We start from the raw sequence: 144,179 nt of genomic DNA, 5'->3' as shown, positions 1-144,179 counted from the left end.
GTGTTCACCTACGAACTTCCCGATAATAATACTTTGCGTTTTTTAGACCTTAAGCTGATGTTCTGCGATGACCACCTTTGCTGGATGTACTCCCCCCGATCCAGGAAAGATTTATTAAGTTATGATTCGGCGCATTCTAAAGTGGTTAAAAGAGCCATAGCCTCACTTTGCCTGGAGTCGGCGCTTCAAAAGTCTTGTCCTCACAAAATGCAAGCTAGCCTTAATGATCAGGTTTTGAGGCTAGTAACAGCAGGTTACCCAAAACCGGTCATATCAGCTGTAGCTGAGGCCATCCTGCAAAAAGAGAAGGGCACCCGAAGAAGAGCTGAACCCCTTCCTTCCAAGCCGGTTGCGGTGCCCTATGTACACCGTTTGTCACACAACCTTAGAAAAGTTGCGGGCAGGCACAACGTGCCCCTGGTGTTTACAGCACCCAACAAGCTTTCTAAGCTTTGCCCACGCATCACTGGGTGTGCCGGCGGGGGTTGCAGCAAAAAACACGTGTCACCCTATGTGAACTGTGCAGTGGGAGTGGTTTACCGAATCCCCCTCTCTTGTGGTGCCTCATATGTTGGACAAACTGGCCGCTGTCTCAATGACCGGTTGAGGGAACATGCTCGAAACGTTGAAGTTAAAGATGAAAACGCCAACCTTGTGCGGCACATTGCTTCCTGTAAGTGTAGGGCAGGATTTGGGAAGACGACGATTCTGGGCAGAAGTGGGAATTATAAGGCTAGACTTCTATTAGAGGCATATCATATCGATAAGCTATCCGATCGTTGTGTTAGCGATACGTCTGTACACATGTACTCGGCGGAATGTGCCTTTCTAGACATGTTTTTGTGTTGACTGCTACTGTTTTATCTGCCCCCTTCTGCGCATGCTCGATTTTTTCATATATAAGCTGTGTCTTTGGCTTGAATAAAGAGTTGGTAGTTAGCGCTTGTCAAACGTCTTATGTGTTCTTCTTTGTCCTTTGTGTTTTTTGCGCAAATTTTTTACCCAATGGATCACCAACTAGCCCGGCAACATGCTCTTCTAAAGGAACTAGCTAGCGCCTCAGTCGGGGAATACACGGTAACCGAAGGGGAGGAGCTGGCCGTCGCTCTTGCGGTGGTAGCCGGGTATCGAAGCAACACGTCCCTTACCATTCTTACAGATTCGAGAGAAGCGTGCCGTAACTACATGAACGGCCGCATAGGTCGCGCCGCGCTCAGGCTCCTCCAGAGCGCGACCCCATCAAAAGTCAAACACAACATCTACTGGGTGCCAGGACACACCGTCATAGCGGGGAACGAACGCGCCGATGAGGTAGCTCGAGGGTACACGAGCCGAGCTTCCTCCCAATCGGACGATCTACCCGAACGAGTCGGCCCTACGTACTCAGACATTCTGAACTACTATAAGGGGGTACGGATCCGCTATCCACCGCCTCATCGGGATCTAAAACAACAAGAGGCAGTGTACTGGCGAACACTGCAGACAGGAACATTCCCTAACCTGCATATCCTAAGCAAAATTTACCCGTCACAATATCGGGACATCTGCCCATGGTGTGGTAGCAAACCTTCGTTATACCACATCACGTGGCAATGTAGAAATAACGATAGCTTTCGTAAAGACCCGAGTGCGGAACAGTGGGAGAGCCGGCTCTCCAGCGGCGATTTGGATTGCCAACTAGGTCTAATCCAGCACGCCCAACGAGCAGCGAAGCTCAGCGGAGCCCTGGAATAGGGGCACCGACCCTGTGAGAAGACGGAAGATGGACCTCTCCTGCTACTAGCACAAGACCTTCCTAGAGAAACTAACGTATTTCTTATCCTATCCTATCCTATCCTATCCGCTCACAGCTATTAGCTGATGCTTACTGCCAGCCCATCATCGACCGTCTTATCGGTGCTTCAAGCCCACCCAACGCTAGGCTTCGCCGACAGCTTCGCAATTTCAAGCTTGAAGATGGCATACTACGCCGCTACGTGTATTATCCTGATGGAACTCGCTGGCTCCAAATCGTACCGCGTGTGCTTCGCCCACGTATATTAGCGGCTTTCCATGATGACGCTACTGTAGGTCACCTTGGTTTTGACAAAACATACGACAGCGTGAAAAGACGATTCTTTTGGCCTGGCCTGTCTACCACCGTAGCTAAATACGTTGCTTCCTGCCACCTGTGCCAACGTCGCAAGCGGCCGACCTATTCCCCCGCTGGCCTCCTACAGCCCCTTCCCTGTCCCGCCACACCATTCGAGGTAGTCGGCATCGACTTATATGGTCCCCTACCTCTCTACCTCTCTCCAATGGAGGTAACCATTGGATTATAACAGCTGTCGACCACCTTACACGCTATGCTGAGACGGCCCTTGTACCGACTGATTCCGCTGAAGAGGTAGCTAATTTCTATTTACGGTCCATTGTATTACGTAACGGCGCTCCTCGGGTGCTCCTAAGTGACCGCGGGACGGCCTTCTTATCGACAGTCATATCGAAGTTCTTCGTGGGTCATCCACCCTCCATAAGACAACCTCCAGCAACCATCCCCAGACTGACGGTCTGACTGAGCGATTTCATCGCACCTTATCGGATATGATATCCATGTACATCAGACCGGATCATCGAAATTGGGATACTGTTCTACCATTCGTCACATTCGCCTATAATACTGCAGTACAGCGGATTACCGGTTACTCTCCATTTTTCCTCGTTTTCGGCCGTCCTCCCACTACAATCCTCGATACTTCCTTCTTCTCTACCCCGACTACTCCTCATCATTACCAGCCCAGTTCTTATCCCGTGTGGCAGATGCCGTCATCTTGCCCGCCTCAACACAGAAGCGAGCCAGCAAGACCGCAAGAGTCGCTACGATTCGACGCATCGTCTGATCTCTTTTCGTCCTGGTGACGAAGTACTGCTCTATACACCACTGCGCACCCCTGGCCTTCAGACCCTTATGATACGGATCTCGAACCTAATCCGGCTCTCACTTTTCGAGAAATTATTGAATTATTTCAATTCGGCCATGCAATTTATCCTAAGCCTTGTAAGGGTCTTACAAAGGTGGAGGAACGCACACTCCTCCGCCTTTACACCAAAACGCTGCTGTGCCCGGCAGTTTTAAAACACTTTGATCCTGCCTGTACAGGAAAGTGCCCGCACAGTGCGGAGAAGTCTTCGGACATCTTCCATATGGTGTGGGCATGTCAGTCAACCCCGAACCTCACCCCCAAACCCAACCCCACCCGGGAGGACTGGGAGGCAGCCCTGCTCGGCTGCTCTGATCTGGCAAGCCAGAAGGCCCTGGTTCACCGAGCCCGAGCCGCGGCGGTCGCCAATGGGCTCCTGTAATGAGGAGCCCACCTAGTGTTTGCGTGAGGTTGCTCCGGCTACCTCAAGCTTCCTCCCAATAAAGGTTTTACACACACACACTTAGTGATAAATTTCAGCGCCGCTATCTCGGTCCCTACAAGGTCATCAACCAAAATTCCCCAGTAAACTACCAAGTCACACCTGTTGATCCCCCAGCCGACCGACGCCACCATGGAACTGAAATTGTTCATGTATCTCGCTTGAAGCCGTTTGTGCGCCGCGGTACATCGGTTGGTTAGGAGCGGCCAGGCTGGCCGCTTCCGACCCCCCCCGGGCAGATTGTGTGAGCCCTCCACGGATCTTCTTTCATTTGTACATACCATGATCTTCTTCTTCCTTTTATACATACCAGCATCATCGTCCCGCGGCGCCGGCTCCGGCACGCGCTTGGGTTTTTCTCCATCAGATTAAACGCTGACACGGCATACCTTGCCTTCACGACCTTGCCGTCTGGACCTGGCCTTCTTTCACAATATTCGGCTTCTATGCGAGCACTCGCACTAAGCGTTGTTGCATCATCCATGGCATGCACTATACAGACGAGCCGCAATTCGGCTGCACCACGGCTTATATCCTTGACTGCGGTGCAACAGCTGAAGAGCATCGCGAATGCGCAGTGAGGCGCATAGGTGTAGGCTCTGCTCCATGCACGCGAGAAGCTGAAACTGTTTTCAATTGCGCAAAACTCACTGGTTGGAAATATGTGGATTTTTGCAATCACGTGTGTCAATTTATTTTTTTATTATTCCACTCCATAAGAAAAACCGAAGTCGCTTGTTAAAATCGCGCCATGGTCACGCCCTCGTCTCTGCCGAGAGTGGCAGGGGCAGGACGCCGAAACTGGGGAACAGGCGTATGTGACGTAAATCTATCCGGCGCTTTAGTGATCGATGGACCAGCGCAATCTGCTGCTAGTGTGGTTTATTTTCTTCAGTTCTGTCGTTCTGGGCTGAAGCCCCACGTGTTCAAAGATTCCACGAGGTCAACCAGCAGATACGCAGCTGTTGCGGAGTGGCTCGCAGCGCGCTTCGACGTCCTCCGACAAGTGACCCTCTTTTGCTCAGTCGTAAAATAAACGTCGTTCGATGTTCGAAAGTTATTTTCCTCGTGTCATTAGAAAACAAACATTCTTGTGAGTGGACTAGTCAGCACGGCTTTCCGGACATCCAGGCGACACGGGGCTTTCCCAGACGACAAGAAACACAGCGCAGTGGGTCACGAAAAGGAAATATTTCTTGTCTTTGGAATGAGCTGTGTTCTGCACTGAGGATTTTCGTGCCCATGCTCTCAGTTCTTATATGATTCTGATTGTAAACGCGTCGGCGGCTTTGCGCGTCCGTTGATAACCGCGGCAACCGTATAAACCAGCCATCGGTGTTCGTCGCTTCTGTGTGAAAGCCTGAGTCTCGAACGAGCACGGAAAAGCGCAAAGATCTTTCGGAACACAAAGATACCAAGCTCCGAATTATGTTCCGAATTTACGCCAGGAAATATAGCACACATCTACGAAAAAAAAAAAAAGATTTTCGTACAAAGCGCGCAGCGCAAGCGGCGAGATGACAACTATGACGCCATGATATCTTTGACCAATCCCTGCGGTAACTGTGCTCGCTAGACAGCCTAAGGCCGCTGGCGTTATTTTTTTTTTTTTTTCAAAACGAGAATACAAATTGTTGTTTTCGGGTTATCAGAACGTGATAGCCGAGTTAGCAAGGTATACTTTTATAATATGGCTCTCAAAACTCATTTTAATTGAAAACTAGTTCATCAACATCATCATCGTTATCAGCCGGACTACACCGACTGCAGGCTGAAGGCCTCTCCCATACTCCTTCACTTAGCCAGGGCCTCTCCTAGCTGCATCCACTTGGCCCCTGCTGAGTTAACATCATCCGCCCACCTAACTTTCTGCCGCCTCCTGCTACGCTTTCCTTCCCTTGGAATCCACTTTGTTACCCTAAGCGACCATCAGTTGTCCTCTCTACGCACTATATGACCTACCCATGCACATTTCTTCTTCTCGATTTCCGCTAGAATGTCATTAACTCGAGTTATTTCTCTGACCCACTCTGCGCGCTTCCTATCTCTTAACTTTGCCCCTACCATTTTTCGTTCCATAGCCATCTGCGTTGGCCTCAACTCAAGTTCAGCCTGGCCTTAAGGAGCTCTGTTATAAGCATTGATACAGGAGTGTATAATATATTTAACCAACTACAGAGGCAGTAAAAAAGCATCACGAAAAGACTGCGAAAACGTATTTCGCAATATAAATTTCATTTCTCCCAGGCCGTCGCATCTTCCTTGCATGCAGAGCAGAAGACAGAAAAAGATGGTGACGAACAAAATCGAACCCATTTATCATCCGTTATTATTATTATTATTATTATTATTATTATTATTATTATTATTATTATTATTATTATTATTATTATTATTATTATTATTATTATTATTATTATTATTATTATTATTATTATTATTATTATTATTATTATTGTTTGATGCATAGAGCGATTCTTCCATTACGAGAGCAACGAGAGCACTTTTTGAATGGTAATTTTGGAGAGATCTCTATTTGGTCGTTATTTATTGCTGTTCGTATCGGACCTTGCGGGCTCTGTACAGGCAGCTTCTTGCAGCTACAAGTACCAGGTGGCAGAAATAAACTAGTTTTGTTTTATATGTTTGTGTCTGTATACGCGGCGTCACTTCACTGCAATAAATTCGCCGCGGCTTGCCGTTTAATTTTTTTGGTTCCATTCTAACAGCAAGGCTTGCGTTTTCAAAATTGAGCATTCTTATCAAACAGGGGAACCAGTAGTTACAAACATTACCTTCAGCATTATGACCCAACGCTACAGGACGAAGACGAGAACAAGAAGGGACATACAGACGGCGCTGAGCTTAAAACTGTCTCTTATTGGAAAACGCACATCATTTTATACACTGATATAACCTGCGCACACGCGCATCATCAGAGACATGCGTCGAACCCAGATGTGCTTATCACGGCTAAAATAATTTTAAAAGCGCGTTTGAGTACACTGATCCATTATCAAAGTAAGCTCATTTTCCTGGCTGATAATGTAACTGAAGGTACGCTAACGGCCCATTTGACTTCCTGGCGATGTGAAATGCCTCAAAAAGCTCCCTTGTGTGCCTGTCATTATTCTTTATTTCTTTATTCGAAGCTTACCCCGCATTGTCCGAAGGCGTTATAGCAGGCGGGTTACAGATTGGCAAAGAACACATCTTAATTTACAGAGAGCATACTTGCACTTCATAAAGGCGATTCCACCACAAACAAGTTTATCCTGGCACAGTACTCTCGCATTTTACAAGAATGAGCATGCCGTTTTAAAATATAAAAGGGCTGTTTATTATAATTTTTCTTATTTATGCTGGTTCTCTTGTGAAATATTGAGTATAGCAATTCCTGGCTTCCTTCTACGATAAGCAAAGGGTTCCCAATGCAAATAATTTTTCTAAGCGTACAATTATCTTTTCGCCCGTACCTTCCTAAGAGAAATTTTGCTGCCCTGTTTTGGCTTCCTTCCAGCTTGTCAATCAACGATTGCTGTGCAGGATCTTATACAATACAGGCGTATTCCATGAAAGGCCGCACATAGTACATGAAAGTAGTTTTCTTAAGGTTTGGCTTCGAACACTTATTTCGCTGAAGAAATTCAGCGTCCTGCCAGCTTTGGTAACCACATGATCCACATGTGCACTCCATTGAATGCCATTTGGCATTATAACCCCTAAATATTTGTGTGTGTATCTCTCTCTAACTGCTGCATTATTTATTTGATACTGAGGTAGAATTTTATTCCTTTTTCGTGAAAAACAAAGATGCGCACAATTTTCCGTATTCAAATACATTTTCCATTTCAAACACCAACATGGATTCGCGTTAAGACAGTTTAAAGTTTAACAGTTTTAATTTTTCTATACAAACCGCAGTCATCTCCAAACAGACGTATACTTGAAGAAATATTAAGTGAGATGTCATTTATGTATATCAAGAACAGGAGTAGTCCCAAGACTGATCCTGTGGGCACCTGATGTCACTTCAACATGATCTGAACACTTGCCTTTCAGGACTACACATTGGCAGCGCTCAAGCAAATAATTTTGAATCCACATTATTACGGCTGTGTTTAGGTTTAACATTGTTAGTTTATAGAGAAGTAGTAGTTGTGACACAGTGTCAAATGCTTTCCGAAAATTCAAAATTATACAGTCTGTCTGCCCCCCGTCATCAGCTTTAGACGCAAGTTCATGATAAAATTCTACAAGTTGTGTAGTACAAGATAGATCTTTGCGGAACCTACGTTGTTCTTTTATTAATAAGTCCTTTTTACTAAATGATTCAATATAGCTGTTTACTATATATCTTCGAGGATTGTGCATGATATTGATGTTAAAGAAATAGGTCTGTAAATCAAGACATCCTTTCTTGATCCGCCTTTATGTATTAGGACAACATGAGCTCTACCTTCCAGTTGTATGGTAAGAAACCTGCATCTAAAGGTTTTGTATAAATAAAGTATAGATATTGTGAAATATGATGAGCACAGCGCTTCTGCAAACGGGGCCATCCGGACTGCATGCCTTTATTTCCTGTGTATTCTGTAGGAGCGCCACAATCCCTCTTACACTTATTTCAACTGGTTGCATTAACGGTGCAGAACTTGTGTGCTGTCGCTGACTGCTCACATCCTTAGGGGAAAAAGCAGATTGGAAGTAGTTATTAAAACAAGTAGCTCTTTTTGTGTCATCAGATATGATCTGATTATTACTAGTGACTTCGCCTACTCCAGCTGAATCTCACCCGCACTCCCTTATGTAGTGCCAAAAAAGTTTAGGATTTTTTTTTTTTCATTTTAATGTCGAGTGTTTGAAAATACTGTTCTTTAGATCCTTTTAGTTTTAACTTTTGCTCACGCGTTAGTTCAAGTAATCTTAGGAGATGATAGTCGCTCTTTGTTCTCCTAAATCTGAGATATACGCATGCCTTTTTTTTTTCTTATCATTCTGAGAATACCCGACATCATCCATGGCTTCTTCAGCCTAGATGAGTCTATACTTGGCACGTGTTTCTTCCTTAGTTCGAAGAAATAAACGCCATATTTCGTGAACATCACACGCATCAGAAAAGCACTCAAAAAATGGCAAGTGATCTAGTAGTTTTTCGGAAATTTGAGTGTGGTCGTAAACAAAGGCGCGCCTCGATTTACATTTCGTTTTTTTTTATTATACTCACTTTTTATATATGTAATGACCGCACAGTGATGCCCGGAACAACATGCACAGCTATAACACGATCCGGAGAGTTGGAAAAAAGAAAAAAAGATCTAGAACATTTTTGTCTCTAGTTGGTTCCTGAGCATACCGTAAAAGCCAAACGTAGCCATGATGCTCTTCATTTTTGTATTGATGGCAGTACCTGCTGTGCTTACACAAGTGCTATCTCACCAATGCAAATCCGACAAATTGAAATCACTCGCTAGCAATACAGATTCCTTAGAAACCTCGGAAACGTAAAGTGATTGCAACGTGCTCAGATCAGAATTGTGAAAATGATCCAACAGCACATGATGAGCTGTCGTGAGTGCACACCATATTGATTCAGTATTGTTGGAAACGAGGTCTAGTATAACGATGACCTTAAAGAGGAATGCAGAAAGACACCCCCACCAGAGCGGGACCTGTCTTTTTGATAGGCAGTGAATTCTTTGGGGAACGAATTTATGCATCTAGCCATGATTCCGTACCAAAAACTCTGTCTGCATTTACTGACTCAACTATACATAAAAAGACCAGCGCGAAAAATCAGAGAAAAAGGAACACAAATCGAAGGATGGTGTTTCTTTGTCCACATTTTTCTTTCTTTTTTTTGCGCTGGTCTTTTTATGGGCTTGTGTGAACCAGCTGGGCCAACGATTTATTTTGACTCAAGTAGACTGGCAAACTTTATTTACTATGCTTCTGTGTCAATCACTACGGCAACAAAGCCCCGTCTCTGGGGCGTCAACGTCCCACGGCAGGAAGAACCGCCTGTTTCTTTGTCCCACTTGAAAGCTTCTCTGTAAATAATAAGTTTATCATAGTTTAATGTAATCTTACTTTTGTCTACCGCTTCAATTTTTGCCCATTCTTATGATCGCTTCCGTACATTTCGTGTCTCTGGTGAGTAATCATAATCCACGCTATAGGACGAACCTTAAACTTTTTCGCAGTACCCAAGACTTCCTGTGTTTCCTTAAAGGAAGCGAAATTTATAATTATAGGTAGCCCAGTTTCATTTTTGTAACGACCGACACGTTGCGCTCTTTGCACAGTTTTCAGTTCAATTTCTAGCTCTGGCTGAGAGATGCTTTTGACTAGGTTCTCAGATTCTTCCCATGTTTCTAATTGATTATTGTCTTCAACGCCATAGTACACAAGATTTTGCCGGTGACTTCGATTTCCAAGATCCGTATTCTTGTTCTGCAAATACTTAACCTGTTGTGTTAGGCGTTCAGTTTCATTCCCCTGTTCTATGACCAATTTATCGAGCGCTTCAATCTGTCCACTAGTTTTATCGAGTTTACTGCTTATATTCCCTATGATGGCGTCATGCGTCGCGATCCTTGTGTCAATGGTATCTAACTTAGCCACGATAGCTGCCTGACCGCTTTGTATACTCTTGAGCAGTTCCATCTCACTTTCGCTGAGAGGATTAAACTCAATATCTCCGGAAAGTAGTAGTAGCTCAAATAACACTTTTGTATCAACCAAGATTGGAACGCATGCACAAGTAAAGCAATATGCTTGGAAAGATTTGTGCCTTTCTCTTCTAATAACTTAAAAGGCTTTCCAATAAGTTAAAATGCTCCATAAGACGAACGTTGATACATCGGCCGGTTTGACCTATGTGCGTGAGGCCACATGAAGGAGGAATTTGGTATACTAAACCCTTTGAACCTGAAACGTAGCCATTTACATGACTAATATTACAACTATTCATCTTAGTTTTTGCTTCCGAAGAAAAGCTGGGGCGGGGGAAAGTGGATGGTCAGAGAGAAGGATGAGGAGGTCAAGAGAAAGGTCAAGGAATGTGGAGAAGGAGGTTGGGTGAGAAGAAAGTAGGTCCATGGTGTGAAAAAAAAAGTTTCTTCAGTATGTATTTCTCATTCTAGAACCAGGGATCCAGTGGCCTGCAAAAGAAATAAGAGCGGCAGTACCAGGAAACACTACCATGCCAGGTAGTGATTAGTCACCACTTAAGCAGGTTTGGTGCACCCTGATAAGAAATATATTGTCGCGTAGTGGTGACGAGGTCGACGACACAAATGAAGGGTCGAAGATAGCACTAAGTCCAGTTCAGTTCAGGCGTTCAGTCGTGTCCGACTCTTCGTGACCCTATGGACCATGTCACGCCACGCTTTCCGGTCTCTCACTATCTTCTTAACATCACATAGCTTCATCTGCAATGCCTCGAGAATGCCATCTAACCATCGCGTTCGCTGCCTACCCCTTCTCCGGCGACCCTCAACCTTTCCCAACATCAAATCTTTCTCCAGCGACTCCTCTCTTCTCATCAGATGACCAAAGTAGCTGAGCTTTAACTTTAGAATTTGACCCTCCAATGAGCAGTCAGGGTTTATGGTCGACAATATCGACTGATTTGATCTTCTGGCAGTCCAAGGAACTCTTAAGAGTCTTCGCCAGCACCACAATTCAAACGCGTCAATTCTTCGGCGGTCAGCCTTTTTCACAGTCCAACTCTCGCATCCATACATCACAACTGGAAAGACCATAGCACGGGTTATACGGATCTTGGTTGGCAGACTAATGTCTCTGCTCTTTACTAGGCGGTCAAGGCTAACCATTGCTCTCTTTCCCAGAAGCAGGCGTCTCCTAATTTCATGGCTGCAGTCTCCTTCCGAGGTAATCTTGGCGCCCAAGAACAGAAAATCTGTCACAGCTTCCACTTCTTGTCCATTGATGCTCCAGGACTTGATAGGGCAAGACGCCATGATCTTCGTCTTTTTAATGTTCAGTTTAAGCCCAAACTTCTCACTCTCTTCTTGTACGCGCATCAGAAGTCTCTTGAGTTCCACTTCACTTTCTGCCATTAAAGTGGTATCATCCGCATATCTAAGGTTGTTGATACGTTTTCCAGCAATCTTCACTCCAGCTGAAGACTCGTCCAGACCGGCCTTCCTCATGATGCACTCTGCATATAGGTTAAATAGGCAGGGCGACAGTATGCAGCCTTGCCTCACCCCTTTCTCAATCGGAAACCATCAGTAAGACCATGCCCAGTTCTGACTGTGGCCTCTTGCCCTTCATACAGGTTCCTGAGGAGACAGATGAGGTGAATTGGAACTCCCATCTCTCGGAGAGCTTGCCACAATCTGCTGTGATCTACGCAGTCAAACGCTTTCGCATAATCAATAAAGCAGAAGTAAATGGGTTTCTGGAACTCTCTTGCTTTTTCCATGATCCAGCGAAGGTTGGCAATTTGGTCTCTAGTTCCTCTGCCCTTGCGAAACCCAGCTTGCACGTCCGGAAGCTCCCGATCCACATACTGCTGCAGCCTACCTTGCAGGATTTTTAACATCACCTTGCTAGCATGCGAAATAAGCGCGATCGTGCGGTAGTTGGAACAATCTTTGGCACTGCCTTTCTTTGGAATGGGGATGTAAACTGACCTCCTCCAATCCTGTGGCCACTGCAGGGTTGTCCAAATCTTTTGACATAATGTATGCAGTGTGTTAACAGCGTCGTGGTTGAGGTTTTGAAGCAACTCAGCTGGAATACCATCAATTCCGCTTGCTTTGTTCTTAGCAAGGCTGGCTAAGGCCCATTCAACTTCACTCTTCAGGATGCCCGGCTCGAGATCAGTAATCACAACCGTCCTATGTTGGGATTGCACATCCGGGTCCTTCTTGTACAGTTCTTCTGTGTATTCCTGCCACCTCTTCTTTATCTCTGAGGCTTCAGTGAGGTCCTTGCCTCGTTTGTCCTTTATCACGCCCAGCTTAGCACAGAAGCTTCCTTTGATATCTTTGATTGTCTTATACAGAGCTCTTGTGTTTCTTAATTGGCTGTTGTCCTCAACTGCTTGACACTGTATGTTCAGGAAGGCATTCTTATCTCTTCTTGCTATTTTCTGAAAATCCGCATTGAGAACCTTGTATCTTTCTCTTTCCCCCATACCTTTTGCCATCCTCCTTTCCTCAGCTATTTGCAAAGCCTCTTCAGATAACCAGTTTGCTTTTTTGCATTTCTTTTGCTTTGGAACTACCTTAGTAGCAACTTCTTGTATTATATCACGAACATCAGTCCACATCTCTTCGGGCTCTTTGTCTTCTAGATCTAATTCTTGAAATCGATTCCTCACTTCCACAGCATATTCTAATGGAATCTGATCCAGATCATACCTGAAAGGCCTTCTAGTTTTCTGCGTTTTCCTCAATCGAAGCTTAATTTTGGCAACAAGAAGCTGATGATCGGTGCCACAATCGGCCCCAGGCCTTGTTTTTACTGCTTGTATAGCGCTTCTCCATCTCTGCCGGCAAATAATATAATCGATCTGATTCCTGTACAGACCGTCCGGTGAAATCCATGTGTACAGGCGCCTCTTGTGCTGTTGAAAATAGATAGCACTAAAGAAACTCTTTATTTGGGCTGACTTGCGCCCGCAAAAGAACTAAGCAACTCGGCGGCGGCGATAGAAACAAACGTGCTCGTCGATCGTCGAACAAAGAATGCCCGTCACACTCGGCAACGCTCAATTTAAAGGCTTCACAGAACAATCTAGATAACGTCGCAAACAGCTACCAGCACGGGCTGGAACATTGTGGAAAGACACCCAAGTGGCCGGAACCTTCGAGACAGATCTCGGTGCATCTTGCGCTACAACAAAACTGATAAAGGTGTGACTCGCGACATCGAGCATTAACAAACAAAGATTACGGAACTGATACACGGTCCAGAATCAGAGTGATAAGCCTGTATGCCGGCGGCTGTTAAAAAACAACAAATACTGTTTTGAAGGTTTCGCGGCAACATCTAAGGGGGACAATTTAACCCCCCCCCCCCCTCCCCTTTGCAGAAAGTTTTAAGAATTGTCCCCCTTAGATATATTCCTTATCAGGGCCCTTTGCAAAGCCTGTCCCTTTTAAGGCGTATCTACCAAACCTGCCTAAGTGGTGACTAAGTGGTGACTATCTCGTATTGTAGTTTTTCCTGGTACTGCCGCTTTTATTTCTTTTGCAGGCCACAGGATCCCTGGTTCCAGAATAAGAAATACATACTGAAGAAACATTTTTTTTTTCACACCATTACCTACTTTCTCCTCACCCATACTCCCCTTCCACACTTGACATACTTTCTTCTCACCCACTTTCCCCACCCCAGCTTTTCTTCTTCGGAAGCAAAAGCGTATTTAAACCCCTGCCAGTGATGATCGCTTTGCGCAGACGAAGACAAGTCCACTTGTCGAAACGTTGGCTCGACCTGCGAACTGAGGTGCCCTTTTTCAGTGCTCCTTCATACCGTGTAAACCATCTTCTTCCTCTCGTTCAACCTGGAACTATTCATCTTGCGTCCCTCACGCTTCCTTCGAACGGTCGGCTTCAACTTGTCTAGTTTATTATCAACGTTCGATGTATACAGCATCTTAACTCATTAGAAAAGAAAGCCAAACATCTTGTCAATTTTATGTTGAAACAGAAGTATTATTTGCGCATGATGACCGGCACACGAAGCATTCACATAACCAGGAACTCGAATGAGTGTGTCAGCACACCTTCAGTTACACTACCCGCCAGGGAAATGAGCTCGCTAAGCAATGCATAATGGCTTATCGTACACACGTGTGGTTTTCAAGTGGTTTTATTCGTGATAAGTACGTCTGAGTTTGACGCGTGTCTGGGATGATGCGCGTGTGCGCAGGTTATATCAGCGTATAAATTGAGGTGTATTTTATTCCAATAAAAGACATTTGTAAGTTCAGCGCCGTCCCTTTTCCTTCTCGCAGTTTCATAATGCCGAAGGAACACCAACTGGCCCAAGCCGCCATCCTTCTTCAAACGTTACCTGCTCCACATATTTCGTGTTTGGCAAAACACCAGCTTCCAGAAGTATTCGTCTACGCTCGCAGTCAAAGCGCCAATGCAATATGTAGCAGCTGGAACTAATTGAAACTGCAAGCAGTAAGCGACCACGGGCGACGCAATGCTAATCGTATAGCCTTTCATGTAACATTCAAGGAAACGTAAACTCACGCCAAGAGCGCGTCACTGAGTGAGTTAAAATGAAAGAGGGACAGTGTATATGAGCCGGGAAAGCTCGTAGCAGTGTATGTAAAATACACAACACGAAAGGCGCCTCATCTGACTCACTCTTTCCTTTATTTGCAGCACGACCATAGTAATCTGTACAAAATATACAACTCTGTAGACAGCAGCAAGGGACTCGCAGCAGGGCATGAAGCGGGGACATCGCAATGACGTGGAATGACGTGCAGGCATGTTTTACCACTCTTGCCTCCTGGACGGGCTCACTTGCATACATCCTCCACCTTGATGCACGTTCTCAACTGCTCAGTTGCGGATGTTCTTCGTGAACCTTGTCGATCGAATCCTTTCGCTTTCTCGCATTCCGGAGAGATGTCGCGCGCTGCATAACCCCGAAGCTGCCCTCTTCTATTTTTACCGCGACTGTACAGGAAGAGAGGGAAAGGGGATGATGATCTCGGGGGGATTGCTCACACTCGGCTGCGCATGATGTCTGGATGTATGCTGTTTTGCGCGCTCACTCCTCTAGCCCTTGTGTCCAAATCCTCCTCCGTAGCCGCCGAATCCGTAGCCGCCGCCATAGCCTCCTCCGTAACCGCCGCCGTAGGCAACACCCAGGTCGTAGTTGGCGAGAATGGGTCCTCCGTGGCTGACCTTGCTCACGTGGTGAAGGCTCTTGATGAGGAAGGAGGGGCCTGGGAGAGATTTAGCGTATCCGTGACCGTAGCCACCGCCGTAGCCGCCGTAGGAGACGACTCCAGCGAAGCAGACGCCGACAAGGGCAGCAAGAGCAACGGTAACCAGCTGCGGGGAGAAAGTAGGCGCCATGTCAATTTACTTGATCGGCAACAGTCGCACATTCGTTTTGATAGCATGATTTTCTTAGTTGTTGAATCTCCCACAGAAAAAGAAGAGCGAGTGTTGAACTTTACTGGTGAAAGCTGCTCAGAGAATAGCGTCGGAAGTGTCGGCAAGTATTATTAAGCATTAAGAAAGAAACTAATCCATAGTGGCCAACAGTCGCTCATATTTGCTTTCTTCCGTCCCGATGCGCTCCTCTCAATGCCTCATTTAATTTGCTTTGGTGCATGGTTACAATATACGTGGGATCCCAGCTTTGCCGATGTGAGGTTTAATTTTCTGTATAATTTACGAGCTAACTGATCCTGCGGCTAGTCTGGGGTGCAGATATAAGGTTATCAACTTTCCTCGAGGCAATTACAATTGCGCTCACTAAGCAGCCGACAAACCTCTGGCAAAGTCCTTCGTATCCAGAACTAGCGTGCGTTGAATTTCAAATTTGGGCGCGTAATCTCCGGAAGGCGGCGGTGTTGGTTTTCGCTTACCATGGTCCTCATGGTGTCGGCGTTGGGTGTCGGGGGCTTCAGCTGAAGACGATTGAGCTACTCGAGAGGAGTGCAGCTGGTGTGTGGTTGAGCGTTCTCTCGACTCGCTTTATATACTCGTTCGGCATACCGGAAGGTTGGATGCACTTAATAATGAGGCGTACGGCAAGCAGCACACCCTCACTCTCTAGTGCCCAAGTGTGGGCTGAATTCTGCTCTAATTCCTGTCACTTCCTCTCGGATATTCTTTCGTTCTTTCTTTTTTCGCTCTTTCTTCCTCGAGATATGAGCACAAGGTGGTGGGTACACGCGGGGCCAGTGGTGGAAAGAGGGAGCTAGATGATTGCTGAGGAAATGCAGTAATCAGACGGGCCGACAGCGGCCGCTTGACTTTCTTGCCGAAATAACGCGATAAAGCGACTGGCCCACCCGGACCTCCCCCATCCGCTCTGCAAAACTACACTACGACTCGCTCCTCCTCACGTTATGTGCTCGCACCGTAGAGATCTCGGCGACGAAGACGCAACGCCGCGCCGACAAGCCAGCGTCGGCGGAAAGCGGCCACTCGCACTCGGTCACAATGGGAGATCTCGTCCGTTCGCCGGGCGCGAAAAAAAGTAAAAGATGGGTAGATAGAAAGAAATAAGCAAACTAGCAGGAAAGAAAATTCGCCTCTTTATCTACCAGCGGTCAGAAAAAAGACCGCCTTGGCCGTCGTCTCGGGCCTAAAGGCGCCTGCGCCGCACTTTGACAAACTAGTTTACAAAGGAAGAGAGAGAACGACGGACACGAGAGGAGAGAGCAGCTCATGTATGCAAGTGGAAGAGCACACTGGGCGCTTCGTTCAGACTTCTTTCCTTGTGCTGGTTTCTTTTTTTTTTTTGTTACTAATTATTTCTCCTTCGCGATGTCCGAGTGGAAAACGGGAGCCGCGCCCATTACCTTCTATTCCAGCCTCGCTTCACCGCCGCGGTCGCCGAATGTCCGTCGGCGATCGAGATTACGGACGCCGGTTGGCCCATTTGTTTCGAGATACGAATGGCGTTTTTCGGAACCGCGCCTTTGCCGGCTATAAGTACGCCTTACGCTTTCTCCGGTGCTTATTTCCCGGGCTTCGTTTCTATGCTCGAGTCCTGCACACCTTCGGTGACTGTCGAGGCGCCTCTTTCAGGCTTCTCTTTATGGCCCGAAATCTCGCCTTTTAAGCTCGGCGTGCTGCGCATGTGGAATGTGCGTGTCTGCTCTGTCAATGAATGTGGGATCAAAGTAAGTGGATAACAACCAAGATCCGGCCGGGGTGCTAAAAGAAACATCCATCCTCATGTATGGTGTGATGGACCGGTTACTTAAAGTGGTCCTGGGTCCACACTGGGCTTGAGCAGATGGAGGCGCAATATATGGATGTGAATTTTTAACTTATTTAATTAGGACAAGTGGCGCGAGGTCGCTTACGGCTCGCCGTCCCTGGATTGCTTCGGCGTGCTGCTGCACGGGCTCCAAGGAAGTGCTGGACGTCCGTCACGGCCAGGTTGATGGATTGCCAATAGCTGCCCTCGTTCCCGGCTGGCCGTTGGAGGACCTGCATAGAGGCGGGTTGACGGAGGTCGAGTGTGAGCGAAGGCTATACCCCGGGCTCTCAGGTCGTGGCGCAGCCCCAGTCTTCTTCATATCGTCTCGTCTGCTCCGATTGCTCCCGTTCGATTCCTTCTATAAGACCTCCGCTCCCTTCCTCGCCGCAGAGATTGGCCACCGCTTTCGTCTCCGCCGTGGCCCCCTTGCACGACCCGTCACAACGGTGACTACAGCTCTCATGGGCCTCGATGCGGGCACGGAGTGCTAAAGACTCTCTTCGGAAGCCTCCGATTTCGAGCCTGGTTTCAGAAGGCGGAGAATTCGCAAGCTCACCGAAATTTCTACCACTGAAGCGAGGCAAGTTCGTAACGAAGGTTCACGTAAGTATGAGGACTAACCAACTCAGACCAACCTTAGCGTGTTCCGTTCATGCATGCGGGGCTCTTCTGAAGATACTCAGTCCAACACTGCGCAGGTTACGCACTATTATACGCTACAATAAAGCGCTTTCGTATGCAGAGACTGACTCCATCCTGGTTCATTTATCATTTCCCGGACATCACCAAAACTTATTCAATTTTGTTAGCTTTTAGAGGCATGCGATCCAGCCCGGCAAGTGCAGGGCGATGGAATTAAGGTATTCAATTTTCACAAAGCACATCTTTATTCAGGCAATGAATTTTTTCTTTCGGGCAATGACAACATGATATTTGTTTGCTTTAATAGGACACACTAAAAAAAATGCACTACGACGTCTTTACTTCGTCTCACAAGATATTTCCAGGGCTGCGAAAAGAAGGGATGCCGTGGACCATCCGAGATCATGCGCACTGTCATGGGTATACGTGTTCCTCTCCTCCCGAATTCGCGGAGGCGACAGTTGGAAAACTGCCTATCATATAGTGTGCATGCCACTGCATGATTGGCACAGGGCTTCCCTGCCCTTCCTAGGGCTGCAAACATCTTGTGAGACGAGGTATAATTAATCTAATTCTGTACAAACACCCCAAACTGCTTGGTACTCCACATGCATAGAAAAAGCCAGACAGAAGAAAACGCAGCTATAGGTGCCATGAAATGGCGGCGAACGCTTCACTTATATGTACAGTCAGGGACAAGAGTCGCAGGACGCGGAATGGTGGAAAAACATTTATTTCTTTGTTGCTTCGCTAGTTTGTCGTCTTATACTTTTCTCTCAGAAAGAGGCGTGAATGTCCTCTCTTGATTCCGTCCATTTCATTCTACATATTTGCCCGACCGCACAGAAATAAATATTTTTGCACGAACTCGCGTCCCGCAAACGTTTTTCCCTGGCTTTGCATTTCTTTCAAATTTCTGATGCGTTGGATAAAAAACAACACACAGGACGAAGACTGTTTCTGTCTCGTTGTTTTTTATTCTGCTGCATTAAAGAACTAGAAATTATGTACCAACTAGCTCAGTCATCCACCCTTTTAATGTGCATTTCTTGTAGTCAGAAAGGATTAGGTTAGGGTAATTTCATCGAAAGCCAGCAATCAAATGAGCGCTAAACTTTAAAAGGGGCACTGCTTTGACCCGGACGTCCTGCGTTTACAGCCAAGCACCTGAAATGTGCTGTATTAAAACGCTTAGAAAAGCCTGGACAAAACATGGTAGACACATTGTCGAATTTATGGGAAATTCATGCCATACAATATGCAGACGTGAGCCTATCTGCGCACAGCGGAGCTAATGAAAATACCTTGAAAGAGCAGGTTAATGAATAATGAAGCACCGTGATACGCATTTTGGGCCAACAAGTTGTAAATGTTCGCAGAAACCACCGAAGCTCTATGTTTAACGGAGCTATATAAGAAGACGCTCAAAACAAACTGCGGTCTCATTATTAGAGACCAAAAGCGGTGTCCGCGACAGGGTATACATACGGCATGCAGGATGCATCAATCACAGGAGAGCTCAGGTAGACCAGGTATACAGCTTGGGCTAAGCGATGAATGAAACAGAAGGCGTGCATGAAAAGATGGTACGAGTCAATAATATTATTGCACTTTATAATCTCAAAAGCCTCGCCGGGAGGGCTCACAAGAGACGAGATGCAACTTGAGTGTTTATTTCACAAAGTGTCGTTAAAGGTCTGCGAGCGAACCTACACTCTTTGCCCGATCTGCTCGCGAATAGCTAACGTGTTTTATTGCGAAAGCAATACTACGACACCCAAAACGAGACCTCGGGTGGCCGCAGCTACGCGGTGAAGAAGCGCCATGAAGAGGCGTAGCTACGCCATGAACTAGAGTAGCTACGGTCTCCTCATAAAAAAATCAGCCTGCCATGACATTTGAATTCACGTTACTCCTATGCCACCGGCAGGAGCTGCCTTTCATGTGGAAGGGTGATGTCGGAATCAGCCTGCCATGCAGAACCGTTTGCATTCTTGCTACCCTTACAATATGCAGGCATGTCCATACGGCTTGGTCGAAGCGTGACTTTATATGTGGGCTGGTATCGTAAGCTCTCGCGTCATACCCTTAAAGGTTTAGCTTAAGTGTCCCCAATAATGTAGCACCGGGGAACAATGTAGCAGGCGAAAGAAGCTTCCCCCGTTGCTTTTGCAATTCAACCAGGAGCAGGTAAAGATTGCCTTCTGAATAGGCTGGGCACGCGTAGGCGGAGTTGAGCACAGAGGTTTAATACGGTGCCGCTACTTTAAGTGTTTGATTGATTGATTGATTGATTGATTGATTGATTGATTGATTGATTGATTGATTGATTGATTGATTGATTGATTGATTGATTGATTGATTGATTGATTGATTGATTGATTGATTGATTGATTGATTGATTGAATTACGAGAATTTGACGGCGATGCACATAAACCAGAGGAGGAAGGAAATGTGATCAGGCTGGCCTAAAAGAAGTCGCGACGGCTTCATTGGAAAAGAGAGCGAACAGCCTGCTAATGTCAAAGCGTTAAGAAGGGACACGACAACGTGAAAAAGCTTTCTTACTACGAACAACATCAAATACAATTTATTGCTCGCTTCCGTGAGCAAACGCTTCAGATACGCAGCCGTATAGGGTGTGAAGTTAATCTGGGGAGGCCGCGTTTCGTTTGGAGCCAAACGAAAAATGTGCTGTGCAGTATCAGTAAAATATTCCCGAGCCTCCACTACCGTCCACCTCTTTCGTCTTTTATTTCCACCTGCGTCCCTTGTCCAAGGGCACGCGGTTCAAGTTATCTACTGAGTAGTGAGACTACTGCGGCCTTCGTATGCTCAAGACCAATTTTCAAATTTCTTTGTAAACTAAGAGTACGACCGCCGCAGAAACCAAATGAAAACCATTTAGGCACGTCCTCCATAATGAATGCTCAGACAAAACCTAACTTGTTAACTATCTCCCTGGAGCCCACTTTTAAATTTGAAAAGCCCAATACAATGGCGCCGCAGACACTCCCACTCTCGCTGCGTTGTGGGCCAACTCTGCGCCCTCGCTGGCGTGCAAGGACGCGAGGAAAGAAGGCGGTCGACACGTGCTAACTAGTCCGTATCGAAGGGCGCACACTCGCCGCGGAACCGAATTAGCTTGCGCTGAATGGCCCCGCGCGAGAGACGAACGCTGCGTTGTTTTGTTTCTGCGCACGAAATTCGGGGGCCTATTTCGCTCCGTTCCTTAGCACGAGCACCGCGGGCTGCTTCCGGCCCCGCGAAATAAGCGGTGTGTACTCGCGCGAGAACTGGTGACAAAGAGTTCTTTATATTCCTGTGAGCACATTATGTTCGACATTCGAAGCAGTCCTTCCCAGGTGAATAGAGCGCAATATATCAAAGAGGCGAATTGTCCATCAGTATAAGAATAGAAACAAAATAGGTTGTAAAGCAGCCATTCCTCGTTCAATCCATATATATATATATATATAGTTATTTTAGTTCCTGTTTTTTTAGACTTTGTTATGCGTGTTCTCAACGAAGCTCGTTGTATGGAAACATCCGTTCGCCCCTTCCTTATGTAATGCCTTCAGAGAACCTTCGCAATTGAAGAAAAAATCGCCCTGTTCCGGACCTATTGAGCAACCTAATGGCGGATTTCATGGCAGTGGTTAACTGCGCCCTTGTAGAAAGTCTACTCCGCGATGAAGAAAGTGGGACTGGGCAAACTCCTACATCTTGTTACCGGGGAACGTGTGGACGACGAAGTGGTGTGATCGCAGACGACGACGACCACCACCGAGGATCTCGTGAAGGATGAAAGGCTGTTACAGAAGACGACGACGCAGACAGTGCGTGCGTGACGAGAAGAAGAAAGAAGCTCGTGTCCCCACTTCGAGGTGCCGTTCCGTATCTCATGGCGGACTAGCTGAAGGTGAAGGTTGAAGGATCGACGTGGCCTGCTCACACGTCGATCGGCTAAGTATTGGGTTGCTGGTGCTGGTTTTGTCTTTCCCCCTTGCGTCTTTTGTTTTCTGTTGACTAACGCACGTGGTGACGTTGGCAATTTAAGGTAATGTCGACGCAGTCCCCCGGCCAAGGGCGCTCCCCTTGGTCGGCTTCCCTTATGACCGATGATCTGCCCTTGGAAGCTTTTCAGAGCTCCGGTGTCCGCAACATCCCTGGGGCACTCGTTCCTAAGGATGGTGGCACCATTAAAATGAACAACCCAGGGGCTGTTCGAGCTGCCCTTCAGGAAACCACTTCCTTCTACGAAGGAATAGCCGAAGTACGCGAATTTGGTCGCGGCGGGATTCTTTGCCGCTCACCAGACCTGTCATATATAAAGGATCTTCTAAACTGCTCTACTTTTGCATCTCATCAGGTAAGCAGTTTTATTCCTTCGCACCTGGCCTGCACGAAAGGTCTAGTGCGAGGTGTGGATTCCTTATTAAGTCCAGAAGAAACCCTTGACCTTCTCTCCGCGTATCTGTCGCTGTAACCGGGAGGTCAATAATGATCGTGTGCCGACAGAATCGGTAATTGCTACTTTTGCAGGTACAGTCTGTCCATCAGAGATTAAAGCGTGGCCTTTAATATTCCGTGTAGATCCCCTACCATCAAAGCCCCTGCAGTGCAACTATACTGCTGGCGGTTGCAAGTCCACTTTGCGATGTTGCAAATGCGGCGATGCCCATAAATCTCATTTATGCTCAGATCAAAATGTCAAATGTTGTCTTTGCGGTGGACTTCACTCAGTAAATTCTTTCGAATGTCCTTCTAGAGCTCATGAAATGCAAAAATCTGGAGATTATTGACTGAGAACGTTGCTCGAGGCGTGAGGCAATTCAGGAAATTAAAGAGAGAGCTCATGGGTATGCAGGTGTGTCAGCCCGTTCTGGAGCATCATTAGATTCCTCGCTGTCTAAAGCCATAGTAACTGCTGTGGAAGCAACCATGGTCAAAATGGTGGATAGGATTGTGACAACAGTCAGAGGGCATATCCAACGTTCTGGCAGCTCAGATTTCTCAGGCTGTGCAAACTGCAACGATTTCTCCTTCGACACCTGGGCATTCATTAACAGTGGAGCATTCCTTACCTAGAATGTCTTGCTCGCAAAATGAATCTCTCGCATTACCTATGCAAAATTCCGACAAGTCAGACGAGGCTCATGATGCAGATATGGTGGAGACAGATACGCGAATCCTAAAACGCAGTGGATCCCCGATGTCTAACCCGTCATCACCTCGTCCACAGGCAAAATCAAAAAAGCAACAGCTAGGCTCTAAACCAAAGGAAACCATATTGAGGCCCGGATTACATAATCATATGAACGCTAAAAGTTCTTCAGTGGAGATCTCTTCTTTCATCTACTACATATTTCGTTTATCTTTCTTTAAAACAGAATCCAGTCATAATTGTTTTGCAAGAAACTTTGCTGACAACTGAAAAACATTTTCATTTACAAAATAATCGATCATTCTGACAAGATCGGCAGGCAAGAGGTGGTGGGTTACTAATTCTAGTTTATTCAAAATTTTGACATAGGGCTAAGATTTCTTTTCAATATTCTACTTTAGATTCTGAAATATTGGCTTTAGATTTTGAAATTCCAGGATTCAGTACGTTTACATTAGCGAATGTTTATTTCCCTCATGGCGTTCAGAACACCAGATCGCTAGACCACTTACTAGTTAATTGTCAAAATTCGGTTATTTTGGCTGGAGATTTTAATTCGCACCATGTTTCATAGGGTTACAAGACGGATCCCTGCGGCAAGCGTCTGTGGGATTGGCTTTCAAATGATAACCTTAATTCCATGAATTCTGGTTTACCTACTTTCGTACGTGCTCGCAGTCAATCTGTGATAGATTTAACTTTGTCCAGCACTAGTGTTTCTATACTCAATTGGTCGACAGTTGATGGTGGCACCTCTAGCGAACATATACCTATTGTTTTTGAGGTTAACTGCCGCTTAACTCCGCCGACCTCTCAGTTGAAATCATACGTTAATTATAACCAGTTTCGGTCATTTCTGAGTTCGTCTCTTGAGTCAGTGGTTGACGGAAGAGTTAAAATCGCAAATATTATGCCAGGTTATTGCATCCTATCGTAAGAAGTGTGAATTCTTAGTGCGTGCATCAAAAGGCAATACATCAACAAGATGGTGGAATGTAGATTGTTCGCGTGATTATAGAAGAAAGACTTCTTCACAACAAGTGCCCCAATAATTGGCATGATTATAAATTTTTTGCCGCTACATTTAAACGCACAGTCGCACAAGCGAAATATAATTATGATACTGAGCATTTCAATTACCTTTAACAATCTAATAACCGACGTGCACTTTTCGTGTGTTTAAAATCACGGAAAAAGAACCCTGTCTTAGAAAATTTACCTCATGTGTTTCGACTCCTAAAGAAGCTCTCAAAACAGTAGAAAACATTGCTAAAGGTTTAGAAAAGCGTTTTTTATCAACACTTCCCAAATCCCCTATGTTTGTAGGCCCAGTAGATACGGTTAAGGATGATCCTAAAATTACATTTTCTGAGCTTTCTTCGATTGTAATGACATTGCCAGCTACTGCTCCTGGCCCTGATGGAGTAACGTCAAAAATGTTAAAGATCCTCATTGAGGTGTCTCCAAATTCCTTGCTAGAGTTGTAAATTACTCAAATATTCATTCTTGGATACCTGGTGACTGGACACTAGCCAAAGTGATTCCTTTACTGAAACATAATGGTGGTGGCTATACCTTGGACAATATCAGACCAATATCATTAACATCAAACTTGGTAAAATTAATTGAAAGGGTCGTACTCCAACGGGTTGCCGAGTTTGTGGAACAAGAATATATTCCTAGTCCCTGTCAAATCGGATTTCGCGCAAAATGTTCAATATGGAATGCGCATACTGACCTCGAGAGTCGAATTCTTCTTGCGCGGCGCAAGAAAATGCATGCTGCATTGGTGACACTCGATATAGAGAAGGCTTATGATAGTGTAGAGCCCCGAATTTTATTGCAAAGATTAGAAACTACGTTTTCCACTATATTTATTTGAGTGGATATCTACATTCCTACAAAAAAGACAATTTTACTGTTCATTTAATGGTGTGAATTCTGTCAGGTATCAACAAACAAGAGGTGTTCCTCAAGGGGCAGTTCTCTCGCCCGTGCTATTTAACTTTTTAATGAGCTCTATTCCCACACATCAAGACATTCGCACGTATGTCTATGCGGATGACATCGCGTTCTTTATGGCTGTACCTGACATTCAATCCCTCAACAGACGCCTGCAATCGTACCTAAGCTCCCTTCAGAAGTGGTTAGGTGACTTAAGATTTACATTAAACGTAAAAAGTGCGCTTTCCTTGTTATCCAAATTAAGAATCCGGTAACTCTTGCTCTAACATTTAAGCAGGAAATGATTCCTCAAGTTAAGTCTTTGAAATATCTAGGGGTGATTTACGATGACCATCTGGCATGGAGGGATCACATTGAACATGTTGCAGCGAAAGGGGCTCGTGCTGTGGGTATGTTGCGCAGGTTAAGGAATCCAAGGTCTGGGATACGGCGAGACGCTATTTTAATGATTTTTGTTATGTATGTCCGACCAATTATAGAATTTGGATCTGTGTTGTTTTCTGGTTCACCTGCTTACAAAATTCTTCCGCTTGTTCTCTTAGAGCAGGAAGCGCTTAGATTATTCCTTGGGCTCCCCAAATTTGTGGCTAACAATGGTCAGTGTAGACGAGACGCTCTACACTAATCTATCAGTAGCGAATGTAATTAGGACGGCAGTGAAAGTGGCGGATGAATGGAATATCCTACCAGAAACAAAGAGTGATATAAGGAAAGCCTTAGAAGCTATAAAAATGGGAAAAGCATCTGTAGAGGACAAGGTATATTATACCTTGAAGCCAGAACACCACCGTTGGTAGCTAGATTACAATTCTTGACTGTCCAGACGTACCTAAAAATATATGAATCACAATTCCATCGCCCCCTATCAATTGCGAGCCAGCCTCCTTTTTTGGAGTCAGATGGCCTCGGTTTCATACCCTGCACGTAATACTAGTGCAAAATCTGTTACGTTTGCACGTAGTCCTTTCTAACATCCTTCCAACTAAAGTAAGTGGATCTTCGGTTCAAATTGTCTATGATGACATTTTCCCAAATAATGCAAAACACTTATCACCTCGAATGTCAAATGGATTATTAGAAGATCATTTACAAAGTCGTCCCGTTAGCATAATGATAGCAACTGATGCTTCTCAGTTTCATGAAAAGGCCGGCGTTGTAATATACTGTCGGCTTTTAGACTGGACTTTTTCAGTCCGTCTTCCGGATTTTACCCAAATTCCAGGCGGAGTTGCTGGCGGTGGTGCTTGCTTTGCGCAAACTAGATCCACCATACTCAACAGTGGCTGTAATTACAGACTCTTATTCCTTGTGCTTGTCGCTTGGTTTCGATTATGGATTCGCCAATATTAAACATCTTTCTTTCATTGCTCCCCTCACATTTGAGCCTCATACATATAGTGTGGGTACCAGGACACAGTAATGTGACAGCCAATGAGGTTGCTGATAGACTAGCTTAAGAATCTCTGAATGGCCCTGTGTTGCCTATCCTTCGGGCAACAGCGTACATAACAGCAGCACGATTTCGTAGGCTTTCCTTATTAAACACGCAGTCTGGATCTATTTTATCAACGGACGACTACCTGCATCTCAAGTATTCCTGCAATAGGAAGTCATGTCAATCAAGGCAGACTGAGGTCTCTCTAACCAGGCTGCGCTGTCGCATTCCGCCCCTAAATTTCTATATGCACAGGTCTGATTTGGCGCTTTCTCCCGTCTGCGCATTCTGTGGGGAACCGGAAACAATAGATCATTTCCTGCTATTTTGCCGCCGTTTTACTATGATGAGAAAACGGTATTTGGAGAAGCCGTTACAACAGCTGGGTCTTAATCTGAGCAACCAGATTTTATTATCGTTCGGTGCCACCATGCTTGGGTACAGCCACAGGTCTGTTTTTAACGCCATTCAAAACTTCTCAATAGAAACAAAACGTCTGCTTTGCTAATATGCTTTGAATTTTTAATCTGTACATATAAATCTCAGTACTCTCCTACTGCGTGCGTTAGTAATTACCCTTTTTTATTTTGGTTTTTCATATTTAAATTTCCTTCTCTTATTCCTAGCTTTCATTTCTTTTTTTTTTTGCGATGTAATTATACATCTCCAAATCTAATATCTCTGCACCACAGTTCTTGGCCGATCCCCGTGTGTGGGTATGTGCCATCAAATTAGAGGAGAACAACAACAACAACTATGCGCCGAGTTCTGCCCCTCGCAGCGCAAGTCCTACCTAATACATCCCCGTAACCATACATGGCAAAATTACTTTTGAAAAGGAATTAAATTACATTACTAACTACTTTGCTGAAAATCGCAGAAAAGTAATTAAATTACATTACTCATTACTGGTCCTAAAAGTAATGAAATTACATTGCAATTACTTCGACTAAGCAATTCAATTACTTTTATATTACTTTCTATTTTTCATCCATGCAAAAACTAAGTAAAGCTAGTAAACAAAACAGCAACTTGTACTCCAGACGCGAAGTACGCACATTCTTTAGTCTTCCCGCCAAATTCCGTCCCAAACTATTCCTTTCCTCTTTCCTACAGCACTTGACGTTGAAAAAATAAGACAACCGCAAAAAAATAACGACAAATGCAGAAGCATAGTTGAACGGTCGTGAAATGAGCGGCGAACCCATCGTCTAGCTGGCCCGGAGCTGTCTCCGCCATTTGAAGGTCCCGAAGAAGCTAGGCTATTTATTGCTTCCGTAGTCCCAAGAATAGTCCTCGGCACCTTGCGCTCAGTAATGCTCACGCCATGGCGGCTCACGACATGCACCCTCCTGCCTGTCTATCCCTCCCCAACCGATCGTCCCGTGGTGACGAGTGTAACCATGCAGACACCACTGTGCGCTAGCCGACGCAACACGCCGCGCTTCCAACTAGTTTTCAACTCCGGTCTTCTTACACCATCTGTTCGTTCGGCATTCCCTTGCCGCCTTGTTTTCTGCTGCTTGGAGAAAGGTTGCCATGGGATAGCCGCACTGTGAGCTGCTACACAGGAGTTCTCAGGCGGACTGTTTTGCTCCATTTTGTCTCGTTTTGCCGATCCGTTGCGCTGGCTTCGGCTTGTGGCACGTCTTTCCTGCTTTCGCAGCACTCTACTTTATTGTCTATTGAAGGAGTGGTGGTGCATTTAAGTAGAAGTAATTTCGAAAGGAATTAATTACTTTTGCTCGAAATTACTGCCAAAAAGTAATTCATTACATTACTAAATTAACAAACCGCAAAAGTAATTCGTTACATTACAAATTACCTAAAAAGTAACTAAATTACACTAATTTTATTACTGTAATTCAATTACTGCCATGTATGCCCGTAACATCTTTGTTGGAGGTCGCGGGTTTGAGACGACTCCAGGCTGGATCTCCGCAGCGGTCGTCACCTCGGAATTGTCACAATGACTACTGACGCAGCTCCAGCTATCTCTGCAACTCCCACTGTCGTCTTGGCCTACCCCCGTGACCCTGGCCCATTCTGCGGCACAGATGAGGTGGATGCCGAGGACTGGCTTTCGCTTTATGAGCGTGTTAGCCAGCACAACAGGTGGGACGCCACGCTGATGCTGGCCAACGTCATCTCTACCTCATTGGCACGGCACGCGTGTGGTTCGAAACGCACGAAGCAGATATTCCCTCCTGAGATGTTTGCAAACAAAAACTCCGTGACCTGTTCGGAAAGCCTGTTGGCCGTCAACTTGCCGCCAAAAGGGACCTCGCCACTCAGGCCCAGACATCTACCGAGCCCTATATCACATATACCCAAGAAGTTTTAGCCCTGTGCCGAAAGGTTGCTAAAGACATGACAGAACCTGATAGGGTGGGGCACATCCTCAAAGGCATCGCCGACGATGCCTTTAATCTTCTACTCTGTCGGGACTTTTCTACGGTTTACTCCGTTCTGCAGGTTTGTCGACGTTTCGAACAGGCCAAACAGCGACGCATTGCACATCGCTTCAACCGGCGCCCCAACACCGCCCCTAGCGGCACGTGCGAGGTTCTGCCGATCCTAAGGCAGCCTTCCAACACTGAAAACGTCACTCGCATCGTGCGTCGTGAACTGGAAGCACTCGCTCCTGCTGCATCCCACCCGCCTTCCTTGGATAGCAACTAAGAGAGAATATCTCCCATTCAAGCCGTCGTCCGTCAAGAGGTTGCCAACTTGGGCGTCCCCTGTAGCCGCACCGTGGAACACCAGAGTTCAAGCCCCGTCCCTTCCATGGTCGCCTCCGCTACGCCCCGCAACACCTACATGCCACGCTACCGATACCGCAATCCTGATGAGTGGCGCACTCCTGACGATAGGCCGATCTGTTTCACGTGCTCGCGTATTAGCCACATCTCTCGCCACTGCCGCAGCCGCTGGTCTTGCCCACCTCGACGTTTCACTTACGTTGACCGCTACTCCGACTACGGCCACCGCCGTTTCTCGCCTCGTTATGAGCCGCCCCTCACCGAGACCACTCCGCCTCCTGTGCCCAGTCGCTCTCCTTCCCCGCCAGCCCGTCGAACCAGTTCACCTCTTCCTCTTCCTGTGCCCAGTCGCTCTCCTTCCCCGCCAGCTCATCGATCCCGTTCACCTCTTCCTCGCCGCAGTTCCTCACCGTACTCCGCCGGCCGCTTCACGGGAAACTAGCTAATGCAGCTCCCGGAGGTGACGCTGCATTGGTACCCCGATCTGGAAATCCTCTACTGCCCATTTCTTCGCCCTGTAACCTTCTCTTCCTCTTCGTAGATGGTGTTCCTGTATCTGCCCTCATTGACACTGGCGCCCAAGTATCGATCATGAGCTCATCTTTTTGCCGCCGCCTCAAAAAAGTGCAGACCCCCGCCGCTTCGCCCACCATTCGTGTTGTCGATGACAGTGCAGCTCCTGTCACTGGCGTTACGTCAGTGACAGGAGCTGCACCGCCACAACTACTACACTACAACCACTTCCGAAATAGTGCATGTGGCCCGCCTCAAGCCATATTATTCCTCCTCTGCACCACACGCCTAACACGCACCGGGACGGTGCTTTTTGCCGAGGGGGATACTAGAGAGATTTAGCTTACCGGAGACGTATTACGTCTCCCGGAGACGTACAGACGTAGACGTATGGGACGCCTACTGCGCATGCGTGAAAACTGCCGATACGTACAGGCGCTGGAGACGTACTCCGGAGACGTATGCCGCGTGACGTCCAGCTTGCCGTTCTCGCGAGATCTCACGAGATTTCAGCAGCCATGGAGCCAAGCCGCCAAGCTAAGCCAAGCGCCGATGGGATGGTGCTACGACTGCTTGTAGAGTGCTGCTGTGCGCAACGGGCCACATAGTTCTCCCGTTTTCACATTGGCGTCATCAAATGCTGTAAAACCCTTGCCCCGGCCGTGCCAAGAAAACATCATGCGCAAGCGTTTCAGTGCGGCGGACGACCAGCAAGTAGCTCGAGATCGACCATCCTGTACATACACTGTACAGCGCAGGGAGAAGGCGCCGTCGAAAGAAGTTGCAACGATTTCTAGGGATCCGCCGACGGCGAACGAGCGCTCGCTCCGCTGCGCAATGAAGGCGTTCGCAAAGGCCTTTGCAAGCCATCCAGCGTCAGAAAAAAAAAAAAAATGATTCTGGTAAGTCACTACCCACTACCTTCTCTGTTCAGACGATCGGACTGGACAGCGGACTGTCCGAGCGGAACAATTAGTTATCATATGTGACGAAAACGGCACCTTCGAGTAGCTCGGAATGGCAGTGACTCGGCGCCTGCCGATCGCGTGCGCTCCGAGTAGGAGTGGTGGTGGATGATGCTTTCCCACGATACATACGGCCCGCCCGTCTGAACACCGCCTAGTCGATTGCTGGGGAATAGCAGCGCAAAGTAAAAAGCCACTTACGTTGTGCGAATTAGATACATGATATTTCAGCATTTTTGCTAAACATGGCTCGAGTTGCATAATATACACGTCGTGTAGCTGCTTTTGTTTACATGTGCATGTAAATGTGCACAGCCACCAGGAGCCACAATAAATGAAAATTGTTTGCAAGATGATTTACTTTATCTTCTCAGACAATTAATTGTCTGGCACCATTAGCTAACAGCACATGCTGAATGCAGTGCCAAAGCCAAATAGTGCAAGAGGTCATTTAATTTTTTTTTTTTTGCTCCAAGCTTATGAACTTGTGTCCCTGTGTCAGCACGTGAAATGAAGTATTTTATGCTGTTGGACAAAACATTCAGGCACTGGAAGTCTTATTAGCATTTACAAGTCGCAGAGGCTGAACTGGTTTGCTCATTGTGTTATAAAAACACCTGAAAATTAAAAAAGGATCCTTGTTAAGGACAATTGCATTGAATGAAGGCAAGTGTCTGCGTCGTGGCACTTTTCTAGTGTCCTGGTGCAACTTTCAGCTGCACAATTAGATCCTGTATTATGTTGGCAAGTTAATTACCAATCATCTGTGTCTCATATGATTATTCCCTTTCAGATGAAAATGAGCCTGCAAGTGCCTGAATGACATGGTGCCCAGAGAGACTCATGATGATGAAAGCAATCATGACAACTCCCGGAATAGTAAGCGACAACACTTCTTATATTACTTTCTTCAATGTTCTTGTTGAACATGTTACAGCTATTTACAAAGCACTGCAATGTTCAGTCTTGATTCTCTTACTGCAGTGTACAAAGTGTAGCCAGAGTGCTAAAGTAAGCTCGTGCATGTTGTTATGCACCGGAAAACAGCCCAAGATCTCATGGCTGCAGAAATAATTATTTCTTTCATTTGTTTGCTTGCTTCCATGGCACAGCCACATGTCTGCACAGTGTGGAGCCGCTGCCGTCAACACCAAGCCTGCAGTCAGTGCCCTTGAGGGGTGAGGACATATTTACGTTATTTTGAGCAGCACCAATTTGTAAAAAGTTTTATTTATCTCAATGCCTTAACAACTTACTATAGTTTAAAACTCAAGACTGCTTAGTACAACTGCACTAGAACCTAGTTGTTAGCTTTTGCATTCATGCCAAAACTATGCATGGACCAGCAGCAGCAACAGTGCATTATACAAAATGCAATGGCCTATGAAAGCAGCGATAAATGAAATAAATGAGTAGGAAAACAAATTATTCACAAATTTTCATGTTCATGGTGCACACTCACGAGACCATCGCAATGATTTGTGTATTGTTATGCTTGTCTCAGACTGTTTTGAACCTACACTCCATTTGGTGGCATGACTGAGTCTTCGGTTTGAGAGAAGAATGACGTTTCGAAGATGAGTGAACAAAAACAATGAAATTTGATTGCACTTCTGCAGACTTATGTACATACTTCAAAGGTCTTAACAGCAAAAGGTCAAAAGCAAGTTCATAGCAATGATAGACTATTGAGCCTCTTGCCCAGGGCCAGTATTGTTTTTTTTTTTTTTTACTCCACAAGAAACCTTTAAACAATCAATCCAGCCCTCTCACAGAACTTTGGCCAATAAAACACGGCACATCTCTTCGGGTCAATCAGCCAGTCAATCAAACAGTATTGGTAAGCAATGTTCCTGCAGTCATACCTTGGGAACAGGCGAGGAGACATAGAAACTTCCTTTTTCACTTCGATAGCATTGCAATAGTCGAACAAGGAGTCTGTCTGCCAGAAAAACACAGGGCATGTCTGATGTCACATACAGCGGATCAAAACAGCATCTGTAGAACTCAACTCCTAATGGATCAGTGTAATGGTTTTATGGCCATGTCCCTTCTCCCAAACAGCCACCGTATCTTCCTGTGCGGTATGGCCTCAGGCACCCCTCTCCAGAATGTATTCATCATCGGACAAAGCGTGGGAAGTTCCCACATGCTTTTTCTTTTTGCGGCTTCACACTTTTGTGTGATGTTTGCCTGGACGCGTGATGCATTTCCAGCTCTTAGGTCATTGCAGCATGCTGCTGTGCATGTGCATAATCAACGCAAAAGCTCAGAAGTAATATTTTATAGAGACATTTCTACCGCAATTACCCATTTGGTGAATTTTATTTATCCTCAAGAAAAGGATGGCAAAATTATATTATTGTTTACTCCACCCTCCACTGTGGTCTTAATGCATTGGTTGATGTGAAAAAATGATTCAATTTGTTTTCAATGTGCATCAGAAGGAGCGTTCACTGACATAAAATAACATCAAATACCATGGAAAATAGCAACAGGCAAGTCCCAGTATAGATTGCTGTTGAACGTGACACTTAGTATTCTCTGCGAGCCTACAATTGTAATGTTCCGGCTCTCATTGCTGACAGCACGATTAAAATTTTTTTTTTTTCTGGCAAAATAATCAGCGTTGTCTTTGAACAATTTATATTAAGTTTGTTTCATTGAAACCACAACAATAATGTTAACAGGAAGGCTTTGCTTTGCTTTGTCAACGTGTCTGCATCAGTGCCCGTCATAATAGAACAGTCATCTGCATGTGGTGGTGGCAAAACTAATAAATATCCAACAGGTGCAAGATAGGTGTCAACTTATCCGCAAAGATGACGGCCTGGAGTCCTTGGACATGGGCGACGTCAGCTAGTCGGATTAGACCTAGCAGAGTTTCAGGGCGTGAGCTCGACAGTAGTTTCCCAAAATTATTTTTTGTCTCTCGATTTATATTTTAGATTTCTGGACACGCCCATATCATATGTACCAGATCCACCCTATATATGTACGACAAATTTAATGGATATGTCGATGTGGGCAATGTCTTTGATGAACACTTTCAACAACAGTGGCCAAAGCAGGCTTCCTTGTGAAACACTGTTAGTGACTGTTAGATCGTTCAAATGGTGATTACTCAGGCATGCTATTTGTGTTTATTCTCCTCTCCTTCGGGGCAAGTGCCAAGGGATATACCCTACAACCTGTGTGCAATTCTGTTCACAACTATATAATCACACCAGGTAGATTTGCTACAATGAGAATTCACTGCCTTTTCTTTTCCTTTCTTTTTTTTCATGAAATTCTAGTTTAAGATTCGTAATTATCAAAATACCCAATTGCTTGTCCATGAACCTTTTGTACTTGCTATATACCATGGCCTATTCCCCGCCGTGGGTATGTGCCATTACCACTAAAGACAGTCATCAATGGGTCTGATACATAGGTCAGGGGTGGAAGCAGGCTCAAGCATTTTGGAGCAGCTTTGGGAGCAGCGAGACAAGAGTTTTGGAGCAGCTTTGGAGCAATGAGACAAGAGTTTTGGAGCAGGTTCCTAAGGTCAAATGCCTCTGATAATTGTAGTAATTGTTTTTCTCTTTCTGACAGAAAAAGATGAGCTCTTCCTTTTTATGCAAGTTCAATGCCTCTCCAACTTCGCACTCATTTCTGACAAGACAACGGCCACCAACTTGAAACAGACTAGCCAGCAAACAAAATGCTTGCTGGTGTGCTTTATAACTGAACACCTAGTGTGACCTTGTGACCTAACGCATTTGCCTATTCTGACTTGACAGATTCAAATGTCAAGTTTACCACTTCAATGCACTCAAGCAATGCCACTAATTTGGAGCTCAGATTAATGGACATGACATTTCTGCTCTCTATCTTGTGCATATCCCTTTTTGATCCTATGCCTGTGCTGATAAATTCCTGAGCAGTGGTCAGTAGTGCCTTCAGGAAATGTAGATGGCACTGAAGGGTAGCCTTTTCATCCTTCAGCATTTTTACTTCACTACCTCCTTCCAATAGTTTTATCATTATTTGCTAGAGCAATGCTGGGGCTCATTTTTTAAATCTTGGCAATAGGCCCTGTATGGCTTTCCAACACTCTTGAGACGCTTCCTAGTGAGTGACATCTTTGGAGTACCAACCCATAACGATTCAAGTATGATTTTGTCTGCCGTAGGCCCGACAAGCTTGTTACTGAAAAAGAGGCTCGATAGGTGCCTGCTTGTTCTTAGACCACAACCATTAGAATAACTCGTGGTTTTTCCAGTCGGACAAGTTTCCTTCCGAACGACTCACGGTAGTTTGCGCCTATCTGCTTCGCTTGCTGCTCTTGCTTCTCCCTCCACCGGCGATTCAAAAGGCTGAGAGGAGGTGCTACGTCACATGCACAGTGCATTTTTTTTGCAATTATCTCCAATCGCCAGTGACTCATATTATATTTACTTGCAAACAAATATTTATTATGCCACATGCTTCCTTCCCTTACAAAAATTTCGTTTGTATTAAGCCCAGTGCTAGATGCGTTATATCTTTGCCACTGGTGCAAAGACATTGTTTGCGTGTTGCACTAAATTTGATGGTAGAACATTAAAACAGCCAATTTGGAGCAGTTTTGGAGCAATATTGCATTTTTGAGCAGGATAGAGCAGGAAAAGCAGTTTGGGAGCAGAATGGAGCAAATGGAGTGGCAATTCCACCCCCGATAGGTGCATTCACAAGAGGAGACTGCTGCACTTCTGTGCCATGATATAGGGGTATGCCATATGCCCAGACATTTCATGAATAATCATGTGCGTAGTTATTCACTGCAATACCAGCTGGAGAGCAATATTAAACAACCTCCAGCTTTCTCATAACAGATTTAATTTTACAGTAATTTCTGTGAACACTGCACCTTTTCATTCCAGGAAGGTAGAAGAATACAACACGGATGTTATATGCAGCACATGGTGACGAACACTGCCCCGTGTGAAGATGGACATGTGGAGATCAGCTGGTGAAATCTTGGCAATCAGTTGACAAGATGCTGATTGCGCTGATGAAAGAATGAAAGTTATTTATGTTGGCACTATATCACATTGCAGATAGCACCAATTTATTTTCTCCAAAACTCTCTCGACCATGTTCACTTTGCCAAATAAATCCCAAATACATTTTCGCAACACAAATGCTGTCGGTGTGTTTCTGTTCTTGCATTTTATGGTGCATAAGTAGCTAAGGCTACAGTTTCGCAAATACAGGTCCAAAATTATCTGCAAAGGGCATTACACTAATTTTAAATTGCATATTTTAAGAAATATTTGCATTGTGAGAATTGTAAACATATGCAATGACTCGAAAAAAAAAAATATGTGCGCAACCTCTCTCAAGTGAGCCTCAGCTACAACGTTGAAAACACTGTTAGTGGCCTGTGGTCACCACTTCACCAAAAGAAATTCAAAATGTCCCGTCACATAGTGGTAATTGCTAAAAACATATCATAGGTCAGTGTTTCTGAAATAAGGGCTCACGAAGTGATTTTCAGGGTCCACGAAACCCACAGCTGCAAAAAAAAAAAAGAAAGATATGCGTGATAGCTTTGGCCTGACTAGACACAGTTTTGCAGGGTTAAAATCTAGGAGATTCAAAGGCGACTTTAGTTTATGAAAAAAAAAGAGTGCGGAAACAGAGGGAGAGTGCATCTGCGGCATTCGTTGATGCCAACGTTGGTAAAACTCGAGCTCTGGCTGCACTACTGGATGGGGCTACAATGCAAAGCGTCTCGGGCGTGATGACAACATGACAGCTCAATGAGAGTACAATTAATTCAGTAGTGTACAGAAAACTGAATAATGACTCTAGCAGTACATGCAATCAATAATTATATGAGCTGTGAATTAGCGGCATGAAGTGAAAAACCATAAAATGGCATCACCACTTTTTGCATCTGGTAGCACAGGTTCTCACTGAAGCCGTCAGACGGCCTGACGAAGACAAGCTGTGGTGGTTCACCGCCTCGTTCGCTAAAGCAGATGGCACTTCACACATACAGACACTTTTATAACTCAGAAGCCACCTTTCCTTAATCTAGACAATACACAAATGCATACACAACCGTTCGGGTGAAACACTAGAGACGGCCCACGCGGCACAACTCATGTACAGCGTTTAGACTGGTGGTCTAGTGCATATTTGCGGTGACAAGCATCTCGTGCCACTAACAGTTCGAAGTCAGCGTTGGGAACAAGTGAAGCCGTTGGTCCGGAGCACAGCTGTCGGGTGTCCACTGGTAGACGGTCACGCAGTCAAAGGAGCATGGGAGACAATGCTGAACCAAAGTCATCGCGTCCTTTCAGTTCGCCAAGTAGCGAGATGGTAAACCGAAACTGTCATATCGCTGCACACAACACTCGGGCAAAAACCCCTGCATTTGAACACGAACACTATCACACGCCACCCTAAATGCCACCACGCACACACCATGTCATGTTGAACACTGTGAGACGAGAACAACGAGAAAGTAGTCATGCACTGCTGCAATCAATCGAGATAAATATTGCTGCATTTCGCATAAAAAAAAATTCATAAAGCTGCATCTCGGCATAACAGCGTCAACAAATGAACAGCATAAATCTTTGGGTAGCATTGTTGCATGCAGTGATGCTCATCTTGGAAATGGAGTAACTGTTCTAGAAAACACGGACAACAGAAACAGAAGTGGACATGGACGTACACAGACTCACAACTGTATTTTACTAACCGAAAGAGGACATATATACAGCAAGCAAAAGTATAGCGTTGAGCATGCGGTTTTGTGCACTTTATATATGTCATCGTTACTTAGTAAAATCCAGTTGTGAGTCTGCAAGCCTCCTGTCCACTTGTTTCTGATGTCCAAGTTTCCTAGTGCACTTACCCTATTTACAAGATATGCACCACTGCATGCTGCAATTATTGCTGTAAGGAATACAGAGATGAATTTTGCAACTGTTGACAAATGCCTCAACTATGAAGGTCACTGCTTGCCATGCTTGTCCATATTTTACTGAGAAAGGCAGCCTAAAAAAAAAAAAAAAAAATGTTCCAAATTTTTTGACCGCAGGACATAGGCCGACACTTATGTCTGAAAAGGCACAAGGTATTGACCAACTGAGGCAGACACAAGACAAAGTAGACAGACACGTGACAGCTGTACAAAGATGTTCGGTAGTTCATTGCGCAACTTTATACATGCGCCCTACCTGTTACCATCTCAAAGTTTGGTTCTTGAAATAGTCAATAAAAGCAAAATCCCATGCTACGCTGCCAAACCCCCCTCTACAGCTTTCCTAACACTGCTAATTGCTTTCCTAACACAGCTTTCCTAACACTGCAAAGGAGCTCGTGAAAGATGAACGGCTGTTCCAGAAGACGACGACGCAGACAGCGTGAATGCTCAACAGCTCTTGAAGTCTATGCGAATTCTGCCCTTCGCAGCGCAAGTCCTACTTAATACATCCGCCGCTATGTTTGAGGGTGGCACTGGTGAACACTCTCAAGGTTCGTATACAGACAACATAAATACCCAAGCAAGTAGCAGGGGGGACAGCGGCCGATGTAGCTCAGTCGGAAGAGCACCGGACGCGATATTCGGAGGTCGTGGGTTCGGTTCCCACCATCGGCACGTTGTTTTTTCTTCTACTTTGTGTTTGATTACCTTTCCCCTAAACAAGATTACGTTACTAATTTCTGTGATTATCCAAGTAAACATTAAAAAAAAGACAAAGTAACATCCCCAACACTTTCCTTGGCCTCGCCGACTGTTGGCTTCTTTCCTTCATGTATTATAACGAGCACCCTCATTTCCCCTTAATTATTCTGCTTGTAGCTTACCGGGGTCTCGGTTCTAGCAGTCTTGAAGCCATAGGTAGCGTAAGAGGTTTCTAGCACAGCTTTCGCCCTCGCTCTTGATCGCGTTCTACGTGACGCTGGCGGTAACAAAGGACGTTCTACGTCCGCCGCTATGTTTGAGGGTGGCGCTGGTGAACACTCTCAAGGTTCGTATACAGACAACATAAATACCCAAGCAAGTAGCAGGGGGTACAGCGGCCGATGTAGCTCAGTTGGAAGAGCACCGGACGCGATATTCGGAGGTCGTGGGTTCGGTTCCCACCATCGGCACGTTGTTTTTTCTTTTACTTTTTGTTTAATTACCTTTCCTCTAAACAAGATTACATTACTAATTTCTGTGATTATCCAAGTAATTATTAAAAAAAAGACAAAGTAACATCCCCAACGCTTTCCTTAGCCTCGCCGACTGTTCGCTTCTTTCCTTCATGTATTATAACGAGCACCCTCATTCCCCCTTAATTATTCTGCTTGTAGCTTACCGGGGTCTCGGTTCTGGCAGTCTTGAAGCCATAGGTAGCGTAAGGGGTTCTAGCACCCCGCATCAAATGGAAGCGCAGAGCGGTACGTACAGACCATTAAGCGGGACCTTTTGCGACAGGTTCTCGACGAGAGAAGAACAGGGATCAAGAAAACCTTGCAACATCGGGTTGACCAATTTCTGTTCACGTACCGAAACACACCAACCGCAACCACGGGGCTGACACCCGCGGAATTGTTTCTGTCATGGAAGCCGCGCACACGCCTGACCTTTCTCCAACCGAACTTGGAAAAAACGTATGGACGACAAGTTCTACCAGACGAAAGAGAAGGCTAACGAGAGAGGGCGGTCATGGAGATCATTTGAGGAAGGCGACCATGTGCTCGTCCAAGGACTACGTCCTGGGGAATCGAAGTGGTTGCGAGGCGTTATAGAACAGCGGTGCAGTGCATCCACCTACAATGTTAGAATAGGGCAGGAACAGAGGTTTGTGCATGCTGACAACCTACGTCCGTGTTCGTTTCAAAGTGTTGAATCCGGGCCAACTGTGTATCCTTCTGTGCCTAGTTCAATGCCTGATTCTGTAACGGAAGAGTCGTCTACTAAGACCCCTTCCTTAGATACGTCTGAGCCACAGGATTCCTCAGCACCACAGCTTGCCCAAGCATCTACGTTGCGGGGACAGAACGCCAGTTCGCCTGCAAGGTCCACGCTGCCTGCACCACCGCTCCGGGAGCATGCGCCACCTCCGGACACGCCACCTCTTCGGCGCAGTGCTCGTTCTCGGAAGCCTCCTGATCGTTATACCCCATAGAGCTGGTGTAAAACAGTTAGGGGGAAAGGGAATGAAGTATCATGTGATCGCATTGTGCACGATTGGTATGTAGTGTCACGTGATGCTGTGACGTGTGTGAATGGCAACGCCGTGAGGGGGAGCGTGGACTTGTTAAGAAGTCAGCGCGCAGATCGCTCGTGCGGGTCTCTTAAGCTGTACGGCCCAGCATGCCGAATAAACATGTTGCTTAGTCGCTCTGCCTCTGCTTCGCTCGCCGCGGCTACAACAGCTACTATCTACAACTACCTTGGAGTTCATCTGCAATCTGACTTAACATGGCACAATCACAGTAATATAACTTTAGCATCCGCCAACCGCTCACTCGGCCTTCTAAAGCACAACCTCAGACAGGCTCCCTCCCACCTGAAGAAACTAGCGTTCCTCGCGCTCATTCGTCCGAAGATTGAATATGCATCAGCCATCTGGGATCCTGAACAAGCCTATCTCATAGCTAACATTGAGTCCTTGCAGAACCCTACTGCGCGTTTTATTTATTCTGACTATTCACATACTACCAGTGTCACTGCCCTAAAAAATCGCGCCGAATTAAGACTTGTCTTTCCACCGCAAACTATCACGGCTAGCACTTTTCCATAAACTGTATCACCATACATCGCTCCACCACGATTTTTTCCTCTCACCATCAGCCTTCATTCCACGGCTCGACCATCCGCACAAAGTTACGCGCATCGCGTGTCGTTCATCTGCATTTTCAAAGTCATTCATACCACGCACTATCATAGAGTGGAACAATCTACCAGCACACATAGCCATTGAATCCAACGCCTCCATATTTGACGATCTCATCCGCAGCGACGTTGACATTTGAAATGTACTTTTCTTGGCAATACGTACACGCTGTAGTACGTTCATTTCTGTTATGCCTTATTGGTTTCTTAAACCTATACTTTGCATTGTATTGCTTTCTATAGCCGGTTTCTTTAACCTCTGGTGCTTAATTATTTCCCCATGTTATATTTAGCCTGTTTATTGTTCATTTGCTTTTTAATAATGTTCCTGTTACATGTTTTTTTTTTTACAAGGACCCCCCCCCCCCCCCCGCCCTATGTAATACCCTTGAATGAGGGCCTTTAGGGGTATGTTGAATAAATAAATAAATAAATATCGAAACCAGCTTTCTGGTCTGGCAACCATTAGCCGCTGACGTCACAACGAGATCTCATCCCCATGTCGTCTGCTATTCACGGTGTCGGCTCCGCTCTTGCAAGCCCGCCGTGGACGGTGGTCCACTGGGAGCTTTTTTTTTTTCTTCGGCAATATATTTTATTCACATATTCTTTATCCTTTGACAAGCCTTCACTATAACATGCGACCTTAGTGATCCTAGGACTTGTTTTGGTTTCGCCTAAAGATTGTCGAGGAGGCAGAAATCGATGGCCTCATGCTGTAATATATATGTGTACAATCAGACGCATATTATTCTAACGCTATGGCAATTAGCTTGTTTAGCAACAAAACGCTCCCGCATATAAAAAAAGAGCATGTGCAACGTTTCCTTCCGCCGTGTGCGCGGCTTGTGTTAGCGGTTAGCGGGTTAGCGTTGTGTTGCTGAGCAATCGCTCTTTCGGTCCAAACCTAAGAGGAAATCCCAAACAAGCATACGTTGACGCCAGAACATACCTCGCGGCATTACAGAAGCAGAGCAAGCTTTTGAACGAAGCGGTACCCCTTGACTTGCTGTAAAATGCGCGTGTTAGTCAAACTTAGTTACTTTCGACTGGTAAGGCTTTTTTTTTTTTCTTTTTTTTTTTTTTTTTTTTTTTTTTTTTGCAGAACTATGTTCAGTCTTTCCACGGTCAGCGCACGAAAGCATGCGCCGCCACCATCGCTTCAGTCCCGTCATCGCAAAATCCATCGCGATTCGAATGCGCTTCACTGCCCGCACCATCTGCCGCCGTCTCCGCGTCTCGCCTCCCCCGCAGTCGCGCGCGCGGCTGCGGGGGAGGCGAGACCGATTCCCCGAGCCAAATGACGTCTCGTGAGTGCTTCAACGTAAACACAGTAAACATACACCATTTAGTATTTAGTGCGTGAACCCTAAACTCCCGCAGGATTGCGCCGATTCGCGGATTCCGACAGCGCACCCAGCGTGTTTACCCACAAGCGGCGCCGACAGCTGAGCGGGAGAGCGGCGCGCTTCTTTTGGTGAACTGACTCTCTCGTTCAGCGATCCGATTCGTGCCGACCGGTTCCTTGGGAGTTGAATCTTCTCAGTGCGACTTCGGCGCCATCTATTAGCGATGCCAGGAAGCAACTGCCCTCCCGCATGGCCTCCGTGATCACTAAGGTGTTGACACTGCGCCTTGCAGTTCGGCTGCAAGCCGACAGATGGCGCGGATGCCAGCGGGCCAGTTGAGCGGTGCTGGCGCCTTGTAATTCCGGTGCCCAAGCTTGATTTTCGCTTTGCTGGCGTAGTTTAAATTCAAAACGCTAAGGAAATTCGTTGCTTGAAATTAAAATCAGCAGTGTGTCAGTCTTAAAACTTTGTTGGAAATTATCTTTGTAAAGCAGTTAACGATATGAACACGGTCGAGCAGCACTTGAATCCCATTCAAGTTTCTCTTCCGCGCTCAATTCTTGTTTCTAACAATTTAATCATACATTTATGCATAATAAATATAAATGTGGGTCCTCGTGTTCCCTTCCTTCCGCTCAAAATGGTAGAAAATTATTGCACAGGAAATTTTTTGCTTCACGCTTATCGTTGCTTCTTCACTCTGTATGAAGACCGTTCAAACATCGTTTCGTTGAGTGGGACAATATTCAAGGCGCAGCGCACTAGTATAGAGCGGCTTTTTACGACTTAAGTTGTGAAGAGGCTGCGTATTAGGTAAAAACTTTCTCACGCGGGAAATGTGTCACAGGGATGAAAGGGCGCGTCGGATGTACCCAACAACATGGACCCAACACGAAAACTTGAGAAAACGGCATTTTTATTCCGATGCAAATTATCATAGAACGGGCATAATTTTCAATAAGCTCGTTTCTACTGGAGGCTAAATGTATTTTGAAGGACTCAAGTGTGCAGGGCTCAGCGTTCAGCCAAGAACGCTTTCTTGATGAAAAAAAAAAAAAGCCGGAGCGGTGGCCTTGCGGTAGAGCATCCGCCTCGCATTCGGGAGGTACCAGGTTCGATCCCCGTTGCCGCCGGGAACCCACCGGTTTTTCAATGGGTACAAACTTTGCTGGTGCTAGGCTCTTAGGTGTGAACTGCTTGGGAAAGGGGTCATAGGCCCAAATAGTTGCGCCGTTGTGACAGAGATCCGTTCCGCCATCGAACAACAATAAGTCCGCCTTGCGCGGCAAACGCCCGTTATGTGGCCTTTTTTTATTCTTGAACCAACATTTTTTATTCGTGGCCCCTTTTCCCAAGCATTTCACCCCAGAACAGCCCACAACCAGGCCGGGGGAAATCTTGTACCCATTGGAAACCGGTGGATACCCGGCGGCACCGGGGATCGAATCCGGTACCTCCCGAATGCGAGGCGGGTGCTCTTTTTTTTTTTTTTTTTTCATTATGAACTTACACCAACTCGCCCAATTTTCGGCACTACTTAAGTACGTTTTCAAAACTAACAATGGAGTGAAAAAATACAAGGGAAGCACCACTTCACAAGATTAAACTGTCATGTACTCCCACAATTAAAAGAAACGAAATGAAAACTTACAGAACTTTATTACACACAATATGCCCAGTGCAAACAAAAAATGCAGTCACTGGGCGAAATGTTCAAAATATACACAGTGTCACTGCGCGATACTAGCAGTTTTTTATCTAATGTACCCAAGAAAAGTCGCAAGAGCTGTGGCACATAGGAGCATATAAATAAAAATTGCGGCTAAGAGGAACAAAGCTTAGCCATTTTCTTTTTTTTCTTGAGCCTCCTTTTTCATGGTCATGTTAACATGCCTGCAATGCTGCTTCATCCGCATGCTAACATAACAGTGAAGCAACTGAGCCACTGTTTCTTCCTTGTGCTCATCACATGGAAAAGTAATGGTGTAGGTGTCAAGATTGCAAATTACGAGCGCTGCGACGGAGAACAACAACGAGAGAGTAATGACAAGCAGCGCTCCGTCGCAGCGCTCGTAATTTGCAATCATGTACCAACTAGCTCAACTTTCCGTATTACTGCAAGGTGTCAAGAACACCATCAATTGTGTCCCAGTACACGGTCTGGGTGTCTGCATATGCTGCAAACAAACGTTCAGTTTGCTTCAGTAAATTATAAAGGTGCATATTTGGAAGCGTAAGGCCTCCTCTGTTCTTTGCATTTGTCAGTGCTGCCTCAGGAGTAATGCTCGTTTCTGAACTGAACGCTGATTTGCATGTCGGACAGTTGGTGATCTTTTTCATTTTTCTGCTTCTGAATCCTGCTAAATAAAAGACAATGTAGTCTTCAACTTCACTTTCTGCTGCCCCTTTCGTTTGCCTGATGATGTCATCACATTCCCAGTCGTCTACGTAGATAAGGCTCTCTAGTTTCTGCTTCACATCATCTACAATGTCGGCTGATGACGCTTTGGCATTGTTTGTGCTTATCAGAGCCCTGAAATCGGATACATCTAGTAGTGGCTTTTCTCCTTCAACTACTCTGCAGTTGCCAAATTTAGGAGGCTTTAGAAGGGTGTAAATAGACAATGTCTGATACAGCTGCAAAAAAAGTAAGCATTTAGGGATGGTCATTTTGTCTTCCAGCCAGTCTTATCTTTCCAAAGAACCGTTCAAATGGATCTTGGTTCATCTTGCTTGTTAAAACATATTTATAATTCAAATCCTGCAAGAGAACATTGCAAAGGTCTCTTGTGGATTTTAGTGTTACCCGAAGGCCCTCGGATTTACTCTTAGTGAGAAACATGTCTTTTGTTATCAAGCCACACTCAAGTTCCTTTTCCCAGCTGTCAAGCCATTGAATGCCGCGGCTGATAATTCCTAGGTCTGAATAATGCCTTCAGCCGGAAAACGTCGGTTTAGTGCATCGAAAAGATCATTCAAAAATAAAGTAAATTCCTCAGTTGCTTCGCTGTCACTCAGGCGGCGGACACCTTGTTCTCTGTAGAATTTAATGCCCGATGCCATGGAGCGGCTGAACACTTGCGTTGCCAATTTCACGCGCATTTTTTCACATGTAGTTGGATATATGTGACTGTGTGTTATTTTTGGACACACTCGTAAGCCTCCAGCTTTGTCCTGGTCTTCCTTATAAACTGCACTATAATCTTCCCATCTAATCCATTTGCCTTCCTTCTTCAGGTACCTCTGCTGCTTGAGGCGGTTTCTGATACACTTAAATAAGTGTGGCACATCCGAAAAGGCGAACACCTTTCTTGTAGGGTCACTTGGGTGGGTGAACGAGTTGCAGCAGTCTTGAAGACTTCCGCTTATACCTAGTGTGCTCCACATACTCCTATTCGTCGATGCCCCATCACAAACAAATCCATGAGTTTTGCCACCAGCTTCTTCCATAAGCACAAGTGCTTGAGGTAGCAACTGTGCAAGAACGGTGCCTTTTGTTGCACCTTTGGCAGCAAAGACTCCAATTGGTTGGGCATAGCTGTCACCAAAAGGGCAAAACATGAAAACCAGAGCATGGTCAGCAAGCTCGCCTGAGTCTTCTGTCTCTGAAGTTAATTCTACATATGTCATTGTACTTGAATTGACGCGTTTGCTTTTGCGGACTTGCATTTCGTCAAACATTATTATACCATGTTGTTGAAAACTGTCCTTCTTCGCCAACTTCTTCTTTAGAGCAGCAAAGAACTTGCTGTCAAATCCAGACTTGAAGCCGACCGTCGCCATATAACTGCGTATTGTTCTGACCGATGGCAATGCTACAATTTCATTTTCCATTAGAAATTTGTACCCTGCAGGTGACCGAATATGCAGGAGCAGACAGAGCAGTATCCAGCTGTCAGAATACCTCCGGCCCTTTTTTGAGTGAACCTTTCCGGCTGCCACACACTCTTTGAAAACGAGCTTCTGAGCCTCGGGAAGGTTTGCCTCCTTAAGCAGACGTTCAATGGTTTCCTCATTGAGATTCTTTAGCTTTCTTTGGCACTTAGCAAGTTCTGGTTCAGCTTTCTTTTTCCCGTTGAGAAGCCTTATCTTAGATTTATAACAGGCAATTCTCGCTTTGCGTATCGTCTCAACTCTGGCTTTTTTTGATGGACTTGCTAGGAGCCGAACACGCCTTACTTGTGCGTTTTTCTTTTGCCTGACATGACGGATACTCAGCACATCTTTCAATCGTTCACAAGCCCTGCAGGTTGTTCCATCAGTAAGCAGCGTACATATGCACACTCTGGATGGATGTTATTAAATTTTTCTTTAGAGGGGCCACCGGGGCACACATGTAGGTCATGAAAATATTGAAGACCACTTTCTACTGTACTTATAGAATGCAGACTTCTGTCACTGCTCACACTCTCGATAGTTACAGAGCGGCCATGAACAAATGTCCTCACTGAAAGAGAGCCGTCAGTGGAAGGTGTTACCTGCAGTGTTTTGCGGAGATAAGCTGGGTGGTTACAGTCTAGAGTGTTTGGCAAAGCCACTTCAGAAAAAAATCACAGCATGCAGTCCAAAATTATCGACTACTTGCACTGCCCATGCTTTGCTGGGGAGTTGAATACTTGATGCGTGTTCACAAAGCAGTGAAAATGACAGCGCCTCTTCCCTGCCCAGGGTAGACGAAGGTGTGACGATGTGCTGTTCCTTGTCTTTGCTGTGTTCTGCGTTTCCTTCTGGCTCAGCAGGAATCCTGTTAACGCTGCTGACTTGACAAATCTGTTGATCAATGATAATGTAACGGATCAAGGGGAAGTAGCTGATGCCTTAAACCTTTATTTCTGTTCTGTTTTTACCAAGGATGATGGCGTTACTCTGCAGTTCAACGCTTTTGCCGAAATTCCTCCGATAAATATTCCAGCTATCAGTGAAGAAGGAGTACTAACACTCCTGCTCAATCTAGATGTTAAAAAGTCGCCGGGGATTGATGGCATTCCTGCTTCCTTTCTTTTCCGTTACGCTGAATGGTCCGCTAAGTACTTATGTCTGATATTTGAAAAATCATTGTCACGCGCAGAACTTCCAAGCGATTGGAAACATGCAAAAATTACCCCGATACCGAAAGCAGAGGACCGGCTTCTTGTTTCATCATATAGGCCCATTTCCTTGCTATGTACTTGTATAAAGGCATTTGAACACATTATATTTGCACACATTACTACTTTTGCTGAGCAGAACGGCATTATTGATAGCCGACAGCATGGCTTCCGTCGAAAACATTCCACGGTAACACAACTAATAGAAACTGTCCATGATCTCGCAGCAGCATTAGATAGGGGTAGTCAAGTAGACATAATATTTTTAGATTTTGAGAAAGCGTTTGATCGCGTCTGCCATCAAAAACTGCTTTTAAAATTGAAACCTATCCTTAAAAATGATTCATTGCTCTCATGGCTAGCGGCATATCTTTCATTCCGGCGTCAGACTGTATCCATTGACGGAATCAGTTCGGATTCCGCGCCTGTTGAGTCCGGCGTTCCTCAGGGTTCCGTCCTTGGACCATTACTTTTTTTGCTTTTTATAAACGACATTGCTTCCGACATATCGATTAAAATACGCCTGTTCGCCGATGATTGTATCACGAGATTTACAGCCAGAATGGTCAGGTAATACGTCCTTGAGTAAAATTCAGGTCTGGTGCAAAACTTAGCAAACGTGCATAAACTACAAAAAAACAGTAGCTATGACTGTGACGCGAAAAGTCAATCCGCTGAAGTTCTGCTACAACATCGATAACAACACGTTATCTCGGGTAAATAATTACAAATATCTAGGAGTTATAATCACGTCAGATTTAAAATGGAATGACCACATAACGTACACTGTAAATAAAGCTATGAGGCAACTTGGATATTTGAGGAGAACCCTTGCTAAATCCCCAGCAGAAATCAGACTTCTTGCCTACAAATCTTTCATTAGACCGGTTTTAGAATATGCGGCAGTTGTTTGGGATCCGCACACAAAGATCAATGTCACCAAACTTGAAAATGTCCAGCGTAAATGTGTCAGGTTCATATACAATTGTTATAGCTGGAAAACATCCCCAACAGCACTTTTACAAACAGCTAATTTAGAAACCCTGCAGGCAAGACGATGCCAAGAAAGATTAAAAATGTTTTATTTGATCTACCACAACCAGCTTGGCATAGATAGAAATGCATACTTTCATTCAGTTACCCAACGACAAACCCGTTCTTTTCATTCTAAGAAAGTGAGAGATTTTTCGTGCAGAACAAATGTGTTCAAAGCCTCATTTTTTCCTAAAACTATGCGTACTTGGAACGACCTACCTGCAAATGTGGTTGAGTGTTCGGCGTTGTCTTCTTTTCTGAGTGCATTGCATGATAGATCGCGGTGTTTCACATTGTCATATCATGGTGTTTACACTTCACTTTTTTCGTGCTTTTTGCTCTGTACAAGTGATATGCCTTTTTTTTCGTTGTCGTCATTCGCAAGACTGAATGTATTCTCGTGAATTGTATTCTTCTGTACCCCCCACTCCTGCCTAAGGCCTGACATTCAGGCTGGCAGTATGCAATAAATAAAATAAAATAAATAAAAAAAACTGGTTGCTATGTCGTCGCCTGCTGGGCAGCCAATCTAGACGACAAAAGTGCGCAGGAAGATTAAATCTAATGATGATATATTAAACAAAGCTAGAATATCGGGATAAGCAAGCAATTTGCGGCAACAATCCGAGCTACATAGCCCTGACAACTGCACTGGAAAAAACATTTCACTTGCCACACCGATAATGCAGATCGCTGACAGAGCTCATTTCACAATGATGCAGGTAATTCATATAGTGAGATATGACAGGATGCCAATAAAAACAACACTGAGTCAACCGGAAACGCAGAGCCAAAGCTAGTTTACCTGGCATTCTTCTCTCTCCTGAGCGAAGGAAAGTGTAATGTGGTGCAGCAAATTCATGTTCCCTTCTTTCAGGTACTCCTCTGGATTCATAGAACCGTAATAATCAGACGAAGTAGCAGCGACGGTGCCGTCTGCAGTGGAGCCCTGAATCGTGCTGTCAATCTGCATGAGACAAAATTGTGTATAAAATGTTTGCAGCTACAACAAAAAAAAAAACGAGCGCACATAAAGCGAGTAGCTTACCTGCATTTCACTTGGTCGAGCATCACTAGATGATGTATTTGTAGAAGCCAGACATGGCATCAGAGTGGCAGAGTCAGACCAAGGCAGTTTCAAGTTCTGCAGGCATAGTAAGGAAGCTTGGAGAGGCTGCATCGCACCGTTGTCGTCGACATTCGGCCGACGTCTTTTGGGTGCCTGAGGTTCCCTCTTCCGAGGTGGCTTCGTCTCTCTGGCCGCGTGAGGCATTTGGGACAGTTCGGAAATAAAGTAGGCCCACCATCTTTGGAAAGCACAGGCCTCTTTTCCGCGTCGAGCAGCACTCTTCCATCGAGCTCCGCGTAATATGCCCGGGATATCGCGTCCCCTGCAAAATGCTTAGCACAGACGTGGTCGGTGGGCATTAACGTCCGGTCTGCCCTAGGAATTGCACGGCGCCACTTCTCCAAATGAACATTGTCGGACGGAGCTTTGAACAACGCCACAAGCTCCGCACAAGTCCGGTAGCCCGAATAGAGGCTTTACAAAAGTTAGCGCCATCTAGTGAAAGAAACAAAAACTGTGCGCGGCGGCCATGTTTTGCTCAGTCCCATCGAGTACGCTGTCAACGTGCGCCTTCGTAGAACCCGTGCATGCACCGCAAGGTGCATTGGAATGCTCACAAGCGATTGTTTCATTTTTTAACATCACAGCAGTCGCTGTTAGCTCCAAGCTCTATTCGGAATGATGCCAGCATATTGTTCCGTGCCCTTCTGCAGCCAGCGCACCGTCATAGACGCGCACGGAATCAAGGTATACGTGTATGCGACCGTTCGTTCGCAGTCCTAATCGGCTTTACAAGGGTCACTTGCATCATGTAAAGCATTACTGCACGTCCCTCTGACTGGGAGCTAGCTCACAGAATGTGCTATCACCTAAAACAGCAAGGTTAATTGTTTTGCGCGCTATAGAGCCTTGTGAACTTGAAGGATAAACTTATGCTGCGATGGAGGACACGGGAGAAGGAGCAATGCATGTGTAACGAATGCAAATACGTTCTTTGAAACATTTTGTACGTAGGTTACATTTACCATTGTGTATTTGATTTAAGACACGCGGGCATGACTACCGAAACTACTTTTCACAGTCGTACGAAATGGTAGTGCTTGGTGCAGAGAGCAATACGGTTGTCTAGTGCGCCCGAGGTGCGTGTTTCACGCTGCAAAAGCAAGCAGCTGTTAAACCCGCGGCGTCTAGAAAAGCAGGAAAAGATGACATCCCACTAGCGTGTTGTAACATGCTCACGTACAGCCTGTTTCGACCGGTCCATGTCCAGAGCGCGCAGCTCAGGTTTTATACCTGCCAGCGCGGCCGATAAAATAACGAAGCGTGCGCTTCACTTTTGTGTTTTTTTCGAGTCACCCGATAGTTCGTTAATTCACAGCTACCTGAAATTCACTGGAATTTTTAAATATGTCGATTTCTTGTTTATTCTCTCTGTCAGAAAGTAAACATTTGAAGCCGTAATCTCATATGAAAGCGCTGACATTGGAAGCTTCGAGGAACTCGGGGGAGGAAGAACTCGGCTGAAACGAAAAGAAATTTGAAAAGTCAACTCACATTACTGCGAAGTGTTTTTGCTTTGTGCAACTGGCTGTGTTCATAAAATCAGATTTATAATATATCATATCGTTATAGAAAAATTAGGGGGTCACTTAAGCTCCGCCGTTAAAGGTATAACGCGATGGTGTCTCTCTCTCATACACACACACACACACGATATTTTTTCTTCGCGTGTTATATTTTAGCTCTTTTATTTATTTATCTATTTTATTTACCAAATACTGCAGGCCCTAACTGGGCCCTAGCAGGAGGGGCGAAAATAATACAATGCAGTGAAATATGAATTCATCAAAAGTAACATACTACACAAGAGTGTAGTATGTTATATGTTGTTATGTATATTATATTTCTATGTTATGTATGCTATATTATATTTCTATCATTTCTTTATTTATTTTTATTTTATTTGACGTTTTATATTTTTATACACCAATACGCATGCGTCAAGAAACAATCGGCTTTCCATTCTGAGCAATTTGACACTTTTGAACACATTCTTCAATTATTTCAATTAATCAATTACACATTCTAAATTTTCTTCCTTAGCATCACCAAGCACTGGTTTTTCATTCTGACACCTTTAAACTTTTACTTTCCCATTTTTCCTTTTTTTCGTTTCTTTATTTCATCAATTGATCAATTAATTACAAAGATTTTATTACCTCGTCATCGCCTATCGCACACCAATCAATATTCAATCACTGGAAGCACAAATTACCATGGCACTTTTTTTTTTACGCAGCCCCCGATTATTTCTGAGACTCATGCAAACTACTGCGTCGACTGCATGGGAAGGAAAGTGCTAAGCGCCAGTCCAACTTACGTGAAATTACGCACGATCCTTTTATCATAAAATAAAATGCATCCTCGCTCATTTCATCAACCAAGTATCTTCCAGTGGGATGAGCGACGGTGATTGCGCAAACCAAGCAAACTCGCGATGATCTCTCATAAGCATTTAAGTAAACAGCAAAGGCGCACAGACAAAAAAAAATCCACATTACACAATTCTGGATACTGTACCTGGATAGGGATGACGCTGCGGATTGCCGAGGGGGGGGGGGGGCATGCACGACTCGTAGAGCAATTTGTAACTGCGCTCGGTAGCGCAGCCGGTGGGCCCCGCAACGTCTCGGCTATCAAAATACGCTTCTAGGCGTCTCTAACAGAAACCGCCAGGGACCGAACAGAGGTCCAAGCACAGCACACTAGGTTAAAACGTGAAAAGCGCAAACAGAACGGCGAGCGCTGACGGACGGACACGAAGCGAACGGATGGAGCGAACAAAATATGGCGGCCAGCGCGGGATCAGGGTGCCGCTCACGGTTGCCAGACGTACTTTTGTAAACCCTCTATTACAGTTCGGCACGAAGCACTTTCTTCCCATTGCGCATCACTTTGCGCAATACTCACCGTTGTGGGCTACTCTGCTGACGGTAGGCAAACAGACGGTGTTTAAGCAAAACAAAAGAACACGTTTAAAACAGCACGGAAGTGCAGCCGCACACTGAAATATGCAAAACCACGTGCGAAGCGCCGCGCCGCCACGCCACGCCGGGCTAGCGTGGGCCCGCGTTTCGCAGCGCCCTCTAAGTTAGCGACCGGTTGCCATGGCCACGCCTGGCCACGCCCCCGAACATTTTCTGACCGCGAGCGGGCCGCGCTTTTGCGCGCGGCGGGAGGAGAGTGTCAACACCTTAGTATATTATTCTTACACCGTGTAGTAGAGAGCCGGCCTCTGTCAAACTTTCTTAATGAGAGGGTGATAATTCCACAGCGAAGATTCGGCACTGCACATCATCAAGCTGCGGGAAGACACAATCACATTGCCCCATTAAGTATGTTCTTGATATTCTCTGTATTATTTAACTTTCAATTTCAACCTCTGTTTATAGAGCGCCTCATTTTCGAGGCGAACGCAAATTGCCAAAGTAACTGTTCTGTTTAAAAAGAGTGAGTTCAATGACATGGATAACCACCGTCCTATCTCTGCACTCCCAATATTTTCAAAAAGATTATAAAAACGACTTCACATATACATCTCAGGTTCTTTCGACCAACACAATTTAATCTCACCTGTACAATTGGGTTTTAGGAAGAACAAATCTGCAGAATTGGCCTTACATGGCCAGAAAGAATTTATTTTATCTCCGTTCGGTAAAAGAATGTGTATGCTTAACATATATGTAGATATCAAAGCATCGCCACTAAAACACGTATCGATGTTTATATGTGATGTCCTGACGTATATCATTAACCTAATGCTTCAAACTGGAACGCTCCCTAATCAGTTAAAGATAGCTAGAGTATTCCCGGTACATAAAGGTGGAAATAAGAATGAAATTTTTAATTATCGTCCAATTTCCATATTGCCTGTATTGTCCAAAGTGTTCGAGGGAGTAATCAATACTAGGCTCGAAATGTTCTTTCACAAATACAGGATTATAACCAGCTTTCTGTATGGGTTTGTGAAGCGAAGGTGCGCTGAACAAGCATTGTTAACCATAAAAGAAAACGTAATTGACAACATTGAATGTCGGAAATATACCCTTGGTTTATTCCTGGATTTTCGAAGAGCCTTTAATTGTGTACATATTTTATTAAGTAAATTGACTGATTATGCAGTCCGTCGTGTGCCACTAGATTTATTAAGAAGTTATCTGTGGAACAGACTACAGTTTGTACGAGTTAATAACTGCTGCTCTATTAACATGGTTATACGGCAAGGTGTTCCCCAAGGATCAATTTTGGGACCACTGTTATTTATAGTGTATATTAATGATACCACAAATATTCCTAACTCACCTGATTTGATCATGTACGCGGATGATACCAATATTGTTTTTACCGACTGTGCCTTGTCTAAATTAGAAATTACGGTCAATGAATATTAAAAAAATTTAGAGATTTGGTTGACGGAAAATAAACTCAGTTTGAATCTTAATAACACTATATACCTACATCATATTTAGGCCAATCAACACAACTCTTCACTGTATTATAGTAATTAAATATAACAGCAACGTTATAAAGCCAGTTACGGATCACAAGTTTCTAGGCGTTTGGTTCAATGACAACCTTTCATGGAATACGCACATTTTAAATTTAGTAAAATACTTGAGCAGAATTGTAGGGTGCCTTTACAGAATTTCTAATTTGGTACTCGTTTGGTTAAAGATTTCAATTTATTATGCTCTTTTTTATTCCAAACTGGCATACTGTATTCTCATATGGGGAACCACAACTTCTACAAATATTAATAAGTTGCTTCTTCTCCAAAAAAAAGCCTTTCGAGCTATTGAAGGTTACTACGGTATACCGCGCGACTTGCGTACAGAACCCTTGTTTAAAAAATATGCCATTTTAGCCGTTAATCAGATTTACTACTTTCGTCTTCTGCAGTACATTCACCATAATAGGCTGTATACTACTCTACCTGATAGATGTACAGTAACGTATGATCTGCGAACACGAGAAAAACTGGTACCTATTACTCGAACCAACTATGGAAAACAGAAATTAACTTTTCAGGTGCCATCCCTTATCAACAACACCACACCAAATGTGGAATTTTCATTTGAATACCCCCTATAGTTTCATGGATGGTAGTCACTGTAGTTTTCTCATATGCAATCTTTTTTGTGTAAATATTTTTTGCTATGAAATGTATGGTATTGAGTGCGTGATCTGTTGATTTGAATATCTAATGAATACTACATGTATTGATACCTTTTATACATGGTATGTAAGTGTTGCATAATGCTTTTTTTTATATTTTACATACACTAGAGGTGTGTGCTGTTGTCTGGTGTTGTCTGGTTTGGGAGCTAAGGCGTCAGGCTTGTCGTCTTTAGCCTTGGCTTCCCCTTTCTTGTCGAAAGAAATAAACTCCAACTCCAACTCTAAAGCTTTTGACTGCATTCATCACGATACATTATTACAAATACTAGAAATTTATAGCATTCATGAACATTTCCTGCAACTTATTCAGTCATACCTTGACATGCATAGAGAGCAGTTTGTTAAAATTGAATTCTATCAATCTGAAATAAGCCCAACCAATTGAGGTGTTCCCCAGGGCAGTATTATAGGTCCGCTTCTGTTTAACATTTGTAATAATGATCTTGCAAGAATTTCTGTTGAGCCACAATATGTTTTCTATGCGGATGAAGCCAGCATCTTTTATCGCTCCTCATTATAATGCACTTGAAAATGAAACACAATCGTTCCTTGCAGAGCTTAAAAAGTGGTCAGTAGCAAGCCAGCTAAGAATTAAAGTAAATAAATATTACAGAGGTTCAACTCTGCTGAACCTAATATTGAGCGAAATCATTATACTGCGGGTGACCGAGCGATCTTCTCTTTTTCTTCTTCCTCAGCCCACATATAAAGCCCCGCTTTAACCAAGCCGTATGAATGTGCCTTAGTGGTCTCTAGACCTCCGGCTACGTCACGAAAATGCGGTGGCGCTGTCGTCGGCCGTGACTTTCGCGTGGTAGGCAAAACAACGCTTCAGCCGCTTTGCCTACCGGGCGATAGCTTGCTGCTGCCGGGAAATGCACCATGCCGACTAATCGCGTCGCTATCACAAGAGGAAGTTTAGTAAGCTTGCACAGGTTCCTTGCCGGCAATGGTCGCCGTAAACAGTTCTGGGCCGCCGCGGTGAAGCGCCAAGGCTGGATACCGACGCCTGCTCTTCGAATATGCGGCAAACACTTCGTCAAGGCTGGAGCTTATTTACCTTTACGCCAGAGCGGTCTACGGGATAAAAGGTCGCGAATAACTATAGTTTGGCCTTTTTACGACGCGTGATGGGATCTTGGTGCGCGTACAGTTTACATAGGTAACATATGTAGAAGGGGCAGTCATATATATATGTAATGCGTAGGCCTGTTTCTTTGCTGGAGCATGCATAGATGTTTACCTATGTAAACTGACCCTTAAGCCCGTTTATTCACTTTGGTAATTGTATGTATACGCAATGAGCTGCTACGCGAGAGATCTGTGTTGCACTCCTCGATCCGTGACACATATGTTGCATGGCTAACATTCGCCGCGTTCATTTCAAATTATTTTGATCTATTTCTTGATGAAGAATCCCACTTCACGTTGACAGCTACCGATATGGATTGGAGCTGCATTTTTTTATGTATGCCGAGCGCTTTTATTTGTATGTACAGCGGCTGCTTGTGAATGCGAGTTGTGGGGTTTATCGTATACGTTAACGCGGCCCCAGTGGCCGAGACCGAACTGGGCCGCCCTAACTACGGAACCACGGGTGAAGGTAAAAACGGCCCCAGGAAAGAGGTCCCTAGAAGTTACAGCCCCGAAAAAAGGTCCTTGGAATGTACGGCCCTGGAAAAAAAGTCTAGAAAGGTCCCCTCAGCAAGCGGCCCCTAGGAAAAAAACGTCACCAAAGAAATTGACTGCAATATCTGCCCGGAACTCACTTCGCGAAAAATTGAACATCTTATTGGATGCCTATTTTTTTTAGAATAGATGTAACCATTGTTTGGGCACTGGGTCCTCTAGGTGATTTTCGCGTTTACAGGTTACTGGAGAAGGCAATTGTCGAGAAAGCATTGCGAAAAAAAAAAAAAAAAGACCATCACTACCATATAACATCCAGCGAGTATTATGCAATGCCTAGTTCCCAATTTCCAAGCTCGAAAATATCACTATTTAATATAGGTCTAATCGTCCGGCTAATATTACACATTCTAGAGACGTGCTTGTTCTCGACCGCACAAATTTCGGCGCCATAACGTTCTTTGTTTTTTGCGAACGCACGGCATCAGTACAATGGTTTGCAAATTTCAAGCGGACGGGTAGAAAGAAGTACTGTAGTATACATTACTGCGGCTAGACACGAGGAAACTCAGTCTAGGCCTTTAGTAAAAGAACTACCAGAACGTGAAAAGAAAAAAAAAAAAAAAGAAAACGGCGGAGTTCAAGATATAAATAATGTTCAAGCTAAAACCATAAACACAGATGTAAAATAAAAACAGTAAAAGTTGATTACAATGAGCGCAATTCATCGCTGATAAGCAAAACGAAAGCTCGACATTGCAGTACGTTTGATTGCATCTGTTTGGGGACGTTTTATCCGGGACCATTCTTTCCGGGACCCTTTTTTCCTAGGACGTTTTTACCGGAACCTACGGAAACACATTGGCCACTGCAGCTCGTAATTGTAATGCAAGCTATAAGCGCGACTATACCGTGATACCATTAACGACGACAGCCGCCCACGAACAGAGCATATATAACAGACGCGCAGTGTTGTGATTTCAACGAACAACGAAATGATACGCAAACCCGTGCGGTTTCTAGGCTACTGTTGCCATTTTGACCTAAATCATCTTAACCATATAGCCGCTCGACGCTAGCGAGGTGCTTCGTGCTTACCAAAAACGCTCATTTGCCGCTCGGTGTGAAGAATCATCCGATAACGCAATAATGCTTCAAGCGGACTACTTCGTACGCGGTTTGCACGCGCTATTTATGAGCGAGAAAAATCACCGTCAGCTTACTCGACTCAAAGTATAGTTGTAAGCATCCGAAGCTTTGTAATTCTCGATGCGTTCCGTGCTTAATTTTTTTCAGAGAAAACAGCAAATAGATGTCATTTTCCCTGGCTGGCAGCAACGCTTCTCTTGTGCGCCTTGAACTCCATCGGTACGGCGTGGGGGTTCGTACGCTGCACGCCGTGTACGTTCAATGTATAGGCAACCTGCAGTGGCCAGGCGGCGCTAGTGGAGCGCAGCGTTCAGCGCCGCCAACGGCGGCGCCGAGTAATCTGAGTAGGCCGGCGCGGTCGGGTTGCGTTCGTGTTGTACGGCTGGAAGCATCTCGGCTCTCATTTTCTGCGGTTTTAAGGCAATCGATTGTCTTCAGAGCTACTTCCGAAAACCAATACTGACGAAAGGATACCGCCTGTTCGAGAATGGTCATGTTTAAAACGTGAACGGTGTCGACGTCACCGCGAAGTGCGCGCCGCTCGCTACGGAACAATCGCGCGCACAGCTTTGAATTTCGCGCGAGTAGACGGAACTTTTTTTTAACCAAAGTTATTCTCTCAGGGCATCAGTCGGATATGTAATGATGAATTAAGAAATAATTAAATGAATGAAAAATTTTGTAAATGTAGCTTTTCATTTACCTATTGCGTTCACACCTCATACCCAAACATTGAAAGTGCAGAGAGAACCTGAGGCGAGATTGATCGCCGTTTCTTCTTTTTTTGATCTTGCTGTTTGATTACAGCAGCATAATAATTTCCTCGCGGTTTTGCTTTACAGTTTGATACCATGACGCATAATAATTTCCTCGCGGTTTCGCTTTACAGTTTAAGGCTGAATCGCATGCACGCGAAAACTCACGCGAACGCGAACGCGACGGCGGCACGCGTCGCGCGAAGCCTTCGCGCGAACAGAAATGCATGTGTCGCTTGGCTCGTCGCTCGGATCTGCCGAAATAGAAAATTTCGCTCGTTCGCCCGGAAGTAACCGTACGTCACTGCCGCTCATTTCGCATGCTTTCTTTATTTTGTCGTGTTGCATTGTGATTGTGCATTACCGCGTAAACATTTCGCTTTGTACGAACAATGGTGGATAGCCAAGGATTCAAAGAACGTCTAATCGCAACCGAAACAGTAGAAACAAGGGGTCACGTGACTATTCGTGCCGATTACAGTGCAAGTTCACACACATTCGATACGGTTTGCTGTAAATACATTTTACTTTGCCATGTTGTCGCAAAATAACGTCAATTCTTGCAATCGTTATGACTGTTGTTGGATTTGGCAATAGTTTTGCGGTGTACTAAGCCACTATGCCAGCCACACAACCTACACAGAGCGTTGTCGTCGTTTCGCTCGGTTCGCGCTGTCGCGTGCATGCGTCTTCCCCAGTAGGCGACGGAGCGAACCATGATCGCTTTCGCCGCGCCGCCTTGTCGCTTCGCTCACTTTTTCGATCACATGCGTTTCCCGCTTTAATACCATGACGAACACTTTTGTTCGTGGTGCACCTTTCGACAGTGCCACGGAGGTTACAGGAGACATGGTGCGGTACCCGCTACGGATGTCGTGGCGATTGCAACTGTGCGGTTGTAGCGTGCGTCATCAACGAAAACTGTGCGTGCCGGGGACGGGGAGTAGGGGTTCTCCTACATCGTTGGAAAAATAAAGCTCTTAACAACAACTGGCATGCATTTTGTACCTCCGTACCTCAAGCTTGGGGAAAGCCGGCGGCTAATGCTGGCACTCAACAGCAAAGCTTTCGTAAAGGAGGTCGTTAAGAGTTAGAATTTTTTGCTGTTGCTACTAATGATGAAATAGTCTATCGTCTGGGACAAGAGACTCTTGAGTAGCTTGAGCAGTCGGTGAAAGAAATATTTGGCGCAGCTCAATAGAACGAAGTTCCATTCTCAGCGTACACAGTATCACGGGCCTGTACACTCCGCCACTTCGACTTTTTCAGCACCTTAAGAACTAATTTACAGATAAATATGCTTACTGAAATCTGTAATTGGAAGTTTTGAAGATATTTTGGCTTTGTGGTTCCGAATAGACACCGCATTAGAAATCCGGTTCACAGATCCACGAACATTTTTTTTTCATTTCGCCTCCGTTGAAATGCGGCTGGAATACGATGCTACGGCTGCACGGCTTTGTTGCTTTTCTGGACGTATGCCACTCGATCTACGCACAGCCACGGCCGGTCTCGAGGGAGAGCGCGTTTCTCTCTTCTCTTACGGCCTCTCCAATGGGGTCTGTTTCTACCGCCCGCCGCGCCTCGGTGGGGTCGCCACCGCCCCACTGCTGCTCCTCCGCTGCAGCCGTTCACGCGCAAGGGAAACGCGCGCTCGCTCTTCGCTCCGCCCGCATCGGTTGCAACCGGCAGGTCCTGATATTTCACCCCTTATGGCTTATAGGAAGAAGCCGTAATCAGCGTCTGATTGATCGTGTATGAGCAATAAAATAGTCAATAATGCGCGTGCGCGCGAGAGCGCGCGCGCCTTCGTCAGTGCTGTCGCGCATGGTCGAATGAAGTTTCGGGTGCACTTACATCAACACTTTTTGCCCCTAAATTTTTCACAAAACTATATGTACCATTTTATGCAGTGTGCCTTTGAAAGCTGTAAGCAGGTATAGCGCGACCTGACGCTAGTGCATGGCAAACTGTTCGGTGGATATTCTGTCAACCGCTGCCGTTTTGGTTTAGAGCAAAAGAGGCACTGATGAAAATTCATAGTACGTCTCAGATTCAGAGTAAGGAACAAAAAATTTACGCATACAGTTAAAATGCAGTTGTCTAGTGAAGTGGGCTGTTCTAGCTTCGTTTAAAACAAATCAGTGGGTTGAAAGACAGCAGATGTATACGTAGTCTCGCGACTGACTCACACGTAGACAGTCGTAGTCAGTTTAATACAGTGATAAAAAAAACAACAACATTTAATCAAGGAAATGGGCATAAACAGATATGCATAATTGAAAAGAGCAGCAAGCAATAAAAAAAAATGTCCTTCAAAATTAACACATTGCACTCATTCATTAAAACGGCACATGCGGCTAGAAAATTAGTCTCAAAATCTTTCTGGACGTTTGTGCACATAATGAGCTGGCCTTTCGTTCCTGTCTGTCACCTTCTTAGCATAATTGACAAGAAGGATTCTGAGAAATTTCTCACATTTTAAAGAAGCGGACCTATATATAGCATGGCTATTGTCAATGCCTTCCGGGCAACTCAGCAAAGGTGAGTTCTCAAGTGCTGGCTGGATCAAGATTTGAAGGACTTCAAGGACTTTTGTGTGTGGTAGGTGTACGACAGCTTTTTCAAAAAGAGACACAACCTTGCCCGAGAGGGCTACAAACTCTGGTTTTGGATAATGCAGTCCGCTAGAATCTTGTCCTCGCAGATTAGTGTACAAGGGGCTGCTTCTTTCGCTGGTTTCAAGAAGGATAGCACAAGCGTCACACCCGATGTCACTGATTAAATTCACAATGTATCCAGCGACGTAAGCTAAACCAGAATAAGTGACAATGGGTAATGGGATGACAGGAGATACCATATCACTTCTTTCAGTTCCTCGGTTACTGATTGCGGCAGAGCTGAAATGATTTCGTCGGTGTCGACACTAGGTGCCTAGGCGCGCAATACAGCGCGACATACAACGACTATAGTCATCTCTGAATAAATAGCACAGAGAAAGCTTTTATATTCATTATTGAGGAGTGTCCCTTGAGTAACAGTGGCAAATGTGTAATAAGCAAAGCATTCTACCAAAATAATGGGGCAGCGAGAGCTCTCTAAGGCAGGCATTACTGCACAGATAGTTACAAGGAACTATAGTTCAAAAACATACTAGAAAAAGAAAGAAAATATTGCTAGGAATTAGTGCTTGAAATAGATTTCCTGTTTTTTCATGAAATAATCATGATATCATGTAAACATTTCATTAAACCAACGTTTATTTGCAAACATAAAACATTTGCTGGTCTATAAATTATAGCAAAATTGAAAACAAAACTTAAAAGCGTTTACTCTGACGTTATACTAATACTTTATGTCATGTAAGCATTGTGCAACTTGCATTACATTTTTATAAAATTATTTTCATATTCGGTGTTACCTCGATGGTTTCTCATCTCGAGCTGAAAGGCGGTTTTGCCATTGTTGCTGTTATGTTTGCCTTGAAGAAGCTTCGATGTGATCACTGCTCATTCACTTTTTTTATTCATCTTCTTGTACAGGCTTGGGAAAAAAATTAAGATTAAAATGAACAAAAGTAGATACCATGCCGCAATACATGTCATATGCTTGTCGAGCGTTTGCTCAGCGACATTGTTTTTTAATATAAAGACTACATTCACGTGCGTAGCACGCTGACAAGATGCCGCTGCAGCATCTACCTTCTGTAATCTTTCATTTAGGGGCTGTACTCACCACGAAACCCGCGGGCGACAGCGCGAAACCAGGGAAAAGCCACCCGCCGCCACCGAAGCAGATGCGGAGCGAACAGTGAGCAGGTCGCGCCCCTTGCGGCGGTGGAGAGCGTGACTCAAGGAGAAAAGTTCCCATTGTTCACGCAGCGATTGAGAAGGCCGTAAGAAAGAGCGCGCGCTCTCTCCCTCGAGACCGGCCGTGGCACAGCATATACCAGTACGCGCCAGATTTTACAGCGCGGAGCACGTACTGAGTAGTGTGCCCCAACCAGCACGCGAATCCTCGAGTCAGAAGTTTATACCGTTTCCTCCGCTCACGGGCAGTCGCCTTATTTTAGCTTCTTGGCGTCTGTACGCCAATGGCCCCATAAAAAAAAAAAAAAAAAAAAAAAAAAAAAAAACGAATTTCAGTTACATTACTCTCTCGCAGCCAATATCTCCTTTTCTCATCATTCTCCCCAGGTTCTCCCAGCAAGCGGTACGCTTAGGTTTCCTTCGTGATTGTGGCAGTCTTTCTCGCCGCCCTTGCGCTTATTTTTATTCTTGTTCACATCCGTAGTAGTCGAAGCATCGCACGAGGCCACTGAAGTCACTAAATGAGTAAATCACACTCACTGGGATAACAAAACGCGAACGCAGAAGGAACACAGCGGCCGCAACATATACGGCGTCAGCTTCTGCGCCGACTCAGTATTAGCTCCCGTCCGCCGCCAGGTGGCGCCACATGTCTCAGCAAACTCCGTTGCAGGTTGCCTATCGCCTCTGTCCTCACCGCTGAGGCTCACGGTCATTTCGTCTGCCTACAAATCACAATAACACAGCCTTGACAAGCTTGGCTACAGTACCGCGGTCGTGCTTTTTGCCTACCGTGGGATCGCTGACGAGAGCAGCGCCACCTCGATCGTCTTGTTTGTTTGCAAGCACGAAGGAGGTCTATAGGGATAACGTGAATGCCAGGGTCCTAGCAGGCTGATACTGACATAACCGTCTCATGTGAAACTAGAGACCCAAGTTGGCAGCTCCTGACAGCCCACGTAGGGTGTGACGTCACAGCGTCACGTGGGTAAGATGTGGCTAATGGCCGCGCTACGCTGAATGCTCAAAATCTAGAGTAGTATTGCTTTCTCAATAAAATCAAAAGCATTTGTATTTATGTCAAAATCAAAACAACCAATCATCCCTTTACGATTGAATTTCGGAAAGGAAAAACTACAAAAAACTGATAATATCAAAATCCTAGGCGCAACTTTCCCTCAGAACATGTTCTGGCATGACCATGTTGAGTCTGTTGTAACGCGGTTATCTCCTTTCGTTAGCGTCATATCCCGTCTTAGAACATATTTGCCATTTCAAGTAAAAATGCTTCTTTATGATTGCCTTTTTTATTCACATCTAAATTACTGTTTTCTAGTTTGGGAGACAATTAGGTATGGGAATCTGCAAACGATATTCATACTTCAAGAAAGATTCCTGAGGATTCTTCATGACTTGCCATTTAACAGCCATACACAGAGCAATTTTCCGAAAATGTCAGAGTAGTGCCAGTATAAAATCATTATAATTTAAGTCTCCTTGAAACGCGAATTAACTGATAACCGAACATTTCTGCGAAAATTATCATCGTTAGAAAAGAGCGTAGCAGCTACGCCCATCAATTTCTGGCCCGCCTATGCCATTTTTGCCGCCTACAGCCTTTTCTTCCTCGGATCGCCGGAACTAGTTCTCACTCTATTGGGAGCTAGGATACACTACCCGCCACAAAGAAAAATGGAATGTTATAACACCACGCCCGAACTACCTCAGGGAAAAATTGTCGTTCACCCTACCAACACTTTTAAATCAATACAGAAAAACTTGTGTCGACCGTTTAAAAAAAAAAATCTAGACACGACATACGCCAGCAGCACTCCTGCCACTTCTGTCTCATTGCCTTTTGTGTTTCGTTTCATGCGTTGATTTTTTTTTTTATTATTGCCTGTATACCTATAATTTCAACTGCAGTTATGTAACAGTTGTAGATGTAAATATCAAAATATGTGTATATGTAGTTCAGAGCTGTGAACTGTGTGTTTAGTGTGTTTTCTTTTGTATGCATTGTTACGTTTCGCCACCGACAAGTGTGGCAGCTGACGCGGCCACCGCATAGCAACAGGCAGAACAGCGAGTGTTTCGGCCATTTCGGCGCCGTCCAGTCGGCCGCCGAACGCTTCCTCCCGCGGGCAAGTATCGGCATGTTCTTGCCACGCGCCAAATGTGTGTGCGTGCGTGTGTGTGCAAACGCTGGCCAAGCCCGGCGCTCGAGGGAGAGTGCGTCGCCCTCGCCCGTCTGCAGGAGGTGGAGGAGATGCGGTCGCGCCACCTGCGATTGAGTCATCTCGTCTTGTCTGAACTTGCAGGGCTCTCCCTTTCCCTCTGAACTGGCAAGCCTATAAAAAGCAGCGGCAGACTCCGCTAAGACAGAGACTCTTGGAGACGCCGTACAGATGACGCTAGACACCAGCTGTGTGAGAGTGTCTGTATTCTCTCCGGATCAGCTTCTCTGCCCGTTCCTTCATGATGTTGTAGTAAAGGTTGTTTCGTTGTTTCGTCTTTGCTGGGACCGTTGATGCCGTCCGCCGAGCCACAGAGCCGCCAGGCCAACCGATAGGGCCGCGACCGAAATCTAATAACTGCATGATAACAGCGGTACGATACCTAGGCGCCGCACAAATGTAATAACTGGTAGGCAGCGGTTGGATGACCAAGCCGTACCGTGGTCGGTGAGACGAGCCAGGCGAGACCGTCGTCCAACTGGTGATCATCGGAGGGACGACGACGACCAAGCCGTGACCGTGGTCGGTGAGATGAGCCAGGCCTGACCGAGGTGCAACATCTGGTGTGAAGAGCGGAGATGTCCCAGGCGTGACCCGTGTAACAAGCAGCTCAGCGGAAAGCCGGGAGCAGTGCAACGAGCCCTGTGTGATGACTGGTTGCCTGCAGCGAAACGACTGCACTGGATTCTTGGCTGCGAGGTTTGGTGAGTGCGGGACTTTCTTGTACTGAGTTTTGCCAGGCTTTTGTTAAGTAGAAAACAGAGCTGGTAATTGTGTTGTGATTGTTGCTGGGTTAATTGCAGCAATGGCAATAGCGAGCAGTAGAGAAGGCAGCACTCGGAACAGCCATGAACTTGGATTTGAAGTCGTTGCGCAAACCGAAATTGCTGGAGCCTGCGAAGGAGTTGGGTCTGAATTTCTCAGACAAACTCAGAAACCCAGAAGTGTTAAAGGCTATTCTTGCGTTGGAGGCTGCAGATGACGAGCTTTCGGAATGCCTTGAAATCATCGACGAACGTCAAGAGGAAGGTGAACGTGAACGTCACGAGAAAGAGGACGCCCGCGTAAGGCAACTGATGCAGCTGGAGATTTCAGCACATGGAATGAGCGTGGAAAAGATAAAAGCTTTCAATGCCATTCAGTGTAACGGTTCGATACCGCGAAACGGTCCGCCACCGTTCCTCATCGCCGAGGATGTGGCAGAGTATTTGGCAGACTTCGAGAGTGTCTGTAGAAGTAAACGCTTCGAGCTAAATAGTTGGGCGCAGAAGTTGGTAGCTCTTCGCTGAAGCGTCGGAAGAAATCAAGCGATTTGTTGGCGATCCTTGAAAAATTACGATGAACTAAAAGAGTCATTGCTGATACGATATCAGATAACGCCTCATGATCTTCGGAAAAGATATATGTGGCACGATCGCAATGCACTAAATGGCGGTCTTTGTTAATTGCCGTTATTTAATTAGCTTTAAGCATGGAACTTCATGCATGAAGTTATATATCAGTGGACAGCTTATAGCGAGTATGTTTGCAGTACACTAATTACCGGCCTTAATTTAGTACTATTAACTAGTTAGTTGTGATTAATGCTTGGACTTTAAGTTATGTGAAGTCATATATCACAGGATAGCTTATATCTATCACAATTGCAATAGTACACTAATTACCGGTCTTTGTTAATTGCCGTTAATTCGATAATAATGCTTAACGCTTGAACTTAAGGCTACAATGTCAAGTCATATATCACAGGATAGCTTATATGTGGCACGATCGCAATGCACTAACTTGCGGTCTTTGGTAATTGCCGTTATTTAATTAACTTTGATTAAGCATGGAACTTCATGCTATAGCGTGAAGTTCTATATCATTGGACAGCATATAGCGAGTATGTTTGCAGTACACTAATTACCGGCTTTAATTTAGTATCGTTAATTATATAGTTGTGATTAATGCTTGGACTTTAAGTTATGTGAAGTCATATATCACAGGATAGCGTTTATGTGGTATATTCCAGTACACTAATTTTGGGTCTTAGTTATTAGCCATTATTTAGTTAATTGTGATCACCATTTGTACTTTTGGCTACACCAAGTAATATCACGGGTTATGTTAGATCAAGTATGATTGCAGTATGCTCATTGGGGGCCTTTTCTATAACCGCGCACACAGTGAATTGTTATTAAAAATATCATTGAGAGCATTTTTCGTTTTCATCTTTTCTACATCGATACTTAGCTTCGCAAACATTGGCTCTCCATTCGCAGCAGCTTGACTCCTTCGAACCTCATTTTTCAAAGTTTTTATTTTTCAAAGTATTTCAATTACTTGATCAGTTACACACTATACATTTATTAATCAGCATAAACAAGCATGCGATTTTTTTTCTGTGCGTTTTGACACCTTCCAAACCCCATTTACTAATTTTCATTTCAAGAATATTTCAATTACTAATGAAAATTAATTAAATTGGTTAAATATTATCAATTGATTTTCTTTATATTAGCCTCAACAAGCATTGGCTTTTCTTTCGGGGCACGTCCACACCTTTGAACCCCCTTTTCCAAGTTTTCATTTTTTTCCAATTAGTTCAATTACTTATTCGTTCAATTACAAATTCTAACCTTCCTAATTAGCCTCATCAATCATTGGTTTTTACTATGAGTATTTTAACACCTTTGAAACCCCTTTTTCGGTGTCTCAGTTTTGTAATTTCAATTATTTATTTCATTGATTACGTGCTCTAAATTTTATTATTTAGCATCAAGCATTGGCTTTACATTCAGAGCATTTTTACACCTTTGAACCGCCTTTTTCCCATTTTTTATTTCCTTTGAATTATTGCAATTATTTGATCAATTTCGCGCCCTAAATTTTCGTTATTAACATAAAACATTGGCTTTACATTCTGAGCATTTTGACACCTTTAAACCCCATTTTTCATTTTTTAATTCTTTAATTACAATTTATTAACTCGTCATCGCCTATCATACATCAATCAATCATCAATCACTAGAACCACAAATTACCATACGATTTTTTACGCGGCCCCCGAATATTTCCGCACGTGGTTCAGACTATACTACAACTACTACTACTACTATTTCTACTATACCAACGGCTTTTCTACCGAATGAGCTATATAAAATGCATCACTTTATATATACCGCAGTGCGCAAATAGAAAGAATCAGACCGTCGCAATGTACGAGCGCCAACGCTCTCCTTCATGTGGAGCGCCCGGCCGCGCCGGTTCAGTTGGGGACCAAAATGGCGCCGCTAGCTCATCTGGCAACACTGGTCTTTAGCGGGTGGCGGCAAGTGCCCCTACAAAGGATGGCACCACCCTAAGCCGGGCGCCGCGGTGAAACATGTAGGCTCCCTAGAGTTTGTTCTAGTAACGTTGGCCTAGGGTGCCTCGATGCGAGGCACCCTAGCAGGGCCCTATGGAAGTGTCCGCTCTTTAGGTAAGTATGTTTCTTTATGGCCCAGTCCCAGCGGTATTCGCGTGTTCCGTAGATGGTGACGCCGCACACCGGCGAGGGCGAGAAACGCCACTGGGATGATCGGCGCAGGCTTCCATAAACACACTTCGTGCGGCTTCTGCTTCACATGTGATGTTTGCAAGCAAAGGCCTTGCACTGTCATCGACGCAGGGGAGCAGTCTTTTAGGCCACAGCCTTGCACCGTGGCTACAGCAAATGAGGTAGCCGGCGTTGAGGACTTCCTCGCCTTCAATTAAGCACCGCATTCTCGTCTCTTCTTGTCCGGTGTGTGTCATTATGTCTCCCAAACACAATGCGCGTGTAAACGATGGCGGCAAGGCTGCTTGTGGGCGAAGTGCAGAACAAAAAGACCGGCTGCACGCCTATTCGGCCGCACGGATCATCTCTCCGGGAGCCATATTGAATTGCCTCGCGCGCCACCTATAGCCCGCGGAACTTCTGAATAACTGATATGCTGGCGATGGTTGCAGCTGGCGCGGTGAGCTCGCTGAGACTTGCACCGTCACGTGCGCCGCGACTGGCTCAAGCGGACGAAGAAACCATTGCAAGCATATGATTTCATTCACTGAAGCCCAGGTTGGGATCAGCACAATCGTATCGGACGAATGCGTCAGCCACGTGATAATTTTTGCATTTCGCGGGCTTTCTTTGGCGTATCGAAAACCAACACACGTTAAATTTTTTTATCGGAAATAAATGGAACGGGGGTTTCAGAAGGAGCTCTCCAACTCTGCAAATAACATTTATTGTCTAAAGGCAATAGTCAGTAAATTAGAAAAATTATTTTAACTACTAGTTAACTGCAAAACAAAAATTGCCAAATATATATATATATATATATATATATATATATTGTAGGGGTGTGTTTATTGGTTAAACCCAGATGGATCCAGCCGCTCAGGAGGAACTCGCTGCGGAGCGTCAGGCGTGGCGAATCAGCAAAGCAGCGACCAACTTCTGCGTCCTCGAGTGTACCAGCACGCGATGCATGGCAGTGGCTATGAAGACGAAGATTACCGAGAGTGAACACTGGAATATATATATATATATATATATATATATATATATATATATATATATATATATATATTCCAGTGTTCACTCTCGCCATCGTCTCTCAAGCGATTGCTACATCACTCGCGCCAAACCAAAGCTAACAAGAAGTAATCACGAACTTCATTTCGCACCTTACTTTGCTTGCTTTTTTTTTTTCGCGTACCATTTAACATTGTTATTCATTGACTGGCTCAGTTAGTTATTACCAGTAGATAAATTTGTGCTTGCAATAGACAACATTTCTTCGCTGTTTTTGCATTATCTAACATGATTTCGTTTTATGTGCTTAACGTGTGCTGCTATGCCTTGCATTTTTGTCTATTTTCGTTTTCTTTATGTGCCACTCCTGCAATAGCCCCCCCGTAGGGCTGGAGTATGTGAATATACATACACTGTGGTTTCTACGTGGGCACAGGCCACCAACCACCGCGGCAGCCGAGGCCCCGTTTAGATACGCGCACACTCTGAAGGGAGGAGAATGAATGAAAACTTTATTGATCCACCAATAAGGGCCCTCCGGACACGCGGGTCAGGAAATACCCCGCAGACTAGTGAAGTTACATTGTCCCTTCAAGGCCGCCAGGCGGGATCCCGAACTTCCCAGGCTCCTTATCTATGTTTAAGCCGGCGTCTGGGGAATCGGCGCATTCCCAAATTATGTGACCAAGTGTACCGCTTTCAGCACAGATTTTGCCTTTAGAATCGTTTTCATCCCCGGTCAGGAAGACCCAGAAAGGGCAGATGTAATTCCCAGCTTGTAAACGCCTTCAAATGCGCGCCTCGTCGTTGAGACCGATCTGGGGGCCGAAAGCTGATTCTATGTAGCTTATAGGCCTTTTCAAAATTGGCCAAAGGGCGCTGCCATACTGGAGACTGGGCTGTGCTCATAGCACAGGAAAAATCTGCGGATTCTCCCCCACGCCTGCTTCACAGCCCAGTCAAACCGGTTTCTCACATGATCGTGAAAAGGTCTATAGTGCTCGGTAATTTCACGATATGTATAATGATGCAATGTTGCATGCGGGTTGCTCCGCAGCCTCCCGTTGGTAGAGAGCTCAGGCCAGCACGTGTGCAGCCTCGTTGCCAGGGCCAAATTCATGTGGAACTGTCCATATAATTGATATCCTTCGATAAATAGGGTTTGATAAGAGGATGCGCGTGGCTTTATCCGAGATCGTCCCTTTCCCGAAATTCCAGACAGCAGTTTTACTGCCACTGATTTGCCTGCGTACCAACTCAAGAGAGCGCAACCCCTTCAGCTCTCTATCGCGGATGCGTGACGAGGCCGTAATTTTGGGTATTCCGGTCCCATCGACCACCACCGAGACTGCAGCTCCACGTTTCCCGCACCATGCATCAACATAGGCTACCTCTTCGGCTTCCTTGTCTCTCATTCTTTTTGCAATGGTTATTTCTCTGTGTTTTTTGCGTTCTTTATTATGCATCGGGTGCATGTTCCTCGACAAAGGTGAGACCAATAAATATTTCCTTCGCGCTTCGCTGCAATGGCCTCCAAGTTCACGAAGGCGATATTTATTGAACGCCGTCCTCCAGCGATGCTTCCTGGAAGCGCGCGAGGCTCCGCTCGACAACCTGGGCCAGTGGGCGCCTTTCTGTGCGGTGCCTCGATGCTCGGAGGCGAAAGGCGCCCTCCTACTACAGTGTTCTAACCCTACTCTGCGCCCTCCGACCTTGGCAAAACCTCCGAGCAGCACGGCCGCGTCGCGTGTTTACGTGCACGCAAGTGGTTGTTGCTCTCCTCCTGCCAATGATTGAATTACAGTGCGCTTTTCCGTACAGTTGGTGTGGTAAATAGTAACGGGGTGGTTGTCGGCCCCCCTTTTTTAAGTATCTCGTAATGCTCCTATCTAACATTGATCTTTGTTCCTGGCGGTGCCGCAGTGGCCATCGCGGAACCGAGTCGACCTCAAACAACAGATATGTCAATCGTTCTATCCTCATACGCGATCGTGCTTTGGGAGCTCAAAACTGTGCACTCGCTCGAGGAGATAACTGTATCTGTAGAACTAAAAAGGTAAATTTTCCGTGGAGAGATGTCCCCGTTTGTATGTAAAGTCGTCAGGCGTTTCCTCGCTGTTCACCTCGTGGAAATAGAGAAAACTGCCGCAGGAATGGCTTCTGGTGAATGACGCAGGACGTTAGGAACCAGTGATCGTTAGAGGTATATAGGTCATTGATTTCCTAGCCGCTATCGGCATGAACCAATGTGCCTTTGTAGGGAACACGTCCAAAGCAGTCACCACCACGGCGCTGGTAGGATCCTATGTAGTCGTCACCATGCTGAAGCGAATGGGTCATTATGGGTGGCAGCGTTTACTTTCGTTGACCTTGTGTGTGTGTATGCCTAAACGTCTGTCCCGAAAGGGTTGAATGGGCCCCTTTCAAGTGAGCAGTCACAAATGGAAGGGAAGCTCCCCGACCGGCGCCCCGAGAGAGCAAACATTATATAGTGCAGAAAAATAATGTAGAGCTCCCGTGGTTGGGTCCTCATACCAGGACTCCCGCGGCCTTTGCTGCCCGGCTGATCCGTTCAACCAGCCAAAGCTGGTCACACAGGACATTTTCAACGTTAATTCTTTGTCACGTAGGCATTGCAATGCTTACGCGATAACGAATTAGCATTGAAAATGTTCTATGTGACGCGTAGACATTGCAACGCCTACGCAATGAATTAGCATTGAAAATGTTCTATGCGAATCTTGGAAATTGATAACTTGAAATAAGACTAGAAAACTAGTCAGACATTGCACATGAGCGAATAGATCTCTAAACGTGACATATGTTTATAGACAAGTTTGAGATGCATAGACTGTCTGTGGACATATAAATGTTAAGGCTCCATTTATAATCCTATTGAATATATGAAAAATATTTAATGCTCTCTTCACTAGTGCATAATCACTGTTAATGGTCGTCTCTATGTGCATGTATGAGCTGCTAAAGAGCACAGTGAAAACAATTCTGGAGGACAGGAGTAAAATATAAAAACTGAGCGAAGCGAATGTTTCCAGACTGCATTTTCTTGGCAATGTATACCACATCCACGATGCCTTTCATGACAACTTTACAAGGCAGCTGTTGCTTAATAATGGTATGCATGCACCTCGGCACAACTCACAGATGTGGATATGCCGAATCATGCAACATATAGATGTACACACAAAATAGGTTTTACTGCTTATTCTATGAATAGCTTTTACATATGACAGCCACGTGATGCTGTAAATAAGAAAAGAAAAAAACTAACTATTTTTGAAATTTAAAATAAAAGACATACAGATTATTTCCCGTTCGCCAGCGTCGTGGCTGGCCTTCACCTCTGAGTCGTTGACACTGAATGTTTTGCAAGTAAAACCTAGAAGAAAACGCAATTTTAAGAAACGATCTCAATATTACCAGCAACACAGCACTCTAAAAGCCCTCTCTCAAAAAAGAATGTAATAAGTTCCTTCCGCGCAGGAATAAAGCAGTGAATAAATAACTAACACTGTTTATAACTCCTTGCCTCAGTGAGGATGCCTCAAGTATATAGCTCGCCTTACGTGGATCAAATTTTATGCGTTACTAAGAGCCCGAAACCTCCCTTGAAGCACCTTTCTCAAATGCTTCCTTCAATCATTGGCCTCAGAACATGTTTTACTGCAAAACTTCCCTTGCCTCACCGGATGCCAAAAGAGATCACTCGAGCACTAATCTTCTGAAATCGCAACCCAAACTTGCTTTGACGTTAAGACTGTTTTACACTCTCCATTAAATATCTAGAAACCAGCAAGAAGCATATATGCCCTGTCAGGCTGTGAGAAGTTTACTATTTCTGTATCCACTTGATAAGCAACATGAGTTTATAACGCTCACTTAGGATCAAATAACGGCAAGTTACAAATTAATTCATACACTGACAGCTTTTTCAAGCAGCCATGCCGTTTTTGCACCGCTGCATTCGCTCTACATTTATACCACAATGAGTCACACAGTGTAGAACAATGGGCCCAATCCCAGTGAGTCCAAAAGCTCGCCCAAGGACGTCAAGAATAGGTGACCATTAGGCATCTCCCCATGTGTCTCACGTAATTTACGACAAGATATGCTGAAGCAGTGTCTCAAGACAGAACGAGAGGAAGATCGTAAAAAAAGCCAACGTTTCGACAAAGGGACTTCTCTTCGTGTGGGCGCAGACAAAGTCGAAACGTTGGCTTGCGAAATGAGGCTCCCCCTTCTGTAGTATAGAAAAATATTAGTGTTTCACAGTAACCTTATGTATTACAAGTACTGAAAATATTTCTAATACAAGCAGCCTGTTTGACCCTATTCAATCTTTACATTCCATATTAATGCTTTTTTCAAATAAACTACGAGAACACAGCTTTCAATATCTGCAATCTGATATTATGAAAGCTTTATTGCAGGCACAAAGCCTCGAGACAAGCACGAGTTCAGGAAACATGTGCTACATATGCAAAAGCTAAGGGCATAAGCAAACTAGAAATACAGAAGGAGCGAAAGCACACGTAGTTAATAGCAGGGATTGCTTAGATATTTGTAACTATATGCATGTCTGGGTTTGTAATTAAATTCTTGAACAATTTCCTATTATAACTTTAGCTGGGAAATTTAAATCAGGCACAAAGTCCGCTAATACAATGCTTCAAAGAAGTTTTTTCTTTACCTCGATTTCCATGTGGCTTGAATAAGGAGCTTCATATGCATTCACTGATTGCTAAGAAATCGGGAGGTGCAATAATCAATGCATGCACAAAAATATGAAATATGCATGAATGGGCCCAAAACATTAGTTGGTCACGAAGCACTACTTAGCCTCGTAGGAGAGATGGCACAGTAAAGCCTACGGTTAAAACTAAAAGACAGCTCGAAGCAACACGATCAATCCAATTGTTTACATATTTCAGCAGTTTTGCATCATAGTTGTGAGTTTAGATGCATATACAAACCTGGAAGCTCAGACGCGCATGATCAGAAGGCTTCACATCTAAGTGCCGCTGGGTGCTGTATAAAACCATCATCGGATGTGGGCCGTCACCTGGCTACGTAGTTTTGTTTTCACTGCATTTAAGGAAAATTGTAATAACCGCAGAGTGCAACCACGAACACAAAAATGTTTCAAGTGCACACAACATTTGCAACATTTATGCTCTGGCTTCCATGGCTGCTAATAACCTTGTTATATAGCTAAATATACCATTCTCCTGACGCAGGTATTTTTCTCAAACGTTCTTTCGATGCATGTTTTTCATTGTGTCGTGTTATTTTCCTCATTTTTATGTATTTTTATTGTACTTCAATGTTATTTGTCCTCTCCCTCCCTGCAATAATGCCTTCGGGCGCTGCAGGACTCTGTAATAAATAAATAAATGTTACATTATAACTTGCTTAAGCGTGAACCGCTTCTCATGTGATTACTTAATTCTGCGTTAATATTTGCTACATGAGCTGCCTCATTTTTAAAAAATGCATGGATTAATATCATAAACAAGATATCAGTAAAACTGAAGATATAGAAATCATACGCAGGAAATGCTATTAGCGAACAGAAAGAAGTATACGTGCGCAAAAACAAGAAAAAAGTGTTCGAAATTTGCAAAAAAATAAACAGTAACTCTTACTCTTATTTATTACGCAAGGCGCATTTTGGCTGCTCCGTTCAAGACGGACACTTTTTATAGTCTGAATAAATATGCACTGATTTTCACAAAACATGGAGAAAAGAAAAAACCTATAATACATGGTGCTCTCCCTTGCCATTTTAGATACCCCCGAAACTGATCTCTGTATATTATCAACACTGCAAGTATGAAGCGTCATGTCCCGTGCCGGCATTTATTTACAACGGGTTCACTCCCACTGAGCGCAAATTCAAAGCTCCAACACAGGAACGCTAACAGGACAGAATTAAAACAATTGTTTCTGTACCCACCTTCACATATATGCACCTTCAAAAAAGCGCTGCGTGAAATGAGCTACTATTCAGACAAAAAGTATACCTGGCATGCTGCAAAAATAAGTCCTCGACACATTGAATGCGCATTAAATTTCAAGCACACATACGCTAGAGGTGGGCAAAAAGTTGGGTATGTTGGTAAATGTTCCTAATGAAAACTAAAAAAAAAAAACAAATACAAGCACAATACCACACAGGAAAAGCGCTTATCCTTGTGCGGGCTCTTCCTTCAGCGTGTTCGTCCTTTTTGTTTGCGCTTTAGTTTCCATTATGAACACAGATGCTACATTGTGATACACATAACACACCCTTATATACAAATTAGCACGGTTGCCGAAGCCTATGCAGCGTGTAAGTGTATGCGAGCAGTATTCCGAAAATGTGAAGTGCACATGCACTTGTATGGAGCTCCACCGTGGAGATTTGAGAGCGAGACAGCATGTGCAACATATGAGAAAGCGAGACGTTCTTTATGGCTGAATAAGTCACTAATTCACTGCGTTCTTCCTTAAGAGCAGTCCGAACGGCTAAGTGCCGCGGTCTTGAGAATGCCTACAGGGCTCCGTAAATATCAAAGAAAGCCACAAAGACTGCACTAAAACGGAAAATTGAGGCAGTTCGTGAAATGAACATTCTTGCAAGCAGACAGACAAAGGGATCGAAAGCACTTTCCTCGTCGCCATCGTTACGCTGTGTTTTTAAGAAGGTAGCGAAGACCCTCGCAATAAACGGCATTCCAATAAAACAAGCCTAAGCGCAGCTCCAGCTGACTTCGCGACAATCGAGACTCTACTCTATCTAGCTGCTACTCTGTCGCTTGCAAAGGAAGCAATTCGAAAAACTTAGTGCACGCATGACAAGTGTACAGAAGCAGCCTCTAAACTCCTTTTATAGAGAAAGAAGCCAATGGCGACGAGTAGCGGATCGAGTAACAAGGACGGATGAGTAGACTGGGGCTCGAGGCGGAAGGGGCTGGCAGCAGCATGCATGCTGGGTAATCCGCTATGTCGCTGGCAGCAGACGGCGGGCAGCGCAGCCAGGCTGAATTGAGCAAGTGTCGTTTTCGACGGTCCACTGTGCAAACATGCGGCTTTTCGTGCGCTGCCCTTACGTGCGTGCAATTGTCGGCAGATTCCTGAGAACCGTACGCGTCGACACTGTGCCCGACAAATCGGGCGCGCTATGGAGAAATGGAAAGCAGTGCGACGCGTATACTTGTTCAAGCTACGCCTCTTCAAGCGCGAACGCTATGCGTACGGACGCCCGTCGCCGACATGCATGATTTCAGTTCTGGCGAGTAGTTTGGTACTTGTTCCGATTCGAGCCATTCGCGTCGCTAGGGGAATCATTTGTCTTCTCTCCCTCGTGTAGACGTATTTTTGGAATCGTCAAGAACCCGCAGTCGGCCTGTTCGACCGCGCCCGAATCGTCTGCGCGCACTACGCGACCATGTAGACGAGGCGGCAGTGCCGTGCTGTGTCGTCTGCTGCCAACGACAACATCATGGCGGAATACCCAGCATACATCGCTTCATGCAAGCTCCCTATACACGTTGCGCTCCAGCGCCGGCGCCAGTTTTTTTCTTTTTCTTTTTTTTTTTTACCCCAAGCTTGCCATAAGGCATATTATAGAAACTCATGTCGTGACGCTGGGGCTAAGTCGACCCGGCCTTCACTTGGTAGCGTGCAGAGACTCCGGGTTGAAGAAGGATTGAATCTTCGAAGTTGGTGAAATATGTACAAGCAGGTTTAATGGCACTTTGAGAAACTTATTTACATGATTATTTACATGAAGAAGAAGGGTACATCAGCAAAATGGCGAGCGTTAAGAGTTCATAGCGAGAAGCGACTGGATGAGCCGTTTACCCAGGGCCCAGAGCGACATTTCGTGCTCTGCAGCGTCCTTAAAACCCCCTATGTCCAGCCCCTCTCTGAAGATGCTGACCAACCAAATCCAGGGCACGCCCCTCAGATATCGGCATCCAATCGAACACATCACTGCACTGATGGTCTGAAGCACTGACTGGCCCGGCATTGTTTCGTTGGGCCTGGTCACTTGTTGGCGGGAAAAGCTTGGGAACTGCGAGGAGGTACATTTCTATTCTTCAGCCAAGAATCGATAGGCTGGTTCCGGCAAGTGGATTTACTTCTCAGAAACCCAAGTGCACGTGCGCGCCGCATACGCTCCCAGCATTGTCCGTTTTCGACAATTGCAAATCTTTCCTGCATTCCCGGGAAATCATTTAATGGCCGTATGCGTCATGCTCCTTTCTTGTCCTGTACATCAGCGGACGTGTCACTCTGTCGTCTCCTTTGTCCAGTAGGCATTCCTCACTGGACGATAGCACTTCTCGACGGGAAGGGTGAACAATTGAACGAAAGCACTTCCGGCTATTTCCCGCAGGGGGACATTTCTTTGTGTTTTTATAGACGTTCTCTTGACAGGGTCAATTTGGCATTTGCAGGGTGTCCACAAAGCAAAACAGGCTTACAAAACAGGATTCCTGGAAACAGGCTCACTTAGAGCCATTGTACCAACACCACATATCCACAGCACTTATCCATGCCCACAGGCGAACAATAGAGCGCGCAAGTGCGGATGATGCACGGTCGTAACAGCCTCCTCCCCCGCCAGAAGAGTCTCGGAGGGCCGCAGTCGCAGCTGCTGCATGAAGAGACGACTTAATGGCCTGCACATGAACGCTTGAAGCTCGCTGTTGCTTGTCGCGTTGTCTTGATTGTCGTAGGCCAAATTGCTCGAGCTGTCTGAAACTCAACCACATGTCCAAGCAAGCACTCGGCTCCCGTCTGAAGAGACCAGGTTAAAAGAAAACTGCCATTGTTGTTCGAGAAAAGCCCACTCTCAAGACGTTCAGGACCCACGTATTCCTAGAAAACCAAACGTGCTGCTTTACATAGTCACACATATACAAGCGCACGAAAAAAAAAAACCTGATTATCAATTTGGATACATGGTGAGGAACATCTCGGACCGCTTAGAAAGAGCGGCTAAGCGCGTCCGCATTCCCATTTAGCTTCCCTTTTTTGTATCTTATTTGAAAATTGTACTGCTGTAAAATCAAGCTCCACCTAAGAAGGCGACTGTTCTTCGATGTCGCAGTTTGCAGCCAAGCCAGGGGACAATGGTCCGTCTCTACGGTGAATTTGGCCCCTCCAAGATAGCACTGCAATTTTTGAATGGCCCATACAATGCAAGCGCACTCTTTCTCTGACGCACAATAAGCCCTCTCTCTAGAACTCAGTTTTCTGCTCAGGTAGAGCACGGGGTGCTCATTACCGTCGTCATCTCTCTGGCAGAGAACGGCACCTAACCCTCGATCACTGGCATCACACTGGACCGTGAATTCTCGGCCATAGTCTGGAGCTCGCAATACCGGACGGCTAATCAGCACAGCCTTCAGGTTTACGAAGGAGGCTTCCTTTTGTTCGTCCCAGACTACATTTGTCGGTTCTGTCTTGCGGAGAGCGTCGGTCAGAGGGCTAGCCAAAGCTGAATAGTTAGGGATGTAGTGATTGTAGTACCCAGTCAGACCCAGGAATGCTCGAATTTCCGTCTTCGTGCTCGGCCGCGGGTAGTCTGCTACCGCAGAAATCTTAATCTCGCTGTGTTTCCTGAAACCTTGACCTACATTGTGACCCAAGTAGTCCACGGTCGCCCTTGCCAGGCAACATTTCTCGGCCTTTACGGTTAGTCCAGCTTGACGCAAAAGGCTCAGTACAGCTCTTACATGTACCATATGGTCCGCCCATGAGTCGGAAAAAACCGCAATGTCGTCTAAATAAGGCACCGCGAATGTTTCACACCCCTTTAAAGCCCTATCCATGAGTCGGGAAAAACAAAATGGAGCATTTTTGAGCCCGAAACTCATCATTGTTGGCTGGTAGCTGCCCGTCGGAGTGACGAAAGCCGCGTATCTGCTGGCGCGTTCAGTCAGCGGTACTTGCCAGTATCCTCGAGTAAGGTCCAGCGTAGTCACATATGCCGCTCTACTGACCTGTTCTACTCTCTCCTCAATATTCGGAATAGGATACACTTGATCCCTGGTGAGAGAATTTAGCTTTCGGTAGTCTACCACAGGCCTAGGGTATTTACCTGGAGCTTCTACTAAGATCATAGGCGAAGCATAATCGCTTTCCGAGTGTTTTATTACTCCCAATTCCAGCATGCGAGTTACTTCCCTATCCAGAATTTCTCTTTGCCTTGGAGAAAATCGGTAGCACCTTGATCGCACTGGCACGTCTGAATTCAGCTGAATATCGTGCTCAGTCAAATCAGTCCTGTCTGGCCTGTCCACGAAACAGGCCTCAAACTCTGTTATTATTTCGCCCAGATCGGACAGCTGGGATTTGTTTAGTTCTCCTCTCTGCTCCGTCTTTTTGAGAAGCTCCTGAGCATTGCTTCCTTTTCCGCTGAGGCAAATCAAGTTGTCCCCCATCTCCTCGGGAAGGTTTAACGTTAGATTTACCACGGCTTCCCTCTGCACATAAGGTTTCATAAGATTGCAATGATAAATGCGCACTTCTTTACGCCTACCGGGGATTTTCACTGCGTAGTTAGTGTTAGAAAGCTTTGCAACGACTTCAGCCGGTCCTTCCCACTGTACTTCGAGCTTATTCTGCCTTGAACTTCTCAGCAACATCACCTGGTCCCCGATACAAAACGTCCTTTGACGGGCTGTCTTATCATAGTACACCTTGGAACGAGCCTGGGCTGACTTCATGCTGGCCTCAACGAGTTCCTTAGTGTTATGTAAGCGATTCAAGAGGTTCAGAATGAATTCTACTACTGTTGGGTCTTCTCCGCGCCCCTCCCAGGCTTCGCGCACCATTCGCAAAGGTGAGCGCAGTGACCTTCCGTACACCAACTCGGCTGGGCTAAATCCAGTGGATTCGTGCGGCACTGACCGCAAAGCGAAAAGCGCTGCAGGCAGGCAGGTATCCCATTCGCGCTTGTTTTCATAGCACAGTCCCCTCAGGACTCGCTTGAGAACAGAGTGCCATCTTTCTACGCTGTTGCTCTGCGGATGATGGATCGAGCTATGCACTACCTTAATGCCGCATCGCTCGAGAAATGAGGTGGTGAGGACACTCGTTAAAACGCTACCCTGATCACTTTGGACCTCGGAAGGGAATCCAACTCGTGCAAACACTGACAGCAGCGAATCCACTACACTCTCGGACGTCACCTCGCGCAGCGGAACAGCCTCTGGAAACTTTGTGCCTGGGCATAACATAGTGAGGATATAACGGTACCCTGACTCTGTCACAGGAAGTGGCCCAACTACATCTATTACTAACCGGTGAAACGGCTCGGTAATGATTGGTACTAACACCATCGGAGCTTTCCACTTATCTTGCGCCTTTCCAACCCGCTGGCACGTGTCGCATGACCGTACAAAATTTTCCGTGTCCTTAAAACATCCAGGCCAATAGTATTCTTGCAACAGCCTCTGCTTTGTTTTCTTTATTCCAAGGTGACATGACCACGAGCTGCCATGGGAAAGTCGCAGTAAGTCTCCGCGGTACTTTTGGGGAACGACTAATTGGTCCCGCTCTACTCCGCGCTTATCCTTGAATAAGCGATACAGCACTCCCTTTCTCATCTCAAAAGAAATATTCTTTGCTGTCTTAGTGGCGCGGTGGCGCTCCCTTATATCCTGTATCTTGGGATGATTGGCTTGCTCCGTAGCTAAGTCCTCTCGAGTTCCACTTCAAAGTCTCGTGAGATTACTAGACACTGGCGGCAAGAGGTTACTCTCAAGAACGTCCTCATTCCGCGTCTCATCAAGCTCACTTTCAAGTTGACTTATCTGAGATGCCTCGCTCTCAAAGTTTTCTGACCTGCTATCTTCCGCATCTACCACTGTTTTAACTGCCGTTTCCTCCGCTGTGGATTCTTCTGGAATGAGCAGTGTAGCTAGTTCTCGCGCCTTTGAACGTGTTAAGGCTTGCACAACTCTGTCTCCGAAAAGGATGCCCCTCTTTCGCAGTAGCATGTCCGATTTGTTGGAGAACAAATACGGATAGCACTTAGGAAGCTTTCCTGAAACGGCAGCCTCGGTTGTAAATTCGCCGAAAGGGCCCTCGATGACCACGTTCGCGATCGGCAAGCACATACTCTGTTCCTCAACTACCTGTCGGATCCATGCACACTGTCCTGTATAGTCGGAAGCCGACACATACGCCGGATGGACAACATCCATCGTTGCGGCCGAATCGCGCAGTACCTTGCAAGGCTTCCCGTTGACTACTAGGTCATGCAGGTAGGGTTCTAAAAGCTGCATATTTTCATCGCAGTCACTGACATACGAGAAAGCAATCTTTTCTTTCCGGCAGTTGACGGCAATGTGACCCTGCTCATTACACCTAAAGCATGTGAGCGGCTTCCTAGCCTCAAGCTTATTCTTTGTGTTCTGCGCGTTGGTCACTTCCCCACTTTTCTCACTGCCGTCTTTTCTAGGGAATTTGCCTGAAGAAACCTTCATTTCTTCGTTTCCAACTCTAGCAAAGTGCCTTTCCTGACGGTTTTTCACACTGAACTTGGGATTGCGGGGCCTATCCACTGCTGGGTTGCTGAATTGTCGGCGCGAAGCATACTCCTCAATAAGTTCGGCAGCTTCAGCTGCCGACTTAATTTCGCCTCGGTCCTGTAACCAATTTCTTTCTTTTTCTGGGAGGCAGTTATAAAACTGCTCCAAAAGAATTCGCTCGACTACAGCGTCCCTATCACTGTAGGAATCAGTGCTCTTTAGCCACTCGCCCAAATTAACTCTTAAATTGTACAGGAATTCAGGGTAACTCTCGTCCCTGGACTTAGTAGCGTTCCGAAAACGTTGTCTGAACGCCTCGGCGCTAAGCCTATACTTTCTCAGAAGGCAAGCTTTGACCTTCTCGTAGTTGTCCGCGTCCTCCTTGCTTAGCCGCGCGACAACCTCCGCTGCCTCGCAGGGCAGAACCGTCAATAATCTCTGAGACCAAGTGTCTCGCTGGAAGGACAGTTTTTCGCAGGTTCGCTCAAAGTTAGCCAGATACAGACCGATATCCCCTGATATCACATATGGCTGCATGTACTTTGACATCTTGAAATCTGCCTCCTTGTTGAGACGAGGTACCGCTAGCTGGGGACAATCGCCCGACCTCTTGCTCAACTCTAGTTCTAATTTCCGGAGCTCAATGTCTAGCTTCTTTTCCTCTCTTTCCCTCTCACGTTCGCGCTCCCTTTCCTCTTTTTCCCTCTCAAGTTCACGCTCACGCCTCTTTTCCTCTTTTTCCCGCTCTTTCTGCTGTCTGAGCTGCTCCTCTTTTTTTTTGGGCGATGAGGTTCCATGCTTCACTGAGCTCCTCATCATCGGCTCCCAAATCTGTGATTGCCTTTATAATCAAAGGTTTTCGTGCCAAACCACTTGTATCAATTCCCAATTCCTCACACAATTGCAACAGTTCCGGTTTCTGCAGCTTTTGTAGGTCCATGATCGCTCCGAGTGTCGGCTACTTCCAAAACAACAGTGCAAACTACCAAACCTAAAGGCGTTTCAACACTTTTTACCAGTTCTAAAATCTAACCCTGTTCTAGAACCTGGTCCGCATCAGAAGAAAAGCCAAGAACTCACCCACACATGCGATCGATGTTCCGAGCTGCTTTCTTGTTGGCCGATTGTTGCTCCTGCTTGTTGCTTGAGATGCCACCTCCGATCACAAGATGTTGTGGCTTGTAGATTCTGATCCACCTCGAATCACCAGATGTTGTAGCTTGTAGATCCAGATCCCAACGCTGGTCACCAGTTGTCGTGACGCTGGGGCTAAGTCGACCCGGCCTTCACTTGGTAGCGTGCAGAGACTCCGGGTTGAAGAAGGATTGAATCTTCAAAGTTGGTGAAATATGTACAAGCAGGTTTAATGGCACTTTGAGAAACTTATTTACATGATTATTTACATGAAGAAGAAGGGTACATCAGCAAAATGGCGAGCGTTAAGAGTTCATAGCGAGAAGCGACTGGATGAGCCGTTTACCCAGGGCCCAGAGCGACATTTCGTGCTCTGCAGCGTCCTTAAAACCCCCTATGTCCAGCCCCTCTCTGAAGATGCTGACCAACCAAATCCAGGGCACGCCCCTCAGATATCGGCATCCAATCGAACACATCACTGCACTGATGGTCTGAAGCACTGACTGGCCCGGCATTGTTTCGTTGGGCCTGGTCACTTGTTGGCGGGAAAAGCTTGGGAACTGCGAGGAGGTACATTTCTATTCTTCAGCCAAGAATCGATAGGCTGGTTCCGGCAAGTGGATTTACTTCTCAGAAACCCAAGTGCACGTGCGCGCCGCATACGCTCCCAGCATTGTCCGTTTTCGACAATTGCAAATCTTTCCTGCATTCCCGGGAAATCATTTAATGGCCGTATGCGTCATGCTCCTTTCTTGTCCTGCACGTCAGCGGACGTGTCACTCTGTTGTCTCCTTTGTCCAGTAGGCATTCCTCACTGGACGATAGCACTTCTCGACGGGAAGGGTGAACAATTGAACGAAAGCACTTCCTGCTATTTCCCGCAGGGGGACATTTCTTTGTGTTTTTCTAGACATTCTCTTGACAGGGTCAATTTGACATTTGCAGGGTGTCCACAAAGCAAAACAGGCTTACAAAACAGGATTCCTGGAAACAGGCTCACTTAGAGCCATTGTACCAACACCACATATCCACAGCACTTATCCATGCCCACAGGCGAACAATAGAGCGCGCAAGTGCGGATGATGCACGGTCCTAACACTCAAGTAAATTATTTTCGGTAAGGAACCGGAGCAGGCTCCCACTCTTGTCGTTGTCGGTGAGCCATTTAGAGAAGTCCTCTTCCCTTGTTGCGGTCAGTCCCGCTTCGCGCAGAATCTGTGTCCTTGATGCCCTTGTTCCTGCGCAAGTCCACAGCAGGTGGCGAACATCCACTTCTGCAGCTGGTGTGGAACACTTCGGGCATGTGGTTGGTCCGATGTCTGCTTGAAATTCCCATCGGCATGTTACCGATGGGGTAAGGGCCGCCCCAGCTCTTATCCTTCTAAGGGTAACCTCCTCCAATCTCGTTAGGTTACGAGGGAGTGGAAATGCACACGGGGGAATGAGGGCACATGTACTTTTGCTTAAAGAGGATGCTAAGATGGGAACAGCGGAGCGGGCATCAAAAGGGAGCCTGGTGTGTGTGTGTGTGGGGGGGGGGGGGCACATTAGTGTTTGAAACTTCGTGTGTGAGGTGGTCAACTTTTCTCTGCTCAGCGTTCTCAGCATCGTCTTGTGTCCAATGTATCTGGATGCGTATCTTTGTTTTTTTATTGAGTGGGTGGATTTCCTGGGTTACACATAGCGTCTTTGTTACTTTCTTCAGTTGTTTTATGGCGGCTAAGGAGTCTGTATAGATGTGGGCTTCTGTTATGGAATCTATTTTATTTACGGCCTCCATAGCATCGCGGATTGCATAAAGTTCCGTCACAAGCAGGTCCGGGTATTCTGAAACATATTCTTTATGTACCTTTAGTTCACTGTGTGTTGGACTAGCAGCTGCTGTTCTACCGCCATTTTCTACAATTGATGCGTCCGTATATGCAATGCAGGTTCCTCGAAGTGCATCAACCAGAGGTCGAGATGCCAACTTTTCTTTGCTACGAAGCCGAGTGGTCTTGTTTGTCGTAATAGTCGTGAATTCTCACGGAGGGGGGTCAGCCATTGGTGGTGCTTGAACTGCCCCTTCGTTGTACAAGGATGTTATGGGCATAACGTACTTTCGCTTCATATCCCTTGTTGCCTCTCGTTGTTCAATTAATTCTGTCAACGTATTTATCTGTGCAAACTGTTGGAGAATAGGGATAGGGGTAAGTTTGGAAAGGTTGAGGGTCGCCGGAGAAGGGGTAGGCAGCGAATGCGATGGTTAGATGGCATCCTCGAGGCGCTGCAGATGAAGTTATGTGATGTTAGGAAGATAGTGAGAGACCGGAAAGCGTGGCGTGACATGGTCCATAGGGTCACGAAGAGTCAGACGCGACTGAACGACTGAACTGAACTGAAGTTTTGGTAAGGCCGTGATAGTGCGCATTGCGTTTCTATTTATTGTTTCCAATTTCGCCCACTGCCGCCTCGTGAGTCCTTGGAATTGGGCCTGGTATAGTACCCTCGGCTGTAACACCAATTGTACAAAACGTCTTGCCATGTCCGCTCGAGCTCCTCCTCCCCTAGACGAAATGCGTTTTATCAAGTTTAAGGAAGTCACAGCTGCTTTTTTCACCTTATGAAGCCATTGTGTTCCTTTGCCGGATTTGTGAATTTCTAGGCCAAGAACTCTCAATTCGTCCACCTCTTCCAATGCCTGATTTCCAATCTTTAGGGTGACTCTTTGCGTTGCCAATTGTTTTCTTCCATTCTTGTTTGCATCATGAATGTAACTGGACTTTTGAGGTGACAATTCCAGACCTGCATATTGGACGTACTCAGCTATAGTATTTAAAGCCTCTTGCAGATACCGATTCTGTCTCTCAAGTTGTTTATGAACAGACCAAATCGTGACATCATCTGCGTATATAATGAACCACACTTCTGGTATTTCAGCTAATTTTCACGCCAATGGGATCAGCACGATATTAAATAGCATAGGTGCTAACACTGACCCTTGTGGCACACCTCTGTTCGAGGTGTAATTGCCAATTTGTTTTCCGTTTATCCGGATAGAAAACGTCCTGTTCTTAAGCAGATTATGTACTGCTTTTATGACCTGCAAGGGAATGCCCATACATTCCATGTTGCTAAGAATCTTGGCATGTAACAAGTTGTCGTATGTCTTCGCCACGTCCCACAGTGCGCACTAAGTGGCTATAAGGCGACACGTGTATGACCTCTTCAGCGAGCATAGCCAGTCCAGTTTCTGTGCCAAGGTTTGTTCGGAACCCAATTTGTCGAGCATGGTATTTTTTATTACTTTACAACCACCATGACAGGCGGGTTGCTTTCATCTTTTCATAGATCTTGCAAATTGTGGGTGTTAGCGAGATAGGCCGCAAAGATTCGAGGCTTGTTGGAGGTTTCCCAGCCTTTGGTATTGGGACCACCACCGAGTGTTTCCAGCCGAGTGGAATGTCTCCTCCTCGCCATACCTCATTTACCACATCCAACAAGCTGTCCACTGCGGCTCCTTCTAAATTCTTGGAAGACTTCATACGGAATATCGTCATGTCCAGGCGCAGTTTTACCATTCGCTTCTTCGATAGCAGCCAATAACTCCAATTTTGTAAATGGTGATATTATTCCTGGTTTATCAACCGCATCCACTGTCGGTGAAGGCGAAGGATAATGTGCACGGTTCCGGAAGAAAAGGGCAGCAGCCTGATCGGCAAACTCCTCTGGTGAAGGCTGTAATGCGAGTCTAATACGTTCCGCATGATCTTTAACCTGCCGCCTCTTTTTCATGCCATGGAAAGTCCTCCAGAGGGCCTTGTTGGTCGTTCCTGAGCCCAAACGACTGCACAGTTCATCCCATCTCCTATGAGCCAGCTGTTTTTCATATCGGCGTGCCTGGGCCGTCACTCTGTTTACATCGATTTTTCTTTGCACATCTTCAGGATGCCGACCAGCCTGTATATCTCGGCCCGTTTTCGGCGTGCCCAAAGTTTTAGTAGGTGCAGGTCGGGAGTTGGCTGATCTTCGTTCACTGTAGTTATCATGGTGTCATCGCACAAAGCTTTCCTCGAACACCACACGGTTAATATATTCGATTACGTTTTCTCTGAAAAGAAAAAAGAAACACAGAACCATGGACATAAGCGCGCCAGGTTGAGCAGAGAGCACAATGGGCTCCATATGCTACACATAATACCGCTAGCAAACATGTGGTAGCAGTTGCTCGGATTGAAACTGCTGGCCTCTTCACAATCATTTAGGACTCAAAACATCTTCCTATAAGCTTACTGTGAGTGGGCGCTGAACTTCAAATTTGTTTGAAACATAATCCACGAGGAAGACATCGACGTAACAGACGCAACTACACGCAACGGGCTAATATGGTTGCCTGCTACTCGAATAAATTCCTGCTGTGTCTGCTCGGTCGCCATAAACCGCTAAAATAAAAACAGATTTGAAAGGCGTTTCTCTACCATTCATACACTTCGTTAACTGAAGTTTATTCTAGTATCCTAGAACACGGTGATAAATTTGTTTTAATGCCTAAATAGATAACTAAGATTATAAAATCTTTAAATTTTAATAAAACCAAAAGCGAAACTTGATCATTTTCCACATACCCATTGGCTTTCCCCAAATGAGATTCTTTTTTCTGCGTTAGCAATTGGACATTTGGCATGGAGAACATCAACAGACCTCTCCCCGCCTACGTCACGAATGACGTATCGGAGGAGGGGCGAAGGGGCGGCCGCCCCGTAGCGGGCAAAACATTCCGCTGCTGGTGGCATGGTGCGGAGGATCTGGGACCGTATCCAGCGGAGGTTCCTTTCGGGAACCGTTCTCTTTCAAGATGACGTCAATTTGACGTCAGTAAGGCAGCGGGCGCCACCTCACGACGAGGACGGGAAAGACAACGGCCAATCAGCGATGGCGCCAGATCGTAGGCGTGTCCACCACGAGCATGTGGCTTTTTTTGGTACCAAATACTTGTACCAAAGTGGTGTTAAGCACGAAATAAATCTAATAATTACACAGTAATGCAAACTAGTGAATATTAGACTGAAATATTCTTAGAAGCATCCTGTTAACAACTGCCAATCAATTGTCTTGGCTCATGAGTACCTTTCTTCGCCGCTAGATGGTGTCGCGCACGCGGCAGCGTCGTCTGCTTCCTCGCTCGCTTTGAAGTTTTTGTAAGTTCTGCCTTTCGCACAGAGTGGCAAATATCCTAAGAACGAGGTCTGAAACGCCCGTAGTATGTAGTCCGAATCACGCTAGCTCTTTGACGGAGGAGTTGCTGCCGTCGTTGCGAGTACGAACGAGCTGCTTGATACCGGCACCGCGCCGGCGCGTCCGCGCCTGCCTATGTAGCGGGGCAGCGTTCGTAGCCTTATCGGCCGCTCAAGCGTCGTGAGTATGCGCGACCTTTTCGTGAATAGCTGTCAGTGTAGGACGCAGCCGATGACACATGGAATCCGACCGCACTCGACCCAGTCAGCCACCGTCTGCTCCCCTTCCGCTGATGTAGAAGGAGGCAAAACTCAGCCCGCACTTACGGACGCGAATTATTTGTCTCTACGACTGCCGGATTCAAATGGTCGCACTGCTGTTGACCGAGAGCTCCCGATCGCAAGGTAGCGATCGAAGCGCCTAAAGCACCTTTGTTTCTGACGGCAGCCCGGCATACCCCTTCGTCCCCACTTCGCTTCGCGATCGGCACACAGCCTTAGCCAGTGTTGCCGCAAAACCTCCTGAGACATGTAGAAGGCGTTGTCTCGTTTTTCTTTTTATTTACTGCGTCAGTTTACTAAACCCGCAAAGCGCTGCCCAAAAAAACACACAAAAATAAAATGGATACCACGGCCGTACTCAAGCAGCTGCGCGGCGCGCGCCGTCGCTCGACTACGGCCATGAGGCGCCACAGCGAGCGCAGAGCGGTTCCATCTCGAAGCAGACCAACTCGTCGCGGTTCCTGCGCCGGCCGGCAAAAAGGTTCCTTTCGGAGCGGTGGCCCCGCCCCGTGTCGTAGGCGAAAAACGCGGAGCCGCCTCCGGAAGTTTTGGGGGTCACGCCGGACGTGACGCAGCAACCAATTAGGAGCGGCGAAATTCCTTTCCCCGAACGGAACCGTCGCGGGATCTGGCCCTTGGTAGAGCACTGCACCCTTGGTCTCGTCTGGTGACAACTTGCTGTGTTTTTCGCAACGCTGTCAAGATCCCGCGTGTTGTGATGCGATATCCGATCGCAGATGACCAACTACATGCTTCTTCCGTTCTATACGCGGTCCAAGTGTGTTTTTGAGCTGTACAAAGAGCCAAGCGACAAACGTCGTGCGCCGGCAGGCCTCGACATTGTTCTCGACCGTAAGCACATTTTTCTGGTATACAAGTGCGGTCGCGTAATTCTGCGAAAAAGAAAGAGCACGTGCTGAATGCTGGCCAATCGCGCTTTAAAAGGCCCGGGAGACATGCGATCAATTGCAGCGCTTTTAGAGATTCTCGCTCGGCATTGAATTTATTCCAGTTCAGTAGGCCATGTTGAAGAAGCTAGCTCTCTCACCAAACGGCTCCCAAGGTCATGCCAGCGGCATGATCGCAGAAGTACAACAGCATCACTTGACGGAATCGTTATATAGCTCGTTCAAAAGCTATCGTGTCCCAAGCGAAAAGTGTTTTACTGAAATCATTTAAGCGTCCTTATGAATATTTGTGCGCCTTGCATGAATAGTATTTTGTGGTACAAATCGCGCTTTGTTACTTTGCATACCACAGGACTCATTCGCATGTTATTGCTAGCTTCCTTGTAACACAGTTTTGGTGACAGTACTACACGACTAGGCGGAAATAATTTTTTTTTTTGTCTGGCCAAACATAACAAAAACTAAAAATGTCTGTACCTGGGATGGAAATCATCCAGCCAAGCACGAAGTTCGCGCATGCGCTGATGTTTTCGCTCATAACTGCCTACGCTTCGTGGGGCTCACAGTCGATTTTGTGAAGATTAGAAAAAAAAAAAGAATAGAATATGATGCAGGTAATATGCCTGCATTGACCCGTTTTCCAGCATGGTTACGTCCTATAAGTTTCAAGCGTTTGGTAGGACTTCAGGTCGTCCGCAAGCGGCCGTGCCAGTTCATTGAACAAAAATAATTGCATGCCGAGACTGTCATCTTTAGGTGAGGAGTGCCGCATATTGTGCCGGATGCCTATCGCAAAATTTGAAGCAAACATTGCACTGCTTCCTGCCGCTCCATGCAGACCCGGCTGAAAGGAGCGCCCACCAAGCCGGGTTTTGTTCGGCCCATCGCCACATGCCTCCCTGACGCCACATTGTTAATTTGCAAACAGGGAGAGGTCTATTGGTCATTGGCTCATGTATTTGGGGGTACAATAATCATGTTGAAGGGGTCATGACAGCTAATACTTGAGCATAAACCGATTATTGCGTTTCATTCCACACAAGTTAAATTTAAATCCTCGAAACTCATTTGGTTCCGTAGATAGTTTTAAAATGAATTTTTATTATTCATATCGAAAGCAGCTTTCTGATCTGGCAACCATTAACCGCTGACGTCACAATGAGGTCTTATCCCCATGTCGTCTGCTATTCGCGGTGTCGGCTGCACTCTTGCATGCACGTCGTGGACAGTGGTCACTGATAGCTTTTTTTTTTCTTCAGCAAAAGTATTTTATTCGCATATTCTTTTTTCTTTGACAAGCCTTCGCTATCATATGCGACCTTAGTGATTCTCTTGACTTGTTTTGGGATTTGTCTAGAGGTTCTCGAAGAGGCCAAAATCGATGGCCTTATGCTGTATTATTTAAGCATACGATCAGAAGCATATTATTCTTATGTTAACAAAACGCTCCTGCATATAAAAAGGCGCATGTCGATCCAACGTTTTCTTCTGTCGTGTGCGCGGCAAATGGGAGGAGGGGTTAGCGTTGTGTTGCTGATTTCTGAGCTATTGCCCGTTGCTCTTTCAGTTCAAAACTAAGAGGAAATCCCAAACAAGCATACGTTGACGCGAGAGCATACCATTAGGGAAGCAGACAAAACTTTTGAACGAGGCCCTTGACTTAGTGTTACGTGCGCGTGTTAGTCAAACTTAATTATTCTCGGCCGAGGTGGTGCAACTACTGTGCCGGAGTACCTGGGTTCGAACCCGACCGCGGCGGCTGCGTTTCGATAAAGGCGAAACGAAGAGGAGTCCGTATGCTGTGCGATGTCAGTGCACGTTAAAGATCCCCAGGTGGTCGAAATTACTCCGTAGCCCTCCACTACGGCTCCTCTTTCTCTCTGTCCACTTTCACTCCTACCTTCCTCCCTTACGGCGCGGTTCAGGTGTCCACAGAAACAAGTGTGACAGATAGTGCGCCTTTCCTTTCCTGTGAACCAATTATTATTATTATTATTAATTATTCTCGGCTGGTAAAGCATTCTTGTTTTTCTTTTGGCCCCGGCCAGCGCACGACAGCATGCGCCGCCACCGCCGCTTCAGTCCCGTCATCGCAAAATCCATCGTGATTCGAATGCGCTTCCCTGCCCGCACCATCTGCCGTCTCGCCTCCCGCGCACGCGACTGCGACCGATTCCCCGAGCCAAATGACGTCTCGTGAGTGCTTGAACGTAAACACAGTAAACATACACCATTTAGTGTGTGACCCCAGCGTGTTTGTTTACCCACAGACAGGACCCTTCCAATGTGTAAGCAGTCGTCGACTTGGAGTCACACTCGATGGCCACATTCATCCCCTAAAGCTTGTGAATGCGCGATCCGTAGTCGCCGAAATTCTAGACCCCGCGTACTCGCGTACGTCTCTGGTCATTGCTGATGAAGTGTAGCCGCTTGTTTTCCTTTTTATAACACCGTTAAGCTACAGACGAGCGCAGCCGTTTAAGCCGTTCACTCATCGGGTGTCAAGTTCTCGTTCAATGTGGTCTCTGAATTCGTGATCCGACCAAAATAGATCGGACGACCGTCCGCTGATCAGCTACGTTGGCGTCGCGGAGCCGAAACCCCCCACACTACGGTGATGGGCGACCGTTGGTCGTGCTGGCGTCGTTTCCGGTGTAATGCGACAGATCCGAGCGTCAGCTAAGGAACCTAACCGTGCAGGACACTGGCTATGACCGTGCCTTATGCTGAAAAAAAAAAAAGAATTCTTGCTCTATATCGCTTTCGTGCGGTAACATCTTCATCAAACACTTCTGCATGAGGGACGACCACTGTTTCAACCGCGAAAAAGAAAGAAAAAAGAAAGAGCTGTGTGTTTTGGTTTGCAGCCTGCCTTGCAGACGACGCTCCACCGCGTATCCTCTGTGACGTCACACGAGCATCTCAAAATGGCGGTCGCTCTCGGTGGGAGGAGCTTCTCGATTTCATTTCTATCGCGTTTTTTTTTTTTTTTTTTTACATATGCGCCCCGCTTACTAGGCACTAAAACTTTGCGTGTAGAATCATAGACCTGTATATTATTCACAGAACTAAGAAACGGACCTCGTCATCGGCCCTTTAAGAGTTTACGGAGGCGCAGCTAGCTTACACGCGAACGGAAACGGGCAAGTTAAAAGGCGGCAGAGGTGTATGGCAAAGAAAAAACAAAACATTTGGGCGTTATTAAAGGCCCACTGTCCACCCTCCGGTCGAAAATATTTTCTTCCCCGGTGACTGTGAGAATTCGCCCCCAGAACGAAAGGCCGCAAAATGTTTTTGAAAAGAGTAACTAATACCGCAGTTACAGCCACTGCAATCACCCGATTCTGTAGTGTTTCTCTCCTCCCGTTCCCTAGCAAAGGTTTTTCACTCTCCTGCCCGAGGTCGTCTAGCCTCCGTAAGACAAATTTCCCTTCCTCCTCCGCGTTTGGCGGGAGGTGGGGCGTTGCACTCCGCTTGCGCGAAAAAAAGAAAGAAAGAAAAAAAAAACGGGCGAGGGAGCGCGCAGCGAGCGGTAGCACCCATCCTTCACCCTCAGACAGCGAGACGGGCCAGCGCAGGAAACGGGGAAGCTGGCTTCCCGAAGGAGAGCATGAGAGAGCTTTGATTTGTATTTCCGTTGCTTTGCGGCGCGCGTGTCACTGTAGCATTTTGCACAGTGTGGGCATTACAGAAGGGAGTGGAATGTATGAGAAAAACATATATGACACGATAAGTTCTGCAATAAAAAAGATACCAAGTTGATGAAATCATTATAATATTTGAAAAAGAAACTCAAAAATATAAAGAATGGGGTTCAAATGTGTCAAAATGCTCGGCATAAAAAGCCAGTTCTCGATTACGCTAATTACAAAAATTCGGTATGTAATTTAGCAATTAATAATTTCAAATAATAGAAAAATCAAAATTTGGAAACAGGGGGTTGAAAGGTGTCAAGTTGCTTGCAATGAAAAGCCAATGCTTCATCATGCTCATTAAATAACTTGAAGTTTGTAATTAATCAATTAATTCGGATAGTTGAAATAACGTGAAAAATATGCCTTCAGAGGTGTCAAAATAGTCCGAATAGAAAGGCAATATTTGCCGGTGCTAGGTAGCGGTCTATAAAAATTAAAACGATTTAAAATAATGAACTGCGAATAAACCGCCCTTACGTGTGAAACGCTGTCCCGTCTTGACTTAACGGCGGAGCTTATGTGTCTCCCTATATTTTCTCTTGCGGTTAGAGAGGGCCACCTTCTTGAATTCTCATACTTGATCTCGGGATTTTCAGGAAAGCTGATGGCTCTCCTTTGTTGTAGCTGTTGGCTGATAGAAAACGTCGTTAAACGTTGGGTCCCTCCAATCTAAAGATTCAATGGAAAAGTTTTCAGTGATTCGTTCTAAGAGATTCTTTTATCATATGAGTGTGTTCAGATAAGAACAATAAGAGGTCGAATGACCTTTTTCTGTTGGAAATTTTTATTTTTGATGGGCAAATGTCTCGACACAAAGGAACGAACCTTAGTTTTGCAACATACGGCGTAGGTATCTCGAAAAAAAAAAAATCGTATACCATTAAAGGTGGAAAACGCCGTTTTCCTTTTTCAAAAAGTTGCAAGTTTGGAGACTTGCTGCTTCCTACCACTTTTTACTCACTAAATCTATGCAACCCTTTGCTTTTAGAAAAATTATTAGAAACTTTTGTTGTTGCAGTAGATTCAGTAAAAAGAATTCTTAACTTTGCTTCAGGAGCGACCCGTTGCAAAAAAGTTTATTTTAAACCTTACATACTTGCATGATATGACTTCAGTTGTTGGCACCAAAACTTTTTCTATTTATTATGCGTTTTACATTCTTAATTTCAGACAAAAGTTAGAGCTCTAGATTGCTGGGTGTATTCCCCACAAGGCATCAAAATCGCCCGAAATTTGGAAAACAGCAAAAAAAGGAGCAACTTTGCTTCCACTTAAAAACAAAAAAAAAAAAAAGACTGATTTTTATTAAAAATCCTCTCAACAATCCTCAGAACCTCAGAAGTGTCGGATTATATTGTTTAATGTTATAAAAATACATATGATACCTAGCGCCTGTCATATTGTCAATATTAAGCCCTGGTCCAAATCAATAAAGTGTTGAAAGTGAAACTTTTTGTATATATTGCTACATTAGGCGGTGCATGCACTGATATCTGCATAAGGACGGAAGAAGAAGAATCTCGTGAGTTTTGGTACAGACGACGTTCGAGTAGTGTCGGTTGGTGCCCGGTTGACGCTGATCGTGTTTCTGTGTGCTGTGTGCGGTGTCATCTTGGACTGATCTCTTGGCCTTACCTTGTCACGTATCCATATTATCCAAGAATTGTTATTTATTTCTGAAAAAAAAAAATTAAGTTCTAGAGTTGTCCGTTTGTTCTCCACGTTATTTTTAAATCGGCCGAAATTCAAGAATATAAAGAATGGGCAACTGATTGGAATTTAAAAATCTACCCCGACTTCGATATTTATCGAAATCAACTTAACACAATCCTAAGTACTTTACAAACATCCGGAACAAAAAGTATTGCATTATGTAAAATGAAATATAAAAATAAATATAGTTCTGAACGCAATTTTCGTTCTATATGGAGGTGATTAGGGCTTCCCCTTAAGGAGTAGGTGTCAAACTTTAGACTTAGTATTTGCTATATTTAGATACATTTTATCTTATGCACTATCCAAAGCCATCTCAATGCTTATAAAGCAGTTTTCTGCTTGTTGATGATAGCTTAAAATGCAACAAATGCGGTATTTCTGGCGATTTCATGGAAGAACGCAAGAGACAGTTGAACCTTAAAATGCAACAAATGCGGTATTTCTGGCGATTTCATGGAAGAACGCAAGAGACAGTTGAACTTTTCCTATATCCTGTATATATTTCTTATTGAGAGATGCAATGGCATTTAATCTAGTTCTATTTCATTCCTGTGCTATGGAAAAAATTAACAATACTACATTTTAAGGCGATTTCTGTAATATGCACATAAGTATACAATCAAACAAAAAGCTTGGCAGCATGACAGTTTTACTAGAATTACATATGGATTCATGGAAGCAGCACGAATGAGTCTATACGATGAGTATTCTTGTCGACAGAGCTATCTATACCGGAAAAAAAAAAAAAAAAAAAAGGCGAGCCATCATGAAGCGAACCCATCGTCCACCTAACGTGCAAAGCGTAACCTGCAGTTTAGGTGGAGGGCGTGTTGGCTCGCGTTTTCTATTGGCTAGATATCTCTATCGACAAGAATACTCATCATATCAGCTCATTTATGCTGCTCCTATAAAGCAATATAAATTCCACCAAAAATATTGTTACGTGGTGGCGACACAACAGAAACAGAACGACGTGATGACATGACGATGAAATATGCTTTTAATGGCCAGCGGGCCTGGCGCGAGCGCTTCGCTCCGCGCCACTGCCCGCTTCGTCATCTTCGTAGCAATATGATGCTGTGAAGCGCTTTTCTTATGATTGTACTTTTGTGCATATTCGAAAAATGGTCTTCGAAATTATGACATTCTTAATTATTTCATGCCCAGAAATGAAATAATACATTTAACAACTAGACTGAATACCATTACACATCTCAACAAGGAAAATATACACGGTATAAAAAAGTTCAATTGTCCCTGCGTTCTTCCATGAAATTGCCAGAAATAGGGAATTGATTCCATTTTAAGCTATCATCAACCCTACAAGCAGAAAACGGCTTTATAAGCATTGAGATGGCTTTGGATACTAAATTCAGCAAATACTAAGCCCAAAGTTTGACGCCTACTCCTTAAGGGGAAGCCCTAGCTAATCACTTCCATAGAACAAAAATTGCGTTCAGATCTATATTTATTTTTATATTTTATTTTACATAATGTAATACTTTTTGTTCAGGATTGTGTTCAGTTGATTTCGATAAATATCGAAGTCAGGGTAGATTTTTAAATTCCAATCAGTTGCCCATTTTTTATATTCTTGAATTTTGGCCGAATTCAATATAATATGGAGAACGAACGGGTAATTCTACAGCTTAATTTTTTTTCTAGAAATAAATAACAATTCCTGGATAATTTCATGCCCAAAAAGTTTCAGTTTCAACACTTTATTGATTCGGACCAAGGCTTAATATTGACAATTTTCAGGACAGGCACTAGGTATTATATGTATTTTTATAACATTAAACAATATAATCGAACACTTTTACTCCGTAATATTTCTGCGGTACTGAGGATCCTTGAGAAAGTTTTAATAAAAATCAAAGTTTTTTTTTAACTGGAAAGCAAAGTTGCCTCTTTATTGCTGTTTTCAAATTTCAGGCGATTTCGATGCCGTTAGGAGAACGCACCCAGCAATCTAGAGGTCTAACTTTTGTTTGAGGCAACATCCGCACCATATAAAGTTCAAAAACACACACGCCATCCGCACCGATAACACGCAAAAAAAAAAAAAAAAAGAAAAGAAACGCAGATTGCGTCATGCTCTACCAGCGTTTTTGAACTTTATATGGTGCGGATGTTGCCTTTCGATCGGCGCGCTAGTATATATACACACGAGGGGGTACCCAAAAGAAACCGAACTAATTTTTTGGTGGGCAGCGCTTTTGCAGTACCGTGTTTTGCTGCTAGTAGCGTATAAAGTGAACACTCCAGAGTCAGTCAGCCGAGTGGCGTTACTGAAGGTCGGAGATACTAGCTTCGGCAGAGTTTAGAGTGACAACTGCTTTCTATAAGTGCCGTTTTTGCAATGGCTGATTTCCGTGAACAGCGTGCGGTGGTGAAATTCTGCTTTCTGATCGAAAAATATATGGAACAGAAACTATTTAAATGGTAAAAATGGCGTACAAAGATACGCAAGTGTTTCAGCGGCTTTCTCGTTTAAAAATTGCTGAAATGTCAACTGATGACGTCGTCCTTCCCGAACAGATGAAAACGCAATCATCAACGACGACGGACGAGTAAAGAGTTGAGTGCAGCGATCTGGGAATGAAAAGGGTGGCTACCACGACTGCTGAACAAAAACAAGGTGTGCTTTGTAAGAAGAGTCCCGAAATGATCCAAATTTTTTCAAAAATCATCGCAGGTGACGAAACTTGGTGCTAAGCTTACGATCCTGAGTAGCCAGTGGAAGACTTCGCCCCAAGAAAGCTCGTCAGGTGAAATCAAAACAATGCTGATTTGTTTTTCGACGTGAAAGGCGTCGTCCATTCAGAGTTTGTTCCGCAGAGTCAGACAGTTAACCACGCGTTCTACTTGGAAGTTTTGAACAGATTGCGCAAAAGTGCGCGGCGGAAGCGGCCTGATTTGTGGTAGTCGGGTGACTGGCTTCTGCAACATGAAAATGCCCCTGTTCACAGTCTTGTCTGTGCGACAATATTTGACCAGAAATGGTATGGCTGCTGTTCCTTACCGCCCATGCTCACCGGCCCTTGTCCCGTGTGACTTTTTTTGTTTCCCAGAATGAAAAAAAAAAAAAAAACACATGAAAGGAAAGCGTTTTGCTGATGTTGCGCAGGCAAAGAAAAAAACGACGGAGGCGCTGTCAAGCATCACAAAAGATGAATTTAAACAATGTTTTTAAGTGGAATGAAACATTATACAAGCGTATTAGTGCAAGAGGAGAGTACTTTGAAGAAGAGTGAAGTGTTGTGTCCGAGCTAATTTATTGCTCAGAAGGCGTCGGTGTATCTGCGTTCGCTCCACGGGCATCTCAGCGAGCTTCGTCTGCAGATGTCCACCCGGTCTGCACGCACGCCTCAACAGCCGCTGTCCTCACCCATGGCCATTTCGAAGCACCGATTTGGTCGCTTTGTGAAGAAACGGCCTGACTTCTCAAGAAGAGCCTGGCCTGTTAATGACCTACAGAGGGGCGGCGGCGGAGCACGGTGCGGCGGAGCAAGCGACCGTCGTCGGAGCCGCGCGGTGTCGGGTTACGGTACTCGACGTCGGACAAAAGCGGAGGGAGAAGCCATCGTCAGCTTCGCGCGAGGTCTGGCCTGCTGGCTGAGGTGTTTGCTGCTGAGGGGGAGACCCACAGGGCGCCGGACCGGACGGACAAAAACAGAGCCAAGCCGTGAGAATATAACGATGGGGGGTCGCTTGTGAACTGGCGACGTGTTTGTTAAAGTGTAGTGGCACACGTGCAAGAATGTGCGGGGCGGGGCCCAGTGATGCAGTGGGCAGACTGTCACCTCACGCTTTGTGATTGGCCCGTGCCGAAGATGAACTAATTCCTTGCTTAGGGATCTAGGGAGACCCTGCTTGCACGAAACATTTAAGTCTAGTCTTATTCTGATCTTCAGGCTTAATCAAATCTTATTGGAGTCTAACGTTCCCTAGCCGATAAGACGCTTGCACGAAACAAACTAGACTGGAATAAGACTGGAACCTAGGCTGCCTCGAGCAGTCTTATCCCAGTGTTATAGTCAGTCCAACATGGCTGCCCTGCGCTTGGTCTGCCTCGAGATGCTCCGATGCTCGCCGAACACTTGTTGCGCCGCGAACGTGTGTGCTCCGTGACAGCACGAATCTTCTCGATGCGTTCAGCGAGGAGCAGCTAGGAGCAGCTGCAGTGGCGTCTACGCTTCGGGCGGGGCGGCTCATTGCCGACATGCTTCGCCCTGAAATCGAGCGCCCGACGCGCCGGAGCGGTGCTTTGAGCGCCGAGCTGCAGGTGATGCTGGCGCTCAAAGTTTTTGCCTACGGTGTATTACTGCCGGATATATGATCGGGGCCCACGAATCGACAGCAAGCCGCATAGTATGTCGAGTTGCTCTCGTCCTCGTCCACCGCAGCAAAGACTGGATCAGGTAAGCCTCTTTATTTGCTTCCCTCGCTTGTTTCATTGCCGCTTGCTTATCTTGAGTCGGCGCGTTAGCTTACGGTCGGAGCAGCTGAGCAAGCATGCTGTACGTAGGATCTCTCAAGTGTGTATATATGTAGTACCTGCTTTTTGAACCTACATACTGGACGCGTAGAGTAACGCGAAGGTATCACTCACCGTGCGCATTTCGCGGCTTAGTTCGGCCGACGTGGTTTTCATCATATGTGCGCGCGCGACGGTGTGCAAGCTTGCGCATGACATAGCCGGTGAACTAAACATCACTACGCCCTTTTTTTTTTTTTTTCCAGTTGGCCGTCGCAGAACGAGCAGCGAGATGTATACAAGGAGATTTCTACGCGGTCGCCAGTTTTTCGCGCGTTGTGGGTGCGATCGACGGCACTCATGTGCGGATTTTGACGTTGGACCGGGCCTGTGTACGTGCGTATACCCTGGACACACACAACCCGATACCCATCCCAAACGCCTGCGCGGGAGCGTGTCAGACGACACCCGTCAGCGGCCACGCCGCCGCATCGCCTCTGTGTATATGCAGTTCACTCTCCTTTCCCAAGCGAGGACCCTCCGGCAGTCTTTTGTCTTTTTCATATATCTCCTGTGCCTCTCTCGATCCTCGGCGCAGTCACGCATGCCTCGCACTTTCAAAACGCCGAAACGCACGGTGGTGGTGGTGGAAAAGTTTATTGGTGGAAGCCTGTTGCTCAATGGAATGGCAATTGGTCTGAACACGCACTCGCCGACTAGAAATAAAATATATATTAATAATTAGACGGACGCCTTTAGCAATACAAGGCGCTTTAAAAGAGGAATTGAGAGCAAATGTAACCAAGGGTGCTCACGCGGTTACCTTTTTTTCTTTTTTTCTCGGAAAAGGCAAAGTCATTGTTAAAATTAGAAAGGGTTAAAAATATGAGCCTGGAGACGCCCACCGCATTTTTGGAAATATGTGCTTTTGATATGATGTTTTGCTACCAGTCGTTGGGCGCGATTGCTACGTCATAGTATTAAAAAGAAAAAAAAAATGCTACTTCATTCTCACTGCGTGGTTGAGTGCAGAGCGAATTTGACTTCAAAGCAAACCTTCAGGACATAGCAGGTAGAAAGGAAGTTACGATGCTTAAAATGCGGGAACGGGAGGGGGGGGAGGGGGAGGGGGGGGGGGGGGGGGGGGCTTGCTTTGATGAATTTCCACGACCTACAGAGGGAAGTGCCTGAGAATAAACGAGGGGAGCTCACCGAACTCAAGAGGTCGGTGAGCGCTGGAGACATCTATTCACTCTTCTTCGCGCTTCGGCTCTGCATTTCAGCTGGGATTAAATACAATATCCTCGTGTTGAAATCGGTCAGGGAATTGTAGAACGCAACTGAGCGAAACCTCATAGCCAGCGTCTCGCACTGTTATATAAATTTTATACACGATCAGACAGGCAGCGCTGTCAAAATGGTCCGTTTTCAATTTTCGAAAAGCGCGAGCAAGAAAAGCAGCCGGATGTTTACATGGAACTGTGGTCAGCTAATGGTCGGCGCGAACGCCGGCCGCGTTCGCGGCCGACTTCCGTCAGCTCCCCGTCCCATTCCCTGCCGGTGGCTAAAATACTCGCCTAGGGACCAAAAGAACCTACAGTCTTCAATAAGTCTGGACTGTAGTTCAGTCTTATCGGTTCGTGAAAGCGCCCGGCGGCCGCCGGGAAGCCCAGTCTTATTTTAGATTCGGATAAGATTAGACTCGGTCTTAAGGCTGGACTTATACTCTCACATTCGTGCAAGCGGGGCCTGGTGTCCGACATCTGGAGAGGGCTTCCTTCTGAAATCTCCAAAGTGTACACATGTAAATAAACTACTTGTACTCAGCTCTAATGAAAGCTCCACGTCTCCGTGGTTCCTCGACGCCTCGCCGCTCAATGCTGCCCTCGGCTCCGGTCCTCTGCGTCCGGCGTCGCGACAGAAGGTTGGGGTTAAAATGTGAATAAAAAGGTTCAAGAGAAAATAAGTTCGCTTTCTTTTGGGTACCCCATATATATATATATATATATATATATATATATATATATTGCCACGTGCCTAGCGCCGCGCGACAGCCGTGTTTGGGGCCGACGACAACGAAGCGGTGGTTGGCACGAGCGGCGCGCTGGTGCTGGACGCTGTGACTCTGTGTTCGAAACGACAAGCCGACCTCATTCTCGGGTCCTTGGCTACGTGGTACTTTCACGGCTCCCTCGGACTTCAGTCGTGACACTGGTGGAGGTGCTGGGTGGTGGTGGTGGAACGACTGTACTTGTTGGTGGCGTGAGTGCATTCTGGACCTCTTCACGGATGATGCTGGCCAGGGAAGCTGCGCCAGGAGCTCCATGAACTTTCTGGAGCTCTCGCGAACCACGGTGCGAATGAGGTCGCGAAGGGAGCTCATATCTGCCCCGGGATTGTAGTCGGTTCGGTCAGACGGCGGTAGTGTGGATATGGAATTCAGCGGCCGACCGTACTGGCTGCATCGCTGCTGTAACAGTTTCTCCATGGTCACAGCTTCAGCCAGAAACGCCGCGACGGTGGTGGGCGGGTTCCGCACGAGGCCGGAAAAAAGCTGTTCTTGACGCCGTGCATCAGGTGCCGAACCTTCTTCTCCTCACTCATGGACGGGTCGGCGCGATGGCAAAGGCGCATGACGTCTTCAACGTACATTGCGACCCCCTCGTTCTGACGCTGAACTCGAGAGGTCAGGGCACGCTCGGCATTCTCTCGGCGGTCACTGTTGGCGTACGTACCGAGGAGCTGACTTCGGAAGGCGGCCACGTAGAGAATGTGGCCTCGCGGTTCTCGAACCATGTCCGAGCAGCGTCTTCAAGGCTGAAGTAGACGTTCCGCATTTTCGCAGCGTCGTCCCAGCCGTTAAACGTCGCGACCCTTTCATAGTGAGCTAGCCAGTCCTCGGCGTCTTCAAACTGCTCACCGTGAAATGGTTTAGGGGTACGTGGGGTCTGAAGGATGAGACAGGACGAAGGGGTGGAAGGGACAGTCATGGTACGGGCGGGCGGTGTCGTTGCCACAGCCAGAGTCTCTTCGTCAAGAGGGAAGGCCTCGGGGGACAAGCCTCGGAGCCGTCGGCTGGTACGATGAACCGGAGTGGTCACGAGAGGCGGCCGCGTAGGGTCGTCCGCAGGAGAAGGGATCATCGATCGCACCTCCACCAGTGTCACGACTGAAGTCCGAGGGAGCCGTGAAAGTACCACGTAGCAAGGACCCGAGAATGAGGTCGGCTTGTCGTTTCGAACACAGAGTCACAGCGTCAGCACCAGCGCGCCGCTCGTGCCAACCACCGCTTCGTTGTCGTCGGCCCCAAACACGGCTGTCGCGCGGCGCTAGGCACGTGGCAATATATATATATATATGTTTTGAGGCGGGCGGGCAGCAGCTGTCAGCGCACTTGTCTCTCACATGGACTGGGGGCTCCCTGGGCTCCTCGTGAGATGTTATACCTTCGTGTGAACTTTTTTGCGGCGCTCGCAGGTGCTCTGGGCCTTTTGACTGCGCTAAGCAACGTGCCTTATATGCGCCGCGCGATATTTTATGCATCTGGAAATGCAGGTTATTCTCGTTTCCTTATAGCATGTACTTGTTAACCTGCGCGCTTTTTTACTGGAAGCAAGGATTCGTTTTTCATCGTTTTAGACAATAACTATACGGCTTAGACTTGACATGGGCAGTGTGTAATTAAGGCTCTTGATTGGGCTATTTGCTTACTATTTTCTGGCGCTAACTAGCACGAACAGAAAGGACAAGAGAATAAAAAGGGGGCACTGGCGCGAGCCACTCACATGGAGCGAACTTTCTCTGCGAACTTGATGCGGAAAAATGCAACGCCGTGCTGTACAACATGCAGTGAAAAACGGGCGACTGATCGTCAGCGCTTAGGCGTAAGAGTGAGAAAACCTCACGGGCTGGCTCACTTCAGCAACGTCCCCGTTCACACTTAATCACGTTCCAAGAGCAACACATAAAATAGGCAGTGTCTATAGAATACCTTCCAAAATAACGTAAAACAGGCCCGCCTAGTCTTTGCAGCATGGCTTGCGCTATAGTACTGTTGAGCGGAATGTCGGTCAACATCATCATCATCAGCCTGATTATACCCACTGCAGGGCGAAGGCCTCTCCCATATTTCTCCACTTAACCCAGTTCTGTGCTAGCTGCATCCACTTGACCCCTGCGAACTTCTTAATCTCATCCGCCCACCTAACTTTCTGCCGCCCCCTCTGCTACGCTTCCTTCCCTTGGAATCCAGTTTGTTACCCTCAGCGACCATCGGTTATCCTCTCTTCGCACTACATGTCCTGCCCATGCCTATTTCTTCTTAATTTCCACTAGAATGTCGGTAACTTGAGTTATTTCTCTGACCCACTCTGCACGCTTTCTATCTCTTAATGGTACCCCTACCATTTTTCGTTCCATAGCCCTCTGGGTTGTCCTCAACTTAAGTAGAACTCTCTTGGTTAGCCTCCACGTTTCAGCCCCATAGGTGAGTACAGGCAAGATGCAACTGTTGTATACTTTCCTCTTGAGCGATACCGGTAAGCTGCTAGTCATAATCTGTGAGTGCTTGCCAAATGCGCTCCATCCCAATCTTATTCTTCTTGTTATTTCCTTTTCATGGTCCGGATCTGCGGTTACTACCTGTCCTAAGTAGACATATTCGCCTACTACTTCCAGTATTTCGCTACCTAATGTAAACTGGTGTTCCTTCCCGAGGCTGTTGAACATCACCTTAGTCTTCTGCATATTGATTTTCAAGCCTACCTTTCTACTTTTTCTGTCTAGGTCATCAGCCTTAATTAAACCTTCCAAGGAAATGGAACCCGGACATTGCTGTTGTATTCCGAAGCGAAAAAAACAAAAAGATTTAAACGGTCCCAGACTTCATGCTCTCTCGGCAAATAAAACAGAAGTAAAATGCAAAGCTTCAATGCAATGCTGACTGTAGGCAACAGCCAATAAGGAGACGTTGAGTGCTTAATTATATTGCAGAACGCGCTTACGTGGTATAGGCTGGCAGCTATGCGCAAATGTAAGAACCTTTTGGAAGGATATATATATTTTTTTTTTATTCAGCAACCAGGATTGCGCTATTCGTTTCTGGGGATGAAGCTAAAGTCAAAGCAGAAAGCTGGGCTAGTTGGTGTGTCATCATAAATAAAAAGACTAGCGCAAATAACATGGACATAGGAGACGACAGGACGAGCGCTCGTCCTGTCTTCTCCTATGTCTGTGTTATTTGCGCTAGTCATTTTATTTGCGATGAAGATAAAAATAATGTGCAGAAGACCTTCTCCACCGAACCACGGTGGTATCACCACCCCACTCTTTATTGCTTCACTAACGACGACATGTGAAAATTATCGTCTTCGTTCCGTTATTATGAGTTCTTAGCACTCAAAGTGACGCCGCTTTGATGGACACTTATAGGCGATTTGATATGTTGTTGACCTGAACACAATATCCCCTTGAGACGCTTCGTATGATCTGCCGTATACAAAAAAGAAAAGTGCGCAAATTCGTGACTGTGTACTTGAAATCTCTATTTCACAAAAAGAAGCATATGAATGGTTACGCATATTTAAGAATTCCTGCATGCCGCACAATTGCACCACACAGAGAGAAACATTTATGCCCTTGTAATAATTTTCTGTATCATCCGAAGCTGTTTCCGTGAAAAAGTCAGCTGCACTGCCATTTGGTAAAACCGCGTGACATTAGGCATTCGAAGCGGTCAGCTAGGGAACTCGACAACTGATCTCGAAGACATGTGAATGAACTCTGCCAGCTGATCGGGAGCGACTTTACGTCCGGAAGGAAGCAATTGTTGTGGCCTAGAAAACGTTGTGAAGCAATCGCCTCCACTGCCAATTTAACATTGATCCATTGACATCCCGGCATTTACTTTGCAATGTCGTAAAATGAAACGTCAGCTGCATCAAAACAAGCAACCGTTTTCTAATAGCAGTGCTTGCGGCGTAAAACGATCTACGGAAGAAAGGCTGGCGACTGCCAGCCGGGTACGGTACTGCCATCACCATCCCGTGAAATGAAGGCGTTTCCAACCGTAGGCCAATTTTCGGTCCTGCCTTCCATTTAATATAACGAACCATCTATGTAGGCGTGTACTCACCTGTCTATTATTTTTAATTTCAACACACTCGCTTCATCTACAGGATGAGAACAATTGCTGAAAAACGCGCACGCAATAATAATAATAAAAAAAAGGCATCATAGGCAATACGATGCAAAGGATGAGCGAAACGTTTGCGACACAACATTCCTACTGCCTGGCAACACCAAACGCGCCAGCCTGACTGCGTCACTCAGCATTTGAGTGATCGGCCCCAGCGCGTAGAGACAACTAGGACGGCGCCATTGAAAAGCATGCCGACGTTTCACAATGGATCTCTCCTGATGGCAACTAATTGATCGCTACCTCATACCGGAACGCAGTAGCATCGATCGCCTTTCGCAGCCTTAGCCTTCGAGGTATCATCCCAAGTAACTTTTGTTGCATTGTCAGTTGTTGTAACCAAACATGGTGACCCTCTGGCGGCAGTTGGACGCAAATACGTTAGCACCACTCTCATCCCTATAGTATTGGCCAAGCGAGAGTTTTGAATGCGTTGGGAACAATTCTAAACGAAATATTAATGGCCAGACTTCGGTGAAAAAAATTGCAGGGCGGAACATGGTCGCGATAACAACAGCGTTTATAGGGACGTGCAACAAAGCAGGTTTGGATTGAGGCTTACACATTGCCTGAAAGCTTTTTGCATCCGTCAATTGGTACGGGGCAAAAAGGGAAGAAACCAACAACCTCGCACGAAGTTACTACGCGATCGAAACAGTCAAGCACAGAATCGTTGCTATAAACAAGGTAGTTTTTTTTTTATTTACTTTTTAATCTGGTACCCTTGCGTAATTTTATCATAACAAGCTAGAGAAATGACATCCATTCAAAACTATCCTGCAGTGCGGGCTACACAAATGAATTGAGCAATACGACTCCTACTAATCCCTACAAGGTATGAAACACTAATCACAATAAATAATAACATCAACAGCACTTGGTGCTTTCACAGCTGTACCCTAAGGCTAAAACACAATGAAATGCATCACACATTCGCCTCTCCCTGTCACATTCTTTTGAACTCCATAGAATTTCGCGCCGCAAACAACAATGTTTATAAATTATAATCCACATAAGTGCTGCCTTATCGACTATTAACGGAATGTCCACACATTAGTTTACAAATATGACATACAATACACAACGCAAGGTCACAGTCCATAGTTATACTCAGAACCGCAAGCCCAAATGTTTACTGCCGGAGGGGGTAAATAAAGGAAATAAATGAAGAGCCGCAAATTCTAGATGCAGGGGGAAATAAAAGGAAGGCTTTGTTTGCTCATCTGGCGAACCCTGAATGCAAAAAACGCCAGGGACGCGTGAGACACACAGGACAAAGCGCTTTCTCCTGTGTCTCTCTCACGTCCCTGTCTTTATTGCGTTTAGGGCTTCGGCAAAATGATAAAAAAAAGAAAGCCCGCGTTCGGAAACACGGGTCTGGAGCAGGCATCAAAGAGAAGTGGCCGCGGGCCAAGGAGAGAGGCGCACGTGACTTACCCCGCAGTGAAGGTGCACATTTTTCGGGGCTGCGATCCGGAGGAGCGGCAGCTGAGGAGCGTGATTTAGGTCTCGTGTTGCGCGCCTCGCATTGATCGCGCGCGCGCAAATGAGCCGCTCTCCTAATTGTATCTGGAAGAGTCCCCTCCTCCACCACCGCCGGGTGCTCGCCGCCGCGAGGCCCAGCGCGCCCGAGCGGCGCAGGAGCAGCCGCGTTGTCGGCGGCAGCAGAAGCAACAACGACGAAGAACCCGCTGGCGCGCACGGTGGCGGTGGAGGCGCGCATTCCGTCGCGAGGGGAGTACGCCGGCGGCAGCGGTGAGAACGGAGCGAGAGGCTGTCCGCGCACTATATTCCCGAGCTGGCTGGCGGAGGCACTTCCTCCTGATGGGAGCTGCGGTGCGCTGCGGCCTGTTCGAGCTCCGGCCATCTCCCTCCGCCATTTCAAGCGAACAATTGGGGTTTCGTGTCGAGTGCTCGGTCGGCGTTTACCGGTTCAAAAAGGAAAAGCGTCGATTCGTGCGACGGACGGTGATCGGTTGGATTGTCGTCGCCTCGTGCCTGGATCTAGTGTGTCCTCCGTGCTTGGATTAACCGCCGTTTGGATGTGCCTGGCGATGTGTTCTCGGAGGCGCGGCGGTTGATTCGGCCGCCGCGGCCGCCGCCGCCGCGTTGCCTGTCGCCATGGAAGGCGAAGCCAAAGTGCGGGGCTCCCGCTGTCGGCGTCGCGAAAGGGCCGCCCGAATGCAAAAGCAGGCGATGCGCTGCGGCCAGAGCGCCGATGAGGGTGACGAATCACCCGGCCGCTCCGCAAAGCCCCCGAGGCCTCCGAACCGCAAGAAAAGGAATAAGGAGCCCATCTTTGAGGAGGATGTCATCGACGGCTTTGCCATTCTGAGCTTCAGGACGTACGAGGATTTGGAGGTAAGTAGGCCTAACCTCTCGCGTCTCTCCGCTCGGGGCTTGTCACGATCGCCGTCTCAGTCAGGGCTGGGACCTCGGTGTGGGCAGCCGTTGCGGAAGGCTCCTCCAGCCTCGGCCTCTTCCGCTGGGCCCACCCGAAATCGATGCATCCCGACGCAGCGCGTTACAACGCGCTCGTTCGGCGCACGTCCGCGAGGGTCGGTGGCTTCTGTCCGCTTAGGCCTAACCCGAGAGCGCTCGAACATTTCATTAAATCGCCGGCGATTGCTATCCATGGTATCTGTGCAGCCTGTGAGCCGTCCTAGTGCGTAGGGCAGGGCTGCCGCTTCATCGTCCTTCGTAGGGTCAGCGTCGGTGGCGGAGCGCGCTGTCGCTACCGGATCAGTAGCACGGCAGGAAGTTGATGATCACACGCGCCGGCTTGAGTGGCTGGTAATATTTGTCAAATAAATGTTCGCCGTTGTAATTAATTGCGCTTCTTTTTTTCTGCTTCACTTTGCGCGCGCATCTTTTCTACTGGAGCTTTTGCCAATGAGAGGAAAGTTCGCACGCAAATATTGCGTGTCTGACTCGTTATGCCGATCAGTGCGAACTTGCATTTAAGCTGGAAGGTTGCACGTGCATCGGTCGGTCTGGCAGTGCTCAAAAGCTTAGTCGCGTGTTTCGACGGTCGTCCAGTGTTCTTCCATACTGAGATAATTACAAAGGGGATGCAGTTTCAGAGATTGAATGTCCGAGCAATTAAATGCGGTTCGCGCTTGTTGGATTGCCGCGACTGTAGATGGGCATTTTTTTTCTTCTCTAGTTTGCGGCAGGTGTTTAAGAAATGCATCGAATAACAGCAACGTGTAGCTGAACTACAAAATGCTGCAAGAAACAGATGTTCGTGGCATTTTTGAGGCGTTGGTTTTTCCGCACCCGTCGTGTAGAGGAGACCAGTGACCTCCATATATGAAAGACAGCATGCATAGCTCGTGTGTTCATGGAAATGTAGGACAGATGCGAGTTGTGTTTTGTAAGTTTTCTTCTCTCATTGCGTGCTTCCTTCGCGGCGCCTGCCTCAGCGTTTTTTTTTCTTTTTTTTCCCCACTCTCATTCCACGTGACTTACTCTGCGGCGTGTCGCGTCCCCAAGCGCCTATGTTAGCGTGCTCTTACATCTCTGTTTCATTTTTTCGTCACCCCTTGACAGCTTGTCAGAGCAGAAGAGATTGCCGTCGGACAGCTTGCGTAGTTATTACCCCGGAACCCACGGCGCGGTTATTTGCCTTCTTTTTGTGTAACTGCGTTCTGGGAAGTGAGGCATAAAATATTTTTTTCTTTTTCTTGGAGGGCGACCTTGGAGTGGTTAATAGGTACGTAACTTCCGATGTATGTGAGGTGAAGGAGGGGTGAAACTCAGTGGTCTTATAATTCACAAAGCCGCGTGCTGAAGTTGAAGGCGTGGTAGCCTGTTCGGCTGGATGAATGAGGGGGGTGTCCATCTATCATTGGTATATTGTTTACCTTTTAGCCCTAATCATTGCAGCCAAACGCGTGCTGCACTAGCGTGGGCACCTTCGAAGAAAGCCTACTTTTGCAGTGTTGTCTTGCAAGCGTGAGTTTCTAGTATTCCTGGCTCCTTTTTGCTGACGTTAGTATTTCGAACTACGCGGAAAGAAAATAATAGTCTGGCCCTCTTATGGATTATGCAATATGATTGCCTTGGCCACAACATTTTGTTGCTCACGCTCAAAGCAACCCCTCTCTCTCTCTCTCTATATATATATATATATATATATATATATATAAACACAAGTAAAACTAATGCTGTGTGTAGTACATAGAACTAGGTTGACAAAACTACTTCGTCCTTGGCCGTTTGTTTCAGTTCGTTGACCTCGTGTTGCCTTCTCTTCGAACGCGCACGTTCTGTGAGTCAAATGTTTGGACGCGGTTCCTGTTCTATATTTGTAAACTGCTACAGCAGCTGGGAAGAAAGCTTAGGTGGTTGCACAGCGTTAGTCATCACGGACTGCTAAGGTCACGATTTCTCCCGACGCATTTATCGCGGCGGCCCGTCACTTGCTACAGCGGGGGAGTATAAGGGTTTCAGATTTCGGGCCAATTGTGAGTGTATGCCTTGCGTTCGGGCATTACTACTGCCGTCATTGTAATGCCTTCGATTGCCCCGAGCAACGCACGCGGCATCTCGGCGATAGGTGGTGTACGCGTTTTCTCTCCTCAGTCGTCGTCGACTGCTGTTTCGGATAAGCTTGTTCGTCCACTTGACTTACGGCTTCAGATCGCGTTTCGTTTTCTCATTCGTTTTGTGACGTCGGTGGGCCTGATGTGATGCGTGTCTAGCTTGCAGCGACTAACAAAGGCATACGAACCGTCGCGAACTGGTGATAAAATGCAAGGTTGCTGTGCGTTACCTTATCTCGCTGGCTGATTTAGTTCCCGTATCGTTTCCAGAGCCGCCACTCCACTTTCCACTCTAGTTGATTTTTATCTGGCACTCTTTTGCTGCGGACATTAGTCGTGTAATGAAATTGTATGGGAGTGTAGCCCGAAACCGACTTTCGCATAAGCTGTAGGATGGGGATTTTAGGAGCACAGAGGTTCTTCTCACGATGGACGAGCAAGCATACAGAACCTCCTTTCCAAACCCACTCCGGTGGCTGAAGCAGTGCTGGAAAGCGCTGTCATTTCCCCCGGTCTCTCTAGGACGGAAGAAGCTAGTGTGGGATGAAGCGCTTCCCTTGCCCGGAAGAGAGGAGGATGCCAGAGCTCGACAGGTTGTTTTATTGCCGGGTGAACATGCTTTCCGCCGGCAGTCATTTTGTTTCAGTTCCCGCGGCAGACCTGTTGACTCTGAATAACTCTGACGCTCTGCTTGTCATCGCAGCCATCTGCGGTGTATTGGTAGCACTGGCTGCATTAATCGAGACGCGTGCTTAGCTTTACTCCATCCCACCCGTGCCATCGCTGAAGGTCGGTTCCAGCATCCACTGCTCGTGGCAGTATTTAAATTGCGGGCTAATATCCCCGCGCTGTGCAGAGTATCGCTCACTGAGGTTACGTTGGTTTTGTATTATTTATGCGTTACGTGTAGGCTAAGGCTCGGGACATGCGCTGTAATGATGTGTAATTCCTCGCACTGACCTACTTGAAGCAAGATAGTTGTTTATGCATTACAAGGTGGCGAATGTGTGCTTAAATGGAATTCGTCTGTGAACTATATGCTGTGAGTCATTTTCGTTATAGTCGGACTCAAACAAGCTTGCATCAAAAGTGGCGTTATTTATCCGCACATTAAGGGGCGCCAGTCGGCGGCAGGTAGTGAAGAAATTATGTTATAAAGGCACCTTGTAAAATAGATTCAAATCGTCCTTATCGTGCCTCTTTCCACCGCCCAAGTGCTTTAGCTATTCAGATAGCAGATACCGCGGCTGGCAAACATCTTTTTACTCGTTTTTGTATAATTTTTGATGAAGAACCAGGCGCCTTTTCGCAAATCGTGTGCGCGGCTACAGCGCCGGTAGCAGCGATCGCTGTCGATGTTTGCCTTCTTTTGCCCGAGAGATTTCGACTTTTTACGATTTAATAAAACTTGTAGCAGCAGTTGGCTTCACTTTCTTTTTTTCGTCGGCGCACCATTTAGGCATTCCGAGGTCTTTATTACCGTCAGGTTGCCCACTTTTGTACCGGCCACAATGACGTTTCAGAGCTTTGTTCCAAAGTCTGTGTCGTGTGGTTTTGTTTTTTCTATTATGCGTGGTTTACGGCGGGGTTTTCAACACATGTCGGCTCATGTTCTGACAGTGAGTAAAAACGTGTCCGGCAATCATCGGTGGTGCACATTTGCGGAACATCGCGCTCCTGTCAGCGGCTTTTTGATGGCCTTGAGAAATGAAGTAGGGCGTGTGATGGGGCATAACGCAGTGTGCAACGAAAGTGTTGGGGAACAACTTGTTTTCTTTGCCAAAGTCATTGTGTCATAGTGCGAATGCTCGCACTTCGACTTGCCGGGTAGTTTCCTGACTTGACAGTAGTTGCCAGATGTGGGGATATAATTGTAGCGTAGGAAGAGACGGTGCTTTCGCGGATAGATAGTGCACCTTGGTGCATTTGTCTAACAGCAGCACATTTTATCGCGACGCCGCGTATGGTTGTTGCTGAATATGCCGCGTACGAGGTGAATGCGATTACAGTTTACATTCTGCGTACCAAGGCCGTGCGGAAGGTGTGGAAGAGGTGCCTGATTAAGAGGACGTAGAGGGGAAATCTGCGAGCTGTGCTTGCAGCGAAGCCTGTTTCGAGGAGCACGTTTATTTACGAAGTGTCCTGTTTCGGCGTGACTCCGTTTACACACACTTCTTTCGGAGCCACCGCTCGTTCGTGGCCGCTCCTGGCTCTCTCTGGGCTCTCCTTGTGCTTATTTTTATTTTATTATTATTATTTTTTGCGGAGGTTTCCTCTGCTCGTTCTGCCCTTGCTCGCTTAAATGGGCACAGAATTTTTCCCGATGTCATTTTGCTTTGAATCCGTGCGTAGGACAATAGTAGTAAACATCAGTAGCCACGTTGGATTCTCAAGCACTAACTCAGAACAGTTTTTTTCTTTTTTTTTTTAATTTACTGCTTTCTGTTTCGACCGTGCTAAAGATCCGACGTCGCAGCTGATATTTCATGATGCGTACAAAACCTTCAATATATTGGCTGCTTTGCAGATTTCATTGACGTAAACTCTGAGCTGCTCCAGAATGCCAGAATGCCAGCGACTGGATAGATAGCTGTTACATTTAAGTTTTGTTTGTCTCACGTTATCTCATTTTCACTAGTGACGTCGGAGCCATCTTTTGCCAGCCTTGAACCGAAACTGTGTGGCAGAATAAATTCATTTATAAGCGTTTCATTGAGCGAATTTTACGCTCTGATACGTTTTAGAAATGCCATATTTCCAAACCAGAAATAAATCGAGGAAAATTCGCCACCTTTCAATGCATTTTGCGGGGATTAACGAGCGTATTTCAGCTGTCCTTCCTGCGAGGGGCGACCGTTTATTGTGTGCTCGGGTTTTATTTCACCCATGGAGGGTATCTTTAGGCTCTGGTCGTTTCTTCCTCTGAGCGGACGGCGTGCAGAATGTCCGGGGCAAATGCTATTGGTCAGGAAATAGCACAACTCCTCCGTGCGGCGCCGAAAAGTCCTCACGCGAGATTGAAAAGCCGCTTCGGACGTTGTTTGCGAGGCAGATTAATATCAGGGTGTGAATTATTAACCGATAGTTACGTGGCAGCAAACCGGTATGAGAAGGTATCGAAGCTGCTGAGTTAAGGCTGGGATGATGCAGTTCCTCCTTTTCCTCTTAGGCGCCACATTTTACCTTGGGGAAACTACCCATTTCGACGCTGAAAAATGTCCGAGGAACACACGGTTCAAATGCCCCTCTTTGTATATATCAAGCACATAGATTTTCTCTGCCGACATAATTTCTTCATCTGGTATAATCTGCTCACTGACAACATGCAGTATGGGGCAGGTTTCCTCACCGAAATGATCCGATGATGACCGCCCAAAAATTGACGCGGTTGTGTCCTGGCATTAGTCTGAAGCGAGTAGCTTGGGCCGCCGTCCAGTGGTTATGGAAGGCGACACGGTAGAGGAAAGAAAAAAAAGAAAGCAGTGCACTGTGTTATTCGCACGAGTGGGGATGATTTTGTAGAATTGTCTTCGAGAGTACCTGTTAAGGCAACCAGACAGCTATAAACACCGCGTGAGGTGCGTTTCTCGATTGTTATAGCGGTTAACCATTTTTATGCAGGTTGCAGAAACTACTTCTCTAAGTAAAGAGGGTGTCCCGTCAACGAAGCGCAATGCGTATACTGTGACGACTCCTCGTATTTCCTCTTTGGCCGTCGATTGATCTCCATTCTTCCTTGCCAGCTCCGTTCGGAGTGCGTCGAGGGCCATTCGCCCTCGTTATCCTCTCTGACCGTGAGGACCGCAAGGCTCGCAGAAAGATAAGGCGCTTTTCCCTTCGTGGTCGTTCTCTCGGCGGGCACCGCACGTCGCCAGTCTGTAGCGGCCTCTTTCCGTGCTTCTCGCGCCTCTTTTTCGGGCGCAGTGAACGGGCCATGGACGGCTTGATTATTGTGCCGGAGTTGGACAACCGTTATCCCACCTTCTCTTGTAGAATTTATCGCGTTTAAAAGCAGCTATGCGGTATTGTCGTTTTCCGGATGTTGGAAATGGCACTATGTTCGCCGTGGGCGTACAAGTAAATGGTCACTCGTAAGCGAGAGACCCGGCGGCCTTGAGAGGGCGTTGCTGGAAATGCGCGGCCGCCTTGGAGCGAGCGCTGCTTTTCGTCGCTCTGATGCCACACGTTAATCAGGCTAGGTTCCATTTCAACGGCAGGTGCGTGACCGGGAAATGGTTAGCATTGTTATTCGAGACGCATGCCACGGTTCGGGCAATGTTGTTCGTCGCGATCCCTGCTTCTGTGTCTTTACAGGGGGAGGAGCTGCCAAAGCACGCGCTTGTCTCTACTGGCTGTGGAGTAACGCTTTCACACATGCTCTTCGAGTGGGTCGGAAACCAGCGTGTTCCTCTGATTGAGGGGGACAACAGTGAGAGAACGAAATATGCCACAAAGTAAAACCTAGGGCGGGGTTTTGCAGCCGTGGCGACAAAACGGAGCCGCTTTGTAAACAACTGACGGGAGGATTGAACTGGCGTCCTTGCCGTCGGCGCAGCAGAATGCGCGTTGCGGCTGCCGATTGAGGGGCCAGCGAGGCCTCCGTGCTGGCTTGCGAGAGCACGTTCTCCTCTTCTTGGCCGGATGTCGCAACGAGGGCCGATGACGACACGCGCGAGCCTTGATGGCGTCCCCCCTCTCTCTCTTCCTTTGCATGCAACGGTCGCGCTTTGACGGCATCGTCTTTGCTGAGATGAAATTTAGGGCGACCGGTATGGCTTTCTGAGCAATGATTTTGCATCGACTAAGCTAGTTGCAGTTCGTCAGGTGCGCCGCTTTTTGTAGGAAAATGAATGACAATGTTAAATTGTGGCGCAGGGGCGTGTGTAAAGCATTTTCACATGGTTTTCAGGCATTCGGAGCCACGAAGTCAGCCACTGTTCTGAACACCTCTAAATCCGCAACTAATGACCTCCTTAAGCACTGTTGTGTCCGCTTCTGTTTCTTCGCAGGTGGAAGGTGAATCAAACGTTTTTTCATACCATCGGTCGCCTGGGCGCTGAGCGCACGCGTGGTTTCAGTTAACAAGTCTTTGGATTGAGCTAGGATTAATATAGAGGCCTGAGTTGCCTCTGAATACTTATTCCTGAACCCTGACTTCAGCAAAGTCCGTGTTTAAATGAAGGCACACTGTACACTGTTGGAGGGCCTCTTTACACACACGGGCTGCTTCGCTGAGTCCAATTGCTTACCACGCTGCCACTTTTGTGCATTTTTTATTTAAACGAAGCTCCTCTTTAACTATGCGGATCTCGTGTGAATAATAATAGCAGGTTATTTTATTTTTTTTTACGACCATATGACCTTGCGACGAGCTTTTTATTTTTCATCGTTGGTTGATTGATTTTTATGGCATCCACGAGCAACGAATGACATCTATAGGGTCCATACCATCGCCCTCTGATGGATCGGTCGATGATCTGATCTGGTTACGCTTTTCACGCTCCACCTTGCTTATCCAAGTGGGTACAGCCGCCCAAATCTTTAACTGGCGTGCGTGATGGCTGCATTTTCTGTTATTATAAGCGTTACAGTGGAACTAACCGGCGAAACCAGGGACCCACCAAACCCTTGTTCAAGTTCTGACAAGTCTTAACCGCCCTAAGGTGCAGAAGCACAGAAAAGGCGGCCATCGCGTACGCCAGTTAAATGTTTGGGCGGTTCTACTTTGACGATGTCGCGGTTTATTTTATTGTTTTTTTCTCTGTTCATTTCTCTCTCACACGAGACGCGTGCCTCGTTGCGCGTGGCTTTCAATCTGTTTTGCAGGAAATCCTAGTGCTTTGTTCGCCCTTGTGTTTTCATTTCCTTTTTTCCTCTTAAACCTCCTTTCTTTCCTGCGCCTGTTTGCGTTCGCGGCGGAGTGATACAAAGAGTAACCGAGACGTAAGCGCGATAAGGAACTTAAGTGACAGATAAGCTTGTGTACTGTCCTGTTTAATGTGATAGCTGGACAAGTGCCTTAGCTGGGGACGGCGTTGTGGCTTCCACGGCTGCGGATAAGCGGAAGAAAGCGTTTAAAACGAGCTGAGAATCTGCACTGCTGCCAGGAAATTATCCAAGGCGTCATATCCCTTAAATACGAGTTGGGGCCGCGTGTGCGTGGAATAAGCGAACAAGGCGGATGTAGTTCGCTTCTGACCGGTCCGCTGTTAGTTAGGCTGCACTGAGCTCTCTTCTTCGAGGGTAAGAGTTGATGACTGCGATGCACCGGAGGTACCCCGTGAGGGACGGTCTTGCAGCGTTTCACGATGCCACGATTAGACTGCGTTTTGTATGCGGCAATTTGTGAAACTTTATACATAATTTAATTAGGCAAAATCGCTGTCAGTTGGATTTGTTGCAGTTAGTGGGTGCCGCGTGTTGAGCGAATAAAATTATGTGGCAAGTCTTTTCTGTAAAAGCGGTGGATGAATGATTGCCAGCCAGTCTGCGGTGAAATAAACACTACCACCTGGCCTTTACAATGTTTTTCATTTGCTTTTATTTCGGTGATCCATGCGGGAGCTTTTCTTAATTAATCCTTTTCGCATTGCTGCTTTGAAATAGACGTACTTGTTTTGCTCCTTTTACAAAAGAAAATCAGGAAGAAATGTCCCGGAAGAGTTTATGGAACATGCTGCTAGGTCCAGCCGAAACGCATATTGGAGCTGGCGAGTGCACATGCGTGTCTACTGACCGGGGAAAGGACGATCCGCCCTGGCGGTCTACCGTATTACGGCCCAATATTGGCCCAATATTGGTTGTGCTGCTTCCGAGGTTTATCTTGCTTTGAGAAATCACCGGTGGGAACAAATCCTTTCTACGTGCGCCGTGAAAGCCAGAAACTTCTTGTTTCGCAGACGCGCTGGTTGGCCGATGCGGAGTATCTCCTGCTGCCTTGACCCTCTTAGCCGGCTAGAAAACTAGGCGAAGCCCAGCCGGAGTTCAGTGGTCCGAGGGGCGCCTTTCGGTGATGGAAGCAGGTGACGTGAAGGTGGAGTCGCCACGGAGAGAAAGTATTCTTCCCCTTTCCGTCACACACTGTTGTCGTCTAGCGATGGGTCGATTGAGAACAGTGGACCTGTTCGCCAGTTGTGCGATTGCGCCTGGCTCTTGTGCGTTCGTGTGGTGGGCGATATGAACCGCTTCTCAGACATCCCTCAGCTTTGGATCAGAGGCGTGCGTGCTGCTCTTCCTGACGGCGAATGAGCCGTATTTTCCCGGGGGAGAGGTGGTCACTATGAACCGTGACGTCTTTTGCCTCTATTTTTCCCCCATGATGTTTGGCATGGCTTTTTCACGTAAAATTTCTGACTTGTGGAGATCGCCAGCATTTCGTATTTCCAAGTGAGCCTTTATTTTTAAAGGATCTTGGTGTGCTGCTTTCGAACAGATATGCACTGAGGGTCTGGAAAGGAGACGTGTTTGCCAGGATGCTGCTTTGCTTTTTTTTTTCTTTTTTTTTTTCGCTGACAAAAGTTGACATTAGGCTCTCATTACTTCGAACATTTAAAGACACAATAAAAAAAATTCATTGTGCTGATTTAATAGCTGCTTTGGGTCTGTTCGTACAGTAACCGGGGGATAACCGTGCCGCGGTTCTGATGAGGTATTCACGCTAGTTCGATGTATCCGTAGTCTTTATATGGGCTAAAACTGCGCATCGCTATTCCCCCCGGACATTATCTAATGCTAATCATTATTATTTTCAATGTTCTCTTCAGTAAACCTCTTTAAAAGAAAAGAGTGCCTGTCAGGATGCCGGTGCGAGTTCAGCTGATTCGGTCTGGTCGCACGATGCGCGGAAAGCGAGCCTTCTCACGCGATATGTAAGCGTCGGTAGTGCGTTCGTGACCTTTAAACCGTAAGCTTTACGCTTTGAAACCTTAATCCGTTGTGTAGAGTGAGGGTAGGACAGACAACCTCAGTCCGCCTACGGGAAAGATTTTGAGGTCTTGTAGCCCGTCTAAACGTTTGAAAGCGGACTGAGGTCGCCCTTATAGACGTCCAAACTGTGAGAAGTTCAGTCACAACTTTAAATAGTTCTGAGATAAACATACGGCGAGATGCGACCACCAAGGAACAAATAGTCCAAAATGATCGTGAGTCACTGCTATGACTGGACCACCGAAAGTAATGCCGTTCCGCGAGAGCCGACAGTGCGAATAATTTTACACCTAAATTAACAGGTTTTCAAACAAAACTCTAGAAATATAATTTTTTTTTTTTTTTTTAAATTTCACTGTGCGCAGAATATGCTGTCGCATTACTTGTTTTTGCTGTGTATCTAGCGTCGAGAGTTCTGTTCGCGATCGAATGCGAATGAGTTCCCCAAACTCATTCGACGAAGAATGTCATTCGAACCTAATGAAATTAAATTTTCTCATGTAGCAGGGGAATAATAACATTAGATGCTAATTAAATTCGATCGTGTGACAGGGGTATTATTTACGTGGAGCTCGGTCGAGCAGCGCTTGTAGTGTGTAACTGCTTTTTGAGTTGGCTTTGGCTCGCAGCCATGACAGTAGATTAATAATATAACTTCTATTTGGGTGTGTGGGGGCCACGCAGTACGCATCTTCTATACACCGATGTGTTCTCACTGCGCGGTCAAAGGTAGGATAAACTTGCACATGTTACCTCCACGTCAAGTGCCTAGGACGGAGAGGATAATTATGTTAATTAATATCTCGGTAAGATCAAGTCGGTTACTTTATCTTGAAAAGCATCGTGATAAATCTTGGTCGATGAAGTAACACCCCCTTAGTGACAGTACGAGCGGCGTAGCTGCCTTTTTTTCTGAGGTTATGCATGGGTCTCGTTTTTCCTTGCCGCTCTAAACTCTGAGCAGAACCAAGTTACGCAGAAAAAAAAAAGAGAGAGAGAGGGAGAGAGAGAAAGACACTTTATTTAAGAGCGCACATTAAGCACTCAACATATCCTTCGCCTGGTAAACCAATGCAAGCTGGTCTTCCATCTGTGCCGATGACAGCCAGGCACTCCAGGAGGGAGGAATGACTGGGCGACTGCACAGGAGTAGAGGCAGTGTTCTAGATTGGCGCAGGACAGTTGGAACAGGAAGGGTCTGAACGAAGACGGAAATGTCGGGAAGGTGTAATAAGAGTGTTATCAAGACTGCGACTAAAGCTATGACATTGCGCATTTCTGATGGGAGAAGTTTGACTTAAGTTGCGATCCACACGTGATGGTGATTGCCGACCAATTCATGGCCCACACATGTTTGAGAAATTAGGAACGTTTGTTTCCTACCCGGTTGAGTGAATGCAGTGTTTGCAGTCAGTAGCTGCCAGATGAACGCTAGATAAGGAGCTTGTATTGAACGCTACGGAGCATACACTCGCAGTCCATATGCGGCTTGTCCTCAAAGCTGGAGCTCTAGCTGTCTTGCTTATCAAGATGAATGCTAGATAAGGAGCTTGTATTGAACGTTACGGAGCATACACTTGCAGTCCATATGCGGCTTGTTCTCAAAGCTGGAGCTCTAGCTAGCTGTCTTGCGTATCAAGTAACTGTTCCCGAAAAAATGTTTGCGTCAGCACTGGGTTATCACTTGTGAAAATCAAAATCACTTTATTATCACTTAATATTATATATCAACGACATAGTAAATATTTCAACTTATTCTAACATTGTTTTATACGCAGATGACGCGAACATTTTTTTTTTTTCTGGTTTTGATTTTCGCGAACTAGAGCGTCCCACCAACTCCTGGCTACAGGAACTGATGTTTTGGCTTGCTGTGAAGAAATTGAAATTGAATTTTAAGAAAACTAAATTCATAATATTCCGTCTTAAAAATAAGCCTATAGATTATCTCATTCAACTCCAGTTTAACGATACCCTGATTGAATCTGTAACCTCCTGTAAATTCCTGGGCGTATTTTTCCGTAGTGACCTAGGCTGGGGTGACCATGTGAATCATATTCGCCTGCAGGTAGCTCGATCAATTGCTGTGATCAATCGTATCAGACACCTGTTGTCCTTGCAGATAAAGAAACAGTTGTATTTTGCCCTAATCGATTCTCAACTGGTGTACTATCATCTAATCTGGGGGACTTGCAACAAAACTTGTTCAGACAGACTATTTTCTTTGCAAAAAAGAGCTTTACGCCCCTGTTCCACAAACCTTTCAAACGGCGACCACTCATTTCACGCCCTACATATTCCTCCATTCCCTGTGTGCCATAAGTATTCTGTTGCTGTACATATCTTTCATAAAATTAAGCAAGACCACATCGGTTAGAAATACGTATCTGAACAGAAATACCGGCTACAGTCTGCGTGTTACCTCTCTGGTTTCCACTCGCGCCCGGACTAATTACGTCACCCAATATACAGATACCCAAATTAGTATAGTATGCAATGCCTATCCTTCAATAATTGATGATGCTATAAACAGTAAAACTATTTTTCAATTTAAAAAGAAAATGAAGTTGCTTTTTTCCACTTCTTAGCAATGCACCAAATCAATGTGACTTGTAGTGCTTGTCTTATATTATTTTGTTTACATTTTGTGTCGCGAATTGTAGCGTTACTGATGTACTTTCCTTGTTTACGATGTCATGCTTCTTATCTAGTTTCTTACAAATATAATCTATGTGATTTTTTTTTTCTTTTCATTGGTGATGTTTTGTTTTGTCTTGGTGAAACTGACCTTGACCTTGTCCATCCTTCTGCCATTGATGTGTGACCCGGGGTGAGGCCTCGTCAGAAAGAATGCCATCAGCTTCTTCCTTTTGCCTCTTCCTGTGGGCATGTTCTGTATACATGATTCATGTCCGAATAAACTTATTGTTACTATCAGAGGTGGTGCAAAAAAATAAAAACAGTTCGGTTAAAGAGATCACAGTAGACCATCATTATTACCTTGTAGTGATGTTTTCTTGTGCCCAAACTAGGTAGTAGGTACTTATATTTTGAAGTGAAGGAAAAAATTAGGCCACATCGAATGCGGGTTCGGCATGCCTGTGCTATGCGCGTGAATTTACAGCGCGACATGTTGCAGCTCGCGAGTGTCCCTAGATAAAAGTTTAATATTCGTGTTTATTCTGTCTGCGTCGAACGGTTCTCGGTTGCATTTAGTGGCGCTATTAAAGTCGCCTGAGAACCTGTCGTACTTGCCGGCTGTAGTCATGAGCAGGATACCCGATGACTCCTTTGTATCGCAACGCATGCTCACAAAGGGCACTAACTGACAACGCACTTGAAGAGCGGCAGGCGTATTGAAAACAGCCGCAGTCTTCGTGTAAACACACCTCACTCTCGGTTCGCGTTTCATGTCGTCGTGACTTCCATCCGCAGTCGACCCAAACTCACCGATGTCTGCTTGATGTGTATTAAGTGGTCCGAAAATTATACAGCGAAGGTCGCACTGATTTCGCTTAAGTCGCGAACCAAAGTGATCACATGTTGGATCTGTCACATTCGGGGTGCAATGATTAACTGAACCGTGATCGCCATCAAGGTCGCCATGGGCTTCGTTCCACAGTTGTATTGCATATCTCCTACCTACTCGGAGAACTGAATACGGGCGGATAAGCGTAACCGTCTGCCAGAGAACCCAGTCCTGTGCCGGAACAGACTAGGTAATTGTGCCAGTTTTCTCCCAAGAAGTGGAATGATGCGCTTAAAGACGTAGAGGGCAGCCCTCTGCTCGTCATGCTGCTTGAGTGTACTGCGCTCCCTTTGGGCGGCAGGACCATCGCTCTAGCGACGACGACTGACAACCAGGCATGGGCCTATTTATTGCGCCGTCGATTGTTTATTCGGTTTGGAGCGTTTGGTCTTCAGTATTTGTTGCTTATTCTCCATGCCTGTCCTCTCTTGCGTGGCGCGGTGTTGTGAACGAAGGGTAGGAGAGCGGGGGTGGAAGAGGGTATTGGGGGGGCAGAGAGAGCGTCCAACGACACAACGAGGTCGCGGCTTGTATGTGTACGCGCCACCGTTCTTCACCAGTTCTCGTCCTCCCTCCCGTCTATCCTTTTTCAGCCGCGTGGATCATGTGACCTACTTCCTTGATCGGTTTTTCTCGCTTATTTTTTTATTTTTGTGCTTGCCCTTACAGCGCTGGCGTACTCGCTGTCGGTGTGGCGGCCTCGGTGTGGTTGTTACTAGCATGCGTGGAACGCCCGCTCGTGCTAGTTCGCGGTCTTCTGTGCGTCATTGCTTCATTTGGTTCGCTGCTATAGCTCGACTCTTACTACTGTGCGGTGACGTTTCTTGTGTTCTATCCCTTGTCGACAGTGCTATAATATCGTGTCGGGGCCCATTGAGTCCGACATTTTCTTCATTTCCCAGCAGGGCCCGCATGCACGAACGTGAGGGTATAAGTCCAGTCTTAAGACCGAGTCTAGTCTTATCCGAATCTAAAATAAGACTGGGCTTCCCGGCGGCCGCCGGGCGCTTTCACGAACCGATAAGACTGAACTACAGTCCAGACTTATTGAAGATTGTAGGTACTTTTGGTCCCTAGGCGAGTATTTTAGCCACCGGCAGGGAATGGGACGGGGAGCTGACGGAAGTCGGCCGCGAACGCGGCCGGCGTTCGCGCCGACCATTAGCTGACCACAGTTCCATGTAAATATCCGGCTGATTTTCTTGCGCGCGCTTTTCGAAAATTGAAAACGGACCATTTTGACAGCGCTGCCTGTCTGGTCGTGTATAAAATTTATATAACAGTGCGAGACACTGGCTATTAGGTTTCGCTCAGTTGTGTTCTACAATTCCATGACTGATTTCAAAACGAGGATAATGTATTTAACCCAGCTGAAATGCACAGCCGAAGCGCGCAGGAGAGTGAATAGATGTCTCCAGCGCTCACCGACCTCTTGATTTCGGTGAGCTGCCCTCATTTATTCTCAGGCACTTCCCTCCGTAGGTCGTAGAAATTCATCAATGCAAGCCCCCCCCCCCCCCCCCCCCCTCCCCCCCTTCTTCCGTGCCCGCATTTTAAGCATCGTAACTTCTTTTCTGCCTGCTCTGTCCTGAAGGTTTGCTTTGAAGTGAAATTCGCTCTGCACTCAACCACGCAGTGCGAATGAAGTAGCATTTTTTTTTTCTTTTTAACGCTATGACGCAGCAATCGCGCCAAACGACTGGTAACAAAACATCATATCAAAAGCACATATTTCCAAAAATGCGGTGGGCGTCTCCAGGCTCATATTTTTAACCCTTTCTAATTTTAACAATGACTTTGCCTTTAAAAAGAAAAGGTAACAACCGCGTGAGCACCATTGGGAGCATTTGCCCTCAATTCCTCGTTTAAAGTGCTAAAGGCGTCCGTCTAATTATTAATATATATTTTATTTCTAGTCGGCGAGTGTTGTTCAGACCAATTGCCATTCCATTGAGCAACAGGCATCCCGTGCGTTTCGGCGTTTTGAAAGTGCGAGGCATGCGTGACTGCGCCGAGGATCGAGAGAGGCACAGGAGATATATGAAAAAGACAAAAGACTGCCGGAGGGTCCTCGCTTGGGAAAGGAGAGTGAACTGCATATACACAGAGGCGATGCGGCGGCGCGGCCGCTGACGGGTGTCGTCTGACACGCTCCCGCGCAGGCGTTTGGGATGGTTATCGGGTTGTGTGTTTCCAGGGTACACGCACGTACACAGGCCCGGTCCAACGTCAAAATCCGCACATGAGTGCCGTCGATCGCACCCACAACGCGCGAAAAACTGGCGACCGCGTTGAAATCTCCTTGTATACATCTCGCTGCTCGTTCTGCGACGGCCAACTGGAAAAAAAAAAAAAAAAAGGGCGTAGTGATGTTTAGTTCACCGGCTATGTCATGCGCAGGCTTGCACACCGTCGCGCGCGCACATATGATGAAAAACACGTCGGCCGAACTAAGCCGCGAAATGCGCACGGTGAGTGATACCTTCGCGTTACTCTGCGCGTCCAGTATATAGGTTCAGAAAGCAGGTACTACATACAGTTGAACCCCTCTATAACGAAAGCCCTCAAGAACGAAATTCTCGCGACAACGAAAAATTCTGGCGCCCCCGGCGAACTCCCATAGGGCTCAATGCATTTGTCCCCTCTCAACAGCGAAGGGTTTTTAAAAAGCAGTCCCGCATTAACGAAAGTTTGAGGTAGTGATCTGTAACATTTTTTCGGCACATCAGCCAGTCGGGAACATAGAATGGGCGAAACTGCAGCAGCACACTCATCCGACAAGTCGAGCCCGTTCATTTCACTTGCCAACAAGCACCGGCGCAGCCATTTTTGTTTACTTTCGGTTGGTTCGGTAATGATGATGATAGCAAAGCATTTTTTTTTTTTTTTTTTGCCCGCTGAAAGCGGCTTTTTGCTAGCCTGTCTGTTGGCCACTACGCATGTATGTGACGTTTCACGCCACGTGACGACACCGCCGGCCAACCGGGGAAGAGCAAGGAACCTCCTTTTTTTTTCTTTTCGCTAGTGTGCCGACCACGCGACCACGCTATCTCGCCGATCTCGCCATCCGCCTTGTGCCGCTCGCGACTTGCCTGTGTACAGTGTTTTTTGTTGTTGTTTTTTTACTGTTGGAAACATGCCGCCTCCTGTAAAGAAGCGCAAGTTTTTGACGCTGCAGGAAAAGGCTGCAATTATCGCCGAAGCTGAAAAAGGCAGGAAGAAGACTGATATTGCGGAGGAGTTCGGTATCCCGTGCAGCTCGCTTTCTACGATTCTGAAATCAAGGAATGGCATCATGGCGGCACTCCAGAACGGCGCGCGCGCTCAAAGCAAGACTTTGGCAGCGCCGGTCTACGAAGACGTGGACAAAGCCGTATTTCAGTGGTTCCTGGACAAGAAGAGCGAACAAGGTGCCTTTGTCTGGAAGCCTCCTGCAGCAAAAGGCGATTGACTACGCGTGCATTCTGGGGCACAACTTTAAGGCGAGTGCCGGATGGCTAAGTCGATTTAAAGCGCGGCACTGCATCGTCGCCAAAGTGTTGTCGGGGGAGTGTGCGAGCGTAGACGCTGAAGCAGCATCTTCCTGGATGGAGAAAAGTTACGAAGGCATAATGGACGAGTACGAGCCCTCCGAAATTTATAATGCGGACGAAACGGGCTTCTTCTATGAAATGTTGCCTTCAAAAACGCTAGACCTGAAAGGAAAAAAATGCCACGGCGGCAAGCTGAGCAAAAAGCGGGCCACCATTCTTTTATGCTCAAACATGGATGGATCTGACAAGCGTCCCCTCCTCGTGATCGGCCGGAGCAAGACTCCACGGTGTTTTAAACGTAACCGAAAGCTTCCGGTCCAGTACACTGCAAACCAAAAAGCGTGGATGACGCGCGCAATATTCACAAGCTGGCTGGAAGCCTTTGATACGGACATGCGAAAGCAGGGCAGATCTGTCTGCCTTTTTTTGGACAACTGCAGTGCGCACCACATTGAAGACGTTGCCCTGACGAGCATCCGCTTGATTTTTTTCCCCGCGAACTGCACATCCGTTATCCAGCCTCTTGATCAGGGGGTTATCAAAAGTGTGAAGTCTGCGTACCGAAGAAGGCTCATACAGCGGATGTTGCTAAACATCGAAATGAAGCGACCGACGGAAATTGACCTCTTCATGGCGCTGGAGATGCTTGCCGGCACGTGGATTGCTACTTCGGCCACGTTTGTCCAGAACTGCTTCAGGCACGCCGGTTTCGCAGCTGGTCAGCACGCCTTGGCAGAACCGGAAGCTGCAAGCGGTGACGATCTGCAGCCACTAACCGAAGCATGGAACGCGCTTCGCAGTGTAGATACAATGGTGCCAGAGACTGTTGAACTGGAGGACTTTTTGTGTGCGGACGCCGACTTGATCGTGCACGAGGAATTCAGCGACGACGCTATTATCGACAGTGTGCGCAAAGGAAATGAGGTGAGTGACGACGAAGATAGCGAAAACCAAGCACAAGGTAAGCAAGTAAGCTCGCGTGATGTGCTTGATGCATTCGATGTGATCCGGACTTTTCTCGGCGACCACGACGACGACGAAGCTATGCATAGCTTATCAAGCTGCGAAGCCAGAGTCGTCAAGCTCCTGCACAGCAATGTCAAGCAGAGCAAAATAAGCGACTTTTTTAATTAAATCTTGGTTCTGGAAGGTAATGGGTGTGCTTATTTGTCCATTTTCGCAACAGCGAAATTCTCGCGACAACGAAAAGGTTTTCCTTCCCCGGCGGTTTCGTTATTGCGGGGTTAGACTGTATATACACACTTGAGAGATCCTACGTACAGCACGCATGCTCAGCTGCTCCGACCGTAAGCTAACGCGCCGACTCAAGATAAGCAAGCGGCAATGAAACAAGCGAGGGAAGCAGATAAAGAGGCTTCCAGTATTTGCTGCGGTGGACGAGAGCAACTCGACATACTATGCGGCTTGCTGTCGATTCGTAGGCCCCGATCATATTGTTACGGACTTGTTCTCAAACAGAGCACGGAGGAAGAAAGAAGGAAGAGGAAGAAGAAGTGTGCGCGCCCGTTCGACCTTTGTCTTGTGGCACTTGTGTCGTTCCCGCTAGCCGTGTGTACCTAGCGTACTGAACCGACTAGAACGTCTCCGTCGCGACGCTAAGGGCGTAACATTGTGGTGGAGAAGCCGGGTAACGATCCCTGGCGCTACAGACAGCACCGACACAACTGGAGCCTCGCCGGAGTCGTCGCCTTGCGGGCCTCGAACCGCAAACCAGCGCCATGCAATCGGCCGATGACCCGCAAGCAGCCCGTGGTGACGCGGTGATCCAGGCTGAAGGCCGGCCTGCGGGCGCAGCGAACAGTTCTTCGCATCACTATCGGGAGCCTCGGACTTTCGCGGGAGCGGCAGGCGAGGACGTTGACGAGTGGTTGACACACTACCAACGGGTGAGCCGCTACAATCGATCCGGCAGTAATACACCGTAGGCAAAAACTTTGAGCGCCAGCATCACCTGCAGCTCGGCGCTCAAAGCACCGCTCCGTGCGTCGGGCGGTCGAGTTCAGGGCAAAGCATGTCGGCAATGAGCCGCCCCGGCCGAAGCGTAGACGCCGCTGCTCCTCGCTGAACGTATCGAGGGGATTCGTGCTGTCACGGAACACACACGTTCGCGGCGCAACAAGAGTTCGGCGAGCATTTCGAGGCAGACCAAGCGCAGCCATGTTGAACTGACTATAAGACTGGGATAAGACTGCTCGAGGCAGCCTAGGTTCCAGTCTTATTCCAGTCTTAAGTTTCTGTCTTATTCCAGTCTAGTTTGTTTCGTGCAAGCGTCTTATCGGCTAGGGAACGTTTAGACTCCAATAAGATTTGATTAAGCCTTGTCTCGTGCAAGCGGGCCCAGGCAAAAAGCACGCGCTCTGTCTGGTTGCACGTTTTTCTTCAGTCAGTGTGTCCTAGCGCGCTGAGAACCAATTTGGCGTTCGCACTCTTGGCTTGGCAGTTCATTCAGAAGTACACACATCTGGCGAACTTGAGCGGAAACCTTCGCGCAAGTCTATTTTTAGTTGCGCATTCGCGATGAGTGGTCGCAGCTAGGTGGTTAGTTGAAATGTGAGCTCTACGTTTGTCCCTAGGATGACGTGGCGTCTCAGTTTTTTCTGCGTGGGGTGTGCGAGTGGCTTTTTCTCGCATTGTATATAAACGTATGTTTCGTGTGGCGATCACTCTGCTAGTACGCCATATACAGAGGAAGAGGAGAGTTGCATAAGAGGTCACTTGTCTCTGTTTCGTGGGAAATGACTTGGAGCCCAGTCGAGATAGCGGCCCGGTCACGACAGGAATCATTGTCGGCTGAAAGCAGTGTTCCCTTTATCACTCCATGAGCTTTGCTTGGGTGAATCGAGCGGCCTTGGCACTTTGCTGAATTCCTTGTTATCCGTTTGAGAGCTTATACACCACCGAACAACACCCTAATGGAATCATTCTCTTCTCATTCCGTTGGTTGGTTTCCAGCTTTAGATTGGAGGCAGGGCTTATTTGTGGTCGTAGCTTTTCTTTTTTTTTGGTACCCGCGTGGAACGCAATTTGCTAGCCCCCTCCCCCACCCGGTGTTTACTCGGCAAATTGCTTCTCTCTGCCGGTGAGGGACACACGTGGCTTGCCTTTCCTCGCCGTTCTTGGGAGGGTTCGATCCACTACGACCTAGACCGAACAAGGCCTGCTCGGTCCTCCTCTCCACAGGGACCTACGTCACACTAGTTGCCCGACTGCGAGGAGTACTATGCCTCCAGAAGATCTAGATTTACTTACCAGTGCTTCGAAACCATAGAAGTGTGCACAATCTTCGCTATTTTAAGCTACATGCTCTTGACAGCTCAACTGATTTTGTTTACAAATATGCGCTAATTGTTTTGTTTTTTTTTTTGTTTTTTTTCTGGAAACTGTAGGAGGTAGAATGCCAAAGAACTGTATCATGGTTAACATCATACTGTCTCAATGAAAACATAAGGAGGATCACGAAATAAATAAATAAAATTCTCTCTCAAGCATTTGACTTTTACTTGAGTTGTATTACGAAAATGCAACTGCATGATATGCATGAGTTGCAGCCTTCATTTTGCATGCATCGTACCCCAAACTGTATGTAGCCAAGAGTGTACGGCCAAAAACCTCTACTAATGCTTGTTGAGCGCCTGGGTCGGTTAGTAAAGTAGCTATTCCGGCAGTCAGAGAGACATATCCACTTGCCGAGGCTGCAGCGCATGCGAGAAAACCCCACTCATAAACAAAATTAACCAAGCATATAGTGTGTGGGACATTTTAAACCATTCACATACAACTGTGGAAGCTCTCCATGTTTGAAATTCCCATGCTTGATTCCCCAATACTGATTGCATTATGTCGGCCAAAAAAGGGAAGTACTAAAACAAAAGCTTTGTTTTAATGGCATCTCTTTGTTTTAATGGCATCTCTTGAAACCTCCAGAAACTGCAGAATCAGGATGCGAAACAATTATTTCTTCCAATAAAAGCTGAGAAGAGCCTGTAACTATTCTGCTGTTCCGTACCTGGTGCTAGAGTCTAACAGAAAAACTATAGATTGAGTACATTCAGATGTTTCCAGCAGGCACATAGGCTGTTAATGAATACATACTGAAATGTGGGAACGTATAACATCGGCACTATATGCAATGCGTTCAAGGTGAAGAAACACTTGCCATGCATTGACAAAACACTCGAAATAAAGCCTCGTGTTCCACGTGAAACTCGCCGTTGAAGGTCAGCCAGCGGATCGCAACGGCCAACTGTTTTCGCCGTTCACAACTCGGCGGCACTCGGAACATCTTGTATCGCCTTCTAGTTGAGTTGCCGTAGTTGGAAGCCGAGCACAACACCACATTCCCAGCAAATTGAGCGCAAATATCAAGAGAATAAAGGTCGAAACCGCACGCCTGCAAGCAATGCCACCAAACCTCAGAAGCGACCCGGAAGTCAAAATTCACGTGACAAAACCTCGCCGTGACGTAATGTCCGGCAAATCTTGGACACCACTGATTTATCGCCCTTCCCCACGAACTGCCTCGTCTGAGATGGCCGGCCGTGACAGGTGTGAAATAGATCCTGGCGCGAGAAACTGCTTTAATGGGGAAGCGGAGGACGGCACGGCACGCACGCAGGCTGGCTTTGAGTGTGCGCGTTTCTGTCTCGCCCGCGAGATTGCAGCAGCCGCGGTGCTTTTTTTTTTTTTTGTTAATCTCGCACCGCCGTTTTCGTAAATGTTGCCGAGTAGCCGTCGCATTCTCAGCTCGCTTTGTCGTCCGTGAAAACGGTCGGACAGAGATGCGGCGTTGTTCTGCGGAGAAGACGGGGGTGAGCGGGACGCTCTGTGGGTGCTTTTAACAACTGCTGCCGAGGCAAGGACGTCTGGCCTTCTGCCAGGGCCGACGGCAATGACGCTGGCTGCGCTATCCTTTGCGTTCTCTTTCCCCGTCTGCTGCCACTGTATCGACGGACGGAAACAGAGGACTACGTGATGACGTTCGTGTGCGCCTCCACTGTTGCGATGATAATTCGCCATGTTTTACAGAAACGCTGCCTCGAACGCGTGTTTCATTTTGTCCTGCCGCCGCTTGCTGCAGCGCTATGTGACGTTGAACGTTCGCTACCTGTTGCATGTTCGGTCGCCATCGTTAGAACTGTTCCAGAATGAATGCCATCGGGTTCCGGCGCAGCGCGATAACCGCTTTCTTGCTGGTGAACAGTGCATCTCTACCGCCTTTCCTTTGTAGGGACGTTTATTCAGTCTTCCCATATCTCTGATGCTGAAAAAGACAGTCGGCGCTCTTCCGAACTAGCGCGTTGTGTCACTGGCTGTTGTACTCATTTGTTCCGACGTCGCTTCCCCGTACGGCCGTCAACGGTTGCCGCCCATTGTCGCCCTTGATTACGGCTGCGGGTCGATGATGGAGGAGCCTCCTTGACGTTTGTTCCGTGTCATCGCCGGATTGAAGCTCCCCTTGTTTGCCCACTCCTTCCCTCGCGTTGTTTATTCCCTTGTAGTGCTTCGGTCCCGGTATTTGTTGTGGAACCTGCTCGTCAAACCTCTGCGTTTGCATACACCCTTTCTGGTTTATTTCGCGTCTCATCCTCAGCCGACGAGAGCGCCTCTTGAAAATGCATCGCTCTCGTTTCCGTGCCTTTCCTTGGTCATTGTTGCGCTTGAGGCAGGAAGCGGTTGATTCGAACGGAGCTCTAGTTAACAATCTTTTCCTTATAAAGCACCACAGTGGGAATACAGTCCGATACTAGAGCGTTGCATCTGCAGGGTCCAGCGGTTTCGTCCTGTTGGGCTGTTTTCATCTCCTCCAGCAGTGAGAAAGTTTCCGCAAGCAATATCGGGCGCCGTTAATCGATGACCTTTCCTTCAAAATCGCGTTTCAGGCTGCGCCTCTGGAGGTCATTGCGACGCAGTGCTCAGTATCGAGCTGTTACAAATAGCGCACTGAGTATGCATTATGGCGATCCTTCAGAAATCACCGCCGTATTCACACACACGCCTTCACTCGCACTTCTACTCCAAGCGGGCCTGTTTTTCGTTTCACAAAGCAATCTCCACTCGAATCGCTCCCCCAGCGGGGGAGAAAACTTGAGTTTTCTCGAGTCTGCGACGACGCTACCTCCGCCACTCCGCTTGTAAACATGCATCGCTCGCTCGCTGTGTGGAATTCGTTATACCCAACTTTTCACGGAAGAAGGTACCACAAGGATGCACCGAACCTTTCGCTAAAGCATCAGCTGAGAGGGACCCGGGACTTCTGGCACGCTATCGTTTTACGAGTGGCTAGCCTCCGTCCGTCCCTGCCGCTCACGCCGAACATGGATAACTGTGATCAGCCACCGACGTCTGTGCTGTTTGATCTTCGCATCATCGCATTGCGCTTGTGTGGCACGGACACATTTCAAGTCGTCACTGGATAAATGGACAACCTTTTCGGAGCCCACCGAGTGCAGAGTTGAGGCGCGATTTGACCGTAAATGGTGAGCTCGCCCGCGGCCGGAGTCGAGCGGCGGCGGCGCACTCTCCGTGGCTCGCCCCGCAGACGGCGCCGAACTTGTGGGGGAACAACGTGTTGTATGCAATAAGCTGGCGAGCACAGGAGGATGGCTTGCCCGTCGCCCGAGGGTACGGAGTACGTCTTCAGACGCGCGGCGCTGTCGAGGGAGCGCGTTGGTGTGCTCCTCCTACGGAGAGATATTCGCGGCCGAGCATGGCTTTTCAAGCACGTTTTCAATTAGGGCTCCCTGCATGTTTGGAAACCGCACTGCAATGCGCTGCGAAGCATGTTAAGCAGTTTAGCTGGCCTCCGAGCATTCCCGTAGGAGTTCGCGGCTTCTTTTTTCCTGCAATATATTTTGACGTCTGTCAAAGCCCGGCAATAAAAAAAAAGTCTGTCAAAGCCTCGTAATAAAAAAAAAAGTCTGTCAAAGCCTGGCAATAACAAAAAGGCAAAGCGGCAAAGGCCGAGCTTAGATCTCACATCAAAAAATAAACCGAAGTATTCGCACCATTTCTCGAAGCCTACGTCACCAGAAGCGACTGTTGCCAGATGCAAAAACATTTTCAGCTATTTTTCACAGCCGTCCTTTTCATCCGGCCCACAAAACAAGTCACACTGTGCTGCTAACGTCGAGATCGCTTGCGAAAGTTGTTTAGAAGACTTGACATGAAAAACTGAGCATGTTACACAGTTCAGCACGCAGTTTTCGGGCCAAAAGTTTATCTTAATCTCGTCCCCATATGCCACTTGCGCTGCTCCGAGTGGAGGAGGTATTCTCGAGGAGAACTTGTCGGAGGAAACGCCGAGGGGCGTTCATGAATCCGAATCTGCCCTGGAGTGGAGTAGCGGCTGTATTCTCCGCTCCAAGGAGTGGAGGTGGAGCATCGAGTCGAAGCGCGTTTGTGAATACGGGCCTCAGGGTGTTTAGGCCGACCTCCAAGGAGCGAAAAATTGGCTTAGCTCGGCTATGCCAGGATATACGTAGCGAGAGGTACGTTACTGTGTCTGAGCTTGTTCTGGTCACTATATGTTTAGACATTGAGTATACAAATCTTTAATTCGTTTGCTTGACAGAAGTAAGACGCTCTGATGGGCCAGTTGGTCCATTTGAAGCGAATGAGTAAACTGCTAGAAATACGGGACTGAAGGTACACACAAACAGACTTCCAACTATATTTACGAAACGGCAGGCTAATAAAACCTCTGAACAAAACAAAAGGGTGTTTTCACGTAAGATCGAACAAAGGATGGTCGGTCGACCTTTTATATTTATTTCAACACTTTATATATTGTTGCCTGATGACTGGAAAGAAGAGATCTCCAATTGGGTATGATGTCATTTTTTTTTTCGAGACGCAGGGAATTAATAACGACGAAGAGGTGGAGGAGGAGGAGGAGGAAAAAACGGAGTGCTGCGCTTATCTGCATTGCTGTTTTGGCCAACTTTTGTTATGAATTGCACAAAATAAGTTGATTTAAGGAAGCTGAAAGTTGTCTGCTAAATGTACGCATGCATGTATTTGTATTCAGTGAATTCTCTCTTTTCTGGGTAGCGTAGATGCCTTTATAAATATTCGCAAAATATGTCCAAGAAACGAAATTTTACCGGCTTGGCAGGTCTTTATATAAAAAAAAAGGCTTATGGCATACCAGCAATAATTCCACACTATGTTCTCAGCATAGTTATCTATCAAACAACTAAAGCTTATATTTAACGTTTCAATAGAGAGAGTATACGATCGCGATAATTTCAAGAAAACAGCGAACAGTGGAACCTTGTGAGGAATATTTAAGAAAAAACAAAATTTTTTGATATTTTTGAACTTTGTCTATCTATTCTCGCCTACCTCACCTTTCAAAATCATTAAAAACATGTTGCATAATTTTGTTGCACTAGTAGTCCTTGTGCAAGGCATAGGCACCACACAGATCGGAAGATTCTACGGCATTTGTGAATCGCCCACGATTGTTACATTTTGGCACAATATTGTAACAGGGAGGAATGTATTTACAAAAGAGGATATATACATTGAGAGACAGCCAAGGAGCATCCGACGCACTTCTCTTCACCTTCCACAAACGAGCGCACTACTTCGTCCTCATCGTTCTCCACCTATCATTTCCGCCAGGCACCGCTGAACATAATGCATCTAGCGGAGAACTCCTTCGTTCTGCTGCGAGCACATTTTTGCAAGTGTCGTCGGAAGAGACGCAGCATGAATCGTGGATCATAATTAGGAACGGCTAAGATGATAGGGGCAGTTCTTCGTAAATATATTTTCCGACTTAGTAAAAGAAGGGAATTTGTTTTTCTTTCGTGATCAATTCCTCTGTACGAGAAGCAAGGTCGCCCTCACACCCATCTCTTTGTAGCCAAATATTAAATGCAGCGTGTGCCAATCGAGCCGTTTTTGAGGCGCGCTCGCCACCGCAGAAATTGCCCTTTCACGTGGCGCGAAGAGCCCTTTATGCGCACCCGTGTCCAGTGCATAGCAAGGACTCGGCGGGAATCCGTTTGCGCATCTTTCCTTGGCCGCCGTTCTTCTTTCACTCCTACCTATGCAGGGATCATCTTTCTGATGGCAATTGTTTGCCTTTGTCTTCCAGCTGGATGGCTACGCACAAATGCAGTGCATTGATTTATGCAGAGCAATCGTCTGTTTTCTCTTTCGTCTCTTAATCGGCGTTATCGCGCGCTCCAGGTCCAGCGCGTACTTTGTATAGCGACGATATACTTATTGAACGCTGCCACTATTTTTTTTTTTTTTTTTCTTTGGGCAATGTCGCAGTGAATGATAGTTCTTTCTCCTCTTAGTTCGTCGGCACTGTCACTTTGTCGTGGCTACCTGAGACGGTAGAGTAGACGCTATCTGGCAGCTGGAAATGAACTGAGGCTTTCTACAGGAATGTACATATTTACAACAGATGAAACAACGAGCATGTTAACATGGAACTCTTAGGCATAGCCGAAGTAGCAAGGGATCAAGATCTAGCCCACAACGATTTCTGCAGGACGCGGGCCCGGTTTTACAAACTTCGCCGCCCGACCCACATTTTTCGTTACCCAATCACAATGATCTCACACATGATTGGTTCATAAACATTGCGGCACTCTTCTTATTTCCGTCGGGTTCATTACCCTCTCCCTAAAACAGACAGTGCAAAATAGGCAACAAATGCCCTTCATAACAAATGGAATTTAGAGAATGGACCTCGAAATGATTGGCCCACTAGGTTACATGCCACACCCCTAGGAAAGAAAACGAAAACACAACAGAGCACATCGAAACGTGCGCAACCGTCGCCCAAAGCTTGCGCCCGATCGTCGTCACCATTGCGGTCCACATTAGAAGAGCCTCGGCACCCGGTCAGCGGTTGTTGGCATGCAGGGTTGAGACCACCGACGACTGTCACTTTTATGGGCTCCTCGTCAAGGAGCTTAAAACCTGGCAGCGTTTGTACCCTGAACGATATGCCTCGCTTCCAAAAGAGCCACCTTCCCAAAATTTTAGTGGCCTCAAGTGTAACGTATATATTGCGTCTCTCGGCTACACCGCTTGCTAATTCGTGCTGTAATTTATCTGTTTTTGATATAACACGCCTGATTCACTCGGAAATAACCTAAAATCTGCTGCGACCAAACAAGCAGCATACATCGAAAGTAAATTCCTTTACCCAAATGAATCGAAATGGATGACTGCTAGAGGATCCCAATTTGCGCCTTGCGTTAATTTCTGTACGAATGAGGAACCTGCAAACTTGATATTGTTAAAGAATCGGCCGGGTGTACGTTCCAAGGCTGCCTCCGGGCGATTGGGGCGGTTGGCGTACTAGCTCGTAACGGGGAAGAAAATGGTTCCCGCGCGTGGCGAGAATAACTGCCCGCGTCTTCGAGCGCGACCGCCAAGTCCTCGGAAGAGCTTTCCATGTCTCCCCACGTTTCCCTTAATGTGACAAAGGGACAAGTGCTAGTTAACTCTCCTTCTCGACTCGAGGGCAACTGGGCCGCAGCTGGGCAACGGTCCTAATGGCGCCGCGCATATCCACCGTGTATGGCGCGCGGTCTTCTGCACTGTGCAGCTTTTGGCATCACACCTCAGGTCTGGCGAAGATGGCGTCGCCCACAGCAGTGAACAAATTTGCAGCCATTTATGAAATGCGTGCCACTCGAACCGAGTGTTGTTTATTTGCAATACTGCTGGCCCCAAGGTAGGAGCCATGGCAGGGGTTGAATGACAACATTAAAATAGAAAGAAACAGTAATAAAATAATGTCCAAAAGGATAAAATACATGAAACCGTAGACGCATGAATGGAATTACAGAACAAAAGGGTGACTGTAAATGACAATGACTAAATTTCACACGCTACGTTCAATGAACGCTTGAAAATGCGGGCGAGGCCGTTCCACTCCACAACCGTACGAGGGAAGAATGAATATTTAGAAACATTATTTTTTGTTTGAAAAGGAAGCAAAGTAAAAGGATTTCTCCGTCTAACCAGAAGAAAGTGCTGCTACTTAATCTGCCTTTCACAACTTATCTGATTTCTGTTTGATAATGCAATCAAGCCTGCTCTATCCCTGAGTTCCGTAACCGACGATTTGCCATATTGATTGAAGATAAACCTGACTGCTTTCTTTTGTACTCTTTTACTTTATTAATGTTAACTAAAGTAAACGGATCCCAAATTTATTGCCGTATCCAAGAAGAGGTAACACGAGAGATTTGTACGCTTAACATCCTTTGACGAGTTACATCGCTTCAAGTAATGTAGTTTTCTCATGGATTTCGTCTAATATGATGGTCCCAACTCAACTCGTGAGTTATGTGTAGACCTAAGTACTTGTATTCAGAAGCTCGGACAAGTTGGTTACCGTGAGCTGAATAGTCAAAAGTCAGTGGACGCTTATTTGTCACAGTTAAAAACAACACTTTTGGCACAATTTACACTCTGCCAGGTATCACACCACTTCAGAAGCCGATTGAGGTCAGTGTTCAACCTAACATAATCTTCTTGAGAATTAATAACAGAATACGGCAAACAGTCGTCAGCATATAACCGGAGTTTTGCGCCACAACCATCAACAATGTCATTAATATAAATAATAAAAAGTAAAGGTCCCAATACTGATACCGGATTCAACTGGCAAAAATTTAGAAGGAAGTTCGCTATGAACAGCATATTGGTGTCTGGATGACGCTTGAAGCCAGTTACAGAGAATAGAATTTTTAATATGCTACGAAATTTAATTAGTAGTTTCGAGTGAGAGATCTTATTGAATGCGTTAGATAAGTCCAAAAACCTTTTTGACTTGGGTCGTTTATAGCAGATGCAAAATCGAGAAACCCCTCCTTGGTGAAAGAATAGAATATCAAGAAATACGCTGATGTGCTCCTATAACTTACAGCAGGTACACGTTAGGGTCGATTGCTTTTCCAAGAGACGTCTACTTGGAGGACAGAGTCGCTCGCGTGTTATGGCTTCTGCTGGACCGAATGAAACAGCGGCATAATCCTTGCATTTGCGGCGGCGTGCCATAGAGCTGCAATGGCCGAGCCTGTTCCGAGTACTACAACCTGAAATGTGATACGAGCGAGTGGCACGTTTATATATATATATATATATATATATATGTGTGTGTGTGTGTGTGTGTGTGTGTGTGTGTGTGTGTGTGTGTGTGTGTGTGTGTGTGTGTGTGTGTGTGTGTGTGTGTGTGTGTGTGTGTGTGTGTGTGTGTGTGTGTGTGTGTGTGTGTGTGTTTTGCGCGCGCAGCTTTACCACACAGAGCTTCTATTGAATAAGTCGCGTACAGATGTCTATTCTGTCATGGTCAAAACTGCTATTCGTCCTCCGAAACCTTTACTACATCCCTTTCTCGAGTGGCCAAATCGCAGAAGAGCTGTTTTTGTATATTTTATTATTACGTTGCTGCATACGTTCCGCCACTGTTCATGCTGCCTTTGTTTACCTTGCGGTGCTTGTTTTGGTTATTTTCAGCTTTTCTCACCTGATAACTTATGGTTGTTTCACTTCGGAAGCCATGTCGCCTTCAATAGACTGCGTTGCTTGCAGTTGAGCGATCAGGCCGCCTACTCCACAGTCAGAATAGTTCCTTAAAGCCGCGTTCAGACTACGTGCGCAACGCACGTATCGTTCGTAAGGATCGTAAGCGTAAGCGCAAAAAACGTAACGTGTCTGTTCAGACTGCTGTCGTATTGAGCGTAAAATGCGCAACGTACGCAGCCAGCGTGGGCGTAAATGTCGGAGGACCCGCGACTTTTACGACTAGCACAGATACGTCTGTTACGCGCGACCAATGCGCACAGCCGTTTCGGTTTTCCCTTTCCGGTCACGGGGCTTCCGGTCCTCCCAGATTTCGCGCGCAAACCAGCTAGTAGGCGACATATCATCCAACGCTCCTACTCTGCTGCAGTGTCTCGGCTCGCCAGTGTTATTGGTGTTGTGTCGGTGATTGTGTCTGTGTCGGTGATTGTGTCTGTCCGCAGCTTGATCATGTGCAGTGCGGAATCTTCGCTGTGGAATTAGCAACCTCTCATAAAAAAAGTTGGCAGAGGCCGGCTCTCTACTACGAGTAGCTGAAATCGCACAGAGAGAAGTGCAAAACGATGCCTGGCTGCAAATTGCCAGTGCGCTGAGTCAAAGTAGTAAGTGGTTTATCAATCCGTTTTTTCATGCGCGAACAAGCTCTCAACAAGCAAATGTTTCCTCTAGTTTAGAAAAGTGAGGTTATGGAGGCGGGGGATGCCCGCTTCATCCCCGTGCATTCTCGCATTCCATCGGCTCCGTTGACAAGTGAGGACACAGTTGGCCTGCAGCGAAAGGCCGATGCGGGGCGGCGTTGCGGTCGAGAACGGAGCTCTCGCGGACTCGTCGAAGTTTGAAAGAAGCTCACCGTAAAAGAGAAAAAGAAAACAGCATTTTCTGAGGGGAGACGAGGTTCCGCGGACGTTTCCGTGCCTGCCGCGCGCCCCGGCTCATTGTTTGGAGTCAGTAGTACGGCCTTTGAGTCACCGCCCCGGCCCGTCTCCAAGATCGCTCCGGGGCACTGGTAAAATCGCAAGCAGGGATGCAGGCGGACCGACCGTACGCCTGTTTTGGTGCGAGAGAGTGCGATCACGGGAAACCGAGCAGGAGTGCGCGGTACGTCGACAATGAGAGCGGGCGCGTGAAGAAATGTGCCAAGGAGTGAGCGGTGCGACAGCATGGTGAGCGGACATTTGAAAACTGTGTGCGAACGTGTGTGTACGAAACGAAGAAGTGTATTTGTAATCGAGTGGTTAATTGTTAATATAACCGTTGTTCTTTTTCGTATTTTATTTGTGTGTCTAGTCTTTCCTTTCACATTTCATTTTGAGCTTGAAGAGCCCAGACCTCCGCTATCAGCCGCTCGCTAACCGGCGCCATGTTGAGAGCGGCGATTGGCCGGGCGTAAAGAACGCATCTCACCGAACGGCCTAGTGTGAACATGCGCGGTCGCAAGCTACGTAAACGGGAGTTCCAGCCGCTATGCGCACTGCGATAGACACGATACTTACGACGAATGCGCACGTATTGATGAGCGGAAGAGAGACCGGTGCCTCGAGCGTGGCAACAGAAGGTAGCTCTTCCGTTCTTCTCCCGGTCATCTGCGGGGCCACTCCGAATACGGTCGCCGCAGCGCGTCTCCTTGCTGAAGGAGGCCGAGTAGCAGCACGGCGGCCATTTCCGTGGGGTTCTTCTCAGTTCCCGTGGCCTCTCTCGCCGACCGGCACTGCGGCGGCGGGGTCGGCCGAGCGGCGCTGCTGCTGCCACGCCCAGACGACGCTGCCGCACAACACCCCGCTCTCTCCTTCCGCGTTCGATAGGGTTCCCCCGCCACTGCTCCTTAGCGCGCGGCTCTTATTATTATTTTTTTTTTTGGCAGTGCAGTGCTGTCCCCGTTTTTAACCCCCCCCCCCCCCCCCCCTCATACCTCCCACGTTATTCTGCTTTAACCTCTCCTCTGCCTGCCTCTTTCTGTCAGTCTTGGTTCTCGGGAGCCGAAAAAAACGCAGCCAGGCTGCCTGTTTGTGGGCTCAATGATGAATTTGCTCCGTGATAATTCAGGCGTAGCTCTCGCGGTTTTTGGCAGTGATTCTTCAGGACGCCAGCAGATTGGTATGTTCGTTGGGGCTAGAGTCGTGTGGGTTAGCGTTTCTTTAAATATTATTTTTTTCTACCGAACCTCAGTGGTCCGTTTCACACGTGCGGGTTTAACGGGCTCCTTTATTTTCGTGGCTTACTCGGCTGACACTTGCTCGTAAAGGGCGCGAAGCTGTGGAAATCTCCGTCTGCGAATCTCCCAAGTATCGCCAATGCAAAAACGGCGTCGCACTCGTCTTCGGTTGTAAATTTTTCAAACAGCTTCCGCTCTCCATTTGTTGCATAACAGTGTCGTTGGTGCGCGCGTGAACGGTTATCCTCGTGGGAAACAAAGGACGTCTGGCTGGGTCGGTGGAGGCCGAGCGTTCAGAAAGAAAATGGTTCTCGCGGCTCGCTCCAACAGCACGCAGCCGGGCGGCGGTGGCCTTTTCATTTCGCATCATCCGCGCATTTAGCTTGCCCTCACATCTCTCCCCCATTTTTACTCTCGTTGTTTCGAGCGGAGAGCTGCCCCTTTAGGCTTATGGATTTGTGCCATTTTTCCTCGCTCTCTCTGCGTGATCGTGTGGCGTAATATTCGCACAACGCGGTCATTACGATCGCGGTCCGCGCAGGGGAAATGGTCGTTACGAGCAAACCCAGGTTGCGGAAAGAAACAGCGTTTTCGGCACGAAGGGTGTGGAAGAGAGACATTTTTTTTTCTGTACTTGGGGATGAAAATAAGTTCTGTTTTATTGCGTGGAAACGGAATGCAAAGGGATGCCTGCTTCTTATGCGGTTCCATGACCATCCGGTCTGGCATTTGGAAGCTACGATGAGAACCTCTCGCTTCGAACCAGCTGCGGCCGACTTACAGATCACGCCTATGTGAAAGTGAGGCAGGCCCTGGAAGTGGCCGCGTATAGTTTCTCGTCACCTTTATTATTGTTGCCGTAGGCGCTCATACCCGGTCGCGGCGAAAGGGTTGTGCTTTAACAGCGAGTTAAGATATATCAAACCGCTGTGGTGGGTCACCTTTATTAATATTCCGAGTAGAGTTACGCGAGCCGTTTTCGCGATTGCCCGAGTGGTAAGCAGACCCATTGGTCATAATGTACCGTGGTTAATTATAAACTACGCGACAAGCTTGCGCAGGTTTGTGTGGGTGTGCATCGTTTGTATGCCCTAGTGTTGATTACTCACAAGTGATTGCGACCGTGAGAAACGGTGTCATTAGCGACGACGTCAGTTTCGGTAAAGGCGCAAACGATGTCGTGCATGCCTTTCGATCAAGGAAAGGGGATTTTGCCGTCGACATGCGCAGCGGTCCTTTCGTCTTTACTCGCGTTGGTCACACATGAAACCCTTGCACAGGCAAAAACCAGATGTATGCGATAAGGGAGGGCAACGTCATCACGAATATGGACAAGATAGTCAAAGTAGTGAGGACCGTAACGAGATTGGCGGTAGGGAAAAACAGTGAGACGTTCCACCAGTGACGAGGTGAAGAAAGCATTAGAAACTATGAAAAGGCGGAGGGATATCGTGTTAGAAAAGCTGGCCACCCTGTATACGCAGTGTCATGGAAGAATGCAAACATTATCCTCACTATATCAAACTAAGAGGTCGCTCTCGTTAGACGTCCTTTACACATTCCTCGTCAGAGCTGCTTGCTTTTCCCATAAACAGCACTTTGTCCTCTGTTACCACATGAAAGGTTCGCATATTCACTAGCGGCAGTCACATAGCGTGGATCTTCTTCCTCCGAGGAGGGTAAACAGCGTTTTCCTTTTCGCGCACTGATTGTGTTCAGCGAGGGCTGCAATGCCCTTCAAAAGTGCCATGTCAGAGACACAGTTACGAATTCGGCTACTTTCAGAGATTCGGCGAACCCTTTTTCGGAGCTTGCTTTTAAATGTCCGGTACACACCCAGTGAAGGTGGAGAAGCATCCTGCCACTTTCAGCGTCACTCGATGCCTCTGGCTTTCGACGTGCTACACTTTCCAACCGTCCCAGGGCACCTCGTCATCAATGCCCGCCTCCTTTCTGCCTGCTCGGTTTTTACTTTTACCGCCCGGAGGCCCTTTGCAAGCAGCGTTAGTTTTTAGAAGGCCGGACGATTTGGGTGGCGAAAAAAAAATGTCGAGATGCAGGTCAACACGACCTCCGGGTGTGTCGATGTACTTGTAAACCTGTCTCATATATCAGAAGGATACGTCGTTCATGGTGATGGCAAGGTAGTGTGCAGATGGGACGGAGTACGCGCTTGTCCCTTCCTTTCTTCTCTCGTCATTTCTTTTTTTGGCATTACCTTCCCATCATCTCACGTTTCGGCCAGTTATCGGACCCAAATGAGGAGTCACCGTGGTTGCATATTTGTCCCCTCTGCGGGTGCTTCAGTGCGCCACTTTCCCGAGAACTGTTGTCGGGTGCCACCCTTTCTCCCAAGCGACGTGTGCCACTGGGAATGTAAAGCGCGGACTCCAAAGCGCTTTCCACGCGACGCCAACGCCGGCGTCACGGCGGGCGTCGCAAAAGGGGAATGCACTTGCATGTTCATGGTGCTGTCTTGCTCACCCTCTCGCAAGGACTGAGAAAATTTGAAAACCGTGAAGAAAATAAGCTGGGGCAGCTAACTGGACTTCAGGACGAGGAGGAAGGAGTAGCGGACAGCCGTGCGGTCCCCTCATATTAGAGACATTTAGTTTAGCGCTACCGCTTAGCGCTACCGCCTACCGCTTCCGCGCGAGCGTCAGGACGCATATAGCACGCATGCGCAGATCACCCCGATGGCGACAGATGGCGCCACGTTCCTGTCAAATTTCGGCGGACGCCGCACGCGGAGACTAATCAGTGCCTGCTGTGCTGACGGTGCGCGGTAGCGGTAGACGGCCGCGGTAAGCGGCACCGCTAAACTGAAAGTCTCTACTTATTTGTTTTAAACCCCTCGCAAGCTGCTCACGCGCCAAATATCTGGCAGAGACAGCTCGGAGCGTCAGCGTTCGCGATGCACTCGTCAGGCGCCGCGCGCATGCGCAAGACCGGCTTTTGCTGACGCGTGCGATGACGTTGGCGCGGCAGCGCATGCACGCGTGTGAGTTTGGAGTCGGGGCTTACGACAATTTTTTGCCAAACGCGCGTCTGGCGACCCATGTGATACAGCTACCGGTGAAGCTTGAACGTCCGTAATAACGAATCGGATTGCTTTTTCTTTTTTCTTTTTCTTTTTTTGCTAAAAACAAAAAAATACTCGTCGGATAAGGTCTGCTTTAGAGCATAATGTAGACCTTATGCTTCAAATGCGATGCAACTGAAGGTATTATGATGCATTTGCATACTGTTCTAGATGGCCTTTCTGTTATAAATTCTACTTTTCTTCTCCCACGAACCCCTGCTACGTATTAGCATTCAGTCGGCTGGAAGTCAGCAACTTCCTACAAGCTGCTGTCAGAGTTTTCACGCAATACAAAAAATCGTCGCGTGCATCGACTGCGCAACTCCGCAGTGTAAAATATAAACCCACACGCGATCAATCAGTCATTGGCACTATACGTTCATGTAGTGCCTGTCAACAAAGAGAAATTATCTTTGAAGCAGTGTAACGATTTGGTTTTCATGACTGTCCATATTACCGTAACACAAATACAGGGACCCTGATGGTATCTGTGCATATTCTCCTAGTCCATTGTCCGGACGGCGAGTTGCCATATTAACGAGACGTAAATGCATAGTAAAAGTTTGGTCCTCAGAAAAACAGTCCAAAATTCGAGTCGTTTATATCAACGGGGTCGTATTAACGAGGCACGACAATCACGCTACACGAGCCTGTATACACAAGTCGGCTGTCAACTTGATATTTATTCCTGCGCTGAAAACTCGGCTTTACCATTGGAGCCGATTCCCGTTTGTGCGGTGTTTTTCCTGCCAGCGTCCGACCTCGGCTTCCTTCCACGAACCGGTGTGAGAGTGTTTAAATGGGAATACTGGAGGAAGCATTCCCCCGTTTGGCCCGGTGCTCTTACTCGTGCATGGGAGCTGACGTGGGTCTTGTGCATCATTGGTCGTAGAGCGATAAATATTCGTGTAGGCTTCCTGTAAAAAGGGCTTTCGCATCTGCGTTAAGATGTATATATCAGTGAATCGCGTAACTCCCGGAGAATATGGGCACCAGAGGCCTTCTACGTAGGGAATGTCTTCGCGAACTGGTCGCGCCTTTTCCTTGGCCATAAACGCCTCCCGTTCGGAACTATCTTTGTTTCTTTACACCACGAGTGACAGCGGCAGTGTTCTTCCAGACGACCGCTGTGCTGCAATAATGCATCGCGAAGATAATCACACAGCGTTCATTGCTCCTTTCTCAGGCGTCGATATAGCTTGAATGCGATTTGTCCTTTCATATGGGATAGCTCTTTAAATTCACTCGGAACTGTAGGCGGTACAAGGGCAAAGCGAATCCTTGGCCCCTTGTATTTATTCCCGGACCATTGAAGGTAGAAACGACGCACCTCGTGACGCGAAGAGACCGTTCGCCCTGTTATCGTTTCTTCTTCTTTTTTTTTTTTTTTCTCTCGTCGTCGTTCAGGCTCTGCTCAAGACGACCGGAACCGTCACTCGTCATTTTTGTTGGCGCCACTTCGTTCTCCCCTGGCGACACTGTGTATTTGTCGCGCGTGTTCCCGATTCTCCTGGCCGTATGCTTCACTTGCACGCCGCGCCTTTCTTAAGGATCGTCTTGTCACAGGATCCTACCTGTGGATCCCGGGACGTTCGTTCGGCACAGAAGGCACATTTGTTGATGTGGAAACTGGATTCAAAAATAGAAGTCTACTGTTTTTCTTTTTTCTTTAATTCGATTCAAGTCTCGGGATTTAGCATAGAAGAAAAAAAAAAGAAAAGGAAGGTCCTTAGGGGGTCATTTCAGCGGTTACTTATCTCACAGCGTCATGCCATCGTACGCATATGGCGCATCCCTACTAAAACACTGACGTTTATTTATTTTTATTTTTTTTTACGTAATAGCAATTGCTGTAAGTTAAGTGGTTTGAGTCATGTGCCGACTTTTAGTTCACAGGTCCCTCTTTAACCAGTTTATTCCAGCCCATGATGTCACGCGTTACGTCGGTTTCTCGACACGCCGCCCGGACGACGCTGGGTTTTCCGCTAAATGCTGTCGCTCCAAAATGTGTTTGTTCCCATAGCAGCTTGCTTGCGGAAAAATCCAGTGGTGTCGACGCCTGTACCTCATAGTTTCACCCTTTCGTAAGACCCAT

At 46.6% G+C, this 144,179-nt stretch overlaps 1 protein-coding gene and 2 long non-coding RNA genes across 5 annotated transcripts; 1 reads left to right on the top strand and 2 right to left on the bottom strand.

Moving 5' to 3' along the window:
- Window positions 1-14,759: 14,759 nt before the first annotated feature.
- LOC146197753 (uncharacterized) lies at window positions 14,760-16,015 on the bottom strand. Its single transcript, XM_084596514.1, has 2 exons — window positions 16,004-16,015; window positions 14,760-15,461 (listed from the first exon to the last, which is right to left on the bottom strand). The coding sequence occupies exons 1-2, from the start codon at window positions 16,013-16,015 to the stop codon at window positions 15,183-15,185; spliced, it is 291 nt and encodes a 96-aa protein (XP_084452640.1). The 3' UTR covers window positions 14,760-15,182.
- Window positions 16,016-30,424: 14,409 nt separating this feature from the next.
- Window positions 30,425-35,729, top strand: LOC146197752 (uncharacterized). 2 transcript variants are annotated; one of them, XR_014706229.1, is made up of 4 exons: window positions 30,425-30,739; window positions 31,596-31,681; window positions 31,915-31,980; window positions 35,707-35,729. It is a non-coding gene; the product is annotated as an uncharacterized LOC146197752 (long non-coding RNA). The 2 variants fall into 2 exon arrangements; XR_014706228.1 differs by lacking the exon at window positions 35,707-35,729 and having other exon boundaries at window positions 30,427-30,739; window positions 31,915-32,250.
- Window positions 35,730-49,197: 13,468 nt separating this feature from the next.
- LOC146197751 (uncharacterized) lies at window positions 49,198-106,471 on the bottom strand. Of its 2 annotated transcripts, XR_014705678.1 has the most exons (4): window positions 106,171-106,471; window positions 73,553-73,664; window positions 71,881-71,958; window positions 49,198-49,542 (listed from the first exon to the last, which is right to left on the bottom strand). It is a non-coding gene; the product is annotated as an uncharacterized LOC146197751 (long non-coding RNA). The 2 variants fall into 2 exon arrangements; XR_014705677.1 differs by lacking the exon at window positions 49,198-49,542 and having other exon boundaries at window positions 71,780-71,958.
- Between the last annotated feature and the right edge of the window lie 37,708 nt (window positions 106,472-144,179).

This window comes from Amblyomma maculatum, chromosome 3 (genome assembly GCF_055883805.1).
Source record: "Amblyomma maculatum isolate TAMU_Amacu chromosome 3, ASM5588380v1, whole genome shotgun sequence".
NCBI lineage: Eukaryota > Metazoa > Arthropoda > Arachnida > Ixodida > Ixodidae > Amblyomma > Amblyomma maculatum.
This window is presented reverse-complemented; position numbering and strand designations above follow the sequence as displayed.